Consider the following 141456-nt stretch of genomic DNA (forward strand, 5'->3'; position numbering starts at 1 on the left):
GGGCAGATTTTGAACCAGAGGCAATGGAGGGACAAGAAGGAGCCATGAATAAATTTTGCTCATCTTCTCCAAGACTAACTCATGCAACTAGCTAGCTACACTATTCCAAAACTTTCAGTAATGCTCTGGCACACCCTGGCTCTCCTCCCTGACTCACTTTTCCCCTCAGCCTGATTTCTCTGAGGCTGCACTCATCCACAAAGTGTTAGCATGTAGACTTTTGCCACAGGCTCTGTTTTCTGGGAAGCCCAGGCTAAGACAACACAGACCTTGAGAAATAGAAAAAAGAATGAGAAAATAAACTGGAAGCAAATTAAGGGAGAATTCATTAAGATGAGATGATATTTTAGGAATAATAGGGGGAAAAATTCAAAATTGCTTTCTTCAAGGAAAGTAATCCCAGTATATCACTCAGGGTTCTGTGTGGTCAGCGATACAAGCCGATTCTGATGATGATGCAGCAAGCAAGTTTGTTAGAGATATTGAGTAGCTCAGACTATTGCTATGAGGGCTGAAAAGCCAGACTCAGGATGAAGTAATGCCCCAACCCTACCCATGCTGTCTGCTGATAAACTGCCATTCCTGTCACCGCCCCTCCCCCATGCCAGGACCTTGACCTTGGAACCACTGCAGGTAATGCCAACTGCAAAGCTCATTGCCTGTGCCACCTGGACCTACAGAAACAGCAACTCCATGCAGAACTGGATTCCCCATGCAGCCAGCGCACTTCCCATTCATTCCACGAGGATCTAGTGCCCACATCCTAACAATGAAGGAGCTCTGGGAACTTGAGTTCTGATCCAAGCCTGGAGAGACAGGACTCATGACTGTGAATTTCTCCAAATCCGAGAACACTGTCCCGAATATGATGGGAAGTGAGGAACATGAGACAGATGTCTAGTAGAAGCAATAAGACAGCTACACTCCTGGTGAGGCAGATCAGAAATAAGAAATAGTCCTGGCAAGCTGATTATTGGCTGATTATTAGCTGATTATTGTCAAGCTGTCAGATATGATGGTAGTTGGGGCTCCTGGATGGCTCAGTTGGTTAAGCATCTGCCTTCAGCTCAAGTCGTAGATTCAGGGCCCTAGGATCGAGTCCCACAGTGGGGTCTTTGCTCTGTGAGGAGTCTGCTTCTCCCTTTGTCCCTTTCTGTCCATTGCACATATGCTCTTTCTCTTTCTCTCTCAAATAAATGAATAAAATCTTAAAAAAAAAAGAAAAAATATAATGGAAGCTGTGATATCATTAAAATTGTTCTAGCAGCCACATTGAGAAGAATAGAAAAGAATTATGTGAAGTTAATTTTAATATCTAATCCGACATATCCAAAATAGTATGATTTAGGGGCACCCTAGCGGCTCAGTTGCTTAAACATCTGCCTTTAGGTCAGGTCATGATCTCGGATCTCCTGAGATGGAGCCCCACATCAGGGCCCCCGCTCAGCAGGGATCCTGCTTCTCCCTCTCCCTCTTGTCACTCCCCCTGCTTGTGCTCACTCTCATACTCAAATAAATAAAATCTTTTAAAAAATAGTATGATTTCAACATATATAAATATAATCAATCACTATAAAAGTAGTGAGACACTTTACATTCCTTTTTTTTTTTTTGTCCTAGGTCTTGGAAATCGGTGTGTGTGTGTGTGTGTGTGTGTGTATATATATATATATATATATATATATATTTTTTTTTTTTTAAGGATTGTATTTATTTCTTTCAAGAGATAGAGAGAATGAGTGGGGGAGAGAAGCAGAGGGAGAGGGAGAGAGAGAATCCCAAGAAAACTCCACACTAAGCACAGAGCTTGACTTGATAACAGGGTTTGATCCCACAAACCCAAGGTCATGACCTCAGCTGAAATCAAGAGTCGAATGTTTATCTGGCTGAGCCACCCAGGTGTGCCAGAAATAGGTGTATGTCTTAAACATATAGTTCATTTCAGTTGGCCCAGTCACATTTCCCACGCCCAAAAGCCACATGTACCTCGGGACTACTATATTAAATAGCGCAGAGATAGTAGAAATAAAACCAGAACCCTATTTCACATGTCATTTCAACAAAAACAAATTCCAAGTGAATTAAAGATTTGAATCTAAAAAATAGGGGATCCCTGGGTGGCTCAGCAGTTTGGTGCCTGCCTTTGGCCCAGGGGGTGATCCTGGAGTCCCGGGATCGAGTCCCGCATCAGGCTCCAGGCATGGAGCCTGCTTCTCCCTCCTCCTGTGTCTCTGCCTCTCTCTCTCTCTCTGTGTGTATATCATAAATAATATATAAATAAATATTTTTTTAAAAAATGAATCTAGGGATCCCTGGGTGGCGCAGCGGTTTGGCGCCTGCCTTTGGCCCAGGGCGCGATCCTGGAGACCTGGGATCGAATCCCACATCGGGCTCCCGGTGCATGGAGCCTGCTTCTCCCTCTGCCTGTGTCTCTGCCTGTCTCTCTCTCTCTGTATGTCTATCATAAATAAATAAAAATTTAAAAAATTGTTTAAAAATGAATCTAAAAAATATAATGATTAAAATCTTAGAAGAAAACATGCAATGCTATACCTACCTGGCACTTGTAAGATCTTTCTATCAATCTGCAATGCAGATGGTAGGTAAAGGGTTAATGCCCATATACACAGAGTTTTGGCAAATTGGTATCAGAATAAAAATAGTTAGAAGCTCTCATAGGACAAACCCAAATGGTGAATAGGCCTAAAAAGATATCCAGCTTCTGTGGGAGTCAGGGAAATACACATTTAACAACAAGCCAGGGGCGCCTGGGTGGCTCAGTGGTTGGCTCAGTGGTCTGCCTTTGGCTCACGTTTTGATCCTAGGGTCCTAAGATCGAGTCCTGCATAAGGTTACCCGCAGGAATTCTGCTTCTCCCTCTGCCTATATCTCTGTCTCTCTCTCTGTGTGTCTCTCATGAATAAATAAAATCTTAAGAAAAAATAATAAGCCATCACTTTCCTCACATCAGACCAGCAAAACGGAAGCTTGAGAACACCTACTACAGACTGGGAAGGGACTCTCTTCACCATATCACAATGGCTGGATGTTGCCAGATTGCAATTCCACATATTCTTTGACCAGCAATCCCATGCCCGGGAATCCACGCCATAGAAATAAAAGCACCAGAATATATGTAGATGCAGATGTTCACTCAGTAATCATGAGTATAGATAGAGGAATGGCTGAATAAACTGTGACACATTTATATCATGGCACATCACACAGCCACTAAGAAAGAATTTAAATTTTTTTAAAGATTTTATTTATTTATTTGAGAATGAAAGAGAGAGAGAGAGCATGAGTATGGGGAAGGGCAGATGGAGAGAGAGAAGCAGACCCCTCTGAGCAGGGAGCCTGACTCGAGGCTCAATCCCAGGACCCCAGGGTCATGACCTGAACCAAAGGCAGACACTTAACTGAACTGAGGCCTCCAGGTACCCCTAACAAAGAATTTCTTGACTTGAGGGCACTTCTGTCCTCCATCCCTGCAAGATGCAGAGAAATGGGGGATCCCTGGGTGGCGCAGCGGTTTGGCGCCTGCCTTTGGCCCAGGGCGCGGTCCTGGAGACCCGGGATCGAATCCCACGTCGGGCTCCCGGTGCATGGAGCCTGCTTCTCCCTCTGCCTGTATCTCTGCCTCTCCCTCTCTCTCTGTGACTATCATAAATTAAAAAATAAAAATAAAAAAAAAGATGCAGAGAAATGTATAAACTATGGTTTCATTTCTGTAAGAGATAGGGAGAGAAATCTATATGGCTGTGTGTATTTACATCGGATTTTATGAGCACGAAGAGAGAGCCAGGAAGAGATCATCGCTCTGCCAGCAAAGTTCTCTGGGAGGAGGGGAAGCAAGCAGGTGGTACAGATAGAAACACGAGAAGGCAGCAAAGAAAAATATGAGAATAGAGAAAAGAGGAGGGTTAAGAGAAAAAACTATTATTTCAAAGACGGACAATTTCTGTAAAGTTATCATGTGTGTTTGAAAAGGGCAAACATTTATCTCCACATAAATCTATTTGATAAAGCTTGTGAACCATGGTATTTCAAATCTTCCATGTGCTTTACTTGATGTTTTGACTACTTGTTCTGCGGATTTCTAACAGGCGTATTGAAGTTTCCCACTGAGCTGTGGATTGGTTATTTCTCCTTATAATTCTGTCACTTTTAGTGTTATACATTTCAATCCTATGTTACTAGGCACATACCAACACAAAGGCTAAACTTATTGGTAGATTGAATAGCAATATATAGTTTGGACTTTTCAAATAACACGGATTTTTTTTATTTGAGAGCGAGAGAGTGGGAGTGGGGAGGAGGGGCAGAGGGAGAAGCAGACTCCTGCTAGCAGGGAGCCTGAGGCGGATTGAACCCAGAGATCACGACAGGAGCTGAAGGCAGGTGCCACCCAGGAGCCCAACAGTGATCATTTTTGCGTGAAGTCCATTTTGCCTAATGCTATGATCCTTTGCACCACTTGATTTTCTCTCTCTGGCTTTCCCCATACAACTTTTCCCACTCAGTATTTCCAGTCTTTCTGTGTTGCTCTACTTTTGCTGTCTCTAATAAAACAGCATACAGTTTGGCGCTTTTTTTTTTTTTTAAGATTCATTTATTTATTTACTCACTAGAGACACAGAGAGAGAGGCAGAGACACAGGCAGAGGGAGAGGCAGGCTCCATGCAGGGGGACTGATGCGGGACTGGATCCTGGGATCACAACTGGAGCCAAGGAACTCGCTCAACCACCCAACCACCCAGGTGCCCCTGACCTTTTTTTTTTTTTTTTTTAATTCAAGAGTCTCTGTCTTTTCACAGTGAATTTAATATATTCACACTTATTGTGGTTATTGATACATTTGTACATTTCTACCAATTTACCTTGTGTTTTTGATTGTATATGGTGTGTTCATGTTTCTTTTTCACCTCTACTTTTCAGTTAGTGGGTAGCATTTTATTTGCTCCCAATTAATTTTTCTTCTAATGACTTGGAAAGTTTTGTTTTTTGTTTTTTGTTTTTTGTTTTTAAGATTTTAGTTATTTAGGGGAATCCCTGGGTGGCTCAGAGGTTTAGTGCCTGCCTTGCTTCTCCCTCTACCTGTGTCTCTGCCTCTCTCTGTCTCTGTGTCTCTCATGAATAAATAAATAAAATCTTTAAAAAAAAGATTTTAGTTATTTATTAGAGAGAGAGAGAGAGAGAGAGAGAGAGAAGCAGGCCCCATGCAGGGAGCCCGACATGGGACTCGATCCTGAGTCTCCAGGATCAGGCCCTGGGCTGAAGCCCGGGCTGCCCGAAAGAATTTTTTTTTTTAAGATTTTATTTATTTATTCATGAAAGACACACACACAGAGAGAGAGAGGCAGAGACACAGGCAGAGGGAGAAGCAGGCTCCATGCAGGGAGCCCGATGTAGGACTCAATCCTAGGACTCCAGATCATGCCCTGGGCTGAAGGCGGGGCTAAACTGCTGAACCACCCGGGCTGCCCATTTGGAAAGTTTATATTCTGTTCCTATTATCTTTATTTGTTGAAACACATAGTTAAGCATATTAACTAATATCTATGTCTTCCTCATGTAGTTTTGGAATATAGGTGAGGTTGGTGGGTTGAGGTCCAGAACTGACGACCAAGAAGGAATTCTTGACATGTCTTTGATGCAAAATGGTGATTTTATTAAAGTATGGGGACAGAACCTGTGGGCAGGAAGAGCTGCTGCCCTGGGCTTGTGAGGGGTGGCTGATTATACACTAGGGAGTTGGGGGAGGTAAGCAAAAGGGTTTACATAAGGATTTTCATATGCTACAGAGGACTCACAAGATACTGGACGCCTTGCCATTGTCAAGTTAAGGTTGTTTTTCCCTCTAACAAGCCATTAACATTAAGACAGTTGGAAACTTCCAGGAGGAATGTCACACATACCCCACCTAGGAGTAGGGAGTGTGGTTTGTAGAGTGTGAGCTTGTGCTTTGTCCTCAGCTAGCCTTCTGTTCCCTCATCATTCCTACCAAACAAAATAAGGATCTTAGCATGATTTTACTTTTCTCTCTACCTCCTTTCCAGTCTTCATACCTCTCCATCCCGTGTTGTCATCTCTGGTTTTAGTTAATCGTTATAAGTAAAGATTTTTATTTAGACCTACACTTTGCTATATTCTTGTTTACCTGGGTGTCTTATATCCCGTGTTTTCTTCTTGGATCCATCTTCCCATCACTGGAATATAACTCCTATGCTAAGTGGGTTCTCAACCAGGGGCTATACCACACCCCTTCCCAGTGTGGAGTGTTTCGTATTGTCTCAGTGACTAAGGAAGAATTCCACTGGCATTTGATAGATGGTGGTCAAGGACACTAAGCGATCTGCAGTGTGGGGATCAGTCTTACATGATAAAGAATCATTCTACCCAAAGTGCCAACAGTACCCTGTGGAGGAATGCTATGCTTCACAAACTGTGAGTTGTAAACTTTTTTAGTCCATTGCTATCTTAAAATTCTTCATGATGCCCCGACATTTGCTTGACAGATTGGTTGAGTAAAGACTCCTTTTTTCTTTTTTTTTTAAGATTGTATTTATTTGAGAGAAAGAGAGAACACAAGTGGGGAGGAGAAGCACAGGAAGAGGGAGAAACAGACCCCCGGCTGAGCAGGGAACCCAAAGAGGGGCTCGATCCCAGGACCCCAAGATCAGGACCTGAGCTAAAGGCAGATGCTTAACTGACTGAGCCACCCAGGCGCTCCAAGGTAAAGACTCCTAAACTGGCAAGTATCCCACCAGAGAACATTGAAGATAGCATTCTGATGAGGGAACAGAGGACTAGCTGAGGACAAAGCACATTGACAAGTCCTTGAAACAGGGAGAGTGACATTCCTCTACAGACTCAACTGCCTTGATGTTCATACTTTGCTAAAGGCAGAAGGCAATCTTAATCTGACCCCCAGGAGCCGGTAAGGCTACATTAACATACAAAAATTCCTTTAGAAATTTCCTTTATCTCTAAACTCCCCAAAATACATGTTGGCGATCATCGCACATGGCTCACTGATATACATCAAAAAGCTGTTGTGTGCTTTTTGAGTCATCTCATGACTCAGGTTTTATTAGATGGTAATAAGTGACCTTTTCCCAACAATAGCTAGCCCCCTCAAGGTCCTGGAAACCTTGTTTCCAAAATTCCTTAGAGTGTACACCATCCCCACCGCCCTCCCAACTCCCAGGTATATAGTCAGCCACCCCTCACAGGCCCCATGGGCAGCACCTCTTCCTGCCCATGGGTCCTGTCCCCATGCTTTAATAAAACTACCATTTTGCACCAAAGATGTCTCAAGAATTCTTTCTTGGTCATCAGCTCCGGACCTCATCTATATTCCAAAGCTTCATCAATTCTGCCATTTTCTTGCTTACAAAGTTGCAAATGAGAAGACTGGTATCAATCTTGTCCTCATTCCTGAGGTCCTGAATAATTTTTTTTTTTTCACTCTGGAAACATTCAAGATTTCCTTTTCATTCTTAGGGTCCTGAGATTTCAGGATGACGTGCTTAGACATTAGTCTTTCCATATTTCCCCCATAAATATTCACCATGTCCTCTCAATATAACAGCTTGTATATTTCTTAAGTTCTAAGACAATGTCTTGAATTATTCCCTTGCTTCAGCAACTTTCCTTCTCTGGATTTCTTCTCTTATTCTGTAACTCAAATGAAGCAGACAATGGAATTTTTGCAACTGCCTTTCATGTCTCTATGCACTGATCCTACTTTCCATTTGTTTATTCTTTGACACTGTCTTTTGAGAGGATTCCCTAGCTCAATCTTCTGGTTCAGTACTTCACTCTTTAATCCATTTTGCTACTCAACATATCTATTGAGATGTTTATCTTAAAAGAATTACTATTTTTATTTTAAAAAGAATCAAACTTTTTTGATTTATATAGCTGTTGTGTGCTTTTTGAATGCTTTTTTTTTTTAAGTAAACTCAACCTGCAATGCAACATGGGGCTTGAACTCATGACCCCACATCAAGAGTCACATGCTTTACCAACTGACCCAGCCAGGTTGTGCACTGGTTGTGCACTTTTTAAAAAAATTGATGCAGGGGCAATTGGCTGGCTGGCTCAGTCAATAGAGCATGTGATTCTTGATCTTATAGTTGTAAGTTCGAGCCCCACGTTGGGTGTAGAGATTACTTAAAATCTTTTTAAAATAATAAAAATAAAAAATTGATACAGTAGGCCCTTTCATTTGTCCAAGATATTAATGATACTTATTCTACACAGTCTGGTTCTATTTGCTCTCTTAACTCAGTTTCATCATCTGTGAAGCAAGAATGATAATTTCTACTGCTGAGTTTCATGGTGATTATTAGAATTAACATAAAAAGATGCCTGGTGGTATTGCATTGAATACCTAGTTGATGAATAGACAAAGCAAAATAATAAATGTAAAATACCTGGCACGTACATAGTAGGTACTAATTAAATGGAAGTATCTTATCATTATCTTCATTGCTAGTATTTGCTGAGACAATGATTTTAAAAATTTTACTCTCTTGGTTTTGACTCTGTCATAACATCACCACCCCTCCCACCCCCGATCCATGGCATGAACTGCTTCATAACTTTACTAAGGCATGAATTTGAACTATAAGCTGCAAGACTGATAAGTGGGAGCCCCAAAAGGCTCAATGTTTTTATTTAATATATCAAGCCTGAAGAAAGTACAAGCCAGGGTCTACAGGGCAGTAGCTCAGGAATCTGTGCTAGGTAGTCAGTGTTCTTTCTGACTCAAGAAATGGACTCAGTTTATTCTGTAAAATGGGTCTTACAGTACCCCTCCCCCCCTTTTTTGGTCAATTCTGCTGGAATGCTACTTATCACTTGGCTTTCCATGGCAGTACCAATTCAGTGTGGTCACTTCCGAGGATTAGAGCCATTCAGGGTGAACTCCACCACATTCCACCACTCCCTTCATTCACCTAAGGCATCACATTCTGCTGGGAGTAAGCTGGCTGCATATGCATCTGCCCCACATCAGACAGGGAGCAATTTGAAAGAAGTACAGAAGGCAACAATGAGGTGATTTCCCCAAATCTTAGAAATAGGGCTGACCTCTGAGAACTAAATAAGATAAACTAGAGGAGGGCAGCCCTGGTGGCTCAGCGGTTTAGCGCTGCCTGCAGCCCAGGGTGTCATCCTGGAGACCCGGGATGGAGTCCCACATCAGGCTCCCTGAATGGAGCCTGCTTCTCCCTCTGCCTGTGTCTCTGCTTCTCTCTCTCCTCTCTGTGTATTCTCATGAATAAATAAATAAAATATTTTAAAAAAAAGATAAACTAGAGGACAAATTGTTGAGATGAGTTGCCATTGACCTAGTGGTCAAGTTGAAGACAAGCTCCTAGGACCATAGGAAAATCACTCTTTTCCCAGGAGTATGCAGGCTTTTTAATATTTACATCCCCTTTGCATCTTCAAGCTTCCATCTTTGTATCCTATTCCCAACACAATCTGACCACAACAACCAATAGGATCTTTCTTCAAAATTCAGATTAGCTCCCCCCTTTCCTCTGTCTGGTGTGTGCCATTGACTGTCCCTTACCATGTTTTTTCACAAGACTTTAGGATTAAGTGATTCCTGGCCAAGAAACAAAAGCAGAATTGTCTCATTCCCCAGGAGATTTGGATGAAAACTGGTAATAAAATTAGTTAAAACCCCAAGAGGAGGCATTGAAGAAGAACCAAGCTGGGTCTAGTAGGGATCACACATGAGATGACACCCATATTTATGCTGCATGAGGTTACCTGCTCCTATCCTATTACTCTGTAAACTTCACTACTATCTAAATAATAGACATGTTTTATCAGGGAGATGATTTTTCTCTGTTACTATGCTTCTGTGCCAGTGGGTTGGTTGAGCAATAAATATGCAAGATCTTCCATTTGAAAAAAACAATTCAAATCAGACAGTGTTATTCCCCTGCTTACGGGCCTCTAATAGATTCACATTGCACACAGAACAAAACCTAAACTCGTCACAGGAGAGATGACAGGACTGCATTAGCTGGCTTCTCCCTACCCTTCTTCCCTTTGCTTTGATGATGCAACCGCCCAGTTCAAGTCAGGATCTTTCCTACTTCCAGATCTTCCCACATTATACTGTTCCTTCTGCCTGGAACATTCAGCCTTTGACCCTTCACCTGTCAAGTCTCAATGCAATCATCATTTCATTTGTCAAGCATCACCTCTTCAGAGGAGACCTCCATAACCATGTAATCCTCCTGCTTTGGTTGCTGGAATACAGAGAAGTGACCCTAAGCATTCTCCTATAACATTTATCTCAATGTATAATAACATATTTTATTTATTTGTTTGTTTGTTATTTGCTATCTCCCCATGGGGCTGTAAATGCTCTGAGGACAGGGACCATGCTTTTGCTCACCACTACATAACCAATGGTTGCATGCATGGAGCACTCAACGAATGCTTGTTGGAAACTCAGAAAGGAGTCTACTGGAGCAAAGGAAACATCGACCAGTAAAGCAACCCTTATCCCTCCAGGGGATCTGGTCTCTAGGAGCAGGCTTATCATCAGAGGGATGGTGGCAAGGGATGGTGTGACAGAGGACTCTGGTCAACAAGGCTAACTCACTCACACACACACACACACACACACACACACACACACACACGTGGAGGCCGAGAAAAATTAAGGCCATCCCACCTAAAGTTTAGCATTAGCACAAGTACAGCCATCTTAGGCCCCTGTGAATAAGAGCTGAACTTTATGGGAAAACTGCAGAATGTCCTCAATGTCCTCGGCAGGTAATCCCATATCAGAAAGACAACAGAGCCCACCCCCGTGGTAGAAAGTCCCATATTAGAATGAGAACAGAGCTCAATGCCCTTGAAAGCCCCACATCAGAATGTAAACAGAATTTGAGAAATTCCTCCACCCCTTCTGAAAATCCCCTAGACCAGCCTATAAAAAAAACAGCTGTAACCCACTTCGGGGTCCAAGTCCCTGCTCTGCTGTGTCGGGTATACTTGGACCCAAGCTCGAGCTTGCTAATAAACCCTCGTGCGTTTGCATCAGTGTCGGCTCCTTGGTGGTTTCTCGGATTCGCAATCTTGGGCACAACAAGACACACACGGAGTAGTTAGTTGGCCATTAGTAACAACCTCCATTGACTGAATGCCGTGAACTAGAAGCTGGACCTTTACTTATTTCACCCGTATCAGTCCCATAAGTCAATTTCTACTATTGTCCATATTTTACACTTGAATATAAGGAATTTCAGAGAGGTCAGGCCAATTGCCCCAGAACCCACAATAAGGATGGCAGTGTGCAGCTCACATAGCCATACTGGTTGTTAAAGTATATTAACTCCCCCATATTCATAAGTAAAATAGCTGCCTCAAATCCTTTAGTGCTTTCCCCACTTGGCCAGCAGCCCTGCCTTCTCCCTCCACTCCTAACCTCTTCACCTCCCCACATTCCAGTATCGGTTCAGTCCTGGTCACAGTGATGTGGGAAACCTCCTTACTGCCTACAGCCCATTGGCAAGTCCTCAAAACAGGTAGAGTGACCTTCCTCTGGGAGCTCAGCTGCCTTGATGTTGACACTTTGCTAAAGGTAAAAGGCAATCTTAGTTTAACATTATCCGATCCCCCAGGATCCTGTAAGTCTACTTTAACATACAAAAATTCCTTTAGAAACTTCCTTTATCCCTAAACCGCATGTTAGCAGTCATCCCCCAAGCATATGGCCCACTGATATATATCCTAAGGGTCTCATGGCTCAGGTTTTATTAGACAGTAATAAATGACATTTCCCTAAAGATAGCTAAGCCTCCTCGAGGTCCTGGAAACCTGGCTTCCAAGATTCCTTAAAGACTTACCTTATCCCTAACTCCCTCCCAACTTGAAAGATTATAATGGGCTACTCCTCATGACCCTGAGGTTGGATATAGTTTTGGAATGTCGGTGAGGTTTGGTGGGTTGAGGTCTGGAGCTGATGACCAAGAAAGAATTCTTGAGACATCCTAGGTGCAAAATGGTGGTTTTTTTAAAGCACAGGGATAGGACTTGTGGGCAGGAAGAGTTGCTGCCCCAGGGTTGGGAGGGGTGGCTGATTATATACCTGGGAGTTGGGGAGCGGTAAGGAAAAGAGAGGTTTCAAAAGGACTTTTTTTTTCTAATTTTTACTTATTTATGATAGAGAGAGAGAGGCAGAGACATAGGCAGAAGGAGAAGCAGGCTCCATGCAGGGAGCCCGACGTGGGATTCGATCCCCGGTCTGGGATTCGATCCCCGGTCTGGGATTCGATCCCCGGTCTGGGATTCGATCCCCGGGCTGGGATTCGATCCCCGGGCTGGGATTCGATCCCCGGGCTGGGATTCGATCCCCGGGCTGGGATTCGATCCCCGGGCTGGGATTCGATCCCCGGTCTGGGATTCGATCCCCGGTCTCCAGGATCACGCCCTGGGCCAAAGGCAGGCGCTAAACCACTGCGCCACCCAGGGATCCCTCAAAAGGATTTTCATATGTTAAAGAAGACCCACAGGATCCTGGAGGCCTTGCCATTGTCAAGTTAAGGTTGTTTTTCCTTCTAGCAAGGCATTAACATTAAGATAGGTGGGAGCTTCATGGAGGAACATGACACTCTGCCCACTTCCAGCATCTGTCAGTGGGCTGCAGGTTATCAGGACCTTCAATTGTATCTACATTTCCTTCTGGAAGCTAGGTTATGATAAAAATGCTTTGTTCTTTCAAATTACTAAGACATTTGTAAACTGAGGGAGACTCATGTCTTGCAGGATTGTGATCTCTATAGGTCAACTATTTGTTTTTCCTTCCATTAGCTTTAGGGCAGCCAGGAGTGCCTGAGGAATGTCACATAGATCCCACAGTTGGCGGGGGTGGGTGGTGGGTGGGGAGGATATATCACTTGCAAGGTATCAGCTTCTGCTTTGTCCTCAGCTAGCCTTCTGTTCCCTCATCAACCCCAGTGTAGCTCTTTCTGCCAATGGGTTTGGTCTCCATGCTTTAATAAAACCCTTGTTTGCACCAAAAACGTCTCAAAAGAATTCTTTCTTGGCTGTCAGCTCTGAACCCCAGTATTTCCTACATCAATAGGAGGTGGGGGCAGAGAAATCCTCTAGGGATCTTCTCCAGAAGCTGTCTGTTCTCATCCTTCAGTCCTGCCCTCATTCCACAAGAGTTGCTAAATATTTTACATTTATTGTTTTGGATTCTCTGCTTCTGTTGTAACCAACATGCTGAAGAAGCAGATCCAAGGACCCCCATTTGTCACTGGCTGGGGGCTTATCTTCCAACCAGATAGATGCAGTGGTGGCAAGACCAGTTGCCCAGAGGAATCTACAACCTCCCCCAACTGCCCACACTGGAATACAGAAGCAGCAGTCTCACCGCTAAATCCTGAAAACATGTTTACCATTTTCTCAAAAATGATGAAGCCATTGCTATGTGTCTGTTCTGAGTGAGGTTTTTTTGTGTTGTTGTTTTTTTCAACAGGAGAAAATAGGGCAACCTCCATGGCCCAGTGGTTTAGCACCGCCTTCGGCCCAGGGCGTGGTCCTGGAGTCCCAGGATGGAGTCCCACATCAGTCTCCCTGCATGGAGCCTGCTTCTCCCTCTGCCTGTGTCTCTGCCTCTCTCTCTGTGCCTCTCATGAATTAATAAATAAAATATTAAAAAAAATAAAACAGGAGAAAATAAAAAAGTTTTTAATGTTTTATTTATTTATTTGAGAGAGAGAGAGAGAGAGGCAGAGACACAGGCAGAGGGAGAAGCAGGCTCCATGCAGGGAGCCCGACGTGGGACTCGATCCCGGGACTCCAGGATCACACCCCAGGCTGCAGGTGGTACTAAACCGCTGTGCCACCAGGGCTGCCAGAGAAAATAAAATTTAAGAGTAATTTAAGAGTGTGTAAATGGGGAATGCACACAGATTTGGGAATTCTAATGACAGGCAACAAGATGCTTACAAGAGCTAAGGAGAGGGCTAGGGGTCTGAGGATACCAAGGGGGAGAAAGGCCACTAGCAGGAAGGTGAATAGAGATGTTTGAAAAACAAAAATTGTCCTGTCATGCAAAGAGATTTCTTAGGCAAAGAGGAATCCCTGTTAATAGCTCTCTTCCTGGTAAAGCAGGCAGTTGAGGAGGAGGTAAAGAACTTTTTCTGAAGCTGCTTGGTTGGGATTGCTTTTATTTTATTTTATTGTATTTTATTTTTTGGGGGGAGGATTGCTTTTAACTCAAAATAACGTTCCTGCCAAAGTGGCCCCTCTTGGGGCAGCCTGCCCTTGGCTCCTATGGTTCCCTCCTGTAAAATTTCCCTGAAGTTTTATGCATTTAAAATTGAGCTGGTAAAAAATAAATAAAAAATAAAATTGAGCTGGTAAATTGTCTCATCAAACCAGTCTTAGTCCTGGCGATAGGTCAGTTCAGCCACATTCATTTCAGGAGGTGGGGAAGCAGATGTGTTTTCAAAGTTGGGCTCCTGGTTCGAGAAATCAGGCACTAGGGGTGCCTGGATGGCTTGGTTGGTTAAGTGTCTGACTCCTGATTTTAGCTCAGGTCATGACTTCAGGGTTGTAGGACTGAGCCCCATGCTGGGTGTGAAGCCTGCTTAAGATTCTCTCTCTCTTTCTCTCTCTCTCTGTCTCTCTCTGCCTCTTCTCTTCCCCATCACCTTTCTCTCTCTCAAAAAAGAGAGAAAGAAACAACAATAACAAAGCCCCAAACGTATCAGATGATGCAGGAAAAACGTTAGGGTTTGAAGCTGATGGCCAAGAAAGAATTCTTGAGCCATCTTCGGTGCAAACAAGTGGTTTTATTAGAGCACAGGGACTGGACCTGTGGGCTGAGAGAGCTGCACCGGGTCATGGGGAGTGGCCCATTATATACTTTCTTTCAAGTTGGGAGGAGGTAAGGAGTAGAGTTAAGTCTCTAAGGAATTTTGGAAGCCAGATTTCCAGGACCTTGAGGGGGCTTAGCTATCGTTAGGGACATGTCATTTATTGCTATCAATAAAACCTGAGTCCTGAGACTCTTCAGATACATATCAGTGGGTCATATGCTTGGGTAATGATTGCCAACATGCATCTTGGGGGAATTTAGAGATAAAGGCAGTTTCCAAATGAATTTTTAGATATTAAAGAGGACTTGCAGGATCCTGGGATTCGGGCTAAGGTAGCCTTTGACCTTAGCAAAGTATTAGTATCCAGGCAGCTGAGTCCCTAGAGAAAGGTTACTCTGTTTCAAGGATGTGTCCATGGATTGTAAGAAGTAAAGATATTTAATAATTATTTTCTGCCTTTGTTTCCCACATCATCAGGTGTTTCCCACATCAAAAGGTGTTTTTATGGAAATGAAAGAACAATGGTTAGTGATTAGGCCAAAATATAAACCAGTCTTTGGGTTCTGAGGATAGTCAGTGAAGACTTCTACATGTCAAGCTCAAACTGTGGAGGCCGAGAAAATTAAGGCCATTCCACCTCAAGTTTAGCATTAGCACAAGTACAGCCATCTTAGGCCCCTGTGAATAAGAGCTGAACTTTACAGGAAAAGCTGCAGAATGTCCTGGACAGGGAATCCCATATCAGAAAGACAACAGAGCTCAGAATGCCCTAGGCAGAGAAACCCATATCAGATCTTAAGAAACTCCCCCACCCTTTCCCCCATATTGGAATGAAAACAAAATTCCTCCACCCTTCTGAAAATCCCCTAGACCGGCCCATAAAAAACCCAGCTGTAACCCACTTCGGGTTCTGCTGTGTGGAGTATACTTGGACCCAAGCTCGAGCTTGTAAATAAACCCTAGTGTACTTGCATCGGTGTCGGCTCCTTGGTGGTTTCTCCTTGGTGGTTTCTCTGATTCACAATCTTGGGCACAACAAAACCATCTTTAGAGAGAGTGAGAGGAGGCAGTGGACTTCTGACAGGTTTTCCTGGCTTGTGACCCAGATGTCTCTGCTAATCTTTGCATGGCCTACACAGCAACAGGCATGAGGATTGTCTCTACGTGAGCTGTTGTGGTGACTTCCCTGGAGTTTACATGAGGACCTTGATATTTAGTTGTAAGGTTTTAGGGCAAAAGGCAGTTTTAATTTTCAAATGAACCCATCTCTTCTGCCAGCTGTTTGTCACATTTCCTAAGGATCTCCCAGCTGCAGTGGTGTCCAGGGTGAGTGGTGTCCAGTGAGTTAAAGTATCCTGCCAACCACACCAACTTCCTCTGCCTTTCAGGATCCCTCTAGCTGGATTTAGAATCAAATTGACATGAGACAGATTAACAGGAGAAAATCAAATTTAATAGCTTAAGGACAGGAAATCCAGACATGGAAATTCCTGAGTGAGGCACTTTACTGGGGGACTTGCCAGGGGGCGCTCCAGTCATAAAAAAAAAAAAAAAAAAAAAAAAAAAAGGGCCAGTTAGTAGTTTCCAGAACACAGGCATACTGGTTCAAGTCGTAGCCTTGCCACTTAAGAGCTGTATTAGAAATGACCTGGGGCACCTGGGTGGCTCAGTGGTTGAGCATCTGCCTTGGGCTCAGGTCGTGATCCCGGGGTCCTGGAATTGAGTCCCCCAACAGGCTCCCCACAGGAAGCCTGCTTCTCCCTCTGCCTCTTTCCATGTCTCTCATGAACAAATAAAACCTTTTTTTAAAAAAGAAAAGAAATAACTTCTCTCTGCTTCAAGTTCCTCTTGGGAAAAGTGGGAGTAAAAATAATAATTTCTACTTCAGAGGGCTGGGGTGACGGTAAAATTAGATGTAGTATGTAAAGTCCCAGGAGGAAAAAAAAAATAATGTCAAATCTATAAAACAGTGCCTGCACGCTACCCAGTTATATTGGTAAGTGGTAGCTATTAATTTTACATACTGGGTGTTCTAGACATTTCTCAAATCTCGTTGAATATGCCTCTCAAAGCCCTCCTGCCCCAACACACAGACACACACACACACAGACACACAGACACACACACAGACACACAGACACACAGACACACAGACACACAGCTTCAGATGCTGGAGTTGAAGATGATTTCCTAGGCCAGTAGGGAGCGCTAGTCTCACACGAGAAGCTCAAGCAGCTCCCCCGCTGGGGCTGAGAGCTGACTGGTCACCCCGGACTCCAGGACACCCTCCCCTCTCTTCACTTCGACTCACAAAAATACACGATAAGCCTCAGTTCCTGGAAGAATGATCTTTGCAAATTCGGTTATATCGTGAGTTATGTGAACCCCCCAACCCGCAAGAGGCGACGCTAGACTGGCTGTCTGCCTCCTGCCCTTTGCTTCCCACTTAAAAAACCAAGTCACCATGAATTTTCGTAATGATACTTTATTCATCTGTTTTAGTCATTTTTCTTCTCTTTCTATCCCAGGCAGAGAGTTGTCTTAAGGGAGATAGCACGGCCTTGTAGAAAAAAACTCAGGCCTTGAAATGAAGCAGAATGGATTTGAATACTGGCTTCACCACTCCACTGAGCAAGCCTGGGCAAATGTCCACCACCTCCCTGTGCCTCGGCATCCTCAACTGGAGAACAGAGGGAGGAGCAGATGCGCCTCACAAGGATGTGAGGAGCAAACGAGAGAAATAATATCCAGGCCTTAACTCAAAGTCTCATAGGTATCCAGGCTTAATAATAATTATTTAAGGGATCCCTGGGTGGCACAGCGGTTTAGCACCTGCCTTTGGCCCAGGGCGCGATCCTGGAGACCTGGGATCGAATCCCACATCGGGCTCCCGGTGCATGGAGCCTGCTCCTCCATCTGCCTGTGTCTCTGCCTCTCTCTGTCTCTCTGTGACTATCGTAAATAAATAAATAAATAAATTATTTAAGAGGGACACCTGGGTGGTTCAGTCGGTTAAGCATCTGGCTTAGGCTCAGGTCTTGATCCTGCATTGGGCTCCTTGCTCAGCCGAGAGCCTGCTTCTCCAGCTCCCTCTGCCTGCTGCTCCCCTGCTTGTGCACATGCTTTTTCTCTCACTCTCTCTGTCAAATGAATAAATAAAATATTTTTTAAAACCATTTATTTATTTATTTAAGATTTTATTTATTCGTTCATGAGAGACACAGAAAGAGAGAGAGAGAGGCAGAGACACAGGCAGAAGGAGAAGCAGGCTCCACGCAGGGAGCCTGATGTGGGACTCGATCCCAGGACTCCAGGATCACGCCTTGGGCCGAAGGCAGGCACCAAACGGCTGAGCCACCCAGGGAATACCCCAAAAAACAATTATTTAAAAATAAATAAATATAGGGCAGCCCAGGTGGCTCAGCGGTTTAGCGCAGCCTTCAGGCCAGGGCGTGATTCTGGAGGGGGGGGGGGAGTCCCACATGGGGCTCTCTGCATGGAGCCTGCTTCTACCTCTGCCTGTCTCTCTGCCCCTCTCTCTCTCTCTCTCTCTCTCTGTCTGTCATGAATAAATAAATAAAATCTTTTTTTAAAAAATAAATATAAGTTAAAAAATTTTTAAATTTAAAACCCCACAATTATTTGAGAAATGAAATAAATTGGAAAATGAAATGCCCAGGTTCCGTATTGTTTTCAGGGGGTAGCATAAAGAGAAGGACATGTGGTTTGAAATCAGACTGACTTGGGTATCTTAGAAGCTGTGCAGCCTTAGCAAATTTCTTTGCACTGCTAAACCTCAGTCTTCTTCATCTGTAAAATGGGCCCTCTAATACTCCATAGAAAGTTGATTTGAATGATCACATATAAAACTATCTCCGACATAAATCTTGGCACACAGACCCACAATAAATACTGGCTCTATTTCTTTAGCAGATACATGTAGGTTTTGACATTTATGAGGCACTATATCAGAAATTCTTCCAGTGTGGTTGCAGGGATTGTATTTCAACAATAATGAATGTGAAGGGCTATGCTTAGTACACGAGCGTTTAGGAACATTCAAATATAACATGAGTCAACTTTGTTGAGATCCTCCATTTACCGTGGTTTGTTTTCCTTTGTTTATTCAGTGCTGCAACCAATAACATATTGACCACGTGTCATGTGCAAGATACGCTCTGGGCCCTGGGGATACAGCTAGGGACAAGACAGTCCACATCCATGCTGTCATGGAACTTATGACTCTTGTGGAAGTCAGACAACAAAAAAGGAATGATTTGAGCATGTTGAAGCAAATTAGAGCAGGTTAAGGGAACAGAGCAGCATTGGTGGGAGCTAGATTTAGGATGATAGAGAGCTCAAGGGAGACTTGCCTGAGGAAGTTTTAGAGCCAACTTGAATAAAGTGAAGTAAGCATGTGACCATCAGGGGGAAGAGCATGCCAGGAGAGGAAACAGCAAATGCAAAAGCACAGAGGTAGGAAATTAGGACGTAAGACTGCAGCTGGGTGAGTAGGGGGAGACTGGACATTGATGAAATCAAGCAGACAAGTGCCAGATCATCTGGGGTCTTGTAGACAGACCATGGTGAAGCCCCTGCCATTCTAAAGAGGGTCCATGTCACAGCTTTGTTGGACATGGGTAGGCACGACAGAGAACCAAGGTGCAGGGGAGACGGGATACCTACAGGAGCAAAATCTGTGAGTAGGTGAGAAGAGATGCCATCTAGGGAGCACTTGCAGGGTTGCCCTTACAGGGGTCAGAGAAGGTGCCTTTACAGAATAGGAGAGAAGGCAAAGCTCTTTGGCACCAAGGAAGACAGGCTGGGGGCAATGAGAAGATGAGAGAATTTTCTCCCTGTATCCTTATGTTTCTTTTTCTTTCTTTTGTTCCTTCTTTCTTTTTTGTTAGTTTTTCTGTTTTGTTAGATAAAGTCATCAACTGTGAGTGAAGAGCTTAAAGTAGAAGAGAGAAGATGCACGAGAGCCTCTGGGAGAGGGGCACCAGATATACCGGGAAAATGCGGTGCTGTGGGGCTGCCCCACAGTGCAGAGGACCCACATGGACCACAAAGGATCTGGATTTCTCTGTGACCACGTTCATTGCAGGGCACAGGTGAGAAACAGGTGATGAGCTGAGTTTGAGCAGAGTTGGGACTTTCCAGGTGAGTCAGTGGAGAGAGAAGAGAGCACAGGAGATGAGCCATGAACATAAGGAAGTTGTTGTAGGGGAGATCAGGGTTTGAAGCCAGGTAAGGAGGGCAGTGAGGGCTACAAAGGGGATGCCAGCCTATCCAAATGTGGAAGGTCTATGTGTTAGAGAACCAGGAGGGGTATTTCGATACCTTCCAGTTTCTGATGAAGTTTTAGAGGAACTCAAAAATATTACAGATAATTCACTTGCACAATCAATACTTATAGAAGGCCTACTGGAGTTTTCAAAACTATCTACAATTTATTGAGCAGGTATTATGTCAGACACCGTGCCCTGCGTGGTTCATTTATTGCATCTCATTTAATGCCTAGGACAATCCATTAAGGGCAGTACTATTATTATCCCCACTGTACAGATGAGGAGACTGAGGCTCACAGAGGACTAGTAACTTACACAAGAATGCCGAGCTGGTAAGTAACAGAGAGCTCTGTATGATACAAGGCGTAGGGCTCTTAACTATTACGCTCTACCGTGTGCCAGATACTGTGTTGGGTTTACATAGTCATGGCATTCAGTGTTAAGGGGTCATACTTGATCCCCTCCTGGAAACAGAGCACCTGGCCTCAACTGCCTAGGGGTAGCAGCTGAGAGTGAAGATGGAGGAATCTGGAATTCTTCCCTTGTGTACAGCCTGGGTGGGGCTGTCAATCACCATGTCTGCCTTCCTTAGCTAAGGGGACGGGTTACCTGAGCCCAGCCTAGCCAACTCTTGCCCCAGGGACTTTGATTCTGATCAAAGAAAGATCTGTTCCAGGATGAGGAGAAAAGGATGGAACTAATTCGTTTTGACTACCTCGACACCCACGGCATCTCCAATCTCTGTCCCTCCATAACCCAGTTTGCCAGCTTCCTGTAACCTCTGTGAGTTAGCCAGCCACCAGCCTGCCAGCAAACTCCCGTTCATTTTTTTAAATTTTTTTTAAAGATTTTTATTTATTTATTCATGGAAAACACACACACAGAGAGAGAGAGAGAGAGAGAGAGAGAGAGGCAGAGACACAGGCAGAGGGAGAAGCAGGCTCCATGCAGGGAGCCTGATGTAGGACTCGATCCTGGGTCTCCAGGAACGCGTCCTGGGCTGAATGTGGCGCTAAACCGCTGAGCCACCCAGGCTGCCCCCAAACTCCTGTTCAGCTGAAGATAGCCAGAATTGGTTCCTGAGACTTGTGATGAAAGCACCTGCACTGGCATATCAGGAAAAGAAGACAAAGTAGTATAAAGCTAAAGTGAGGGACTCGTTCCTTGGATAAATGTGTACTGAGCGGGGCCAGAATGATGATGAGGCAAGTGAGACACCAGGGCACACCATTAAGGAGGTATTACCGACAGGCTGTGTGAGTGCAGGCAGGGCTCTCTCTAACAGATGCCCTTCCCCTCCTCCTCACCCAAAAGTTAATGGCCTAAAGAACAAAGATTAATTCTCTTTTATGTGAGAGTATGAAGTGACCTGGAATACTTCCAGCAGGTAGCTTTGTGCTCCACGGGATCATTCGGGGACCCTAGCACCTGTGTTGTGGTGCTATCATCCCCCTCCCTCCCACGTTATCCTCATGACAAGGTCAAGGCTGGGTCTAGCCATCGATAAGGAGAAAGAGCTGAGAGGAGGCAGGCCCACTGACTAAAGGCCTCGCTTAAAGTTTCACACCGTTGCTTCCACTGGCAAGAGCTTCGTTACCTGGCCATCCTTAACGGCAAGTAGGGCTGGGCAGTGAAGCTTAGCTGGGCAGCCGTGGATTACGGAAGGCAGGGAGACGGGGTTTGGCAGACAGCTGGTGGGTCACGACAGTCACTGACCACATGGAGACCGTTTCTCAGTAATTATCAAGGCCACTGGGTATAAACACCATGGACACTCAGGGAAGGAGGGGTGTTGATGGGCTAGAATAAATGGGGAAGGCAGGGTGGAGTAGAATGTTCCCCAGGAGGGTAACTATAGGAATTATCTTTCCCTGGAGCCTGGGAAAGGTAAGGTGAACATGGCTTGCTACCTTATAATGGGGCAGAAAGGAGTGTGGTAGACAGACAATGGGATGCACAGTGAGCAAAACTGGGTCTGATTTCTAGTTCTTGCATTGACCCCAGATAAATCCTTAACCATGCCACACCTTTGACTCCTCCTTTGTAAAAGGATAAAGATGACAGACAGCGGGGATCCCTGGGTGACTCCGCGGTTTAGCGCCTGCCTTTGGCCCAGGGCAAGATCCTGGAGTCCCGGGATCAAGTCCCGCGTCGGGCTCCCGGCATGGAGCCTGCTTCTCCCTCTGCCTGTGTCTCTGCCTCTCTCTCTCTCTCTCTCTCTCTCTCTCTCTATGTCTATGAATAAATAATAAATAAAATCTTAAAAAAAAGATGACAGACAGCATCATCATCAACAATAATAAAAGACAATAACAGTACGAATAATAACAAAATTGCCTCATGGATCCCACAAAGCAATGGTCTATAAGAGTCCCTGAGAGGGCCACCTGGGTGGTTCAGTGGCTGAGTGTCTGCCTTTGGCTCAGGTCACGATCCTGGGGTCCTGGGATTGAGTCCCACATAGGGCTCCCCGCAGGGAGCCTGCTTCTCCCTCTGCCTGTGTCTCTGGCCCTCTTTCTGTGTCTGTCATGAATAAATAAATAAAATCTTTTTTAAAAAAAAAGACCTTGATATCCAGCAAAGCATGTTGACCAGGGGTGGGCAAAGTGTGGCAACAGGCCACCACCTAGAACACAGCCACACTCATTTATTTATCTATTGCCTGTAGTTGCTTTCCCACTCCAATAGCCAAGTTGAGTAGTTGTCAGAGAGACCATATGGCCGAGTATTTACTATGTGGACCTTTTTTTTAAAAAAAAAAAGAAAAAAGATTTTATTTATTTATTCATGACAGACACAGGAGAGAGAGGCAGAGACACAGGCAGAGGGAGAAGCAGGCTCCGTGCAGTGAGCTTGATGCAGGACTCAATCCCAGGTTTCCAGGATCACGCTCCAGGCTGAAGGTGGCGCTAAACCCCTGGGCCACCAGGGCTGCCCTGTGTGGACCTTTGTGGAAAGTTTGCTGAGGACCTCTTGGGAGGGGGGTGGGGGGGGACTGTATTGATGTTAGCTATTTCTAAGCTTCAACTTCCCTGAGCACCAGTTTATTTACCAGTAAAATAAGACTAATAAAAGCTACCTTCGATATTTTGGGGATCAAATGAAACAACATATGTAAAACTGCTTGGCAGATGGCAAGGTGCCATAGAAATGGTGGTTGTTACTTTATCCTTTCTGGGTCCTATCGATTTCATTTAGTCTCCACTGAGCATCTGTAAAATGGACAACAAAATACGTACTTCTCGGGGATTGCCATTAGGATCTGTGAGACAAAGTGGTGGAACCATAAACTTTATTTTATTTATTTATTTTAAAGATTTTATTTATTTATTCATGAGAGACACACACAGAGAGAGAGAGAGGCAGAGACACAGGCAGAGGGAGAAGCAGGCTCCATGCAGGGAGCCTGACATGGGACTCCATCCTGGGACTCCAGGATCACACCGTGGGCTGAAGGTGGCACTAAACCGCTAGGCCACCAGGGCTGCCCGGAACCATAAACTTTAGAATCAAGCCAGCACAGTCTGGCTTCTTGCTGGGCCTTGCCATGGAGTGTATGATCTCTGGCCTGTGCTCCCGGACTCAGGTGTATGATCTCTGGCCCGTGCTAGAAGCCTCAGTTTCCCTATCCGTAGTAATAGGATGAACATAATACCTGCATCAGGACTGCCTTGAGTATAAAGGGAGGTAGCACAAGTGAGGCCTTGGCTAGGAGCCCGGCCTCATCTGATCCGTAGGTGTGGTGACAAATGCCACCTCCCACGGGGCTCCATTGACAGTACAGCAGAGCGGTAGCCCTCTGCCTCTGCTCGGCGCCCACGGTCAGCCCCGGGTGCCGGTATAATTAGCTCCATCTCTGCTCACAGCCTCTGACACGACTGTCACCTCCCACTCACTTATCCCTACTGTGGAGTGTGCATTACATGCCCGCTGGGCATGGGGCTGAGTGCCACCAGAGGACAGCTCAGCCCTCAAAATCTCCCAGTTGTCACAAGGGATCAAAGCCTTTTCCGTCACTCCCGGGCCGTGCCAGAGACAAGTTCGAGGGAGAAAAGGCTGATCCTCTTGCATCTGCTGCGAAAGCCCGCGCCTTCTGACCCCACAGCCCGCGGGGTGGGTGGTGAGGGCGGGAGCGCAGGAAGCCTGTGTCTTTAAGAGGCCTCCGCCAGTGGGGCGGAGACAGCCGGCGCTTCCCCGGGCCTTGGGCCCGCCCTCCCTTGAGTGACACGTAAGCAACCCAATGGGAGAAAGAGAATTCAGCGAGACGGCGAAGCGGAGCAATAGGAGCGCGGGTCGGCCTGCGGGGGCGGGGTCCCGGGGAGGCGGGGCGGGCGGAGGCTGGAGCGGCCGCGGAGGCGAGACCCGGGCGCGGGAGCTGGGCCTAGGTCGGCGCCCTGGTGAGTGGGGGGCGCGCCGGGCGCCGCGGCGTGGCGGGCCGCGGGGAGGGGCCTGGCCCGGGGGACGCGGAGAGGAGAGGCCGGGCGGGGAAGGGGGCCGGAGGCTGCGGCCTGCATTGGCCAAAGGGGGTGGAGGGCGGGCGCGGGCTGCACGGCGCCGGTTCTGCAGGGGGGTCGCGGCCCTGCTGGGTCCGCCGGGCCGGAGGGGTGCGGGTCCCCGGCCGGGAGGGGCCTCGGGCGGGGAAGAGGGCGGGCAGGGCCTGGAGGAGCGGAGGGAGGAGGGGGTGGGGGATGGAGCCTGCGGGCGCGACAGCAGATGGGGGAGGGACGGGCTGGGCAGCGCGCAGTGGGAGCCGGGGGTGTCTGCGGCTGGGTGGCCCCGGCCGCGGCCCGGGAGTCTCTCTTGACCTCGCCGCCCCGAGGCACACCCTGCCGGTCGAGCAGGCCGGCTCCGTGGCCCCCAGCCCATGTAGTTCTCACCTCCGCCGCTCCCCTTCCGTTCGGGCGTCTGCCGCCTCCCACCTGGACGGCTGCATTGTCCTCCCGGATGTGCCCGCACGCGCTGGGGCTGGCTGCCGGGGCCTCGCCCCGCGGCCAGGGGGATGCTTCAAAATGCACATCAGATCCCGACACTCCGCTGCTTCAAACTGGCCAGCTGCCCACCTCTTGCAGGGTCAGCCCCAGATCCTCGCCCAAGCCCTGGAGACCTGGAACCTCCAGCCTCTCCCTTCTGCTCCGTCCTCTTCACACTGTCCTTTTCCTGCTGCTTCTGCATCCCAAACCCTGGCCCTCCTCAGGGCCTTTACACTTACTTAGCCTTCTTTCTGCTCTACCCGGTCCGTTTTAGTCCAGTGAACTCGTCTTGGTCCTTCCAATCTAATCTGCACTCCTGTATCGCTTCCTAGGGGGCATCTCTGGGTCCTGACTCCTCCTCCTGGTGAATTCCCCACTTTTGTCACCCTCTGTACATCGTGACACTTGAACAGCTGCAGTTTTATTTGTGAAAGTATTAAAATGTCTAAAATGTCTGTCTATGCCACCAAATAATAGGGTCCAGAAGATAGTGTCTGGTTTTGCTCCTTGTATCTCCAGCATCTTGCACAGGACCAGGCACTGTAAATACTTATTAAATAAAGGAATAGGGAGGCCTGGATGTCTCAGTGGTTGAGTGTCGGCCTTTGGCTCAGGGCGTGGTCCCAGGGTCCCAGATCAAGTCCCACATCAGGCTTCCCTTGAGGAGGGAGACTCTGCCTGTGTCTCTGCCTCTCTTTCTGTGTCTCTCATGAATAAATAAATAAAATATTTAAAAAATTTTTTTTTTATTTATGATAGTCACAGAGAGAGAGAGAGAGGCAGAGACACAGGCAGAGGGAGAAGCAGGCTCCATGCACCGGGAACCCGACGTGGGATTCGATCCCCGGTCTCCAGGATCGCACCCCGGGCCAAAGGCAGGCGCCAAACCGCTGCGCCACCCAGGGATCCCAATAAATAAAATCTTTAAAAAAATAAGGGAATGGAGGACTTAGCTTTGACAGGAGGAAGGGGGGTGTGAATTGTGGCCCCTAATAGCCTGCCAGTGAGGGAAGGAAACCAATATTGGAATATATTGTGTCCTAAGCTCTAGGCTAGAGCCATACCCAGTGTCCAATGGAAATAGAATGCAATATGTGTAGTTTAAATTTTTTAGTAGCCACAACTAAAAAACTAAAACAGGTGAAATTAAGTTTTGGAACACATTTTACTTAACCTATTATATTCCAAAATAATATTATTTTGACATGTGATCAATCAATATAAAAACACTATTAATGAGATAGTTCACATTGTTGCAGGTTCACTAAGTCTCTGAAATCTGGTATGCATTTTCTACCTACAGCTAGTCCATTTCAGTTCGTGGTAACGACATGCCCAAAAGCTACTACAGAGTACTTAGGTTAGGGGCTGCCGTATTGGGCTGTGCAGTTCTAAAACCTTTGTATACCTGTGGCATTGAATCCCCTTTAGAGTCTTTTGAGGTAGTTATTGCTACTTGCATTTTACTAATAAAAATAAGGAGTCTCCTAAAAGTTACATTGTCTGCTGGTGATCATCCTAGAGTTTGGTGGAGGAGGGAGATGAGTACCAGGACCTAATGTGTTGATCGATTGGGAGTCTGGTCTCTTTATACCCTATGCAGCCTGTAGGCGGTGCCAAGGAAGTTTGGGGGCGGACCGAAAGTAGGGACTCAACCTGAAAACAGTGGCACCTGTGGCTGTATTGCATATTCTGTCTGGTTTCGTGCAGAGTAAAAGTGTCTGGACGCATCAGTACCACCTGTCTAGGTGGCTCAGTAACAAGCATATCTGATGCAGTTGGAGGATAAACCTGCAAGGCAAGTCCTTCTTTGACCCAGTCATTTGTACCCCAGCACGTCTACACCAACTCAGCCTGGTCCCAGGATCTGGGGAGAAGAATATACACACCCTGCAGCATCGCAGTGGTGCCAGGAGTACCACGCCCGAGTTAACACTCTGGCTGTTCAGTTCCACAATTTCTCACCGAGTGAGGTTCCCCTTACCGAGAGGCCAGCACTGTTTGAGGCCATTTAGGGTGACTGGGGAGTATAAGTCACAGTCTTCATCTTCAGGATGCTTACCGTGGAAAGGAAAGACCAGATCACGGGGTGATTAGATGATCTGCAACACAACCGTGTGGTGTGAAGAAGAACCAGAATCAGTGGTCTGCAGAGCCTGCAAAGTTGCTGTCTCGGCCAAGCTGTGAAATGTGTTTAAAAGTGTTGAATTTGAGTTCCTTTTGGAGGGGTGGGTACTTTGCAGTTTTCACCATGCCTGAAATAGATGCTACTTAGCTCATTTACATATCTGCCCTGATGCTTAAGGCATTTGAATTTGCCATCCCACTGGAGGCATGCTGGTTTAATATGAGTCACCAGGAAAGATTTGTTGAGCACCTGTTATGTGGCAAGCCTTGTATTGGCCATTGCTCTAGAACTGACCAAAAACTCTCCAAGGCGCTTCTTCTAGAAGACAGTAACAATAACAACAGCAATAATAGCGCACCACCACCAGCAGTGCCTTTGCCTTTTGTGCTGATTTGCCTCCTTGCCTTCACATCTGTTCTCATTTTGTCATCAATATCCTGCAGCCTGGTGGGTTGGGCTTTTTTATGCTGGGAAATATGGTTATAGTGTTTTTGCAACTTCTTTAAGTTCACACAGTTGGAATTCTGCTGTGTGTCAGAATTTGTGGTTATATGATTAACAGAGTTTATCTCACTTAATATTCGTAACCGCTTTAGAGAGGAGAGTTGATTCTCATCTTCATTTTACTGTTATGGAAATTGTTAGAGCTGGGATCCAAATCTGGGTCTGTCTCACTCCAGAACACAAGCTCCAACCATTAAGTGGCACTGGCTCACTAGAAGGTCAAGGTGGGAAGGGATATCAAGGATATCTAGTCTAACCTCCTCATGCAGATCAGGACAGGAGGGCTGGAGAGGCTTGTGGTCATGAATTTGGGCAGTCAGGTCTCCTGTGCTTGCAGAAGGGGAGCTAACCCAGACATGCGGGGGGGGCAAGGCCTTTTGTCCCCCACTGGTGGCGTGGCCTTGCCAGCTTTTCTGGACCTCAGTTCTCTCATTTATAAAATGAGAGGGCTTGGCCTGATTTTACAAAGGGAACAATGCTGTGTTGTTACAGTCAGTATTGAAGGAGTCGGGCCCACAGCCTGGGATTTCAGCCATAACCCAGGACTCTTCTCAGCTCACCATACCCCCTTCCCACACGAGCTCTGCCACCATGTCACAACCACAGTGGTCTATTGAAGGGGAACAGTTTCTTAAAATTCATTGGTATTTTCCATTTTGGTGTCTGTTTCACTTCCAAAAACTGAGGGAAATAGTCTGTAAACACTGAGCCCTTCTAAATCCGTCAATTGTTATAGTTAGGGATTTGTAAAGTTCTAGGCAGTGGATAGTCCTCTGTAGTGTTTTTATTCTCTTTGAAAGTCAGGTACCAGGACATCCTGGAGGGTATTTTTATTAATTTAATTTAATTTTTTAAGAGAGGGAGCTGAGGGTGGGGCAGAGGGAGAGAGAAAATCTTAAGCAGGCTCCATGCCCAGTGTGGAGCCCAGCATGGGGCTCAATCTCACATATCTGGGACCATGACCAGAACTGACATCAAGAATTGGACGCTTAACTGAGTAAGCCACCCAGGTGTCCCCTGGAGGGTATTTTTAGTGTGGAATTCTGCAGGCACAGCACTGTGCTGGGCATTGTACTACAGACTTTGGGGAAGAATGGGCAGGGGAGGAGACACAGGCTGGATGAGTCCCTGCTCTCAGATGGCTAACAGTCCTGTTGGCTGTAGTTCTCAGCCCTGACCACCATTAGGATCACTTGGGTGGGGAGGGTCTTCAGTGACATGGGGTGGGCATTGCTGATGTACAACTCTGGTTGTAACCAGAGTTAAGAACTACTGGTCTTGGGCAACCTGGGTGGCTCAGCGGTTTAGCGCCGCCTTCAGTCCAGGGCATGATCCTGGAGACCCGGAATCAAGTTCCATGTCCGGCTCCCTGCATGGGGTCTGCTTCTCCCTCTGCCTTTGTCTCTGCCTCTCTCTCTCTCTCTCTCTCTCTCTCTCTCTCTCTCTCTCTGTGTGTGTGTGTGTGTCTCATGAGTAAATAAAATCTTAAAAAAAAAAAAAAACCACCGGTCTAGAAGTCTGCTTCTCAGACTTAAACATGCATGTGAACCCCCTAAGGGTCCTGTTGGAAGGCAGATTCTGATTGACTGGGTGATCCTTCATGACTATAGACTCCTAGAAGCTGCTGATGCTGCTGGAGTGCAGTTCACACTTTAGTAGAAAGAGAAGAGACCACGCAGAGGATTACAAGTCAATGGGACTGTGAAGGTTTGTATTAATAATGACTGGGAGCTCAGAGGAGGGTGCATTTAATTCCACCTGAGGCAAGAAGACTAGGAAGGCCACATGGATGAGTGGTTGTGTGAGCTGGGCCTTGGAGGATGATGACTAGAAGTTTGCCAGTTGGCTAAGGTGGAAGGTGTAATGGCTCAAGCAAAAGCACAGACTCAGAAGAGCATGATGTTTGAGGGAACAAGATGGTCTGGTGCAGCATACTAGCATCTACACAGGAAAGTCTGAAAGGCAGTTCCACCTTGCAGAGCCATGAGGAACTGGGGTCAGCTGAATGCCCTGCTAGGGAGTTTAAATTCTCTTCTATACATATACAAACCCTGCAGAGGGTTTCTATGCAGGCTAAGAGGAGACCTAGGTGATCCTTAGGGGAAGAAGCCCAAACAGTTTCCCAGTTCCCATAGCCTTCCTCATTGTCCTTTGGCTCCAGCTTAGTGGCTTTTGGGTAAATCTGGTGTCCAGCATATTTTTACAAAAAGAAACAGCAGCCACTGTTGGCGTGAAGGTCCTTCTCAGCGTTTCTAGCAGTACGCAGCAGAACCTGAATCTCTGCCAACCCAGTTCCTCTCCTCTGAACCTGAGAGCTCATCCTCATTCAGCAGTCTGAACTAAGGGAAGTTGAGTCACTCTTCAGATGAGAAGATTTCAGAGGGAGAGCCTCGAGTGAGATTGTGGTTTCGATTAGAAAGAAGGTGTGACCTCTAGTTCCCTTCCTGGTATGGTGGACTCTTGCAGGAAACAAACCAGACTCACCCACACTGCCCGCCCCCCCACCCCAACTGAATCAAAAGCAAAAGAAGAGAAGAAAAAAAGCACATGTCAATCCTTATCCTTAAAAGAGCAGAGAAGAGAGGAGAAGAGGAGCTGGAAACCAGGCATCTTCATTCTGAATACCTTACTAGAGGGAAGGGATCCTCTTTCACTTCCTTTCTTCAGATGGGCTGTGCCACCCTGCCGTCAGTTCTGCTCCAAACTCCAAAGCAGTCACTGCATGGGTGATGATTGATAAAGCTCCACGGGGCCTTTTGTAACGGTGTTGATTTTAGAAACACACTTTCGGAGGCCACTTAGAGAATGTTCCATTGGAGACACCAATGTTACTATTTCTCTCGTTTCCCCAGCTTTGCTTTTGAAAATGTGTGCTTTCATTCTCCTGCCTTACAGAATTACCTTCCTCAGATCAAATGCGTACTTCTCTCCTGTTGATGGCATTTTGAGTTTTCCCAGACAGCTTGATGTCTGCAATGCTTTAAAGGGGGTGGGAGGTAAGAGATGGTGAGCTGTTTCATCTAGAAGAGGGGTATCACTTCTCCACCCCCTGGGCCTGGATGTGAACCACAGTTCCCTTATTCTGGACTGGCTATTTGCTGTTGAACTCAAGAGCACCGCTGAGCGGCCAGAGCAAGAGGCTATTTATAACCCTCAGAGTTTTGCAATGTTATTGAATTGCTTCGACCTAATTTCCACTTCCTTTCTAAAATGAAAATGAAGAGTAAGCAAGCAAGTACTGAAGGAGTTCCCACAAGGAGACCCTTCCTCCAGGAATGTGCTCGGGAGACCCTGACTGCTCCTACTCTCCCATCTCCTGACACGTCTACAGAGAGAAAAGCAGAAAGATACTTGTCCTTTTCTTTTCAGTAGAGTCAGGAGTACTAACCCTGGTTTTCTGGTGAGACACCTAACGTTAGAGATGACAACTAACTCAACAGTGGAACTACCATGAAGTTGGAAGGTGGTGGGACGTGGAGGGAACCCCAAGCAACCAGAACAATTCACGCTAGTCCCTTTCCATTCAGAGGCAGCCCTGTTCATGGGAGTTGAGGAAGTTAGAGGTGATGGATTTGCATAGACACTGGTGCTTACCAAACCCTAACTGTATGCTAGGTGCTGTGCTAGGTTAGTGGGCTACAGGGCATACCTGCCGTGGAGGAGGAACTAGTGAAGAAGAGAGATGTATAAATACATAACTATCATAACAGTAAGTATGATAGTACTAATACCTGCAATGGAGTCGCACAGTAGCCCTTCTAGAGGTTGGAACAGAATGCTATGAGAACACAGCAGCCCCATCCTATTTTATCTTGCTTGGGAAAGGTGGGGAAGGAAATGACATCTGAGCTGGGCTTTGATGTTTGAATAGGAGCTCTTTTTTTTTTTTTTTTTTTTTTTAGGATTTTATTTATTTATTCATGAGAAACAGAGGAGAGAGAGAGAGGCAGAGACACAGGCAGAAGGAGAAGCAGGCTCCATTGCAGGGAGCCAGACACAGGACTCAATCCCTGGTCTCCAGGATCACACTGTGGGCTGAAGGTGGCGCTAAACCGTTGAGCCACCCAGGCTGCCCGAATAGGAGCTCTTTTGACAGTCCAGGGGAGGAAGGGGACATGCAGAGGGCCAGAAGAAATGGAAGAACACGGCCTGCCTCATAGAAACAGCAAGCAGTCTGGGAAGATCTGGCTAGGTGGAAAGGAACTGAATAGCATGTGGGGAGGTGTGGATCTCCTCTAGACAGTGAGGAACCACTCCCTATTGGAACAGTGAGCTCTTGTTCTGCAGTTCTCTTAGCTGCAGTGTGCTTTAGCTTCTGGTTCAGCAAATCAGAATTCTCCGAGCACCTGCTGGGGGCCACAGGCAGCACTACCTGCTTTTCACCTGGCTTTCCAACAGCATCAGACTACCCAGGATCTAATTATTATTATTAGCTGTGTGACACTGAGCATTGGACTTAATTTCTCTGTGCTTCATTGTCTAATCTGTTAAATGGGGGGTAAAAATATATCACATAGGGTTGCTGTGTGGATTAAATGAATCAATATATGTAAAACCCTTAGAATAGGACATTAGCACCATGTAATAGTTAGCTAACGTCATCAGCATTGAAGAAGTATTAAGTAGAGGGAAAAGAACTAACTTTGAAGTCCAAATGACTCAGCCTTGAGATCCAGTTCTGATCTGATTTCTTTTTTATGGAGGGAGAGGAGGCGTGGGAAGGAGCCCTGTGGACGACAAGCTTCTCAACCCATCTGAACTTGAGTTGTCTCATCTGTAAAGTAGGGATGATTTTCAAGGTTCCTTGAGCATCAGCTGTAATAATGCTATAGAAGTGGATGATCCGGGGAGCCCAAGTGGCTCAGTTGGTTAAGCAACTGACTCTGGTTTCTGCCTAGGTTGTGATCTCAGGGTTATGGAATTGAGCCCTGTGCTCAGTGGGGAGTTTGCTTGTGCCTCTCCCTCTGCTCCTCCCCCGCCCCACCCCTGTATAAATAAATACTTAAATAAATAAAATCTTAAAAGAAATGAGTGATCAACTATAAAGAGGTTGTCTACCCATACTATTATATACAACATGATTACTATAAAGTCAGTTATATAACTGATCTATTTTAAACACACCAAACTTATCTAAGAGGGTCTCACTCTTCATTAATTGAGCTGGTGTTCATTAAGGACCTGCTCACTGTCATTATCATATACCTGTTATGCAGCTGTTTGTGCAGGCCCCCATATCAGAGTTCCTCCAAAGCTTGGGGTCAAACTTAGTCGTAGGCCTTTTCATTGCAGTGAACAGAAAAGCAGGCTAGTTCCATTTAAAGGAGGTTTTTTTGGCAGGATCCAGGGGAATTTCAGGCGCCCCAAGTGTAGGAGTTGGAGCCATGGAATCTGGGAAGTCATCAGGCTTTTCCATCTCTTTTTGGGACTTTGTGGTTTCTGGTTTCTGGCCTCCACTTATCTACACATTTCTGGATTCTTCCTGCAGTATGGCTTCCTCTGAAAGGCTCTTGGTTTTTGCTTCTTGGTATTTTTGGCTTGCTGGTGGCTTTGCCTTGCCTTGGTACCTGCTCCGAATTGAACTATGAGCTTTCTGCTCCAGGGCCCCTAGTCATCCAATTTCCTCAGCCTGTGTCTTTAAATTTAACAGAAAGAATTGGATTCGTCCTGCTTAGATTGAGTGTTCACTTGGGTCTCACCAGCTGGGGCATGGTTCGAGAAAGTGTCATTCAACATAAATGGACAGCCTGCCCTGTGTGAGAAAGGGCAGAGTCGCTGAGAATAGGGGCTCATAGTATCTCTTAGATAGTCCTGGCGGTTGCAAATCTCCATGCTTGAAAATGGATATGAATTTTTGAAACCGCCAAGAATCACTCAGGGCAAAGTTTAATAAAGAAAAGAGACAGTCAACCCAGGAAATGCCAAGTGGGGTCAGAGTAAAATGGAACTGCCAAATAATGAGCTTTTGCTTCATTGTCTCCAAAGACAGTATCCAGAGTTCTAACAAATACGATTGTTTCTTAGTAGCACCATCAAAATAAAGGTGTAGTTTCTTTGGGTGTGGATTTTAAAGTGGGTATACTCTTCATTTGGATTTGTAAATTCTGCTTTAGAATCATGGCCTTTTAAACTTAGGAGGCACTCTACACGTGCTTTAGTTCAATATTCATATCCCACAGTAGAAATTTGGGTGAAAGGGACACATCCACTTCGCCCAGACCCCTGGGATTAGGACTGTGACTGGGTCCTGAGTCCATCAGGTTAAAATCCAGCTGCTTCTTCAGCAGGCCAGTCTTCCCAGCCCAGGGCTCTTTCTCTTGCACCTGTAGCACCTACTTGTCTTAAAGAAGAACTAAATAACAAATGGTCCTAGAAGCCATCCTATGCAGTTCCATGTATATAAAGTGCAAAAACAGAACACTTATGTATGGTGAGAGAAGTCAGGCAGAAGTTGCCTCTTAGAGGGCTGCAAGGTGGGGGGATTGACTGGAAGGAGGTAGGAGGAGATTTTCTAGGGTGATAGAAATGTTCAAAGTCTTGTTTTGGGTGGTGGTTGCAGAGAGATGTATTTCTATTTTATATATATATTTTTTTAATTTTTTTTTTATGATAGTCACACAGAGAGAGAGAGAGAGAGGCAGAGACATAGGCAGAGGGAGAAGCAGGCTCCATGCACCGGGAGCCCAACGTGGGATTCGATCCCGGGTCTCCAGGATCGCGCCCTGGGCCAAAGGCAGGCGCCAAACCGCTGCGCCACCCAGGGATCCCTATTTTATATATTTATACACACACATATATATATAAGTTCTGTGTGTTTTGTATGTAAATTCTATCTCAGTTTTAAAAAATGATCTCACGGGATCCCTGGGTGGCGCAGCGGTTTGGTGCCTGCCTTTGGCCCAGGGCGCGATCCTGGAGACCCGGGATCGAGTCCCACGTCGGGCTCCCGGTGCGTGGAGCCTGCTTCTCCCTCTGCCTGTGTCTCTGCCTCTCTCTCTCACTGTGTGCCTATCATAAATAAATAAAAAACAAAAAAAAAAAAAATTAAAAAAAAAAAAAATAAAAAATGATCTCACAACTGTACAGTCATACCTACTAATTATGGCACATTTACCAGTAAGGTTAAGGATGCCTGCTTTAGGAGAGTCAGGGTCCCACCCCTGCTTTGCTGTGTCGCCTTTCAACCAGGAGATAATCTAAATGGGAACAGTTTTTTCCATAGGTTCATTGTGTGTCTAGGCACATGAACATCACATGTGGGACATTCTGCTTGGAGCCGCAGAGGTTGTGGAAGCATTAGGGGCCATCAGGCCAGCTGCCCCCCACCCCACTACTTCCTTAGGCTTGATTTAGTTCCATTGAACAGAAATTCAGGCTGGCTCAGAGGAGAAGGGAAGAGCATGGGCCAAAGTCAGCCCCAAGTTCTGTCCCCTTACCTACCCATGAGCTGGTTGAACTGGGGCACTTTAACCGACGTCTGAGCTCTAGGTATGTCATTTCAGAGGTAATAATCTGATTCCGCCTACTTCAGGAGGCTGCTGGGAGGGCTCAGCAGAATCAGTGAAAGCACTTAGAAAACCATTTGTGCATTGTCATGTGCTAGAAATGCTGGTATTGTTGACACCTGACTTCCGGAGCACCCACCCTGATCCGGAAATGGTTATGAAAGCTCCCCTCTTACTGAGACTCGTGGGTGTGTAGGGAAAGGAACTTTTACCCCTTTCACCAGAGGGGTTTATGCTCACAAGGCTGTGAGAACTGACATCTGTGTTTGGGCCTAAAAGTTGATAGCATACACGAATAACAGCTTAGCAACAGCTATGCTGCATGTTCCGGGAGAGCCAGGCGGTCTCCATTAGCGAAGCATGAATTGCGGGTGAGTGGCCAAGCCTGGCAGATGTAGGAGAAAGGTCTTTTTCATTAAGAGAGAGGCCTCTCCTGAACCTGTAGGCAAGGAATGTAAATATACATGGAAATAATCCATCAGTGGAGTGACTTGCCTTCATCAGACCTTGGAGAGAGGATGCTTTAGCTGCTGCTTGGAATATCACTAAGCTAGCGGAGTTGCCTAGGATACTGGTCACATGGGCCCATCTTCCAGACCTGTTCAAAATGATTTATTTTCCTTTATTTGGGAGACAAATGGGGAGAGGGTCAGAGGTACTTCCGAAGCTTCGTCCTCCTATAGAGGGGCCTTTGTGTGAGGCTGTCCTCACCTCCCTACGCTTGAGCTCCAGCAGCCCTTGCCCTTGGCAATAGGGACTAAAATAGCATTTCCTGTCCCAGTTCTCTTCCCCATTTTCTGAACTCTGCGTCATCCCACACAGAGGAGGCTCCACATTGTGTCCTTTGAGGGGGAAGGAGTGGCAGCAGTAACTAGGGAGGAGGCGAGAGAGCATGTGGCCGGGCCCTGCTGACACTAGGATCTTCCTAGGATGGCTGCAGAACACAAGTGGGCTGGCTCCGTCAGCTAACCACCCAACCAAGAAAAGGCTCTGGCTATTCTTATCTGTCTCAGAGCATATGCTTCTCCCTCCCAAGGTCCCAAGACAGGAATTTGCAGTAAATTCATTCTTCTGCGGCCTAGTCCTCCTGACCCTTAGACTGAAGTGTCATGCCGGCAGATCTTGCTACTGGCAGATCTGCAGTTGATGGATAGGTCTGTCCCATTTCTACTTGTCGATTTAATCTCCAGAGACAAAAAGCCCAAGGAGAGGGTATGGTGTGATGTAGAAAAATTCCAACCAAGTAGTTCCATATGTTACTTTGGACACTGTCTTCTGATTCTCAAAAATATCTAACGAGTGAAAAATGAAGGCAAACTCTCTGACTCTTTCCTTCTTTCTGATTCTTTTGCTCTAGGCGGCTGTGTCTGTTTGTGTTTCTTGGAGAAGTAGGGCCCACTGGGAACAATGCCACCACCATCAGACATTGTCAAAGTAGCCATTGAGTGGCCAGGTGCTAATGCTCAGCTCCTTGAAATCGACCAGGTAAGCTCCTGCAATGAGAAGCAGAAGCAGGATCTGGGAAGTATGTGGCAGGGTTGTCTTTAGCATGAGGAGGAAGAGCTAGCAACAGGATTATCAAGGCCTGTCCCTCCCCGTGGCAGAAGGTCAGTCCCCTGACTTGGGAGAGGCTTCCTCTTCAACAGAAGCTTCTGGGAGGCAGTCCATGTACAGGCCCTGGACTGATCCTGCTTGGCAACGCCTCCTCAAAACCTGGGTGTGAGTTGCATGTGGTTGTAGATGAAGGATCTCTCTCTCTCTGTCTTTCAGAAACGGCCTCTGGCATCCATCATCAAAGAAGTTTGTGATGGGTGAGTAGAAGCAGCCCTCGTTCTGCACAATGGTAGGCTAACAACTAAAGGGACGTTGTCAGACCTTGAAAGAAATCTCCAGGTAGCTGGATCCTGGGAGATCATTGTCTTACAAAGGAAGTATAGCTGAGGAGGACATCCCTAAGACCTTGTAGAAATCTCCACCCCCCACCTCCACCCCCCAGTAAGCCGAGGAATGCCCTGCCTGAGGCCCTGATGGGGTGTTAGGCCCATGCTGAATTGTGTGGACCACCTTTTGCAGCACCAGTCTGTACACAAAGCTGAGCCGGTGGTTTTGTCAGCATCTCAGGCTGAAGCTTTGGGTTTCCCCATCCTCCAAAAAGGCCGCCCAATCCCTTAGGCAACTCTGCTGGAAATTATTAATACATCTGCGGCTTCTAGCCAGGCCCGGCGGAAGAGTCAGATGTCTGCATGGTGTGTTTCTTACATAGGTGGTCGTTGCCGAACCCAGAGTATTATACCCTCCGTTACGCAGATGGCCCCCAGCTCTACATCACCGAGCAGGTCAGTGCGGGAGGGGCAGAGTCAGATCCGAGGGAGGAGGTGGTGCTGCCTGCCTTGCTGACATGCAGGCAGCTTCTGTTTACTGAGGAAGAGCTGCCTCCCAGGCAGATGGGGGCGCAAAAGCCCTGCCTCTAGTGGCTGGAAAGCCGTGTCTTCTACGTTCTGAGGGCTCCAGGTGCCTGAGGGCTTGGGGGTGCGTGGAAGTGTTCTGAGAAGTTCTTGGGCAAGAAGCACACAGGAGTCCTGACTGAAGAGGCTCAGTTTTAATTACTGAAAAAGACAGCAAGCTCTTGTTGATTCAGCTGGCTTGCACAATTTTAATACCTTATCTTACTCTTTTTCTTCTTTGTTATCTAGACGCGCAGTGATATTAAGAATGGGACCATCTTACAGCTGGCTATCTCCCCGGTAGGTATTTGGCTCTCCTTTGGAGTACATTTGTTTAACACAAAAATGAGCACCCACCATGGGCCAGACTCTTCTAGAAACCAAGACTACAGAGCTTAAAAAGTCAATCTTTGAGGGGCACTCAGTCGGTGGATCATCTGACTCTTTTTTTTTTTTTTTTTTTTTTGCATCTGACTCTTGATCTCAAAGTTGTGAGTTCAAGCCCACATTGGGTGTAGAGATTACTTTAAAAACAAAAATCATTCTTTGCTCTCACAACATTGTTAGAAGTAAACACACAAAGGCCTCTCTCAAGCATCCTGACAGTTGCTTAGGGAGCTGTAGGGACTCAGAAAAGGGACTGCCTGGCTCAGCCTGAGGATTCCCAGAAAACCTTCCCAGAGAAGGGGACACTTAGCACAGATGTTGAGGGATAAGTGAGAATTTGCTGGGGAAAGAAGAAAAGAAAGTATCCCCAGCAGAGACATGTGCTTTGTTTCTGGGAGGCAGGAGTACTAGATGGCAGAGGGCTTATAGCAACCAGGGGAAGGGTCCCAGACGGCCTGCTCGTGGGTTTGGACGTTATTCAGAAGGGAATATGGGGACATTGAAAGATTTTAAGCAGGAAGGTACATTATGTTTAGATGTATATTTTAGGAAGATTCCTGTAGTGACAGTGTGGTAGATGGGCTAAAAAAAGAAGGTTGGTGGTAGGAGGAATCTTTAAGAAGCTAATGAGGATGTTAACAGCCCATGAAGGCAAGTGCAGTGGAGACGAGCGGACGGGCGTGAGAGCTATTCAGAGGTAAATCTGGGGATATGGTGATAGCCTGGATATGGAAGGAAAGGAGAGAATCTGAGGTGACTCCCTGATTCCTTCCTCAGTGGTCCTTAAAGGTAACAAAGGAAGCAACCAGAAGGGCAGAGAGAAAACCAAGAGGGGGGTGTGGCATAGGCCCAGAGGGCTGGGAGTGTGAGGATGGAGGAAGTGTTGTCTGCTGTGAGCTGAGACCTAGTAAACTGAGAACAGAAAAGCTGTTTGTCGATCCGGAAAGTCCATAGTCCCTGGCAACTTCTGTGAGGACAGTTTTGATGGGGTGATAAGTGGCAGCCAGACTATAGTGGTGGCAGCGTGAGGTCCCCGACTTTACCGCACTATCAGGAAGCTTGGTTTTCAAAGGAAGTAGACAGCAGAAGACAGGAACTCAGGGATGTGAAGCCAAAAAGATAATACTTTTTAGAAAGAGGTAAAACGTTCAAGGGTTTCAAAAATCAAAAAATTTGACAAAGATGTAGTAAAAGGTCTCCCTCCCACTCCCGTCCCTCATCTACCCAGTTCCCCACCTCCTCTGACCCTTCATAGTTGCTAACTTCTGGTGCAATTTTTTGTGTCTTTGAAAATAAGTTAAGATGGAAGAGAGGAAGGTTGATGGTGCAGGAAGGGGGATAATTAATGAAACAGGACCTCCCTGAGTCAGGACAGGAGGAACCCAAAGCCCAGGTGGAGGGATTTTTGACCATTTGGTCCCCGAGGAGGATGATCGATATGGGGGTCCCTTAGGGGTGGAGGGGCTGCCAGAAATTTTTTTTTTAAGATTTATTTATTTATTCATGAGAGACACACAGAGAGAGGCAGAGACACAGGCAGAGAGAGAAGCAGGCTCCATGCAGGGAGCCCGATGCAGGACTTGATCCCTGAACTCCGGGATCACACCCCAAGCCAAAGGCAGACGCTCAACTGCTGAGCCACCCAGGCGTCCCAGGCTGCCAGAAAATTAAGGGCATGATGACACTCGTTTTCCTGGCAAGGCGAGAAACTGGTTCATCTGAGTGGAAGGGCAGTGTGGAGTAGTAACAGCTAACGGTTCCAGAAGGCCAAGCGCTTCGCGTATATTGTATCATTTCATCTTGACAGACACCCGAAGAGATGGGTGCTCGATAGCCTCATTTAGCAGATGGGCAAACTGAGGCTTGGGTTAAATGACTTGCCACTGGTCACACAGACAAAAACATGGCAGAGCTGCCTTTCAAACCCGGGGCTGCCTGACTCCTGGCCAGTATTCTCACCAGCGAGTTCTGCTTTCCCCGTTCTCCGGAACTCTTCTCATCCTAAAGGCTTACGTCCCGCCACCTCCACCCCCCGCCCGCATCAGCTCTGCTAACTTAATATGACAGTCTGGGAGTTGCTTTCATAGCCGTAGCCGTAGCTGTACTGAAGCATTTTACAGACCTCCTGCGCAGAGTAGTTGACTTTCTCAGGAGTACATCTCTCTGGAGCAGGAGGCAGCGGCCCAGAAACACAGTCTCGGGAGGAAAATTAACATTTGGAGTTGGAAGTTTCTAAGTGTGATGCAGACCAGTGCTCTTCAAATTGTTCTATCCTGTGACCTTTTCTCGCAGTGTGCATTTTCTCCACTGTGGGGAGTCTGGAGGATTTCTGTGTTGAGAGCCATGTGCTGCTATAGGGCCATCTTTGTAATAAAAAAAAAAAAAAGAGGAGAGGCAGAGGGGAGCAGAGAGAGGTGAACAGGACTGACTCCTTGGCCAGCAGCAGGAGCTGGGCTTCCATCACTCGCTTAGCATTGTAAGAAAAAATAAAGACCACAGGAGCACTTTGCTCTCAAGGCTCTTCTATTCCAGCTGAGAATATTAATTAACACGCAAAAAAATAGAGAATGATGCAGGCAAGTGGATTGCAGGGCACTGGCTATAGAGCTAGGAAGTTCCGCAAGAGGAAGGGCTGGTAGACTCTAGGGGAGGGCTTGTGGCTGGAGCTTGTAGAAAGGAAGCAAGCATTCTGCTGGAAAAAGTTCATGTGCTAGGAGAAGGTTGGGTCACCAGTCATCACTTTGAAAAAGCTATTTCAAAAGCTTCCGGCTCCTCGATGTTCTTAAAGTTTCCCTAGGACTGTCAGTTTGAGGAACCATGATATGGGCGTTCAGAGAAAGTTAAAAAAAAAAACAAAAAAAACTTGTCAGGCTTATATTTTCAGATTGAAAGGGACTTTACTTTTTTTTTTTTTTAAGATTTTATTTATTCATGAGAGACAGAGAGAGGCAGAGATATAGGCAGAGGGAGAAGCAGGCTCCACATGGGGAGCCTGATGCAGGACTTGATCCCAGGATCCTGTGATCTCAGGATCACAACCTGAGCCAAAGGCAGACAGACGCTCAACCACTGAGCCACCCAGGTGTCCCTGAAAAGGACTTTAAAGGTGATCATTGGGGAACACCTGGGTGGCTGAGTGGTTGAGCATCTGCCTTTGGCCCAGGTCATGATCCCGGGGTCCTGGGATCGAGTCCCACATCAGGCTCCCACAGGGAGCCTGCTTCTCCCTCTGCCTGGGTCTCTGCCTCTCTCTCTGTGTCTCTCATGAATAAATAAATAAAATATTAAAAAAAAAAATAAAGGTGATCATCAGATTAAATTCTCCATCCAGTGCAAGAATCCCTCATGAAGCATCTCTGACAGCCAGTTGTCCTGAGTCTCCTTGATTGTTTTTAGTGACTGAGAGGTCCTTATGTCGAGACAACCCGGTCCACTGTCTGATGGCTTAAATTAATAGAAAACTCCCCTCTGTGGAGCCAGTATTGTTTTCTCTATGACTTGCTGGAGGTGGTGGTCTATTGTCTCCCGGTCTTTTGTAGTCCTTCACTGGGAAGTTTCTGTAATCCATAGACCAGAGCACTACAGAAAGGATATACATAACTACAGATTGGTCTTGGCACAATGGTAATTCCATGATTGATCCAACAAGCATTTTTTAAGCAACTCCTAGACAGCATGAACAAGTAGTTCTGCCTCGGGCTTGGATGTCCACAGAAAAGCCTTTATGAGCTACTCACAGAGCAGTAACCTGCCACAAGGAGCAGATGGCATACATCTTGTCCCTGGTGTCATAGTCCCGGGCTGCACGCCAGCTGATGGAGAGGACCCAGTCATCCAACATGGAGACCCGGCTGGATGCCATGAAAGAGCTGGCCAAGCTCTCTGCTGATGTGACCTTCGCCACTGAGTTCATCAACATGGATGGCATCGTCGTGCTGACACGGCTTGTGGAAAGTGGAACCAAGCTCTTGTCCCAGTGAGTATTACTGAGCTCTTACTGGGGGAGTTTCAGAAGTCTTCCTTCATTCTGCAGGGCATCCTTTTCTCATATTCACTGAGACACCTGAATTTATTGAACACCTTCTATGTACAGAGCAGTGTGCCCAGTACTGGGGTCTGTAAGAGGAATTCTCTCTTGTGGTCCTGAATCTTGTAGTCTAGTTGGTCTTCACAGATGCCAAGCCACAGTGAAATGAGGGGGTATAGGAAGAGAGAGGGCATGTCGTGACAGATCTGTACATTTATGGAAAATGGTTGGCCTGGTGGAAGCTAGTGAGTGGACTGTCCATGTTATTGACCAGAAGAGATCTGTCTATTCTTAATCGTCCCCCTGCTTCCTCCCTGTCCAGTCACCTCCCACTTCTGCACACACACATGCACGCACACACACACAGGCCTTCCTCCGTGCTCACCATGGGTTCGCCATCTCCCTTCCACCCATATTCACAGGGAGGAGGGGCTCCAGAACTTTGCGATACTCCGCGGACACCTCTGTGGTGCTCCAGTGCTAAGATGAGTGCAGCGGGACACTGTGCTGTGAATGACGAACAGATGTTTAGTTAGCTGTCTAGGCCAGTGGTGGTTTCCTGTCTCTCTCAGCTGGCACAGGGGGAGTCTGAAATCTTCAGTCAATAGACCACCTTTTGAAATTTTCAGCCAAACAAAGGAACTAATCACAGGTGTTTAAGTCTTGGATTTTGCGGCTGCACTGACCTCCTGAAGCCTTCAGTGGCCATCAGCCTTCTGCCATCTCTGAGGGGTGCAGGATTAGACTGGCCCTGGTTTCCTCCTCTTTAACCTGGAGATGCTGCTTATATTGGAGTATCGCCATGAGGAGTGTTTTTAACAGGTCCAAATCTGCCTTGCCAGTGGGAATAAGGTTTGTTAAATCTAGAGCACCGTACAGATGTGTAAAGGGTTGTATGTAGAGAGAGGAGGGACACAGGAGAGACGGCGTGGTAATCCCCATCCTCCATCAGCACTGCAGCAGGGCTTTGCATACACTGTCATCTTGCCGCCGCCACAACCCTGTGATGTTAATGCTGTGAGATAAACTCAGTTTGACAGAGGAGGAATTTGAAGTTTGAAAAGATAAAATTTGCATAGTTAGTAAATGGTTGAACAGGAATGGAGCCCAGGTCTGGGGTTTGTACTCTTTGTCCTACACTCTGCTGCCTCTCGGCCTTGAACATGGGCTGTTATTTCCCTTGGATACGCCTGCCAAGTATTGGGGTTGACAAAAGTCTGATACCTTTTTGGTTTTGGGAAATGGATGAGTGATTGTGTTTAGATGAGGTGATATAGGGAAGGAGAGCCAGTGCCCAGGTAGCTCTTTTTTTCCCAGAGATGTATACCTGGACAGAATCTGCTGCACACCTGGCGAGGGATGCAAGCAGGTGCTTACTCATGGCTGTGCCTACCCACCCCTTGTGGAGCATTTAAGCTCAAAGCCATCCCCATTATGGCTGCCATCACACCTGTGTTCCCGGTTTTGAATCTTTGTATTATTTTGTGTGTGTTCTGCTTATGTCTCAGCTACAGTGAGATGCTGGCATTCACCTTGACTGCCTTCCTAGAGCTCATGGACCATGGCATTGTCTCCTGGGACATGGTTTCAATCACCTTCATTAAGCAGGTGAGGCCTCCAGCATTCCATCTTCCTCTCCTCCCTCTGTGGCCGGTTGTCCTCTCAGTTTATGGAGAGATGCAGGCAAGACAGTCATCCTACTGAGAGTTAACTTTCTATCCCCCAAGGCCTGACTTTTCATCCTCATGCTTGGTCTTCCTGGGATCCTGAAAGAGTTCCTTCACTGTTCTCTCAGGGCCTGCTCTGAGAAGATGGAAACAGGTTTTCAGAATTGACTATGGCCAAAGCGGGATGGGATGATCAGTGAGACTTGAGATGATCCCAGCCAGTCAATCAGTACCAGCCCTGAGTCTTCTGACCTACTTCCCAAGAGCTCCCTTCTCTTTGGCTATACATGTTCATTTTGTTCACCTTTTACCTTAGGTTTACAAGTCTGCCTTCTGTTGACAAAGCAGCCTGCAAAGTAGCCTGTTTGGATGGTCAGATCAAACTTGGTGGGTGGGAGGGGACGCTTTTACTTTTGCCCTCCTTTCTTCGACAGGAAGAGGCGGCATCAATGCCAAAAACTGGACTGAACTCAATGAGTAATATATCCACAGATACAGTATCAGAGCTGTCATTGGCTTGGGACACTGGGTACCTCCTGATGCTGGAAATATTCAGACAAAAGTGAAATGACCATGTGTCGGGGACATTATAATGGGGGTTGAGAATAATGGGGAATTACTAGATCACAAGACTTTGAGGTTTTCCTGTCCTCCCTCCTCAAGTCTCTGCTGTCCTGTGTGCATGTAGGGACAGAACATGTGACAGGAGAAGGGTACGTCGAGATAAAAGGAGACCCCAGGAAAAAAAAAAGGAGACCCCAGTTTCAGTAAGATCCTCTGCTTTCTACACTCAGCTTTTTCATGCCTGAACCTTTATTTTGAAAACAAAGGATTAAACATTTAGATTTTGAGGAAACACAGTTGACTGGATGCTGTCATTTGAAATTGAGTTGTCCATGCCTTGGGAAACCCTGGCACACTGGCCAGGGTGGCCCTACACCAGGTACCACTGACTTCATGGGGATAGCTGCCCCCACGTGGGCAGCACACCTGGAGGAACCCTTCGTGAGCTGATATCAGAAACCCACGTCGCCCAGTGCTCTCAGGCCCTGGGCTTCCTGACTGATCTGGCCTTCGCTGGCTGTAGATTGCAGGGTACGTGAGCCAGCCCATGGTGGACGTGTCAATCCTTCAGAGGTCCCTGGCTATCCTGGAGAGCATGGTCTTGAACAGCCAGAGCCTGTACCAGAAGATCGCCGAGGAAATCACCGTGGGACAGCTCATCTCTCACCTCCAGGTGTGAGTAAGACACCCTGCCCCAGCCTCCCTTCTCACCTCTTATTTCACCCTCCCTTCTCACCTCTTATTTAAGCCTCCCTTCTCGCCTCTTATTTCCAGTACGTCTCCTTTGCTTGTGTTCCATGCCACCGGTCTGCTTGCTCACTCATTCATCACTACTTCCACACTAGTGCCAGGACGCTCCCATGACCTGGACCCAATCGTGTCATGCTCTCGCTAAAATCCTCATGGCACTCCTTGTCCCTCAGGATGAAGCAGAGTTCTCCCAGCCTTCCTGCACTACCATGCACCACACACAATTAGATGCTCTCTCCTCTACGGGCCAAATAGTCTCTGTTTGTACCTGTAATAATTATATAAAATTCTCTATTTTTATTACTCGTCTCCCATTTAAAATTTTGAACTCACTGGGAGGAGCGACCAATCATTTTTGGGTCCCCTGCCTTGATTTAACTAGAAATCAATTAGTATTTGTTGTACGAACGTTTAGCAGACAAACGGTATGCTGTTGGGGGTAGCAAGAAATATTGTATAGGGTATGAATTCAGGCTATCAATTCAGATCACAGCTCTCTTGCATGCTAACCACGTCTCTGCCTTTAGCAAGTTACCTGGTCTCTCTGGTCTTGGTTTCCTCATCTCTAGACTGGGGTTAATCCTCTCCACCACCCAGACTTGTGAGGATCAAAGGAGATAACAGATCTTGCATCATGGCCAGTACAGGATATGTATACAATTTAAGAGTTCTTTGCTTTTGTTTGTTTTCTAAGAAGCTGAACACAAGGGCACCTGGGTAGCTCAGTCCATTAAGCATCTGACTCTTGATCTCTGCTAAGGTCTTGATCTTAGGGTCGTGAGCTCAAGTCTGGCACTGAGCTCTATGTAGGACCTATTTGTAAAAAAAAAAAAAAAAAAAAAAAAAAAAAAAAAAAAAACAACTAAGAAGCTTATCACATCTTAAAACGTTTTATCAGACAGGAAAACCAGAAAACAGATGAACCCTTTGGAGCACTGTTCCCCTCCTCTCCATTTTCTTCACTTCACTTTAACCCTTCTATACAATTTAAGGGGGCTGGACCCCCAAGACAACATGGTAATACTGTTGATTCCTTTCTGACTCTTGCTCCCTTTTAGCATTTCGGACATGGACAGGTGCCAACAGAATGCCCTGTCAGTTCCCAGGGAAGCCACAGCTCCCAGCTTTGCTTGTTTATAGCAGCCTTGTCTTCACTCAACTCTGCTCCCAACCCATACCTCCCCCTCGCACAACTAATCCAAGTAAAAAGAAAGCACAATTTGCAGCTCTGATTTCTCCTTGTCACTTCTAAGGAATTCTTCAGTCTCTGTTTTCATACCCCAAAGCTAAAAAGATTGTTTGAAGTGAAGGGAACCAAAACCAGCACTGAATCATTCTGAATCAGGAATGACCCAGTTGCGTCCCCAAGGATGATAGAGGAGCATGGCTTTTCTCAGGGGTTGGTCTGTGAATATTTTCAACCTGTAGCTGTTACTAGAAATTCTGGCCTCTCCTATTTGGGCTGGGACACTTAGTGCCTTCCATGAGACCCCCCCCCCCAGGACACCTCCCACCTGACCAGGACGTCACCTGGCCCATCTAAAAAGAAAGCCACCGTGTGCACCCCCAGTGTGGCAGGTAGAAGCATCTTGCCAAGTGCCAGGGTTATAAGATTCCAGAGAATGGTTGTAGTTAATTTGTTTTAAAATGAAGTAAGTTTATAGTTGAAGACTTTGAAAGTATAGAAAAGCAAAGAGTAAACCCTTTGCCCATTTCCCTACCTCCAGACACAACCACTGTTCACATTAAATTGACTGCCCTGCTAGTTGTTTTTTCTCTGTATGTTTTTATTTATTTTTTATTTTTTTTCTCTGCGTGTTTTTTTTTTAATTCTTTTTTTTTTTATTTATGATAGGCACACAGTGAGAGAGAGAGGCAGAGACATAGGCAGAGGGAGAAGCAGGCTCCATGCACTGGGAGCCCAACATGGGATTCGATCCCCGGTCCCCAGGATTGTGCCCTGGGCCAAAGGCAGGCGCCAAACCGCTGAGCCACCCAGGGATCCCTCTCTGCATGTTTTTAACAGAACTGAGAGTTTACTATACATACTCTGTGTACCTTGTTTTGTTTTGTTTTGTTTAATGGAATATTAAACCATGTATAATGGCTTGAACCTTTCCCATGTATAAGATTTTTCTCGGGGTACCTGGGTGGCTCACTTGTTCAAGCATGTGCTCAGGTCATGATCCCAGGGTCTTGGGATCAAGCCTTACATTGGGCTCTCTGCTCAGTGGGGAGCCTGTTTGTCCCTCTCTCTCTCCCTCTGCCCCTCCCTCTACTTGTGCTTTCTCTCTCTCTCTCTTTCAAATGAATAAATAAAATATTTTTCAAAAAAATAAAGATTCTTCTAAAAGGGTAGTTCTAAATCTTTTACATCCCATATGCCTTTGAAAATCCAGTAACAGTTCTAGACTCTCACCTCCTTGGAGAAAATAACACATAGTCAACCAACTGCATAGAATAATTTCTGCACCATTTCTAGGGTTTACAGACACTCTACACCATCTCTGAATCCAGGAAGAAGAACCTCTACTCTGTATGTGGTTTTTTTTTTAATTTTTATTTATTTATGATAGTTACACAGAGAGAGAGAGAAGCAGAGACATAGGCAGAGGGAGAAGCAGGCTCCAGGCACCGGGAGCCCGACGTGGGATTCGATCCCGGGTCTCCAGGATCGCGCCCTGGGCCAAAGGCAGGCGCCAAACCGCTGCGCCACCCAGGGATCCCTGTATGTGATTTTTAATGATGATTTAGGACTTTAATGTATATAAACAGAGTTGTGACTATGGACATTTGGATTGTTTACCTTTTTCTTCTTTCTTTCTTCTTTCTTTTTCTTTCTTTCTTTCTTTCTTTCTTTTTTTAACAGTACTTGAATGAAATGCTTTGCCAATACATCTTACCCAGCTCTCTGATTACTGTCTTTGGATAAATTGTTATTAGTGGAGTTGCCCACTTTTCAGGCTTTGGAGACTTCACCCTGGATCATTAGTTGATTACCATCTTCGAGCAACTGTTGTAAACCCCCCTAAGTGTCCTCTTGCTGGTCAGTCCTCTAATCTCCCTCTGCCTTCTTTCTCCACTGGCACAGCTCCAACCAGGAGATTCAGACCTACGCCATTGCACTGATTAACGCGCTTTTCCTGAAGGCTCCCGAGGACAAGCGACAGGTCTGTGGCTGCCTTTTCAAGCTTTTCATCTGGGCTCTTCCAGGAGAAGAATTGTCTCCCACCCACCCTCCCCTCTGCTGTGCAGACAGCAGACATACAGCCATTGCCTCAAGAGTCCTTCCTCTCGTCCCTCTGTGTCAAGGGCCCTCAGAGTGGCCTTACTAAGGAAGACTTGGGGAAGATCTAGAAGGGGGAATCAGTGGGTCTTAGGCCCAAGCGGGAGCCTGCAAAAACTTTTTCCTCCAAAGGGCTTGAGAGTAAATATTTTTTGCTCTGTGGGCTTATGGTCTGTGTGGCAGTTGTTTAAGTTTGTCATTACGGCCAAAATAGCCTCAGACAATAGGTAAACAAGCAGGGGTGGCTGCCTTCCAAAAAGACCTTGTATATGCAACTAGATGATGAGCCCAGTTGGGTCTTAGCAGCCGACCCAGGCTAGAGGATCAAGAAGGGAGAAGGAGGCCCTCTAGGCATCACTGTTGAGTCCAAGGAAACCAGCACAAATGAGATCTTGACTTAAGGAAGCAAGTGTGTGGGGACTTGGCATGAAGTTTCATGGATAAAGACCCTCTGGCCCAGATTCTAAGCTGCTTTCTTCCCCTGTCCATTAGCTGTGTGACACGATACAAACAGCTCTGCTTCTCCGAAGCCCGATTCCCTCACCTGTACCATGGGATCAGCAACATATGCCCAGTGTGCTTCACAGGGATGTCACAAGGGAAAATAAGAACTCGTTTTACAAATGAGGAAATCAGGAATCAGCCGGGCGGAAGAATGACCACTGACCTGAGCCCAGGGCCCACAGGCTAAGTGCTTTTCCTTGCTGGGCAGGTGCTTGAACCTCTCGGGTCTCTGTTTCTCTTTCTATAAATGAAAGGGCCAGAGGAAATGATCTCTAAGGTCCCGTCCACCTATGACAATCTGGATATCTCTGTTAAAAGCCCAAGTGGTGTATAGAAGAAAGACTTTTAAGTTCTCTGTCAATGCCATGGGCTCTGTAAGTTGGAATTCATGTGGGATCATGAACCAAGCTCTTGGGTTCCAGGGGGAGGACCAGCAGCATCTATGGTTCTGTCTGTCCTTGTCTTTCTTGGATGGCTTTGTTCTGTTAATCTCTCCCTTCCCAGTCCTGTTTTGAACATCAGCTGAAAGCTCATTCTTCCATCTGCTTCTCTCTGTGCTTTTTGCTTTCTGCCGGCAGGACAAGCACCTTAATCCTCTAGACCTGCCTGTCACTGTAAGTAGCACCGCCGTGTGGAAAGGGCCCCAGCTCTCTTCCAGGTGGGGAGGTCAGAGCTGGGCGAGAATCTCATGCTCTGATCTAAGTGTTCATGGAACTCCAAGACCCAGGGAAAGGTTGTGTGCTGTAAACATCAGAGTGCTCAGGGAAGTGCTGGAGACCAGCATCTCCAGCTAGGACTTCTAGGATTAAGGGGATGCCTGCCCCAGGGAATCTGCCCAGTCTTTCCTTTGTAACTTGCCTTTAGGTAAGTTTGTGGTTCAGCCAGGGGAGATCAGATTCAGAAGTAGCCTGAGACTTTCATCTCGGTAATAGGACGGATGCATCTTCTCCCAGCTTGGTACGGCAAAGAGTAAAAATAAATCCATGTTGCTTCGGATACGTACTACACCATAGGAATTTGAAAAAGTTTAGATGGTTGTCAGAAGGGAATTTGCATGCTTGTTTCTTGGTTAGAAGGAGCTTTAGAGGTTGGCTTTATGAGGCTACGAAGAGGGTGAATGCTTTCCCCCAGCACCCAGAGAAGCTTTTGGTCTAAGGCCATTATATTCTAGTAGTAGACGAATGTCAATTACCCACTTTGTGAGTTGTCCACAGCAAGATTTAATCTCAAGCCCACTTCCTATAGCTACCAAAGGAGTTTCTAGGCCACCTTCCTCCTCTGCCAGCCTGTGTGTGCTCAGGGGATGCAAAGTAAAACTTAATGTTCCCAGTAGCGTCAGCCACTTGGAATATGGCTAGAAATGCAGAAGTGAGAGGAAAGGGCCTTTTAGCTCTGAGAAAAATGAGAGTGCTCACAGATACTGCTCCACAGGAGAGGTGTGACAGCTCCCTCAGGCCCATTGATTTAGAATTATCCATAAAATTAAATTAAGGCAGCAGTTTAGAAAGTGAAGTCATACTAATTAACGTGGTAAGAAGCAATGGCTGAGATTGGAAGGAAGAGACAGAAGAATTATGAAAAGCTGTCAGAAAGATTAAAAGCACAGTAACCTTGGGACCATTCTGTTTAGGGAAAAATAACCTCACATTTCAGAGCTCCTCGGGGCTGCAGAATGTCATAGCACACCGCTCTTCTGCTGAAGCCGAGTCCTTGGCAGTGATGAAGTTATAATCATTGTAGTCCCTTCAAAAATAAATGTCTATAGTATATTTTTAGAGAATATGCGTAAGGCCAGTCAAAATAAGGTCCTGAAAGGACCCTTGAAGCTTCGCTCCCTGGAAGACTCATTTATGTAGGATACTTTATTTCCTGAGTGTGCTAAATAAATAGTGTTACTGTCAGAATCTGAACAAAATATAATAAAAAAGATGGCCCTATTATGAGAAATTACCCAAAAGCACCAACATTCTATTCTCCAAACCAGAATCAGAAGTGAATCAAGGACTACTTACTGTTTCAGAGCATCTGCGCCCCTGACTCTGCCAGCTGTTGTGGCGCCGGGGGTGGGAGAAGGGGGCCAAAGCCCTCGCCTTGGGTTGGAGGAGTGCCTTCCACCCTTGGTGGTGGGTGTCTACCTGGAACAGTACATGGGAACCGTCATGCTGCTCTGTGCTCCGTATACATTGTCCATTGCCCAGCATCCTTGTGACACAAGTGTCTTGTCCTGAAGCAGTCTTTGTTGCTCTTTGGAAATGATGTGGTGATTGTGCCATTGGGGAGGGTCACCCTGTTTGAGTCGATTTGCACTCCCAGAAAAAAGCATGAGGGAATTTTTCTGAGTATACAATAGGTTTGGTGGTCTTTGGATTTTTTTTTTCCCATTTGCCCACTTTCCATTTGAAAGGAGAAAACATTTAAAAGAAAAAGCCCCAGAGCCCTGATATCACCTTTCGCTTGACAGCTGTCACAGCTGGATGCCTACCACCTTGCCTTACATTTGCTTGTTTTTCTCAACAGGATATGGCCAATGCATTTGCACAGAAGCACCTTCGGTCCATAATCCTGAATGTAAGTCCCCAGAACAAAGCTGTATTTTGTCACTAGTGAGAGCAATTATTACTGTTACTGTAGTCGTATTATTATTATTATTGAAATTACTGTTGAGTGGGGAGGGCACTCAAAGGGAACCTACCCATAGGTGCTAATAAACCCTTGGTAAGCTGGAAAGCTTTTTCTTGTAGTCCTCTGTAAGCAGAGCTGTCTCCAGGAGGCTGGCCCACCAGGAATTGCAGAGTTTATGAGGAGGTACTAAGGCCAGCCAGCTGTACTGTTTGTTGCCCTGCAACTCCCAACATTTTTTATCCAGAAGGAATGTGTTAAAACAGGCACAGAAGAGGAAAGTAATTCATTCAGCTAACACCAGTCAGACCTGAGTGGGACACTAGTGGAGGGCTGACTAAGACAGTGCGTTTGCTCTTGAAGATCTAGTCCAGTGGGATGGGGCCAGATCTCTGTGTGGTCAGTGGTTCCATAGAGCTTCATGGTCTGGGGGATTTCTGGAGGAGGAGCATGACCTGCCTTGAAGGAGGTGTCAAGAAGCCTCTAGAGGAATGAGGGCAAGTGAGGCTGAGGCTCCCTCTGCAGACCTAGAAGGAGTATGCAGTGGGGTGCAGGGTGAGGCAGGGAGCCAGTGCGTGCCTGGCTGGAGGCTGGAGAGCAGCAAAGAGCAGATCAAGTAAGGCCTTAGTCTTTTTCCCAAGTGCAGTGAGGGGGGGGGGGGTTAATCAGGATGGTGACATAACCAGATTGGCATTTAGAAACCTCACACTAGCAGGTGTGCGTGTTTCCTGGGTGTGTATGAGGGAGGAAAGTAGACGGGAGGTGGCGAGGAGGGAGGCATCTGGAAAGGGCTGACTCCCTGTCCCCACACAGGGATGTGGGTGGGAAAGAGCCGGCTTTGGGTGGGAAAAGCTGAAGAAGAGAGCCGAGGATCCGGGGGAAAAAGGGGGCCGTTTTATCAGTTGTCAAAACCAAGGGAAAAACCAGGAGACCACAGTCAAAGGAATAAAATGAGAAATGAGAAGTCAGGGCAGCCCTGGTGGCTCAGCGGTTTAGCGCCACCTTCAGTCCAGGGTGTGATCCTGGAGACCTGGAACGAGTCCCAGGTCCGGCTCCCTGCATGGAACCTGCTTCTCCCTCTGCCTGTGTCTCTGCTGCTCTCTCTCTCTCTCTCTCTCTCTCTGTCTCTCTCTGTCTCTCATGAATAAATTAAAAAAAAAAAAAGATGTCTTAAAAAAAAAAGAAATGAGAAGTCAGGTGTGAAAAGCTTGATAATTCTGAGCATGAACTTCAGAGTCAAAAAAAAAAAAAAAAAGAACTTCAGAGTCACCAGCCTCCACTCTGCCATTAACCAATCTTTGATCTTGAGCAATTCACTTAACTTTGATTTGCTTTGATTTGCTCATCTGGATGGGAGGCCTGAAGGAGCTCATATATATATATACGGTGCTTAGCAGGGTGCCTGGCCCTGGGTAAGCACCCCGCTCACATCAGCAGTTACTTTACTGTGAACAGGATACAAAAGTGATAAAATTCAAGAAGGGCGCTCTGAGCACTTGCAGAGTCAAGCGATGGGCTACTCTGAACACACAGAGCCCCCACTTCACCTTGTAGAGCCAGCTCCTGCCTGCTGGCCGTATCCCTAGTCAGAGCCCCACTGCCAGTCAGGCAGGAGGGACCTGAGCAGACTCTCCAGCCTGCTGCCTCTGAGGGATACAGAGCACACAGGCCCCATGCATGCTAGTCCACATACCTGAGCAGCTGTCTTAGGTGCCACCCTCTGCATGTATGGGAGGGAAGGTACCCTTCTGAGGGAAATTGAATGCATTTTTGAGGCTTATTATTTACCTCAATGGGATTAGTTCAGCTCATTTCTGGACAAACCTTGGAACAAGTGAAGATTCTACTAGAAAAAACAATTCAAGGTCAGGACTCAGGACTGAAATGGTTAATGCATGCTCACTGAAGTCCCAGGAGTTCACGGAGTCAAGCCCAAGAGTGTAGGCCTTGAATTGCTTGGCAGTCAAACAGGACTTGAGGTAAAAGCTCTAAAACCATGACTCCTCAGACTGGAGCTGTACTCCTGGAAGCCATTACTGGCAGAGTGATTACCTTCCTACTATCATGTCTCTAAGTTTGAGAAAAGTGCATTAAAGTGAACGAAAACCATATCACATTAACTTTAACCTCTTCTCAAAGTGGTTTTCAAAATTATGGAGAGAAGAAAGGAGGAAGGAAGACAAGAGAGCTGGGTTGGGTAGGGTAGGGTGGGGTAGGGAAAAATCGGGAGCAGCAGAGGGAGGGGACACAGAAAAAGGAAGGGGCTTAGAGGGAGGCCAAATGAGGTAAGGAGGGGGCCTAGGAGACCCTGCACTGAGGCTGGGGGTGGGGTGGCTTGCTCAAGTTGGGGGAGGAGGAACAGAGGACTCCCCTTGGGATGCGAATGAGCACCTACACTGAGCCAAGAGCAGGGAGCTAGAAAGAGCTGCAAACATTCTGCAGACATTCTACCACTTGGAGGAGGTGAGGGCCTGAGCGCACACACTCTAGTGAGGGGTTAGGAGCAGCACAATCTGTAGAACCTTCTGTAGCATGAAGGTGCTGTCCAGAATGGTGGTCACTACCCATATATGGCTACTAAGCACGTGAAATGTGTGTAGTGTGACAGGGAGCTATATTTGTCATTTTTTAAAATTTCAGTTAAAATACCCACATGTGGCTTGTGGCTGCCTGCCTTATTGAGCTGTGCAGATCTAGAGAAACGAGGACACTCTGGAGTCACAGGTCAGGGAGCAGAAGTCTAGTCTAGAGCAGCGCCATCAAGTGGAAATACATTACAAGCCACTTACTTAATTTTAAATGACAATAGTACCAACATTAAAAAGGGAATATAGGAAATCAGATTCGATAATATAATTTAACCCACTATATCCCAAATACTATGATTTCAATGTGTGATCAACATAAAAAATTGTTAATGATGTATTTTACATTCTCTTTTCACATTAAGGCTCTGAGATCTGGTGTACATTTGACATTTGCAGCACATCTCAGTTGGGACTACCCACATTTAAAGTGTGGCTACCAAATCAGACTACACAGGTCCAAAGACATCAATCTCAAGCCAGGGCAAACTCTGTAGAGTTATGGAGCTCTAGAGCAGTGCTGTCCAGTAGAACTTTCTATGACAATGGAAATATCTTCTATCTACTGTATCATTGGGTGGTACCCACTGACCACATACACCTATTGAACTTAAAATGTGACTAGTGTGACCACAGACCTGCATTTTTGACTTAAATTAATTCTAACTAACGGAAATACATTCAGCCATATATAGCGAGTGGTTGCCGTATTGGGCAGCACAGCTCCAGAGATATAGCACTAGACTGAGAGGACATGAAGGACACGAAGGTGGTGTGTGTGTGTAAAACTGGGCAAGAGTCTCATTTGGGTGAGAAGAAAGCAAGAACAACAGGATTCAAGATGGTGGGTAGGACAGGAAAAAGCAAGAAATACAAGGGAGCAAGCCAGGAAGAGCTGCCATTGTGGAAGTGAGAACAGGACAATAGGAAGCGAGAACGTCGCCAGGTGCATTGATCAACCCGAGGGACAGAGGGAGAAAGGTAGCATGCAAGAAAAAAGATGGGGGTGGGGCATGAGGGCAGAGGATAGAGCCTGAAATGGGGTGGGCATCAGAGGTACTGAGTTGAGAGGGTATGGTGGGGTCATGGAAAGAGGGGACAGGATAGAATACAGGACCCAGGGAGGGGAGCATGCATGGAGTGATAGGGGAGAAGGTGACAGAGGAGCCTCGGGAGCTGGACCAGGAGCATTAGCTGCCTTCCTTTGTGTAGTTATCTCCATGCCATTTCAAAAAAGTAGCCTGTCCTGAAGCCTCCACTTGGTGAGGCCATCCACAACATTGTATATTTCTAAGGGAAGGCAAAGCAGAGTCCTCCACACACACTGTGTTTCTTGGAGTGAGTATCCACCTGGAGGACGGTCCAGCTGCCAAGTCCTACATCATCATCTTAGCAGGGTAGCTGCCATCTTCCGTGTGGCCAGATACAGCCTCTGCCCCCTGGTTCCACTTCCTCTGCTCGGGGGAGTGCTGAAAAGGGTCCTGTGCCCTTGGGGCCTGCAGTGAGCCATCTCAGCCTGAATCAAGTCCTTTCATGCTCCATCCCTTCTAGAACTCGATGTCTTGAAGTTCCGTGTGTGGGAGGGAAACCCTGTTCCTTGCCCAGCATACTTTCTTTTTCACCAGCACGGCTGTGAGTCTTCAGGAGAAGAAAATCAGTTCCGCCCTCTGTCCCCTGCCTTTGCTTTTTCCAGCATGTGATCCGAGGGAACCGCCCAATCAAAACTGAGATGGCCCATCAACTGTATGTCCTGCAAGTCCTGACCTTTAACCTTCTGGAAGAAAGGATGATGACCAAGATGGACCCCAATGACCAGGTAGGTGTTCAGCAGGACAGAGCATTCCTGGCTTAAATTATATGCCATTTGATGTGATGCATTCCACCGCTAGGCTATGCATTGAACGCCTGCTATGTTCAGAGATTGTGCTTGATTATGTCAGCAGATATGGTATGTGTTGCCCTGGGGAACCTGGCTCGGCCTCCCTGCCCTCTGTTCCTGCTGAGTGACTCTTTGGACCAAGCCCACCTCTGTCCTGCTAAGGCAGATGTGATGCCTTCTCAGAGATTGATCAGGGCCAGAGTCCTGCCTCCAAAAGCCCAACCTGCTCTTTCTTTTTCTTGCCTCCCTGGGTTAGCTTATTTACCTGCTGACTATCTGTTTCACTTCTCAGGCTCAAAGAGACATCATATTTGAACTGAGAAGGATCGCATTTGATGCAGAGTCTGACCCAAGCAACGTCCCTGGGAGCGGTACTGAGAAGCGAAAAGCCATGTATACCAAGGACTACAAAATGCTGGGATTTACTGTAAGTTTTCCAAAGTATGAATCTTGGTGGGCTTTCCCCCCTGACAGAAGTTCGGAGGGCCCCCACATAGAGCCCTGAGAACCCTCCCTACCACATAATGGTGGCCCTGGAATAGATGACACTAAGAAGCTGGGGGAGGGGTGCCCTGGCACTCGGTTTGCCTTGGCACTGGCAGGTCACACATTTCTGCTCAGTATTGGGCCCTCTGGGATGACTCTATTGGAGGAACCAGGAGGTCAGTCACATAGGGAAAGAGAGGAGCTCTCACAAGAGCAGCAAGGTTCTGAGAAAAGTAGAAGTGAATATCTTGTGATAAGATACAGCTTAAGGATGGACCTCCCTACTTGGTGCACAGTATGCTAGGCTCTGGGACACAAGAGCTAGTGGCATGGAGAGGAGGGCAGTAGGGCTTCCCCTCAGGTTGGTGCTGTACACTGGAGGCTACCAAGTCTCAAATCCGATTTCTTTATTTCCCCAGAACCATATCAACCCAGCAATGGACTTTACCCAGACCCCTCCTGGAATGCTGGCCTTGGACAACATGCTGTACTTGGCCAAAGTCCATCAGGACACCTACATCCGGGTAAAGACTGGGGGCCAGCTGGCTCAGCCCTGCTGCCATATCTGCCTCCCTAATCCCCCGGCCTTCCTCCCCAACAGATCGTCCTGGAGAACAGCAGCCGAGAGGACAAACATGAGTGCCCCTTTGGCCGCAGCGCCATCGAGCTCACCAAAATGCTCTGTGAAATCCTGCAGGTTGGGGAACTGCGTAAGTCCGAGCCACCCCCCTCTTCTTGTACCCGTTCCATAATAGGAGCCTAGGGATACTCGAGGTTATGAAGTCAAGGGTCAGTGGGACTGGACAGCTATTGTGCTTTGTTTTGCTAATCACTGGGTGAGCTGTGATCCCATCTTATCCTTGTTTATAGGAATCACAGCTGCTGCTTTGAACGGGTCATTTAACATGTTCAGGAGCTACGCCCCCGACCATGTGCTCCCATGGGCCAGGCGAGCTGAGCTGAGAGAGGGCAGAGCCAGACCAAGAGAAGAAAGCTCAGGAAATAGAGAAAGGCCCATCCCACACTCTTCATTCACCCTGGCCTTGCCCTGGAACTTGAGGGCACAGGACCCAGGTCTGCAGGCGAGTGCCCAGTTTCACCCTCCCACTTCTCTTCTTTCATAGCAAATGAGGGCCGAAATGACTACCACCCGATGTTCTTTACCCATGACCGGGCATTTGAGGAGCTCTTTGGGATCTGCATCCAGCTGCTGAACAAGACCTGGAAGGAGATGCGGGCGACAGCAGAGGACTTCAACAAGGTCAGTGGCTCGGGGCTCCGACGCCCATGGGCTCAGGCCATCATGTGACAGTCTGTGACTGCTGGCTGGCACCAGGGGACCACCTGAGCTTGGTCAGCAGCCCTGGGTCACAGGATGGGGTACTAAAGAACCGTGGCTCTTTCTGCAGCCTTGGAGCTGGGGTCTACTTGCCGCCCCTGGTGCCCTGGGCCCCTCACTTCCCCAGTGGAGCCAGTACCTGCCCTGCCTGTCTTCTGTAGAGGACAGGAGGCTAAGCCTCACAGTAACAGCTGTGGCCTACGGAGTACCACTGTGTGCAAGCACAGATGAGGTTTTGTGGACTGGCATGAGACACAGGTCCTGGCCCTCCATGCGGTAGTCATCTGTGATACATACCAAGTACCCACAGTTAAGAGACGGGGTCAGGATCTGAGCCCATGCTGCCTGGAACCTGCCTGGCCCTCAGCAGTGGGGCTGAGGCAGCCACTCTCTTCCCTTTCAGGTCATGCAAGTGGTCCGAGAGCAGATCACTCGAGCTTTGCCCTCCAAACCCAGCTCTTTGGATCAGTTCAAGAGCAAACTTAGGAGCCTGAGCTACTCAGAGATCCTGCGGCTGCGCCAGTCCGAGCGGATGAGTCAGGATGACTTCCAGTCCCCGCCAATTGTGTAAGTGCTGCCAGGTGGGCTTGCGGGGAGGCACCGCCACCTCTGCCGTCCCCTGACCTCCTTTTGCTCCTGTGCGTCCACCCAGGGAGCTAAGGGAGAAGATCCAGCCTGAGATCCTGGAACTGATCAAGCAGCAGCGCCTGAACCGGCTCTGTGAGGGCAGCAGCTTCCGGAAGATTGGGAACCGCCGAAGGCAAGGTGAGGGGGCCTAGGCTGTCAGGCTGGTCCTGACTGCTCAAAGTCAGCACACTGGGGAGGGAGCAGGCAGGGAACAAGTCATCCTTTTGCCCTTCCTGTGCCTAGGCCTCTCTCAGAACTGTCCTTGGTCACCTGCTTGTCTACCCTTGTGTTCCAGAACGTTTCTGGTACTGCCGCTTGGCACTGAACCACAAGGTCCTGCACTATGGTGACTTGGATGACAACCCTCAAGGGGAGGTGACATTTGAATCCCTGCAGGAGAAAAGTAGGTTCATTTCTCTGTTGATGCGTCATAGTAGCTGGATTCGAGGTCACCAGAACAGAGTTGTAGTCCTGGCTGTTTCAAACTGATTATCTGGTCTTGGGCCACATGTCTCTCTGGACCTGTCTCCTCATCTGGCCTACTTCACAGGGCCACTTGGAGAGTTCAGTGGAATCACTGATGGGAATGGGGTTTGCAGATTTTCAAGGGTGCTACAAGATGATATCAAAAGGCAGTGGTATAAGCAGGAGCTCTGAAGCCAGACTGACTGTATTCAAATCCTAGCTTTGCCATTCACTCTAATTAATGGCAACCTGTGCCTTGGTGTCTTGTGCAAAATGGGAATAATAGGCACATTTCCTTTGTAAGAGGATTAAATGAGTCACTTAGGACAGGGACTGGCAGGTAGTAAGCACAGCTGTTTGCTCTGGCAGCGTTGTCGTTTTCATCACTGTGCATGGAAGTGATGTGAGCATCTGAGGGCCCCATCCTTGGAGAATCAATCCCACAGCCCTGAACCGACCCCCAGTTAGATTTACCCAGCCCAGCAGGCCATGGCCTCTGGAAAGGGACCATGGAGGAGGAAAGAGCACAAGGCCACTCTCCCTGAGCTGATACAGCCTTCTGGTCTGGGCACTGGGGCTTCCCTCAGGCGCTGGGGCTTCTCTCCAGCACTGGTGCAAAGACCCACGTACAGCATGGATCTTCCAGAAACTAATTGCTTTAATTTACCAGTTCCTGTTGCAGACATTAAGGCCATCGTCACTGGGAAGGACTGCCCCCACATGAAAGAGAAGAGCGCTCTGAAACAGAATAAGGTGAGTAGAGCAGCAGGCTTGCCGGAGTCACTGTCACTGTGACGCCTGGAGAGTTGAGTCGGTGGTGGCTGCAGTTTAAGTGCATGTTCTCCTGCCCCCACTCTCTCTTTCTCAATTATTCCTGCAAGTCTTACTAAGAACCATTTTTAACATACACAGAAACAGACAGAACCCCCACATATGCATCACCCAGCCCCAACAACCGACACCCACCGGATCCTGCCCATCTACTTATTATTACTGCAAAGAAAACCTCAAGTATGATATCATTTCCTCTTAACTATTTAGAATGTATTTGTAAATCATAAGGACTCTTCACATAATCACAATACCATTATTAAGCCTAAAAAAGAAAGTTAAAAAGTTATTTCATATCAAATGTTGCACAGATGTTTGTATTGTCTTATAAGTAACATATAGTTTCTCTTCATAAAAATATGTAAATGTGGGCAGCCCGGGTGGCTCAGCGGTTTAGCGCCGCCTGCAGCCCAGGGTGTGATCCTGGAGATCCAGGATCGAGTCCCAAGTCGGGCTCCCTGCATGGAGCCTGCTTCTCCCTCTGCCTGTGTCTCTGCCTCTGTCTCTCTCTCCTCTCTGTGTATTCTCATGAATAAATAAATAAAATATTTAAAAAAAAATATGTAAATGTTTAATGTGTACACACACACAGGTGCATACTCATACCTATTTTGTTTGCAGCCAAATAGGGCATGCACACTGTGATTAGTCTTTAGTTCCCCTCTCTCTTTTCCATCTTTGTTTTCCTCTTTGCAGTTTATTAGTTGAAGAAATCAGGTTGCTTATTTGGTAGTTTCTCCAGGTCTGAAATGTGCTGATTGTCTCTCCATGGTATAGATCACCTTGTTCCTCTGTCCCAGATCTGTATGTTGTTGAAGAAATCTAGGGGGAGGCTCCAGTTCAGGTTTGACCCCCTTTTTGGGGTTTGGGGGGAGCAGGATGACTTCCTAAGTGGCATTATGTTCTATCAAGAGGCACATGATTGGGGTGTGATTGCCTCTCTTTTTGCAAAGTTAGCAGACTGTTGATGCTAAGTGCCTTGTCCACTAGTAAATTAAGATTTGCAAACTAGTGGTGTTCTAATGCGGTCATTTCTTTTCATTTATGTGCTGAACTACTTCTCTAAAGAGAAACTTAACTATCACCTACTCTTGGCTTCCCAGTGGTCCAGTTTATTTAAGAAAGGAGAATATGTGCTTGATTCTTTCCTTTTATAAAAGTACCTACTTCTTTTTTTTTTTTTTTTTTTTTTTTAAGATTTTATTTGAGAGAGACTGTGCAGAGAGAGCACTAGCCAGGGTGGGGAGGGAGAGAGAGATGCAGACTCCCTGCTGAGCAGGAAGCCCAGTGTAGGGCTCAATCCCAGAACCCTGGGATCATGACCCGATCTGAAGTCAGATACTTAACCGATTGAGCCACACAGGCGCCTCTAAAAGTACCTAGTTTTAAAACAGTGAGTTGGTTCTCTGGTATCATCCAACAGTGATTAATTTTGTGTATGTGTTTTGTTTTGTTTAGCATTTCTATGAACTCATGGATTGAAGCAAATGACATTTGTTCCAAGCCATTACAGTTATGTTGTTGATGCTTAAATTCTCTCATTTTTGGCCACATTTTATTATTGTTGTGGTGGCTTCTAAACTGTTAAGATTTTGAGTCTAATCACCAACATATGTACCGAAGGTAATCTACAGTCATGGACTCTGACATTCAGAGGTTTTGAGTGTTGAGAAAGGACTTTTCTCCAATGTTTAAAGCATCCATATCTTAGGTGTGACCTAGGCAGGTGGGTGAGTTACCACTCGTTCCCACTGTGCCTTGTCTCCAGCCACCCTCGTGCATGTGCCATGAGCATGAGGCCTGATGATACCACATCTCAATCAGCACATTCAGCAATGGTGCCAGGTGACAAGGAATTTGGCCAAAGTCGCAGAGCCCAGGCCGTCCCACTACTCCACATAACTGAAACTCTTTCTCCTTCAGGAGGTGTTGGAGTTGGCATTCTCCATCCTCTACGACCCTGATGAGACCTTAAACTTCATCGCACCTAACAAGTATGAGGTGAGCATTGTGGGGCCGCTTTGGACAGCCGAGCCCTCTCTGTGACTCTTCAGCTGGAGGGACAGCCCCCGAAAGAGAGGAGGCCACAGCATGTCACGAAGGCTTTTGGCACTGAGCATCTACCAGGCTGGGGTCCATCCCCCTGAGCTGGGCTCCCCAGGTTACTCTTCAGCAGCAGCTATAAGTTGCCATTAGAAAAACAGGCTCATCAGGGATAATCCAACTTGTCCAGACTAGGGAAATTCCCCCCCTTTTCAGTCTCCGCATGGCCACCTTCCAAGTGACCCTAACAGATTCTCCCTCCTTGGCTCCTGGGCGCATGTGGTAGTAGGACTGGTCCTCCTGACCCGGAGCCTGCCGTTGTACCTGCAGCACTGGGAGATACTGTAAGTTACATGAGTAACTGTGCTGGAGCCCCACGTGTTGAGCTCTGGAAGTGACAGAGGGGACTAGAGGTGGGCTTCTGGAAGGTGAGATGCTTTGGCCAGCCCCAAGATGCCAGTGAGTGCTGTTGGGAAGAAATGAGGAACTAAAAAAAAAAAAAAAAGAAAGAAATGAGGAACTAGCAGGTGGGGAGATGGTGAGCAAAGGCAGGAGGAGTGAGAGGGACAGGTGGAGAATTCTGTTACTCCTCCTTATCACGAGACCCTCAAGTTCAATTTCTCTAGCACTTATTTTTAACATTTGTTGACAGGGCTTTTTGTTTGTTTACTTTTTTGGAAACAAAATTGAGATCCTACAGTGATTCCTTTTGTGCCCTGATTTTTTCTCCTAATATGTATTCCCTCCACTATTGCTTGTGTCATGGGCAGTTTTGGGTTAGTTGATGCTCTAGTCCTTAGGTCTTATTTTGCTGTATTCATTAGTTGCATTTTTAAAAGTCCTATTTCAAAAAAATATCATATTTCAGATTATTTTAGGAACCTTAAATGCAAATCCCTCATAAAAGCCAAAAGATTGTGTTTTTTGGTGGTGGGGGGAAGCGAATGAATTACCTCCCATTTTATCTTTGCCGTTATTCCAAATCAGCTCTGCCTATACTAAGTAGTGCCAAAAGAGACTATTATGAATCCTCCCCACAAAGGGACCTTGGTGGGACCTCCTGTGGACCTGGGGCCACCATGTGATGTTTTGCGGCTTGCTCCCACAGTACTGCATCTGGATTGATGGCCTCAGTGCCCTTCTGGGGAAGGACATGTCCAGCGAGCTGACCAAGAGTGACCTGGATACGCTGCTGAGCATGGAGATGAAGCTGCGGCTCCTGGATCTGGAGAATATCCAGATTCCTGAAGCCCCGCCGCCAGTGCCCAAGGAGCCCAGCAGCTATGACTTTGTCTATCACTATGGCTGAGGCTGGAGCCAGACTCCACGGTACCCAGGAAGGGATTTGGGGCCCAGGAGAAACACCCACAGACTGGTGCCTTGTCTTTTGCTTGTACAGAATCTGTAGTGACCATGGTGGCCAGTAAATGCCAGCCATTCCTCAAACTCACCTCAGACCACCCAGAGCTTCCTCTTGGTCCCTGCCCACGATCAGCCATGCAGGCAGGGTGCTCTGCCCTCCCGGTCACCGTGGAGCCTGGGACCAGAGCGTGAGGAATGGCCAGCAGACCCCCTTGCCTCCCGGGCCAAGGGCTGCTTGGGCTGGAGTTAACAACAGTCACTCACCTTTTCTTCCTGAGCCTGCTCTCCGGTCAGCTGGATCCCTGTGTGGGCAAGAGCTAGCCCAGCAAAGGCTGCCCTCAGAGGACAGACATTCTGGGCATGTTAAGAGCCTCAGAGAGACTGCCTTTGGGTGACCCGTGCCTGTGTCTCAGAGCCAAGCGGAGGCCTCGGCCTTTGCTTGGTAGATGCCTTGCCCTTGCTTTTGTCGCCTTCGTGAGGGCTTACTCCGGCCTCATTCAGTGCCAATAAGCTGCTGCTACTGAGGCTCGGCTCTAACATCTCTGGTCTCCGGAGCCACCAGATCTCTCTTGCCCACACAGTTGTCTGGGCAGATGGAAAGCTCTCCCTGCAAAGCTCTCAGGCTCTCATCCTGGCAAGTCAGACACGTGCAAGCTAAGTTCTACCTTCTAGTCTCAAAGAATTCTACAGGGAGAGAGCCCAGACGAGGCCTGGGCCAAGACTTGGGAGGTCACTGGAGTCCACTCCCTTCCCCCCACATTTTTATCTTTTCCATCCTCAGAAATCTTCCACCTAACCTGAATGGCAGCCACCTCTTCTTTGCTTTCCTTTGGCCTCCCCGACCTCAGGAAGTTTGGCCTTCCCTCCCTGCCCCCATCCCAGTGCTGTGGTTTCTGCCATTGGCCATGATTTCAGGGAGCTAGCTGAGGCCACGGCTGTGCCAAAGGGGCTTCCCTGGTGCTGTGGCACTTGTAAACCACGCCCCAGCCTCTCTCCTTGGACATGTGAACGCAGTGGCATTCAGTATTGGTAGCCTGGCATGGTAGGTACTGCCCGATGAAGAATGGACTATATATTTTCTTTACTATAGGCCATACTTATACAGACGTGTATATATATTTATATAAGATCTACCTATCCTAGGGTGGAATGTTTGAGGGAAAATAAAATTGAAGGCTCCCCCTAAAAAACAAACAAACAAAAAAAAACCACTTCCAGTTGTGAGCCAAGAGAGTAAGCTGAGAGCAGCCAGGAGCAGCTTCCTGTCAGTAACCATGTTTTCAATAAATACTCTTTCATGTACAAACTGTGGTACCTATTAACAGCTGTTTCTCTGTACTTGCTCTTTCACCTGGACAAGCCTTCATTTCAGTGTGTCTGGGAGATTTCCTCCTCTTCAGCCACTCTGCCTTCACTGTGCATGTGCATGTGCTTGAGCAGCACATGCACACACACACACACACACCCCTCAACAATTAAGGACGCTCACAGATTGTTGCACCAGGACAAAGTGTTTTCTGCTTAGGCTTGCCGGGCGCAGCAGGGAATGGCATACTGTACACCCCCGTGAACATATCCTCCCTCTTCTCCCTGCCAGGGACACAGCCAGGGAACAGCTCACATTCTTGTGACTTACAAAGAAGACACGTTTCTTCACCCTGTGTGTTGCTGGTGCTTCATGCCCAGCCTTCCAGCTGGTGTTTTAGGCTGTTGCTCCAAAACTCAGCCCTGGTAGCTGGGAGGCTTGAATGAGGGTGGTGATGAAAATAGACACTTTCTTTTACCTCTGAGAGAGAAGTCTTTCAAAAGGCAGAGAAAGTGCATGCAGTACAGGCCTTGAGAACTGAATTCAGCCAAGACCTTGGGCAGTGGTGGGTGCCATTGTAGGTGCTCAGTAAGTGCCAAACGAATGAACTAATGCCTGCATGTTGCCAGCCTGCGGGGGCGGGGGCAGCAGTGGTTTGCATAATGCACTGCTTACACTCTGGTTCAGAGGGGCCAGGGAGGTCAGCTGAGTCACTCACAAGGATCCAGGTTTGCAGCCAGTGTTAGAAGAGGGCACAGGAGGCACTGGGAAGAGAGCAAAAAATCACTAACTGGACTGGGCCTCCTGCAACCCTCACCTGCTCTGACCTCCTAGTGGCTCATGCGCCAGGCTCCGCTTCTTTTAATCTATCCTGCAAGATCAGTGAGATCTGAATTTCCTAGCTGGCATTTTTGAGACTACTGCAACCCGCCCCGCAGCTACTTTTCCAACCACAGCTTTTGTTAACTCCCCTTATAAACAACTGGGCTTCGAGCCAGGCTGCAGCCTTCTCCTCTCCCCATTTCTTCTGCCCCAGACACTCTCCTCGCCACCCCCACTTATTGAAATTAAGATAATTCTTAGAAAGTTTCAGGCACACAAAATGTCTCACGAAATGTGTATTACCTCCCATGGATCGCCTAAGTCGTAAAATGTAATGCCCCTGACTTATCACTCCCCAGCGGACTTAAGCTCTGGGAAGAAAAAGCCCATGAGAGATTTCTCTCTTGTGGCTCGTTGGTTGCTCCCATAGAAGTAAGCAGATGGCTATTTTCTGTCTGCCCCCGGGTGCGCACGCCTCGGCAGCACGCATGGGGCACCCGAGACAGGCCGTAGAGCGCGAGAGACACAAGGAAGGAAAGTCCAGGGGGTGCTCAGTGCGTGATGAGGGGTCCGCGGCCCCGCCCCCCCAGGGCCCCGCCCCCAGGGCCCCGCCCCCAGGGCCCCGCCCCCGGCGGCTTCAGGCGGAAGTGCCCCCACCCCGCGGCGACGCTCCGCCTCGCACTTCCGGCGGGAGGATCCGGTCCGGAGCGCCCGCGGCCGAGGTGAGTGGGGGCGCGCGGCGGGCCCTGCGCGCGCTCCCGCGGGCGGGGGAGGGCGGGGGAGGGCAGGCCCGGGCCCGGGAGCGGGGTCCCGGCTGGGCTCTGCGCGCCGTGGCACGCCCGGGCTCCCGTCCCCCCCGGGCCCCGGCGTCCGCGCCGTGGACGCGCCGGGGCCTCCACGCACCCTCCCCGGCCGCCTGCCGCGCGCGCTTCCCGGCGCCTCCTGCCCGACCCCGGCGGGTCCCGACCCCGCCCCGAGGCCGCGGCCCGGTGGGGTGGGAGTGCGGGGCGCGCGGTAAACACGTGGGCACACAGGGCCACGTCAGGCGGTGGGAGGTGCCAGGAGGACGGGCAGCCGGCCGTCGGGGAGGCTGCCGCCGAGCCAGGGTCCGCGGAAGAGGGGCGGCCCGTGCAAAGGGCACGGGCTCGGCGGGCCTGGCGGGGGGCCGGGGGCCAGCGTGGCGGGCGCGGGGGCAGGCGTGGGAACGAGATCGCGCCAGAGCGGAGGCCGGGTGCCGGAAGGCCCTTCTCGCAGGCCTGCGGGGCGGGAGGGTTGGGGTTCGCCCTCCCCTGGGGTGTGAGGGCGTGGCCCGCTTTCGGTGCGCGAGCCTTCGCTCCCGCTGCCGGGCGCAGTCCGGGCTCTCCAGGCTCTCGGGGAAGGAGGAAGCAGGGACGCCCGTTAGGAGGCCGCTAGTCCTAGGTGAGGGATGAGCGCGGCCCAGACTGCTGATGGCCGAGCACACGGGGCGACGGGTGGCAGGTCTCCACAAGCAACAAGTTCTGGTTGTCACAGCTTGGGGTGAGGAGGAGGGGCTGCTCCAGGCACCTAGCAGGTAGAGACCAGGATCGCTCCCAGATCTCTTACAATGCACACAGAATCACCTGGCCCCAAATACCAGTAATGCCAAGATTGAGAAACCCAGGTATAGGGAAAGAGTATGGGCCTTAAGGTGCATTAGGCGTCCGCAGGGATCCGGGAGGAGGACCTGACAGGATGGGAGGGAGGGAGGAAGGAAGGAAAGAGCGGTCAGGGATGAGGTCGTCATTCATTTGAGGACGTGGGCTTAAGTAACCTGGTGTCTCATGCTGGCATTTACTAATGACTTTGGACTAAGTTGGGGGCACCTTCAGTGTGAGGTATCATGAGTGGAGCTGCCAAGTAGACTGGAGCGGACAGGAAAGGCTAGGGCTAATGGAAAGAATCTAGAAAGTCCCTGGAATGTCCGATAGATGAGATGAGATCACTCAAGGGAGAATGGAAGGAAGAGAAGGCAGGATCCAGCACTCAGGCAGTCAACTTTGACAGGTTGGTTGAGCAGTGAAGAAGGCCAGGAGCCCAGAAAAGCAGAAGAAAAAGCAAGAGAGCGTGGTGTGGCATCCAAGAGGCTTTCCCAGGAGGAGGAAGTGGTCAGTTGTATAAGGTGCTGATAAAAACAGGGACTTGGTCCTCAGAGGGGCAACAAGGAAGAAGGTGTGGTGACTCCGTGGAGCAGTGGGGAAGTGAGTTTGGGCTGCAGGGAAGTAGGGATGGTAGTTCTGGGGGCCTTGGTGGAGTTTTGCTGTAAGGCAGCAAAAGCCAGGAGGGTATGAGCCCTTGCCACAAGCCAGCATCAAGTGCTGTACCCAACTCCCCTCCCAAGAGGTAGGTGATTCTGTCCTCCTTTACTGTTGAGGAAGCTGAGGCCCAGAGTTCAGGTAGTTCAGGGGTCACAAAGTTGCCAGAGGAGCCAGGACTAGATCCCAGGTCTTTCTTACTCCATGCCCACACTTGAAGCACTAGACGGCTCTGCCCATATTGTAGTCACAGAGAATGAGAGGAGCCAGGTACTACATGGACGGTGCACCAGCTCTACCCTGATGTGGCTGCTGCTCCCAGCCAGGCTGCCCCCTGGGGAACATAATGCAGAATATGGAATTCCTTTCTTGGCAAGCCAGATTTGAAAAAGACCATTAGCCCCTTTAAGCCTGCTTTCCCTAGTCATAAAAGAAGGGTGGGGACCTTATCAGTTATGTATCTCTATTTCCAATGCTGAGTATACAGTAGTGCTTAATAAATGGCCATTGAGTAAAATGGCTAGATGATTTCCAAGAGCCCTTCTAGCTGAGGTCTGATTTTGTGTTTGAGAGTAGGTGGCTGATAATAAGAGAATGAGTGTTAACTTGGAGATAGTGCTCCCTGGGGCCGGGGTTGTCCTAGGGACTTTTTTGGAGGTGAGGTACCTGCATGGGCTGAAGGAAGGGTGGGATTTGAACAAGAGGGCAGGGGGTGGGGGTTGGCACAGATCGCAGTGTTGGAACCGGAACTGCACCAAAAGCAGAAGATGCAAGAGGTTGACTTACGGAAAGGTACAGACTGCCCCATCATGGGCCGGAATCGTAGGGAGCAAGTGCTAGAATGCCCTGTGGTTGCCTGTGTGCTGGAAGCTGTCATTCTCAGCAGGGAGCCCTTTGGCCTCCTATGACATTTGACTGTATCTGGAGACATTTTGGTTGTCACAACTTGGGATGAGGAGGAGGGGCTGCTATAGGCATCTAGTAGGTAGAGACCAGGATTGCTCCTAGATCTCTTACAATGTACATAGAATCACCTGGCCCCAAATATCTGTAATGTCAAGATTGAGAAACCCTGGTATAGGGAAAGAGTATGGGCCTTAAGGTCCATTAGGCGTAGGTTTGGTGCCTGTGCAGCCCCCTCTCTAGCTGTGCAAGCAAGAGCCTGAGGGCGGGAGGTGCAGGGAGAAGTGCAAGAGACTAACCTGATGTGTCGTGCTGGGGAGAGAGGATGGCGGCCTGGAGAGCAGTGGTGGAAGTCAGGAGATGTGACCATATTGGGGATGTTTAAGACTGAAATGAAAATACATGCTGATTGAATGTGGGCTGAGGGAGCAAGGAATCAGGATGGGAACCAGATTTCTGGGCTGAGGAACCAGGCAAATGGAGGTGCCACTGGCAGAAGAGGGGCAGGTTCGGATGGCTCCTGGGAAACAGGAGTCATGCTGGGCAGGCCAGGAGTAAATGCCTGGTACTAGACATCCAGGCATGGAAGGAAGAGTAGGCCACTGGTTGTTCTTCTGGAGTTGACGGGGAGATGTCAACGTAACTGATAATAAAAGGTAATTGAGAATAGAATGTGTTTCTCTCTGTAAGTTCCGGGAACAAGGATGCTGGAGGCCACAGTGAAGTAGTGCATGCTTCCACCACCCAGAAGGAACATGTAGCCACCATGCACAGTGCCACAGCCACATTGTGTGGGCAGCTGCACAACCATGTGTGCCACTGCTGTAGATGGCGTGGTTTCTCCAAACTCTATCAAAGAAAGACACTTCTTTCTCTCCTCCACGTACATGGCAAATGTACTCTTGGAAATTGCAGTGCATAGTAGAACCATGGAAAAACTGCTCTGCATTACATGGAAAACAGTTTGAGCCCCACACTGAGGATAGAATTTACTTAAAAGAAACACACACACACAGTTGGGTTCTACGTTCAGGTCATTATACCTACATGGATTGTCACAGTTACGAAGGCCGCAGAGCAATTCTTAGTTCTGTGGGCTATCGCCCTGCCCTCATAGACCCTCCCCATCACTAACAGCTAGGAGAGATCCCCCAAAACACCCCCACAGGTTTCCAAAGTTCCCCTCAAGAGAACCTCATCCCTACAGTATCCTCCCAGCAAAGCCTTCTGCTAGCTCCCCTTTTGCCTCAGGGGAGGCATTGGAATGGAATTCCAGCGTACAGAATGGAATGAAATTACTCCCTTCCGGAAGGACTGGGGGTGGAGGAAGTAGGTATGTCTGATCAGATGGGTCTAGGAAGGCTTTGGGAAGGAGGTGGCATTTTAGCAGATTGGGAACGTCTCAGACTGGGGGGACACACACGAAGCAGCTGCAGGAGTGATGACTATAGACCTGGGGTCCGCCAGGTCTCAGAGCCCCAGGCCCTGGATGCTCATTAGGGTTGGCTAGATTGATAGGCTGGCCTGGGTTTAGTTTGCCAAGACCTTAAGGCAGACCCCACCTCTAGGGGAGTGGTCTTTAGAGGCTAAGGGCCGGGTCGATATTGGTTTCCCAGTCCATTTTTAATGCCTTAAAGATCAGATCAGTCCCCTGAAAACCGAGTGTCTGCTCTCTCGCACTGAATCATCGAACCATATGGACAGCTCACAGTGTGCCCCAGTGGGCACAAGACTACCCTGAGCGCTGTGGTCCCTGTCTTCCTGGAGCTCACAACCTCCCAGGGGACAGACCCCACACAGATCAGCATGCCCTGCACAGGTACACCAGAAGAAAAGTAGGGGAGCCGTGAGAGCAGCCCCATCAAGGAGTGGTAGTTCCTGAGGAAGTGACAGGTGAACTGAAGCTGAGTAGCATCAGCGGAGAGAGTAATGGAGCCGGGGCGGCGTGTCGGTTCCTTCAGGCAGTAGGGGAGAGCCTGTGTGTGGGGTGAACTGAGGCAGCCCAGGGGAGGGGACGGAAAGCCTGGAACTGAAGCTGGAGAGCCCAGCAGGGACAGATCAGGATGGCTTAGCCGACAGGAAGGCTTTTGGTCTTTATCATAAGAGCACTGGGAGCCACTGAAGGGCTGACATCTGATCTGACATGATCAGATTTACGTTTTTAAAAGGTCACTTTGGCAGCAACTCATGGATAACAGCTTGAGGCGACAGAGTAGACGTGACTGGCGCTCTGTGAGCCCATGCTGGGCTGCACCCCTTCCTGCTACCCCCCCCCCCCCGGCTGTGGTCCGCTTCCTGCGGGCAGGGGTGGGGTGGACCAGTCCTGGGGCAGCCTTTGCTCTGCTGAGCCACCCATGCTTCCTTTCCATTTCTCTAGCCTCCGACCTGGGGACCCGTGAGCCCTGCATCCACTTGATCATGGAGAGAGTTGGCTCGGGCCACCAGCCCCTTAGGTGAGGACTCTGCCTGGGGCTCCGTGGATGATTCCGAATCATGGAGGCGAAGAGGACTCCCCCAGCCAGGAGACCTTGTTGAAAGTCGAGGCCCAGCGTGGGTGGCTCTTCCCACAGCTGTTCAGGGGGAGCTGCCTTCCCCCACTGACCCAGAGCCAGGGAGTTGCAGCTTCCCCGGATGGGGAAGTGGGCCCTTGACGTGGCCTTTGTGTGGAAGGCAGTATTGACTCTGGGGCTGGTCCTCCTCTACTACTGCTTCTCCATCGGCATCACCTTCTACAACAAATGGCTGACGAAGGTAATGGGAGGCCTTGCAGTGCAGGGTCCTGGGTGGGAAGGGGCTGTGGCCATGGCTACAGTGTCCCCTAATATTTATCAACAGGTTGGCCCAGGCTTCAGCTAATCAGACTGGAAGCCAGGCACACTAGTGGTAGGACAGGGCCCAAGAGCCCTGCCACAGCTGGGTTCCCCGCAAATGGGTAGAACAAGGGGAAATCAGGGAAAGGGGAGACACCAAGGGTGAGCTAAAGTAACTTGGGATTAAGGCAGCAGCTGTTTGCCCTGTAGAGAAGTAGTTGAGTACTTTAATAACTGGTCAAGCCACACTGGCCAGCAGTGGCTGTTACCCGGGGAGGGGCTGGAGCAGGAAGCTAACAGGCCTGTGGAAGTGGTGGGGACAGTAAGTACCCTGGTCCCATTGACCCCTGGTCTGCCACCTGCTCTCTGTGTGATCTCCAGAGCTGGAACTAGGAGTCTGTCCTCCCAAGTGATTGCAGCTGGGGGGAAAGCCCCTTGGCTGCTGCAGAGCCCTGCTGAACCACCCGGTTAGCACCACTGCCACCAGACTAAGGTGAGGAGGGAAGGGAAGTGCCAGGCAGGGGCCGCTATAAACCGCGCCCGTCTCTGTGCTTTGGGCTCCGCAGAGCTTCCACTTTCCGCTTTTCATGACGATGCTGCACCTGGCCGTGATCTTCCTGTTCTCTGCCCTGTCCAGGGCACTGGTTCAGTGCTCCAGTCACAGGGCCCGCGTGGTGCTGAGCTGGACGGACTACCTCAGGAGAGTAGCTCCCACAGGTACGGGGCTGGGCAGCGGCCCTGGGCAGGCAGGGGCTGGAGGAGGGTCGCTTGGAAAGCCACAGGAGCCTTGTTGGCACAGAGCAGAGACCCTCTCCTCCTCCCCACTTCATTCCTCTCTGCCTACCTCCCCCAGCCCTACTTCTGCCTTTTGTGTCCTCCCCAGACCCACCACCACACACACACACACACACACACACACACACACACAAAACACATGCTCACACGCGCAGAAAAGGCCTTCGATGCAGCATTGGTCTTGACCATTTACCCCGAGCCCATTCCTGTCCCAGAGGCAGCCGTGAGCAGTCCCTGCCCTCACCTTGTTACAGTGGGATGAGAAGGGGCACCCTGGGACACACGGGGGAAGCAGCTCAGGCCTGGCAGGGAGGGCTTCCCAGAGATCGAGAGTTTAGCGCCTGTGCAGGTCTGCAAGGGAACCGAAAGTGTCGGGGTGCTGGGAACTCGGCACTGGTGAGAAGTAGAAGGAAAGAGCAGGTGGCAGCGACAGACCCTGCGGCAGCAGGGCCCCCACAAGGAGTGTGTCTTATATCCTGAGGGAGGAGAAGCCACTCGGAAGAGTTCCTCATGAAGGATAACAGGATTGGATTAATACCCTCCGGGGACATTCACAATACCCAGCAAGTGGGAAGCACAGAGCCCCGCCGGCCAGGACTGCAGTCCCAGTGCTGGAACAGAACCCCCTCCCTTTTTTGGCCAGGAGTTAACCCTTCAGTTGCTGTGAAAGGAAGGCCCAAGGGCCCGAGAGAAAGCCGGGGTGTTCAGGGCAAAGCAGGGGGCACCGGGGGCCTCGTGGAAGTGTTTGAACAACTGGCACACCCATGCCGGCCTGCCCTGGCTGCGTGGTCCGGTGGGTACCCCTGTCTCCACAGCGCTGGCGACCGCACTTGACGTGGGCTTGTCCAACTGGAGCTTCCTCTACATCACCGTCTCGCTGTGAGTAGCGCCATGCCCAACCCCTCCCTCCAGTTCAGGCGCTCCTCTAACCTCCTCTGAGCACCGGGCCTGGGCCTGCTGCTGCGCCACTCTGTGGGCCTGCCCTTGCTCTCAGCCCTGACTTCCTAACACCCAGCAGCTCCCCAGGAAGCTGACAGCTTTTGCAGTGGACCCAGCTCGGAGGGGTGCTGTGCTTGCCTGCCTGGTGGCCTGGGAGGCCAGAGGCTCAGACAGCCCAGGACAGTCATGCAGGGGAGGAAGGGCCCTGGCCAGCGCCTGGTACACGCAGCTGCACAGAGGGGCAGGTGTGACAGTTGTGTCTCATCTGTGACCCTGTGTTACGGGCGTCCCTGCCTTCTCTCCCTCCTCCCTCTGTCCTTCTTAACCCAGTCTCCATGGAGGGGCAGGCGAATAAGAGGACTCGGTGACCTTGGTGTCCACCCCACAGCCTTTTCTCTCTGGCGATAGAGGCTCCTGCGTCAGAGATTTCTTCCCATTAAAGGTCACGCATCAGCCCAGATGCCTCAGGTCGCCTTCCTTTGGTCTTTCGTACTCAGGTTGCCCAGCTGCCCCCAGGGAAGTCAGAGGTCCCACAGCCTCCTGCCTTCTGCAGCATAGGCCATGAGCACGTCTTCTGGTGGCGGGCCTGAGTCCTGGCCCCCAGCGGTGCATCATGGGTAATCTGTCCTGCAGGTACACGATGACCAAGTCTTCCGCTGTCCTCTTCATCTTGATCTTCTCTCTGATCTTCAAGCTGGAGGAGCTGGTGAGGCCCCAGCACCCCTTGTCCCTCCTACCCCCAGGGATGCTAAGGATAAAAAGGGGTGTCCAAGCAGTGGCTCATCACTATATGTGACAGAGGAGACCAGCCCAGCCTGGCAATAAGTCCTGTTGCTGAGGAAGGACCTAGGACAGGCCACTGCTAAGAATACTTAGCAATCGACGTGGCATCACGACCACAAGAATGAGGGAAAGAGAAAGGGTCAAGGATAGGGGCCAGGAGGAAGGGGGGCTTGGGGGCAGTCACCCTTTGTCTGCTAGGTCCAGGGCACCAGGGGCTCCTCCCAGGGACCTACAGCAGCTATAGGAAAGCACTTCAGAAGTTTAGGTCAAGTAGGAATGCTGGGTACATGTCCACTGAACGTCAGCCCTGCCTGTATGATGGGGAGGAGCTGACCTGGACCCATGAGGTGGCAGGGAGAAGGGTTCCTTGTTCCAGGGTCAGCCAACATAGCTGCCGAGCCCGAGCTCCAGGTGTGAGGAACTCAGGACCCTGTAATCAGTTACCACTGCTCCCCATCCTAATAGCGTGCAGCCCTGGTCCTGGTGGTCCTCCTCATCGCCGGGGGCCTTTTCATGTTCACGTACAAGTCCACACAGTTCAACGTGGAGGGCTTTGCCTTGGTGCTGGGGGCCTCATTCATCGGTGGCATTCGCTGGACCCTCACCCAGATGCTCCTGCAGAAGGCGGAACTTGGTGAGAGAGAGGGGCCCAAGAACCAGGCAGGGTGGGGTCAGGCTGGGCCAGGCCTCATGACTGACCCCTGTCCCCATTCCGCAGGGCTCCAGAACCCCATTGACACCATGTTCCACCTGCAGCCACTTATGTTTCTGGGGCTCTTCCCTCTCTTCGCGGTATTTGAAGGTACGCTGGGTTGTCCATCTTGGGGGTACCCCCCACCCCTGCTCTGAGCCCAGCACCGTGGTAGCTGCAGGGGTTACAGAGATCAAATATGGGTCCATCCATTGGCTGTACCTGGTTTAAGGGCTGGACAGACATTAAACCAAATGACTGGAATCCAGCATGAAAAATGCTTACAAAGAAAGTGTCTATAAAAGACAACAGACCAGGGCAGCCCAGGTGGCTCAGTGGTTTAGCGCAGCCTTCAGCCCAGAGCGTGATCCTGGGGACCCAGGATTGAGTCCCACGTCGGGGTCCCTGCATGGAGCCTGCTTCTCCCTCTGCCTGTGTCTCTGCCTCTCTGTGTGTGTGTGTGTGTGTGTGTGTGTGTGTGTCTCTCATGAATAAATAAAATCTTTTAAAAAAAGACAACAGATGATAAAGAGAGTGGATGTGTACAGCCCAACAGGTATGCCATGGCTCTTCTGATCATTTTCAGCATACCAACTCTCATACTCCCACAAACCCCATATGGCAGTACTGTCATTATGCCCATCGTGCAGGTCAAAGAAACTAGTAGAAGTAAAGATTACCTTGCCCAACAAGCCAGAATTTGGTTCCAGCAACTGGTTCCTGAGTCCTTCCTCTTAACCATGTTGATGTATTCTTTCTCAGAAGGAGCAGAGGGCCAGGAATTATTCCAGGACGCTAGGGTGGAAAGCCAAGTCAAAAAGACTTCCCAGGCCATGTATTTTGTAGGCTAGATGAGCCTTTGCCAGGCTAGCAGGGGCAGGGCATCAGAGGAAGTGGGATGGTGTGTGCGGCCCTGGCCATGGCATAGGAGGCTGGGTAGGAGAGCCACCTGCCCACCATTACCTCCCAGAGAAGAGGAGAGGCGGGGAGAACTGTCTAGGCTGTGAGTGCACGCCACCTTCCTTCCTTCCTCCCTCCCAGGTTTTGAGATTAGTTTTGTCCCTGTTTATCCTTCTTCCCCAAGTCCCTTCCTTCTGTCCTCAGGGTTATTAAAGAGAATGCTGTCCCACATGCATTTAAGTTTCAGGCAGTGAAGCGTCTCCAACCTCCCTGAGAATTATTGTGCAGCCCCGTTGTCCAGGAAGCTTCTGCTCTGCAGCCTCGTTTTCCTCCTTGTTAACATCTCCCCCCTACCCTTACCTTCTGCCCCCTGCACCACACAGCACACTCCCTCCCATCCTGGCCATGGATACCCTTCCCCATCTCTGCACACCCTCAGCCGAAAGCCCCGGTAGTTGTCACTTAGCAAAGCTGCATGGATTTAGCTTCTTTAATCTTTTCTGGTAAATTAATCCCCCAAGCGCCTTCATTACTTATGTTGCTCTTTCCCGAATTCCCTTCAATTTGCCAACGCCTTTGCAGTACTGCTGAGCCCAGCACCAGACAAGGTGTCCTACATTGAGAGGCTGTTTGCCTGGGAGGGACTGTCACTCTGCATTTCTTTGGTGCTTCCCTCCAAAAACCTCCCGAGTGCTCGGCCAGCCTCCAGCCCCCACGGGTGTCTCCGCTGTGCCTAGCTCGGGCCCTTTCCTGCACAGACAGACCCACGGAGTCATTCTCTCCAAGGGATAGTGTTGGAGGGCCAGGAATCCTCTGAAAGTCGAGCCTGACTTGGTGTGTGGGTGCCCACGTGGGTGTCTCTAGAACAAAGCTTTGCCCTATATTTGTATGTGTGCATTTACTTTTTGAGAACCGTTCATCAAGTTATGCTGTCTGTCTGAGAAATGCTGGGCTAGGTGAAACACTCTCATTTATCACCAAGAGGAACAGGCTCCTAAAGGGGGCACATCTCAGCCTAGTCCCACAGCTGTGTGAGGCAAGACCCGGATTAAAGTGGAGAAGGTTTGGGAAGATAAAATGTGGCCCTGTCGATAGATGGCCCACCTGAAATTCAGAGTGAGGGTTTGCCGCAGTGGCCCAGCACACTGACAGCCATCACTCGATGGGCCACCCCGCCTCTCTTTGGCCCACTACTTAACCGCAGCTGCCAAGGCCATGTGAAGTCACCCTCCTTCCCCAAGATGGACAGGTGCTCCTGCCTGATTCTCCATCAGCGCCATGCCCTCTACCCTAGCCCAGAAGCTCTCTGGAGGCCATCACTGCTTCCCCAGCTCCCCAAGTGTCAGGGTTCTCTGCCCCGTCCCATCCCCGTCCTCCGGGCCACAGTGAATGTGCAGGTGTGTTGGGGGTGGGTCACTGCCACATGCTGGGTCTCCTGCTCCCTGGGGAGGGTGAGGCCCCCAACTCTCTACTTTTGCTTTCAGGTCTCCATTTGTCCACGTCTGAGAAGATCTTCCGTTTCCAGGACACAGGGCTGCTCCTGCGGGTACTAGGGAGCCTCTTCCTTGGAGGGATTCTCGCCTTCGGTCTGGGCTTCTCAGAGTTCCTCCTGGTCTCTAGAACCTCCAGCCTCACTCTCTCCATTGCTGGCATTTTTAAGGTGCAGACTTGGGGGCGGCCCCAGTCCTGTCTTACAGTGCATCCCAGCTCCTAAGCCCCAGACCCCAGTAGAGAAGAGACAGAAGTGCCTGATTAGGGTGCTGTGTGCCTTGGTCTTGTCTGAAGCTCCCTCCTATGGTGGCTGCAGCCCTGTGGGGGAGGAGGGGAGTGGTAGTCATCCCTGGTTCACAGATGGGCGGCTCCTACCCAAGGATACAACCAGCAGGTGGCTGAGCTGGGATTCTGACTCCACTGGGCCTGATTGCATTCTCGTTTTTTACCATGAATGCCCGCTCTTGGTCATTTGGCAGTGGCCTGGAGCCATGGGTTGACAAGCCCCATCCAGACTCATTGGGAGAGTTCTGTGATTGATGGGTGATGTCTGCTGTGATCACAGCAAGGGACAATACTAGCATGCGTGCCGCGCCGTGTGTTTGCCTGTTTTGCCTTTACTGTTGCTAGACAGCACACGTGCCTGTGCTCTTAGGCTTCCCCCTCCCCTGCCACCTCTCACCCCATCCTACTCCATGCTCAGGCCCATGGGGGCAGGGAACAGTTTCTCCTTGACTAGACAGGCACTGATGTTGAGCAGTGTTGCCTAAACCCAGAACCGTAAGTCTCCCCAAGGGGCTTAGGAAGAGGCGTGAGCTGTGGTTCTCAGAATGAGTCATCCCACCAGTGCCGTTTGCAGCCACTGTGTATGCAGAACCCTGTGGCCATTGTGTGTCTTGTGGAGCCTGGTGTGATGCTGTATTCTCCTGTGGCAGTGTCGGGCTCTCCATTGTGGGTGCCTTCTAGAAGCACAGCTGTCCGTTACTCCTGTGGACATGGCTGGGGGCTGAACCCCGTGCTCCCTGTCCTGGGTTTGCTTTGCCTTTATAACCCTGACAGAGCAGTGTGCAGAGCACCTCCCTTGCTGCATCTTAGTGCACACAGAGAAAAAAGCAGGCCTGGCCCCCTGAGCTGAGGGAAACCCCCCTGGGCTGCTGGTCCGCCCGCACACCCAAGCCTCAGGGGTTTGGGCAGCTCAGGCTCTCCCTATGGTCATGCCCCTGCTGTCCACCCTCCTTGCAAAGGAGCCAACTCCTCCTCCTGATGACTTCCCCCTTCCTGCCCCTCTGCCCTCAGGAAGTCTGCACTCTACTGCTGGCAGCTCATCTGCTGGGGGATCAGATCAGCCTCCTGAACTGGCTGGGCTTCGCCCTCTGCCTCTCGGGCATATCCCTGCATGTTGCTCTCAAAGCCTTGCACTCTAGAGGTAACCAGAGCCCCCTCCAGAAGCCTCTTTCCTGATGACGCTCTCATTGTGACTCAGCCACTCTGATCTCCCCTCCACCTGGCCCTGGGTCTGCAACCACTCAGCCAAGAAAGGCAGGTGGCCCTCAACTTGCCCAGAGCAGTTCCAGCCAGGTGGCTCTCTGCAGCTGCCTCTGTACTGGCTGCCCCTCCACCAGGAAGTGAGCCTGGTGGTTCTATCTCCAGGGAGAGGGGGGGAGTAGCTAGGGCCCGGGTGACTCAACATACGCATCAAAAGACACCCAGAAAACCACGATTGGGTTGACAACTGGTTTCTCTCTGTCCCTAGGTGATGGTGGCCCTAAACCCTTGAAGGGGCTGGGCTCCCACCCCGACCTACAGCTGCTGCTCCGGAGTAGCCGGCCAGAGGAAGATGACAATGAGGAGGAAGAGGAGGAGGAGGAGTACTTTGTGGCCCAAGGGCAGCAGTGACCAGCCGGAGACCAGCTGGGAACCAGGCTGCTCCCAAGCCTCACACCTCACACCAGCTTAGGGACCCAGGTGGCTCTTCACAACAGCTGGGGAGCAGTGGGCCAGGATTCTCCTGGGCTGGGCCTTGGGGAGCACGTGAACACACAGCCAGGCTCGGTCAGGGAGCTGATGGAACAGAGGGGCTGGGCACCAGACCAGAGCAGGGCCCAGGCCATGCTGGAATCACAGCGAGACAAGGGAACGACTGGTCTCAGCTGCTTGCCAGGCTCTGCCAGCCAAGGTGATTTCCTAGGGCAGAGCAGGAGAGCAGGTTTCTAAGGGGTCTGGGTTTAGACTGCAGCGCAGTTGGGAAGGGGAGATGGAGAGGCTGGAGCCTCATCACCTGGAGAGCGTCTTTTCTCAGAGAGCAGATATATTTATAGTTTGGAAATAAAGGATTTACGGTCCACTGGCCACTTCGTGTTGCCTGGAGGTTTGGGGGGCGCAGGAGGGGGCGGTGTGGGCCATGCTCTCCCCTTCTTTCCCTGCCTAGGGCCTTCTTCAGATGACTGGTCAGACTCAGCTTCCTGCACCTCTTGGGTTCCTGTTTGAGCCCCAGTGCCCTCTCGCTCACCCGCAGGCAGGAAGAAAATGGGTATGGAGCACCGTTCTGGGGCTTTTAGTGCTTTCACAGCCTGGATTTGAGTTCTGTCACTTACTAGTTGTGTGACCTTAAGCAAATTACTTAACTTCTCTCTACCACAGTATTTGTATCTGTGAAATGGGAATAATCTCAGTTGTTCGGAACATGGAGTCAATATGGGTAACAGGTTCAATTATATATAAGTGTTTGCAAATCATTTCAACAAGCGTGGAACCAGACCCTAAATGAGTGACGGAACTAGGATTCACATTCACATTCACATCTGTGTGCCAACCTAGGCCCGTGGAGCACAGGTGGAATGGCTTACAGGCCTCTGGGCCCTGAGCTTTCTGTTCACCTACCTTGGACCGGCCACGAGCCCCTCTACCTGCAGTCTTTATAAAATGGGAAGGCTGGGCTGAGATCCTGGCTCTGAGGTGCCAGGATTCTTGAAGCCTGGCCTGCTCCTGCTCCTGCTCCTGCAAGCTGGCTCCCCGCTGACTCCCCCGTGGGAGGCCAAGTACTCCCAGGCAGAAGTGCTTTTAGGCACTCACAGCAGGTGGCGCCATTGCACCACGTGGTGCCCCGGGCACCCCCTCGGCCAGCCAGCCCTCACGCTACAAATCCAGGCTGGGGTCCTTGGAAGAGGACTGTGGAGTCTTAAGGTGGGGACCAGGGTGGGGCTTGTTATGAACTGTTCTAATCACATCGGAGCCACAAAAGCTCACTCTGTTAAGCCTAGGAAAATAGTTCTACTTTAGAAACAGGTCAACAAACTTCTGTAAAGGGCCGGATGGTCCCTGTCGGCCCTCCCCTCATAGCAGGAAGGCACACAGGCACAAAAGGGCATGGCTCTCTTCCATGGAAACCTTACTTACAAAAACAGGATTCTGCTTGCAGGCTCTAGTGCCAACCCCTGCTGTGGAAGAACCTTAAGAATGATTGAGACCCACTCGCAGTCTTCCAGCGGGAGAAACCGAGGCCTAGGAGGGGGACTGACTAGCCTGAGGACCCCAGATCTCCAGGCTCAGGAGGAATTAGAGCGAGATCTGTGTCACAATGCAGACAGACTTCCCTTTGAGAATGGAGGTTAGACACCAAGGGCTCCCCTGAGGTGGGGCCTTATCTTTGCCTGCACCTCTGCCCCCCCCTTGGATTTTTCCAGCTCAGAGGCCAGGATTAGAGGAAGCTCATGTGCTCCACACGCTCCACACCGGAGGACGGAGGACGTGGGGAGAGCCAGCAAAGAGGAGGGGCCGGGGCCTCCTGCCTCTGCCAGAGAGGCTGCTCCTGGGCGGGAGAGCCTGCCACAGCCCCGCAGGCTCAGGTGGATGAGAGCTTCCTGTCTGCTCCCCCCACCGTCCCCCCCTCTCCCCGCACACGGAGTAAGCACTGCTGTCTGGTGCAGTAATTACAGGGTGCAGAGCCAGGCCCGCACCGCCCGCATATTGGGTTCAATGACAGCCCCTCACTTAGCAGCAATTACCAGCTGAGCCTGGAGGAGGCCCCCTCCTCCTCCCCCACCCAGCCCACCCAATCCCCTGGCCTCCCAGGCCAGACAGTGGCCACTCTGGGCTGCGAGCCCCAGAAGCACCCATGCTATCTGCAGCCATTGCATCTCACGGCTGCAGCGTCACCATGGCAACTTGGTGCTTGCACAGGTTGAGGGAAGCTGAGGATGTGACTTGTCTCTCTAAGGCTGTGGCGTCTGTCCCCACGCAGCCTCCCAACTCTGGGGCTTCTGCAGAGGAGGGAGGAAGGAGGGCTGACCTGCAGGTTCAAGTTTTAAGTGCTTACATGCCCACCGTCTCTCCCAGGGCCTGCAGTAGAAAGAAGGTTAATGCCCCTGATATATGAGGATGTCTGCAGTTGGGGTCAAGGTGTGGAGGAGAAACCGCTGGGTCTGCCTGTGGGGGAGACCCGAGACAGGAGCAGGACCGAAATGCCTTCCTCTTCATTCTGGTAGCCTTCTCTGCTTGGGCTTGTGGGGGCTACCCCCATCTGGTTCTGCTCCTTGCTACTAAGAAAAACCTGAAAATCCCAGTGGCTGGAGAGTGGAGTCTCTTGGCACCAAGAGAATTGTCTTTGTGGTACTTGCTTTCTGTGTTGAGGAAATGTTAATGTTGGGCTCAGAGGAGTCCCAATCCCCAATCTATAATCCAGAGGACAGGGCAGCCCAGGTGGCTCAGTGGTTTAGCGCCGCCTTCAGCCCAGGGCATGATCTTGGAGACCTGGGATCGAGTCCCATGTCATGCTCCCTGCATGGAGCCTGCTTCTCTCTCTGCCTGTGTCTCTGACTCACTGTGTGTGTGTATTCTTATGAATAAATAAATAAAATATTTTTTAAAAATCCAGAGGACAGGGTGGGGACTCCCAGGCCATCCATTTGGGTGGACAAAATGGACCACTCAGCGACCACTGGCCACGTGCTGGACGCTGTGCTGGACGTGGGTTAGGGATGGGTGTCCTTGGAGAGAGAGTAAACCGGGCCCTCTCTCCCCTCAGCCCCAGGGAAGTGTGGAGGCAGGGGCCAAGGGATCTGGGGAAGAGATCAGAATGCACATTCCCTGGCCTCCCCAACTCCAGGTTATCTGTCCCCAACAACCCAGCGCAGTAGGGATGGATTGTACCTGTTTCAGAGCTGTGGGAACTAAGCTCGTGGAGGTTAAGCACCTCAATGACACAGAGCAGCTTCTGGACCCCACCAGACTTGGATTTTCCTCTCCTCTAGGCCCTGTGATGAGATATGTGTCTTGGGTGTGTTGCTGATCCCCTCTGGGCCTGTCTCCTTGTCTGTTAAGAAGGAATAGTAATAATCCAGATCTCTGAACGAAGCTATTGTGTAGATGAAATAGACTCACATACGTAAAACAGCATAGCACTGGGGACATAGTGACCATGCAGCAGATGTCAGTGTCCAGGGTTTAACATCACTTGCCAGGTGATGAAGCAAGGGAGAGGCGCCAGCACTGGAGCCCAGGCCCTTCAAACCATCCTGCCTACGATGCCCAGCACAGTGGAGACACTTAGATATTTGATCTGTGAAGGAATTTCCAAGAGTGGAAATTAAAGTGCGGATTTTCCAGGTTTTGGGGACCTCAGTCTACTAAATGATTCCCCCTGCAAAAAAAGGCTGCCCGCTCCCCATCCCCAGCCAGCACCACCCATTCCTGCTGTCCCCCAGCCTCCCAGCCATCCCCTTGAGCCTTCACCCTAACCACGCAGCCCTGACATCAACCAGGGCCCTTTGCCCCTGCTTTGTAGCAACCAATTAGCTTGACTTCTGTTCCCATGGTTATTTACAGCTTCGTTGGCAACTAGTACATTTCCCAGAAACAGGCCCACAGTGCTGGTCCCCCTGGCATCATCCCTCTGGCAGGACTGCCCCTTTCTCCTGGGTGTCTGATGAGGACTCTCCTGCTGGGACAACAGAGGGACAGACCAGAGAACCAAGAGGAAATGCACTAAGATGTATCAAGTAACTGTTCCTAGGGCGTCCACCATGCCCTCTGCCCAGTGAGAACTGCTAGAAGTACAGAAGTCATTAAGACACGGTTGCTGTCCTCAGTGAACTTCTGCAGGGCTTTTTAATCCACTGGGTTCCCTGGGAAATAGAGCTGGAGATCAGTGTGGAGGACCTTGTTTAGAAAGTGCTCTGGGTGGGGGGGGAACACCTGCAGAGGGGAGGAGAAGGAGATGGGTTTGGGCAGGGGGAGGAGTCCAGCTACGAGAAGGTCCTGACAGAGAGCTCTGGAGAGGGGATAGCGCTTCAGACTCATCCCACGTTGGGGTGAGAGATTTGGACCTTTGCACTTCCACATTGATCGGTCACTGGCAGTGGGCCTACCCTGAAAGAAGGCATGGCTTTGGGTGAGGCAGTTGCCTTCCAATTTAGACAATCTCCAAAGAGGGCTGACTCTTGAGAGCTATCTTCCAGCCAAGATCCCAGTGGCTGGGGCAATCAGTCTTTCAATCCCAGAGATCTGAGCAGCCCTTCATAGCATCCATCACTGCGAGGGCCATAGCCTGACTTCAGCTGACTTCAGAGATGACCAGAAATCTTTGAAGAGGGAAGCAACATCACATGTATGTGCATATATGCATTTTTCTGGGGGAGTCTCTTTGACCTCCAAAAGAATAAGAACTACTAGTCTTGGGAAAGTCAAGCATATGCAAAACTTTAAAACAACATAATCGGAGATGCAAACTATAGGTTCTCAATAAATAGGAATGGGTGGATTGATGGATGGATGGATGATGGTTGGATGGATGGATGGACGGATGGTGAATGGATGGATAGGTAGATGGATGGATGGGTAGGTGGATGGATGGATGCCATAATAGAGAATGTATGGGAGGGACAGAAAGGGGAGCGACCAATTCTGCATGGGGCAGGAGGAGAGCAAAGATTCTCAGGAGGAGCTGACCCTTTTGAACAGAGTCTTGAAGTCTAGGAGTTGCCAAGCTGACAAAAGGAGAAAGGCTATCAGGCAAGGGAAAGAGCAGATGCAAAGACACAGAGGTATGAATGATTTCCTTCCCTCTTGCGTCCACCACTAGGGGGTCCAGGTTATTAGCCACCCATTTTCCAGATGAGAAACAAGCTCTGAGAGGCCAGGTGACTTGCCCAAGGTCACTCACCTAGCTCCTCATCACAGCAAGGAGCCACGCCCACTGGGACTCACACCTCCCAGGGCCGGCTGTCCACAGGGTGGCCCCCTGGTTAGAATGCCAACAGTCTCACTACCCTCTTGGGACTAGACCCCTCTGGTTAGGGGTGTCAAAAATGGCCCTGGACTGGCAGAGGGGCTGGCATGGGGCAGCCTCCCGCTGGCAATATTTTGCTCTGGGAGGAATCCCCCACTGAGCCAAAGCCTCCCGTCCTGTTCCAGGGCTGCCCCATGAATTAAACATGCCCCCGTGGTTAACTCGGTAATGCTTTTATTAATAGTTAATTACTCAACGCGCACTGGGGAAATGAGAGTCGCTCAGGCCTCGTAAATTAAGGCAGTGATCTTGTGAAGGAAGCCAATAGGAGTTCATTACCCAGCCCCTCCCGTCGCTGCCCCTCCGGGCTTGCCACTTAGCCGAGCTAAATGAGCTGTGCGCTGAGGGAGGACAGGGCCTCTGGGTGGAGGTGGGAGGCAGAGGGGGCTCTCTCCCTCCCCTGGTGTCTGCGGAGGGACCGGCCCACGGGCTGAGGTGTCCCCCAGGGCAGTGGCACCTGGTCGTGGGCCTGTGTTCCCTGTCACTGCTAGGGGACCCCCAGGGGGGTCAGGCCACCTAGGCCAGGTGTGGGGCTCCCTCAGCCCAGGCAGAGAAGAGCAGAGCCCAGGCAGCTTCGCAGCCACCCTCCCCCACCGCGGCCTCTTTCACAAATGCCCAGACTTCTAGGTTTTTGTTGTGGCTGAAGCCAATTTCCCGTCCTGATTTTGCAGCTGAGCTGGATAAGGGGCCTGTTCTAACCTGGTTTGGCTCTTCTAAATTTAACTTGGCCCATGTATTGTCTCCCAGGAGATGAAGCCCCTCTGTTTCTCTTCCTGGGAGACTGGAGCCAGCACCTGCTCTGAACCTACTATGTGCAGGTTCAGATAAACCGTTGTGATTTATCCACATGAGCTCTCATGTTTATCCCCGACTTTGAGCCAGAGACACCCCCCCACCCTGGGTCTCCGTTTCTTTATCTGAACACAGAACGATATTACCTGGGTCAGGAGTATTCAGTGAGGGAACACGAGAGTGCCCAGCACTGGCCTCATGGGGGGAAGGCTCTCTGAGCGGCAGCCACGATCCTCCCCAACCATGTGCCATCTTACAGCTGAGCATGTGAGGGTTTACATACGTACTTTGTCTTACCTGAGGATCCAGAACTTCACAATGCCAAAGTTCACCACTTTCCTTCAGTGGAGGCAATGTGGGGAGCCAGTCACCCCTCCAGAAGACCACATCGGCCAAGTCCCAGGAAAAAGATCTGGGAAAGATCTGCCCTTCTGTCCCCAGGTCACAGAGTCTCACCAAGGCAGTATGGGGTGGGACCCAGGAACATGGGCTCTGCAGTGTAGCCGGCCCCAGTCCAAATCCTGCCATACCAGCTAGCTGTCACATCAGCCCCTCGAGCCTCAGTTTCCATTTCTGGCAAAATGGGTTCATGGTAACATCTACCTTCTTGTGGAGCCCTAAGGATTTCTGTTTGAAAGCGTGTGGCACCCAGCAGCATTCTCTCAGAGCTCCCTGCACCTGGGTTTCTTTATATGTAACCTGAGAAGAGCAAAATCCCTCCCTCACTGGCTTGTTGGAGGCCCCACAGAGATAATGGGCATCAGTGGGCCTTGCCAGCAGGAAAATGTAAAATAAGAGGAGCTGCTGGTGATAATGGTCAAGGTCCCACAAAGGCAGGGTTTTTAGGAGAGCCTCTGGCGGTCAGACACTGCCCCGGGGTGGATGCAATGACCTCTGGCCTGATGAGGACTGTCCTGGGTCAGGTGATGCAGAGGGTTGGGGACAGATTGCCTCTGATACACACGCTGCCACCAGCTGCTTTGCACACAGAGACCAGCCTCTGCAGTGACCCCCAAACTGCCAGAGCCACAGGCAGGCAGAGTCTGAGGCTGGAGATTGAAGCCTCCCCCGGTTAGGGCGCACGAGTCACTGAGGAGTGCGGCTCCAGGTTCATATATAATATGTAGCGTCAGATTTAAATGTCACTGCTGCAGGCGGCTGACCCGGGTTCCCACACAATGGGCCGCCAGGGGCGCCTACGCCGCCTCTTCATCTTCCTGGCGGTAGCTGACCAAAGGGAGGGGGATTTGGTTTCTTAAAAAACTAAACAGTTGTTGAGCACTCTGGCGTTGCCTGGGCAACAGCTGAGGGGGAGAGAGAAGCATCTTATTGTTTAAAGTTATTCTTGCTCGATTTCAAAGGGCTGCTATGGAAAAGACCGCATTCTCCTAGCAGCCTCGCTGGTCCCCTCTTCCCCCTGCCCCGCTCCTGCCCTCCCTCAGCCCCAGCCCCGCTTCCCAGCCAGAGGTCATGGCCATGCTGGACATCAGGGCCCCAGAGACAAGTCCCCTCCTGGACTCTGTGCTTTCATACCCAGGCCCAGTGGAGCATGTGCAGAATAAACACACCAACGACACACTGGCAGGGAGGGCCGGCCCTTTCCCCAGCCACGGGGCTGCTTTCACAGCCCTCCCTGGCCTGGGCGTACAGACATCAGTGGGCTCAGTGACTTAGGAGTAGTAAGCTTGCAGTAGTGCCTGAACTTGGGGGGAGAGGGTCTTGGCCATGCAGCTGATTCCAGAGGTGGGCATCTTGGTTTTCAAGCCCAGACAGGGGCGAGATAAAGGTGGCTGTGCTGGGTCGTTGCTTGGAGGCCACGGCTGAGTGTAGCCGCCAGGATTATTCAAGACCAGACCAAGTGGCATCCCAGGGCCCTCTGCCCCCCATGCGACACGCTATTGGCATTGTTTACTCTTCTTCCTTCTCCGTGAGACTGTCAACTCCCTGACAGCAGGGCAGCATCTATTCATCTCTGTGTATTCTTGTGAGTGTCTCAAATCCTTTCAGGACCAAAGCAAATGCTGGAAAGCCAGATGAGATGTACATATATTTTTAATTTAAAAATGTTTAGCTAGTAAAAAAAATGTTTAGCTAGTGAACACATACACATGAGGCAGAGTTCAAAGGGTTCGAAAGGAATAAATACCCATGTTTCCTGATGCCTAATCTCCCTCCGTGAGGACAGCCATGGTTTCCAGCTTCTGATGTAGCCTTCCAGAGATACTCTGCTCACCTAGAAGTAAATGGGCATCAAATAAAATATACTATTCACATCTCTAACTCCTGTGTCTAGCACAGGGCTCAGTACACAGAAGATGCTTGATAGAAGTTTGTCACATACGTGGATGCATAGACGGATGGATGGATGGATACATGGATGCACAAACAAAAGGATGGATGGATGGATGGATGGATGGATGGATGGATGGACGGATGGGAAGATACGTGGATGGATGGGCAAATAGAAAGATGACAGGTGGGTAAGCAGGTGCAGTTCCTGTACTGTTCATTCTCTTTTCCCCAGATAATCTGAATTGCCCCGTAAGAATTTCCTTGACAGAAAGACAGAGGCCCAGCATCAGACATGTTGAGCCTGAGGGGCTTGTGTTATTCAGATGGATACATTCAATAGGCAGTCCTGTTGTGGTTGTATCAGGTGGGAATTTTATTCTGCTAATAACAGAGATCCAACTGCAGTGGCTTAAATCCACAAAGGTTTTCTTTTCCTCATGATGAGAAGTTTTGATAGAGGTTCCGTCTTCAGGGATATCAGAGTTGAGGTTACTGTCATGTCTTTGACCTTACATTCATGGTCTCTAAAAAGCTGTTGGGGGAAGGGGCTCCAGCCATCACATCCCTAGATAACTAGCTGGCTCTGCCACATGGTGGAGAATCAGAGAGTTCTGGGCCAGAGGATTGACACCACAGGAAGGCACAGCCCAGGGGGAGCCAGCATAAGCTAAAGTGCACAGACATGAGAGCTCACGGCTCGCTCCGTCTAAGGCCTGATGGCTCTCACCTCAAAATATTTCCAGGATGGAATCACCTTTCCCACTCCCACCCTGGTCCAAGACGTCACCATCTTCCTCCTGAAAGACAGCAGAGGCCTTGCTCCTGGTCTCCTGCTCCCCTCTGACCCACTGCTCAGTGCTCATCCAGAGTAACCCCCTAGTCAACAAATTGGAATGTATCGTCCCCTACAGTAGCTTCCTGACACCACTCAGAATGAAACCCCAAGGCTCACCAAGGCCTGTGAGCCCTTGCTTGGTGCGGCCCCCACCCTCCCCATACTCCACCCTGGTGGTCACTTTGTTCCAGCCACACTGGCCTCCTGGCCCCTTCCCACTCAGAGCCCTTAGACTTGCTACTCCCCTGGTCCCCTGCCCCTGCCCAGAATGAACTTCACTCAGAACTTTTGTGTGGCAGCTCCTCTGCTTCCTTTGAGTCCCTGCTCAAATATTTCCCCCGAGAGACCTCCTGACCCTTCTACCTACACTCTGCCCCTCTGCATCATTCTGTACTCAGAGACTTAACCCATTTGGGAACATGAGTACTTTGGCATCTAGTGAAGCCTATGGACCCCTTTACAGAATAACATATTTTGTGGTGTGTTTTTTTTTTTAAAGATTCTATTTATTTATTCATAAGAGACAGAGAGAGAGAGAGGCAGAGACACAGGCAGAGGGAGAAGCAGGCTCTCCGCGGAGAGCCCGATGTGGGACTTGATCCCAGAACCCCAGGATCATGCCCTGAGCCAAAGGCAGATGCTCAACCACGGAGCCCCCCAGGCGTCCCCAGAATGATGTGTTTAAATGTGTAACAGAAAATACATAGACTCACAAAGGAAGTCAATGATATTGAAATAGAGTTTTCAAAATATTTACAAAACAAACGTGTGATAGAGTACTATGTGTGCTTCTTTATTAACGCATTACATAACAAGAGCTAGCGGCGGTTCTATTAACTGTCACAATTTTGAAGCAGTGATGAGTATCAATGATATTTTGAAATGTCGACAACAACTGTAATGTGATAGGAAATATCTGATTTCTGCTGGTGACAAAGTCACAGGCATCGCTAATACTCCTGCAGTGTGTTGCCAACATTTATAATTGAAGAGAAATGCTGTATTTCAGTGAGAGGTTAGTGAAATAAAAATGTAATTTTCCCCCTTTAACTTCACTGACCCCCTGAATTCTGTCTATGAATTCCTTGGAGGAGTCTGGTTTTGTTTTGTTTTGTTTTTCTTAAAAAGCCCCTCTCTCTGTCTGACATTACACATTTGTTTGTTAACTTGCTTTACTGTCAGTTCCTCCCAGGAGGGCAGAGATTTTATCTGTTGTGTTCTCTGCTGTATCTTCAGTACCTAGAACACTGCCAGGCACCGAAGTGATCAAGAAATATTTTTTAAAATAAATGAGCAAGCAAGGGATGAGGCTGGAGAGACAGGGAGGCTGGGGCTAGAGGCGAGGGGCCTTGAATGCTGCACTCAGGAGTGTGGCTGTGACCGGTGGCCAGGGCGTCAGTCACCCTGGCAGGGGAGATGGGCCAGGGAGAGGACGAGGCTGGCTGAGCCCACCTTCCAGAGGCAGCCTTCTGAGGGAGGCTCAGGTGTAAACTGCTCTGCATCAATCCTGAATGTCAGCAGTCACTTCACTCCCTGTCCCCTCCTTCCGGCCTCCCTGTCTATTAGATGGAGACCTTGGAGAAGCTGGGCCAAAGCTCTGCCATCATTCTTCAGTGTTTCCAGCAATGATGGTGCGCTGAGGGACAAGGACAGGGCCCCGGGGGAGGCGGGCACAGGGGTGGGTGGGGAAGGAGAGGCCCAGAGGCTCCTCACCGGCCTGAGGGGATGCCTCATTGGCAGCTACCTCAGAGGAGCCCGTTGTGTCAGACCCTGGAGGCAGGGAGAAGACGGGTCACCCCTCTGAGACCGAGGCTGGCTGTTCCAGGTCGCAGTTTTATAGCGGCCCGAGAATAGGGGGAAATAGCAAAGTTCTGGAATCAGACCGACTTTGGCCATCTGTTCCTTAATTGCGGGCACTTGAACAGGCCACCTAAACATTCCACACCTCCATTTCCACGTCCCGAAACTGGAGAGAACATTCAGTGGAGAGACTAATGGATCTAAACCAGAGACTCCGTGCAAGGAGCGTGGGAGACACTCAACAAACCGTGGCCCTCGTCACTGGTAACATAGCAAATGACTGGACATTGGGCCCCAGAGTCCCTCTACCACTAGCATTCCTTAATAATCTGCTCCATCTCCCTGCCCACAAAGGGTGGTAAGATAGAAGCCAATAAGGCGAGAGTGGAAAGAAAAACCAGGCCTGGAGACAGACAGATGTGGGTTCAAATCCAGCTGTGTGACCTTGGGTGAGCCCCAGCGCCTCTCTGATCCTCAGTTTTCTCGTTCATAAAACAAGTATAAGACCGTCTTCGCACAGCGTTGTGAGGATTACTGGACAAGAAGGATGTGGGACAGGGCCTGACCCCAGGAGGGCCCTCAGTCCACAGAACTGGTTGACTGGTTGCAGTCCCAGCCCCGGGGCCCGGGAGACAGACCATAGCGACGGTGCCCGCTTTTGCCCTGCAGTTCACACTTCGGGAATCATGCCCACGCACCCGGCATTCCCAGCGCCGCAGAGTAAACAGGACCGAGTGGTGGAGCCACATCCGACAAACAGGGAGCTCAGGTGGCCACAGAGTCCCAGAAGCAATCTGCTCAAAGGTCGCACAGCCGGCAGGGTTTAGGGCGGGCAAGAAGCCAGGTGTCTCAGCGCCCAGTTGTCAGATCAGCCACTTGGACATTCATTTACTCAACACGTAGCCCCTGAGCGAGGCCTCAGATGCGACTTCTGCCCTCAAGGACCTTGGAGCCTGTGGCCTCAGGGCTCAGAGTCAGGACTCGTTCACACCCAGCAGTGAGAAGGAAAACCCACATCTGCTCCTGGGGGACAGGTCAGGATGTGCCCTGAGTCCAGTCAGGGCTCCGTGTGCCCACCATGGGCAGTGGGACGGAAGCATAGCATCGAACAGAAGAGTTCTCTGCTCTTGGGGATGAAAGGCACTGGTTCATACGCCCAAGGGTAGAAACTAGGATCCTCACATGAACAGGAGCCCTAAAATGAAGAATCCTGTAGCCAAAAGCATTCAGGAATCTCCTGCCACGCTGAGAGCCATGCTGCTTTGGAACATACTACAGCCTCTCTGGAAAGTTCTGCAGGAAAGAAACCCGAGGCTTCCCAAATGCGCTTGACCGTGGGAACCTTTCTTCCAAGCCACCTCTACGACTTCGGGATATGCTAGAACGGTGGAAAGAACAGTGTCTAGAGTCAGTGCCTAGGGATGGAAGCCCAGCCTTAGATGGGATTAGAGCTTCCTAAACTGTCAAAACATTATAACCCAGAGGAGGGAGAGTGACTTGCCCGAGGTCACTTACCATCCGACCTAGAATCCTGATCATCCACATGATTGATAATCTGTAAGAAGCTCTTGAGGCATAGACTGCTTTGCTTTCCCTCTGACGGGTAGGCCTGACAACCTGCTGAATGGGTGTCACTTCAGGTCTACTGGTCCCTATAGTGAGTCCCTTTGTGCAGCTCACAAAAAGGTATCTGCTTCTCCTGAGTCAACAAAATTCCATGTCAGGGCACAGGCATTGATAAAGCATTGTATCGGCTACATTTCAGTCCCCACTTGCCCGCTGGGCCAACTATCCTTGTGCAAGATACAACCTGTACAACTGTACATGGCAACCCTTGTTAGCCCCCTTTCCGTCATTCTATCTCATTCCTTCCACCCTTGTTCCCTTCATGTGAGTGGTGCCCTCCCCTGGGATGCCAAGTTGAAGCTGGCATGGGAACAGTCGTTGGGCTGCACTTCCCAAACCCCAAAGCGGCAACGGGCAAAGGTGCTGACTCAGCAAACTTTAATTTATCTCACAGGCCAGGGGTGCGCATGAAGCAATTAGTGAAATAATGGTTATGTCGCACTAAAAATTATTTATAGAGTCACCGTGCACACAGCTGTGATTAAATTAGACAAGCAGGGGGACAGCATCCAAGGTCCAGACTCCAGCCGGCTGGGGCTGAGATGGGGTGGCTCCCCCTGTCCATCCACTCACCCCCTGCCAGCCGGGTGAGCCAACCATGACCCGGGGAGGGATGAGGAAGGTCTCCACGGGCTGGGGCATGGCAAGATGGTCTAAGCCACCAGGATCCCAGAACATGAGTAAATCTGGGGCTTTCACACATTTGAGGCTTAGCAGTCACCAAGCAGCTTGGCCCCTGAGAGCCCAGGGCCAAGCTGGAAGCCATAGATCCATCCAGCTGACTCCTTCTACAGGTGGCAAAACCGACGGCCAGAGATTTCTTCCTTCTTGTTCCCCCATAGGTGTCAGGAGGCCCAGCCCTGGGTCCTGGGTGAGCCCTTTGCTTCAACCTGGACCTCAGTGTGTCCCCTGTGAGTTAGCGTCAGACAGGGCGCTCCTACAGGCAGGACAGATATTTACTGAGCACCTACTGCGTACTGGGCACTGTTCTACAAATATGTATTTATTGTTTTATTTATGTTTATGTGTATATTCTTATTTAGCTCCTCGCATCATTCCTATAAGGTAAGTATCCTTGTTCCCACTACAGATGGAGAATCTGAGGTTCAGAAAGCTGAAGATGTTTGCCCACAGCCGCACAGCCGGTGAGAACAGGCTGTTTTCTGAAGGCCCATCAGACTCCAATGACAGAGCGTCGCAGGGCTTTGAGTGTATCGAGGTGCCTTCTGGGTGCCCAGCACTGTGCTGGATGTGATGCTGGAAAAGGATAACAGGCCTTCTTTGACACTGGACACTGAGCCAGACACGGGCCATGCATCATCTCGTCTCTTCGGCAGCCCCTCTTGCACATGGGGAAACTGAGCCACAGAGGGTTCCCTGAGTGCCGCCCAGCCCGCAGCCTGTCCGGGTTTGTGGTGGTCAGCAGGTCTCCATCCCTCACCGCGATGCAGGCAGCCCCCTTATGTTGGGCGCACTTGCCCAAAGCCCAGAGCTCCCGGCACAGGGGGCCTGAGGGGTGGCAGCCAGGGTAGGGAGTGTGGGTTGCGGTTGGTCAGGAGGCCCGCTTGGCTCCCAGTCCAGCCCCTCAGCCAACCCCAGACTCCCATCCCTGGCACTTCAACCCTCCCCCTCTGAGCTAACGAGGTTTCGGACCATTTCACAAGAGTCCTAGCCTTGGTCATCCTGTAGCAGCTGGGGCCCTTCTGGGCCTCCCTCCAGACAAGCTCGTGGAGGCTGGGAGGAGTGGGTGACTGAGCAGGGCCCACAGAGTTCCGGCCTCCCCAGCCGCCTTCCCCTCCTCTTCTCCAGCACTTCCCGGGCCTCCCGCATCAGCTCCTCTCCCCCGGAGCAGGTACCCTCTGTGCAGTCACAGGACCAGTCGAGCTCCAGAGGTCCCGTGCCCGGTGGCACTCCCAGGTCTCCACAAACCTTACCCCTGGGATCCCAAAGGAGGAGAGCAGAGAATTGACAGAGGAGCTGGGGGACTCTGATGCCCCCATCTCCCAGGAGGTACCCCCACCCGCGCCCACCCAGGGAGGAAGCTTCGAGACCCCACAGAGTGCACAGTTCCCCTCGCTGCCCCCTGCCACTGCCCAGGATGGCTCCTCACCCCAGTCAGGGCTGGCCTCTGGGTTCTCCCGGCTGCGCACGGGTCCAGTCCCCTCTCCCGGGTCTGTCCTGAGTCGTACTGCTGCCTCCGGCCACTTAGCATGCAGCCCTGGTTGTTGGGGCTGCAGCAACCAAATGAGATTAGCTTGTCCGCTAAAGCAAGTCCCCACTCGCCGCCACCCACGGCCGCGCACCGCCAGCTGTTGTGGCAAGACTCCCACGGCCAGGCGCGCCCAGCCAGGCCCTGCCACCTCTCCCGCAGCAAACCTCAAGGAGGGGGGGGAGAAGAGGTTGGAAGGATCCCATCTAGCTGGGGACATCCCCTTCCCCCAACGGACCCACCCAGAGTCAGCAGGGGGGTGGGGCGGGGCGGGGGCGGCACAGAGGGAGACAGACAGGATTAAGGCTGCTTCCGGGGTTCCTAACCCTTGCCGATTCTCCTGCACCAGATCTGGGAGGAGCACCCCGGCCCCTTGCCTTCCCATGAATCCCCGGAGACCAGCCCAGCTGGGATTCCCTCCATCCCTGCTGCCCTGAGCATGGGCATCAGGCAAGAAGGTCTGCGCCAGCCCTGGGCTTCCCTGTCATCCTCCTGGCCAGGGAAGGGGAGCAGCTTGGCCCCTCAGCCCCAGTTCAGCCCTCCGGGAGCTCCCAAGGGCCTATGAAGGAACTTGGTGAGATTTTCAGCAAGTCTAAGTTCCCAGCCAGGCCCCCTGAGAGGGGAGAGAGGCTCCTGAGGACAGGACTGGGTGGAAGGGTCTCGGAAAGGGGTGCACCAGGGACCCCACCTGGGCTCTTACAGACCGTTGCAGTTGCTTCCCTGGCTGCACCCCGGGCCAGCCTCTCCCTAAGGGCTCTCTACCCCACAGGCTACCTGCCAGGCCAGCAGTGACAAGCTCCGGGGCCACTCCGGTGGTCCCGAGCCTCCCTGGGGCTTCCCTGGAGCCTGGCGGGGTCCTGCCTGTAAGCTCTGAGCTCTGGCACCTGCTGGCCGGGGGTGGCGCATCCCTGCCACTATTCCATCCACCTGCCAGTTGGGTTGAGGGGGGTGGTGTCCAGCGGAGTTGGAGGGTGGCCTGGTGTGAAGGAGGGGTTCTTCCTCTCCTTGCCCAGAGGGGAAGGCCCCCAGGACCCCCTCACCGACCCCGCACACTGTCTCCTTCCCCAACACCCCTCGCCCTGCCCATCTGCCAGCTGCGTAAGGGAGGCCAAGCACCTGCCCTCCCGGAGCCTCCTCCTCCTCGACCACGGATGGGACTGGTCCCTGCCCGCGCCAAGAGGGGCCGCGTGCCTCAAATGAAATCGCCACCGGGCCTGCCCCGTGAATCCCAGGGCCATCTGACAGACTTCTGTGATGGGGACTGAACCTCGTGGGTCCCCCCTGCGCTCACTGGCCTTGCCCACCAGAGGCTCCGCAGGCCACTGCCCCAGTGGTGCTGAGGCTCCTCAGCCCGGTTCATTCGGACCAGAACCGGTCCCTTCTGGCCTCCAGCCCGGGGCAGAGGGAGGGAGCCTCACCAGGCGCAGTCAGGGGGTGTGGATTAGGAACTGACCCTTCCTTATCAGGACACCACCTGAATTGCCCCCCCCACCCCTGCCGGCTGGCCTCTGCTCCACCACCCCCTTCCTTCTGCTCCGGGTTCCCTCCCAGCCCCACCCCTTCTCCGAAAGCCCCACTGGGAGAAAGCAGGACGCAGGGATGCGGGATAGAAGCACCACGGAGAGAGGAAAGTGGGGTGGGCAGGACCCCAAGCTCCTGGGGGACCGGCAGGCAGAGGTGGGAGACAAGTCCGGTGCTGCCGGCTCCTGCAGAGAAGTGGACCCCACCGTGTTCGTTCCCCCACCTGCTCCTGGGCCCAGCTGGCTGGGTTGGTGCCTTCTCCTCCTGGCTGGCTCCACTCCAGCCTCCACCTTGGCGCCTCTGCACGGCCCGGAGCAGGGCCCTGATGGCCAGAGCAGAACGCTGGGCTGCAGCCCACAGGTGCTTGGAAGCAGCCCCAGTGAGTTCCTGGCAGAGCCGGGCTGCAGGTGGTGGGGAACAGGCCTCGGGTGTCCGGGGGGCAGCCAGCTGTGCAATCAGGCGGGCTCTCACCAAGTCCAGGTCCAGCTCGAGCCAGCAGGGAGGTGGGCAGGGCTGAGGCCTAGGAAAGCAGAGGGAGGCTGCGGCCTCACCTGCCTCCAGCTCCCGGGGCAGGCCAACTGGGAATGACCCATGGCGGCTCAGCACATGCCAGGAAACTCCGAGGGGGTGCAGTGAAGAAACCTCCCCCCTTGTAAGTAGGGCCAGCCCTAATCCAGAGGCAGCCCATCCAGGCGTCTTCCTGAAATTTTAGCAACTAAAAGCATTCTGTTTACAATAAGAAAACCGTTTCCCCCCCACACCCTGATTGGAATGTCCCTGAAAAGGTTCATGTTGACCCTCTGTGAAATCAACCTGGATGCCATGCGACTCCCGCGGTTCTTTTGTCTTTAGCCAGTTTCTTTCCTTTTGCCTTTAAAAGATCCCTGTAATTGCTAATCGGGGCTCTTTTCCTCCTCGGAGGCGGAGAGCCCGTTTGCGCAAACGTTCAATAAACCCTCTTGCTAATTGCATCTGCCTGTCTGGGGTCTGAGTCTCTGGGGCGTCCACCGGGCCACGTTGGCACCCGTGAGCCAGGGTCCAACAGCAGGATTCTCAGCTGGGGGCTGGGACCCAGCCATAACCCTCTTTGGCCCCCATGGCACAGCCCAGCCGAGCCCTCAGGACTGATGGAGAATCAGAAGCTAAATGCTGCTGCCTCCCCCCCGAGCTGGTCCTGGCTTCCCTTTCCCTGGCTTCAGTCTACAGCCTGGAAGTCCAAGACTCTCGCACGAACTGGCCTCCGACCCCTAACCAAGCAGAAGCCCCTTCCCTCAGTCCCTGCCTCCCCCACACCTCCTCCACGTTGGCACCCATCGCTAGGGCAGACTTGGGGTGGGTGGTCATGGGAGCCAGGGAGCCCAGCAGGAGGAGGACCCTGGCCCAGGATCATGTGGCCCCAGACCTTTCAAAGTCACTTGGCCCACCCTACCCAAACACACACACACACACACACACACACACACACACACACTCACTCACTCACACTTTCTTTTGGATCATTCAGAATGCGTTGGTGAATCTCAAGTTCACATATTATTAGCTCCAAAGACATCTTAATCGAACCCCCATCTTACAGGTGGGGAAATCAAGGCCCACAGAGGGAATGGACTTGTCCAAAGTCACATGACAAAGTAATCCCTCTAAGCCCCACCAGTCCTTCCCTCCCAGAAGGAACCTTCCTCGAGAGCCCCCACTGTCCCGAAGACTCTCTTCCCAGACTTCCCAGGTCCTCCCGGCCTCCTGGCTCACCTGGGCCTCCCAGACCTGGCCAATGGCAGGGCCCCAAAGTTAATAAATCAAGGTGACTTTGGGGACAAGTATCGGCCTCTTTCTCTCTCGTCCCTTCCATTTGCATAATCCTGGCTGGCAATATGATAATGATGTTTGTTAAAGACAGAGCACAATAAATTAATACCGTTAAGTTGTTGCTGCAAAATGCAAAGCAGGTAATTTACTGCCAGCAAGGAACGGAGCCTTTAAACTGTAATGGATTAACTTTCCCAGCAGCAAATGTGTCCCCCGAGGGAGGGAGTGGGGGAGGCAGGGGCGGGGCTGGGTTGATGGTAGGGGGACCTGCCTGCTTCCCAGCCTGTGGGTCTAAGGTGTCCAGGCCCCAATCCTAGGTCTGCATCGGATGTCAACCCCTTCCCCATTGTACAGAAGGGGAAAATGAGTCCTGAGTGGAGTAGGGAGCTGTAGAAAAACACAGCAAGACTGTGGCAGTGACCCAGGACTCCCTGGGACAGCCCATATCCCTCTGGAGGAGAGGCCTCCAGATGCCTCATCTGTGCACCCACTCTGGGACCCTCCGAAGGAGCCCCTGTTGCAGACCCTTCTCTCTTGATAGTGACTAGAGAGGTCCCGCCAGGCCTCATCCCGGCCACACAGGTGACTGAGCCCACAGACCAGAGGGGGCCCAGCCCCAGAGTCAGTCCCAGCCCAGGACCCTGTTCCTCCCTCCTCCCAGGGTGATGGGGTGACAGCAAGTGGGGAAGGATCCTTGTTCAGTTAGGACCCCGGGGAGGAGAATGAGGGAGGGGGACAGTAGGAACTGAGTGCCCGCCCAGACATGATGTCGCCCCCACCCCAGTTTCCCCAAAACAGGGCCCCCAGGTCCAGGGAGGAGAGGGGGCTGAGGGGGAAGGAGGGAGGGGAGATGAGGAGGGGAGAGGTTAGTTCTGTCTGGGGAAGGAGCGGGGAGGGGGGAAGCTGGGTGGTCAGTGGGAAGATAAGTCGTGGGAGAGTGGGCCCCTCGGCCCTCACCGCACCTCTCAGGGGCAGTCCCCCCATCTCTGCTCAGACAGCCCTGGTCCCTGGGTTGCTGCAGCCTCAGCTCGGGTGGCCCGCCAGGCGGGTGGGCGGGTCTCGGGGACCCCAGCAGAATTCTAATTTCCCATTTATCTCTGCAGCCTCTCCAGCTATATTAAAGGGGTGATGCTCTGCAGTCAGCTCCCAAGCTAATTGGATTTGGGCCTCCACTCACTCCCAGGCAAGGCAGGGGGTTGGGGGACCTAGGTGGCCCTGACTGCTGCAGGGAGGGGGTGCAGGAGACAAGGAGGGGGGCTGGGCTCAGTGTGGGGGGCTGGGGTCACAGTCCCCACTGTGTGCCCCTCTCTGGACCCTCACATCCCCTCATCATTTCCTAGGCGTCAGGCACTGTTCCAAGTACGCTACGACACACACCAGACAGCACCCCTCCCTGCTCCACGGCCCAGCCAGCAAGTATTATGTTCCACCATACAGTCGAGTAAACTGAGGCATGGGGGTTTTCTGGAACCTTAGGTTCTAGAGAGGAGCGACAATGAATCTTTCAAAGAGCCTGAAGTCCCATTTTTAAAAGCCTAGTTACACTCAAACAGACCCAGAGTAGGGGTGGAGCTCCCCATGCCCATTTCAAAGATAGGGAAACTGAGACCTGTTTCACAGCTACTTTTAGCTTTAGAATTTTTTTTTAATTTTTTTTTAATTTTTATTTATTTATGACAGTCACAGAGAGATAGAGAGAGGCAGAGACACAGGCAGAGGGAGAAGCAGGCTCCATGCACCGGGAGCCCGACATGGGATTCGATCCCGGGTCTCCAGGATCGCGCCCTGGGCCAAAGGCAAGCGCCAAACCACTGCGCCACCCAGGGATCCCATTAGCTTTAGAATTTTGTTTTAGAGAGGGGAGGGACCCAGGAGAGGGAGAGAGAATCTTAGGAAGGCTCCATGCTCAGCTTGGAGCCTAACATGGGGCTCGATCTCATGACCTGAGCTGAAATCAAGAGTTGGACACTTAATTGACTGAGCCACCCAGGTGCCCTAGCTTTAGGGTGCTGTTACTCTCAGGAAGGCTCCCTTCCACTCCCTCCCACCCCAGGGTCCACACACAGGCTGAGCTGGAGAGAGGGCCTCACTTCCTGAGCACAAATTCATTCCCAAGAGAACCCCAAATGCAAGTCATACACATTTACAGGTCCAGGGTGGAGGGACAGAGAGAGGAGCCTGTTCCTTGGTGACCCTGGAGCCGGGCAGGCCCTTTAAACACGTGCCACCCCCATTCATTGTCACAACAGCCTCATGAGCCAGCGTGGCTCCTGCAACCATTTTACAGACTAAGAACCCGGGGCTCCTGTGAAGTGCTTTGTGCAAGCTTTCACGGGGAGAACCTGGTCAAGCTGGGCTTCGAACCCAGAATCTGAGCTCTTCACAGCACGCTCTCCCGTGCCAGCGGAGAGCCGGGACTCTGAAGTTCCAGTGACCAAAGTCCTGGGACCAGGGCCGGACACGGTGACAGCAGTGAAAGGAGCTCTGGGCTGGGGACTGGGGCCCTGGGTTTAAATCTCTGCTTGGCCCCAGACTCACTGTGTGAAACTTGATTTCTCTGAATTGAGCAGCAAAATGAAGATAGTGCCAGTGCCAGGCCTGCGGGGTGATGCGTTACAGCAACTGTAAATGAAGTACGGTCGCGGTCGCCATGCCTGGCACGCAGTAGGTGTTCAAGCAAGGCTGGCTGTCATTTCTGTGGACGAATTCACACCAGCATCCGACCGCTGGAGTAGCAGTGGAGGGGGGGAGGGGAAGCGTGGCCTGCTCCACAGTCTCCAACGTTGTCAGAGCTAGAAGCTCTTCCACATGGGGAAACTGAGGCCCAGGCTTGGGACAAGGCCGGGGGCAGAGCCATGACTCAGCCCCAAGTTTGCTGGCAGCCTCCCTGCTCCGGCCAGGGTGATGGTTCTCCTTTCAGTCTCCTTTGCCAGGCATGTCCGCTCTGTCTGTCCGGCGTCCCTCCCTAGGAGGCCAGCTGGATGGCTGACCCCGGCAGCCCTTCGTCGTCTAGCGGCTGGCAGGAACCAGCCTGCATAAATGCAAAGAGACCCCCCTCTGGAGGCTGCTCTTCCAATGTCCCCTGTTCAAATGTTAATTTTGCCAGGGCCTGGATAAATCTTCCGGTGCCCTCCCACCCGCCCAGCCCAAGACGAGGAGAAGACGTACATTTCCTCTTATTGAGAGGTGACACTTCCACCCTGAGGTAGTGGCTGTTGATTTCAGGCAGCGCCCAGAGTGGAACTCGGTGAACAACCAGGACTTGTCAACCCCCATTTTGCCACTCAGTCCTCTTTGAGTCACGGGGCCAGACATCACCACCTGCCCTTCCAGAAGAGGTGTCGGGACAGCCCCATCCCCTCACTTTCAGCATCTCAGGCCACACCTCCCAGACCCCCAACTGCCAGCACCTGTGCCTCTTTACCTGAGTCTTGCTCAGGCCTCCAGAGTCCCTGGAAGAGCCGTGGAATAATAAGGAATAATAACGTCTGGGGAGGAGCTGTTAATTACTGACTCTTCACAGTGGGGCTGCCAGCACCCCAGCTCCCTCACTCTTTGGGGGAATAAATACTCCAAGGTGTGAGTTCTACACTGGCTCCTAGAATTCCCTGGTGGAGTTAAGCTCCAGATGTCCTCCGTGATAATGGGATTGATCACGCCCCCCTCATTGGCTGCCTCCCTTTACCCCCCTGCTGCTGCTGCTGCTGCTGCTGCTGCTGCTTCCTAGGATGACATCCCAAATAAACTACTTGCCCTTGAATCCTTTTGCAGGAACCCAAACTAAGGCACTCACCAACATTTTTTAGCAGCTCAAGATGTAATGCACTCTAATCAGCAATGGAGATACAATAGAGATCCGACATTCATCAAATGCCTACTACGTGGCAGGACTGTGTATTTCTTGCTCCTAGATCAATTTCTCATTCGAGCTGCAAGACATCTCTGGGAAGTCTTATCCCAGTTTCACAGAGGAGGAAACAGATGCCCAGAGAGGTGAAGTGACTTGTCCAAGATCACACAGTCAGTAACAGAGTCAATACCTAAACTCAGGCAGCACACTCCCTCAGCCTCCTCCAGGTAGAGGCAGGAAATGGAGCCAAGGATTCACCTCCAGGTGTGATCAACAGTTTGGATGGGAGAATGTCTTTTGAGGGCTTCCTGTGGGGCAGCTTTCTGCAAGGTGCTGAGGACATTGCAATAAGAAGTTGTAATTCTTGCTCTAAAGGGGGCTAGAGCTCTAATGGCAGAGTCAGGTGCAGGAAGACTGTATAGCTGGGCCTGTCCCACTGCACTGCAGCATCTTCCCTACAACACCCTCTTCTTAGAATCTTGGGACATTTGTGCTGGGAGGCAGGCAAGAGATTGTTTCAACACCCTCATTTTATGGATAAAGCAACTGAGCCCCAAGAGAGATGGGGACTCACCTGAAGTTGTCTTACAGGGCCAGGGCTCTTGTCTCTGAATTCTGCTGAACGTCACCCTTGCCCCCTCCCTGGGCCTTAGTCTTGCCCTGCAATTCCTCAAGAAAGCCAGAGCATTCATCAGGCTTACAAGCAATTCTCAAAACTTAAAGATATATATATATTTTACTGCATAAAATGTTTATATTTCTGTGCAACCTAAGGAAAAAAATAAATGTACAGACGTAGGGGGAAAAGATTTGCATATAGCAAATAGGTAAAGGGTTAATAGCCTTAATATGCAAAGAGCTTTTACCAATCAATAAGGCAAAAATAACCATGGGGGAAAGTAGACAAAAGATAGGAGCAGGGGACATCAGTCTAAGGAGTTGATGCCAGAGCTTGGGACTTCTGAGGAGCCTGAGGGTGGTAAAACTGTTATTACTTGTTGAATAAATGCTTATTCATTATTAAAAGAGTCATTATTATTCATTTGTAGTGTGGGTTACACATTACTGCTTGTTAAACCATTAAAATCCTGGGAGTCCTCCCAGATGCCTTATTTACAGTTACAATCGTAGAAGAAGGTGGCCAAGTGCCAGAGCCATGACCTGGTGGTGGGACCCAATCCCTGCTGGTCCCCAGCCTTGTGCCTGTGGTTTCTTAGCCCCAAGCAAAATGGCCTTAGAGCCGAGTCACCCCTACAGCCTGGATAGGGCAGACCAAGGAGAAACATGGCTGGAAAGCCGGGATGCCTGGGCTCAGACCCTGGCCCTCCCTTGATTGTGTGCTTACCACCTCCATTTTTGGACCTCAGTTTTCCTATCCATAAAATGGGTGGATTGGCACCAGTGATATCAGAGGTGACTCTAGCACTTTTGAGCTAGCATGTGAGGGGAGGAGGGTGAGTGGCAGGGGGAGATTTGGCACCTACCATCTTCCCTGTCCCCACCTCCATGCAACAGGGCAGCTGCTGACGTCATCAACTAGGACTCAATTAAAGAGTCCTTTCAAGTGACTTAAGACAAAGATGCCACTTTACAGGTGAAGAGACAGAGGCCAAGAGAAGAGCAGGGACTTCCAGAGAGTCACCCGGCCCAGTAAGAACAGAAGCCGGGACTCTGCATGCCTCCTCTGTCTCTCCCTGAAAGGCAAGCAGAGCCCAGAGGCAGCCGCAGAGCCCGTGTTCTGCAGTCACCTGCTCCCTGCCTTCTTGTCCCCATCTCTCAGTCTCCCCCTCCTCCTCCTCCTCGATTCCATGGTGCTCCATCCAGCTCAGTGCCATAAGCATCTTGTACTCTGAGAGTCTTCCCAGCCGGGAGACTCCCTCCTCTCTGCTCTGAAGGCAAGCCCGGCCCTGAGTGAGCGCCCCAGGGGACTCTATGCTGCCTGCAGGTTGCTATTAGCCATCCAGTTCTTCAGATGGAGCATTGCCCTCTTCGAGAAGTCCCCAGGAGGGGCACCTGAATCCTACAGAACACCTGCTGTATTTCATCCCAAGCTTTGTATCCTTTATCTTCATGACTCTTCTTCTGTGTGCCCGGTACTGGCGGTGAGGAGATCAGTGTTGGGGACCAGCTTCTGCCACTTACTGAGTGACCCCAGGCAAGCCTGTAACCTCTCTGAGTTTTTCAGTGAACAGCACTTTGGTGAGGGAACAAGTAGATCATAAACGAAACGTGTGATAAGCACAGTACCCAGGACATAGGGGGAGGTCAGTAGAGAGCAGCTGCTATCATTACCTAAACAATGAGATTCATGTCTACCTGAGGTTCCCTGGGAGGAGGACTGACACACGGCATCTAAAGCATATGACAAAAGAGCAGGGGCTCATTTAGGACCGTCCTGGCCTGAGACCAAAAATGGCATCAGTGGCTCAGACAGAGGCATTCAGCCCCTGTGTGGTCCAGGGGCCCACCCTGGCGGCTCCCAGTGCGCACTGGGGAGATGGCCACCTTGTCTGTTCCCACCTGGGGCCGGCCTTGGGATCTGATCCAAACTGGGGATGCCAGCATCAAGGGTGGGTGGGAGCCCAGAGCCCAGAAAGATGCACATGATCAATACTAAGCCAATCTCTTACAAGATTACCCTGGCCTCTGCTATCCAGTCGTAAAGAAAATCACTCAGCACGCTAGGGAGATGTGAAAAATGCCACGGATTACAGTTTGGGATGTTCCGAGTGAGAGTAAGTGAGTCCGGGATTGTTTCCTGCAGTAAATAATTCATCCACTTTAAGTTTCGTTTTTTCTTGCCCGCGCCTTCCCTCCCGCCCCCTCGGTCTCACGGCCTCTCCCGCCAGCTCATCTCAAGCCTGATGTCTTCAAGCCTCCCACCCCCACCTCTGTCCAGGACACCCCCGCAGCCAGCAAGGAGCTCGTAATACAAATGTTTTGAGTCTGTTAATGACACTAATCGCCTTTCACTGCTAATTAGTAACGCTGCCAAGAAAAACTTCTTTGTTACCAAGGCTGAGGACCACCCAGGCAGGAAAGCCTACTTGGGGCAGCCACGGGGAAAAGCTGTAGCTACACTGGGGAAGCAGACAGAGCTGGGAATGGGGTACAGGACCAGGAAGGCTCCCTGTCCTGGACTGAGGGTAGTCTGGCCGGGGACAGCTCCTACCACAGAGGACCCCGTCCTCTTGCCTCATCTGCTACATCATTCAGAAATGACAGCTTGAGAGGGGGTGGGGGCTGGGGCCAAGCCAGGAGGCAGGGAAAGAGATGGGGCTAAGGATGGCCCTTTGACCACCAATATAGTCACTTCAGGATCCCAGATCAGAAGCATGGATCCACTCCAACCTTAGAGTCAATTCTGAGACCCAGGACACCAGAAATGGCCGAAGGCGGGCACCTATGTGGAATCTCTTTGCATCCCAACAGCTGGGTCGGCTGCAGAGGGCCACTCAACAAGCAGACCCTGGCATGGGGGCTGCTAGGCGCCCAAAGGCACATCAAACTCCCCCTTGATCTCCTGGTACTCATAGCTGGGTGTGTGATGAATGACAGCCAACATTTGTTGAGCATTTACTATGTGCCAGGCACTATGCCATGATGCTAACAACTTATGGACAGTCACTGACTCCTCCCAAGAATCCTGTGAGGTAGATACTTTTTCAGTCTAAGGTTCATTTTTTTTAAAATTTTTATTTACTTATGATAGGCACACAGTGAGAGAGAGAGAGGCAGAGACACAGGCAGAGGGAGAAGCAGGCTCCATGCAGGGAGCCCGACATGGGCCTCCATCCCAGGTCTCCAGGATCATGCCCCAGGCTGAAGGGGGCACTAAACCGCTGAGCCAACCGGGCTGCCCAGTAGAAGGGAATTCTGAAAGGATCAGGTATGGTGAGCAAAGCACAGAGGCGAGGAAGGGCAGAAATCCAGTGGTCTAGTGATGTTGGAGGGTAAGCAGCAGGTGGGGGGCCGTGAGAGACTCAGCTGGGGAGACAGGAGGGGCTGGATGTCACGCTGGGGCCATGGGGAGCAGCACAGAGGGCCTGCCCTGGGAGGCTCCCTCCAGCGACCGACCGCAGACTTGGGAGACTGGGGACAGGCCAGGGATGGGGATCGGGCCATGTGTGCTGAGATTGGATGGAGGAGGCAAATTGGGGTAAATCGGGCAGAACCAGAAGTGGAGGGAGGATAAGAGAGAGGGAGGAGCCCAAGAGGTAGTGCCCCCCCCAGGCTCTCCAGCAGGCTGGAGGCCAGCTTCTCCCAGGCCCTGCTGACTCAGCCTCAGCCAGAGGCTGATAAGGCCAGGAGGGCCCAAGCCTGCAAGGCCCCATGGCCAAAGCCACCTCAGATCTCCTCATCCCAGCCTCACTCCCCTGGGTAAAGCAGTGCCCACTCCTCTAATGGGGAGATCCTATTAGGCCACCAACTCCTCTTACGCAGCGTTGAAGATTCAAGCTACTATCATCTTTCTTGGGGGCAGCTTTCTGGGATTCCCGCAGGCAGACTATATTGTTCCCTCCTCTGCGGTCTCCGAGTGCTTTGTATGTTTGCACAGCTCTGATGATGCTAGAGTGAGGTGTTTTGTTTGTTTGTTTGAGGCTTTTGTTTTGTTTTGTTTTTCAGTCGGCTTGCTGCATTAGCCTGGGAGCTCCTGGGGGGCAAGGTGACAAGAGATCCCTTGGCGTGCATGTGCTTTTGCAAATGAGAACAGGTTTTCATAAATGCATTTTTTAAAGTGTGCCTCTCATTCTAGACTCTGAGTGGTCTGGAACAGTCTCCTGCCTTTATTTTATTTTATTGATCACATAGTAACATTGACCTTTTTTTTTTTAAGATTTTATTTATTCATGAGAGACACAGAGAGGCAGAGACGTAGGTAGAGGGAGATGTGGATTCCCTGTGAGAAGCCTAATGTGGGACTCGATCCTAGGACTCCAGGATCACGCCCTGAGTTGAAGACAGACGCTCAACCGCTGAGCCACCCAGGCATCCCAACATTGACCTTTTTGCATGTGTTCAGCTCTATAAATTAAAGCATGTAGATATAGAATCATGTAATCAGGGATCCCTGGGTGGCGCAGCGGTTTGGCGCCTGCCTTTGGCCCAGGGCGCGATCCTCGAGACCCGGGATCAAATCCCACATCAGGCTCCCGGTGCATGGAGCCTGCTTCTCCCTCTGCCTATGTCTCTGCCTCTCTCTCTCTCTCTGTATGACTATCATAAGTAAATAAAATTAAAAAAAAAAGATTCACGTAATCACCATCTGAATGCACCCTGAGTTCATAGAAATGCTATTACACTATAGATCCCTATCACTTTCTTACTCTTGTCGTTTCATGTTTTAAAGATCCATCCACGTCTGGTGCTGTGTACCTGTCTCTTGTACTAACAGCTGTCCAGCCCTCTACAGCGTGTCCCCACGTCTTCCTGCCCACTCTGCCAGGGAGGGCACAGGGGTTGCCTCCAACCTCCCTGACCACAGACTTGAACAGGATGAGCATCCCCCAGACTTGAACCTCCTGGACATGCCAAGAATTTCCCTGGGATTTATACTCAGAAGCAGGATCCCTGGGTCCTAGGGTCAGTGTATAAGTAATGCTCTCTGAATCCCACATCATTCAGGTCACTCACAAGGATGTCCTAGCCCATCTTGGGAGATGACAGGCCACACGGAGCCAGCACACACCAACAGGGCTGTTCCAGGCATTAAAATGTTGACACCCTTCCACTCTGGTGGATAACGAGCTGCTTCCCTGTCTTCTGAGTCTCCTACAGGTTCAGCCCACCTCCTTAACCCCCAGCTCCTCTGGGCTTTTCCTAGGATCCAGTAAGTCATGAGTTATACCCGCTCCAGGTCCTGATGTCCATTCCCAACTGTTACATATTTTGAATATCATTCTTTTTATTATTATTATTAAAGTTTTATTTATTTATTCATGAGAGAGGCAGAGACATCGGCAGAGGGAGAAACAGGCTCCCTGTGAGTAGCCCCATGTGGGACTTGATCCCAGGACCTTGGCATCACGACCTGAGCCAAAGGCAGATGCTCAACCACTGAGCCACCCACATGCCCTTCATTCTTTTTTTAAAAAAGATTTTGTTTTGTTTTTTTTTTTTAAAAAAAAAAAAAAGATTTTGTTTTTAGGTAATCTCTACATCCAATATGGAGCTCAAACTTACAACCTCAAGAGTCACATGCTCAGGATCCCTGGGTGGCGCAGCGGTTTGGCGCCTGCCTTTGGCCCAGGGCGCAGTCCTGGAGACCCGGAATCGAATCCCACTTAAAAAAAAAAAAAAAAAAGAGTCACATCCTCTACCAACTGAGCCAGCCAAGCATCCCTGAATATCTTATCCAGAACCCCGTGTAAGGAAAGAGCTAGAGAAAGGTCCAGAGGTTGAAGTTCAAGTCCTGTCCAGCCAGTCTCTGGCAAGCCCCCTCCCCTTACTGGGTTCCCACAACATTGGGAAAATTACCATGCTGCCCTGAAAATATGCTTAGAGAAACCTCCAGCCACCCTGAAAGCTAGGAGTGGTTCTGCCCCTTGACAGATGAAGAAGCTGAGGCTCAGAGAGTGGGAGTGACTTGCCCAAGGTCATGGTGAGGATAGAGCTGGGACCCAAGAGCACAGGGAGATGGAGATAGGCTCCAGCACACTCCTGCTCTGAGGGGCCTCTATTCCACACCACACTACGTGCAGCCAAAGGCACCAAATTGCCCCTCACCCACCTTTGATGCCCACGTATGGGAGAGGTGAGCTGAGTCGCCATTGACTAGTTGGCACAGCTAGGTTTTGTAGACATTTAATTAAACACTCATTAATTTCAATTTTGCGGTTTTCTTTTTGTATTTTGGAGCCAATCCTTTTTTCTTTTTCTTTTTCTTTTTTTTTTTTTTCACACCTCAAACTTGTCTGTAGGCCTTTGACCAGTAGATCAAGGGCCCTTCTGAATGCCTGCATGTCACACACATTAGGTGCTGGGTCCTGCCAGTGGCTGGGCCCAGGTCTGTCTCTCTGTCTCAATGGTGAGCCCTTAGTAGGGCCCCTGGGTTCCGTCGATTTGGGGGGTGAGGAGGGGACAGAGGTCTGGACACCTGGGATTTTGCCCTCAAGGAGCCTCAGTGCTGCCTCTGAAACTCAACATTCCCAGAAGCAAACTTTTTTCAGGCCCAGGAGGGTCTATGCTCAGGCAGCTGCAGGAGGCTCTGCACACAGTGATTCTCCAACGCCAGCACTTGGGGTGGGTGGGGGAGGCGGGGGGCTCCTGGTGGATGCCAGATGTTATCCATAGTTTGTTTTTAAAAGATAGAGAGGAGCAAGGGAGGAAGAGTGGCATTCCAGGCTATTCCAGGCTTAGAGCCCTGGTTCAGATTAATGACAGTATCAAGCTACATTTATTGGGCACCTGCTGGATGCCAGGCACTGTGCTCCTATCATCTCATTTCATCTTCATGACGTCTATAGGATGCAGGCAGGGCAGACAGGCAAAATATTTAATACCCAGGACAGCATGTGTGTCTCTTTCACGACATTCACTGTTGACTCAGAGGCAGGGCCTCAAGGCCCCCAGAGGACTCGACCTTTAGTTTTTGGATCTTGGGGAGGAGAGGTGTCCCTAGGTGGGACTGCGGTAGTAGCAGGGAAGAGCTCTGGGTCCCTCAGCTGTTTGCTGAGCAGGATGGGAGGACCACGATATTTTAAAAAATATTTTATTTATTTATTCATGAGAGACACAGAGAGGCAGAGACACAGGCAGAGGGAGAAGCAGGTTCCATGCAGGGAGCTCGATGTGGGACTCGATCCCGGGTCTCCAGGATCACACCCTGGGCCGAAAGCAGGCGCCAAACCGCTGAGCCACCCGGGGGTCCCCAGGACAGCAATATTTGAACAAGGCCAGCTGAATATCATGCCAGGCTCCAGGCTATTATGATCCCCACTTCACGGTCAAGGAAACTGAGGCGTGGAGGGGAGCAATGACCTACTGTCTCTAGTCGGGAGGTGCTTCCTGAATTCAGACCCGGGTCCATGCTCATACCTTAGACTCCTGATGTTTAGCTACCTTGTGCCAGACCAGGAACTTCCCTGCTGGCTGTTTTGTCTCCCCCCTCAAAGGCCTGCACATCGACCTCCCCACGGCAGTCCCAGCTCCACGGCCACGGAAGGGAAGGGTTAACTGGCACAGCCCAGGGCAGGCATGGCACTGCTCTCGGGCCTGGAAGCCTCTGGCACCCGCCCGCTCTTTCATCTCCACGGGCTCCAGGTGAGAGAAGCCAGAGCCAGGCCCACCGGGGACCCAGCAGCATGGCTTCTCTTTGATTCCTGCGGAGGCTGGCTGCTCGGAGCCCAGAATCAAAAGCAGGCGGCAGGGCCAGTGCCCCAGGGTCCCCAGGATGGCAGCCGCAGGCTGGCCCCTTCCACCCGCTGGGCCAGGGCCTCTGCCGGGGCTCTCCTCCAGGCGGAGCAGAAGAGCTGCAGGAAGCTCTGAGCCACAGGGAAGAAGGGATAACAGTGCAGGGCCCGGGCACCAGGGGCTCAGACCCAGGACAGGCCCCAGGGTGGGGAGACACTGGGTGACCCCAAAAGCATAGGGCTTGAACCCAGCCTTCCGCTGCGGTGGGTACAACCTCATGGGCTTCAGGTCTCAAGGTGGGAGCTGCAGGAGGCCTGTGAGAAACGCAAGGAATTTAAAAAGAATTAGTCGGGAGGAGGTGACAGGCCCATTCTGAAGCAAGATGAATGGGTTTCAGTTGGCGAAAATGATTCTAATTTATAATCTGCTTCTTGCTGCCGCTCGCCAATTAATTCTCTATAGATACATAAATAGGCCGCGTGTTTGCTTTGCTTCAAACGTAATAAACATTACACTCTGTCCTCTTCTTTTGTGCCGGTTCCTGTCACGGCATTCGTCCCCACAGCTAATTCCTCACACCTGTCTCTGCCACTCAGGGGAGCGGGCTGACGGGGGAGGAAGGGCCGGGGCTCCAGGAAACTCCAGGCACCAGGAGACAAATGACTGATCCAGAAGCTGCAGGGCGCCTGGCTGGGCTCCCCACTTGCTGGGGAGAGGCCCAGCCAGGGAGCGAGGGAGGGAGAGGAGTCCCCCAGCCACCTCTTGGGACTCCCATGTCACCAACTTTGAGACTATCTCTACCATGAGGGAGGGAGGAGAAAGGGGGGCAGGCAGAGAAGCAGCCATCACTACCTTCTGTCCTCCCTCACTGGTCCCCAGCTCAGTGCTCTCCAGACACTGGGTTCCCTGCTCCTGCCAGGTCTTCTCCTGCTCCTGGCTCTTGAACTTGCCATTCCCTCTACCCAGAAGGCTCTTTCCCTGAACACCACCTCCTTTGTGTCTTTATTCATAAACTTCAATCTAGCAGTGAGATCTTTTCCTGACTACCCCCCTTCCCAAAAGGGGAACCCCCCCTTCAACACTCCCTGTGACCCTCTCCTGCTCAAGACTCTCCTTAGCACCATCACCATCGGACGTACTATTTATTTTACTAATTTGACTTGTTTATTGTCTTCCCAACCTGAATGGAAGTCCACGAGGATGAGGGTATCCCCCGGATTACTGCTATATCCTCTGCGTGGCACATGGGCACAAATGTAGGCATAAATGCTCAACAAATATTTGTTGAATAAATGAGGTGGGAGTGGGATGGGAGGGGGCAGATGGGGCCCAAAGAGTGACATGATACCTCACTGTAGCTTATCAGCTTGCTGTTGCGCCACACCCCTGAGAGGCAGGCAAAACCAAGGTGGGAAAGGGGGTGGGAAGGTGACTTGCCCAAGGTGACACCATGGGTTAGTGGTAGAGTGGAGACTAGGCTCTTCTCTAAAGCAGCTCAGGCCAGGAATATACATCTCACAATAATTCTGCCCGGGGTGTGTGTGTGTGTGGGGGGTGGTATTGGAGAAACTGAAACTCAGGGAAGCATCATGTCTTGTCCAAGGTCACACAATCACTTATTCGATGGAATGACTGAGTACCTACTATGTGCCAGGTGCTGCTCTAGGAGGTGAGGTGTCCAGTGACCAGGTCAGAGAAGCCCCTGCCCTCACCAACTTTACAGGCTAGAGGGAGAGTGAGCGATGGACAAGGTAACCAATAAATGTCAGGGGCACCTGGGTGGCTCAGTGGGATGAGTGTCTGCCTTTGGCTCAGGTCATGATCTCGGGTTCTAGGATCAAGCCCCGCTTTGGTCTCCCTGTTCAGTGGGGAGTCTGCTTCTCCTTCTCCCTCTGCTCCTCTCCCTGTTCGTGCTCTCTCTCACTTTCTTTTTTTTTTTTCTCTCTCACTTTCAAATAAATAAAATCTTTGAAAAAAAAAAGTCAGTGTCAGGAAGGGACAAGAGCTAAGAAGATAAACCAAAATGCAAAGCTAGAGAGTAATGGGAAAGTGGGGTGAGGGGATGCTACTTTACTTGAGTGATCAGGGAAGTCCTCTATAAGGAGAAGCCTGAGCAGAAACCCCTTCCATAAACCCTGTGTGCACAGGGCAGGGCCAGGGTTTCCACTCACATCTGCGCCAAAGTGTGTGTACTTCCCCAAACTGTGTTGCCACTAAGAATGAGCATTCACAGGGGTGCCTGGCTGGCTCAGTTGGAAGAGCATGAGACTCTTGATCATGAGTTCTAGCCCCATGTTGGATGTAGAGATTACTTTAAAAAAATTTTTTTAAAAATGAAAAAGAGGGCAGCCCGGGTGGCTCAGCGGTTTAGTGCCTCCTTCAGCCCAGGGTGTGATACTGGAGAACTGGGATCGAGTCCCACGTCGGGCTCCCTGCATGGAGCCTGCTTCTCCCTCTGTCTGTGTCTCTGCCTCTCTCTGTGTCTCTCATGAATAAATAAATAAAATCTTAAAAAAAGGGAGGAGGGAGGAAAAGAGCATTCAGGGAGGAGTGAGGTGACAGGGAGAAGTCTGTAAAATAAAGCAAGAAACCCTCACTCTGAGTGGGACATCAAAGTTGGAACCTGGCACCTGGGTGGGAAATAACCAATAACCAGGGATGGAGCAGGGATTTCTCAAATAGGGGAAACCAGAGGAGTAAAAGCCTGGAGGTGGGAGGGTGGGTTTCAGACAGAGGTTAACTGGCTCTGGGAAAAGACTTCAGGGAAGCTCTAATTTGCCGTGTTTGCCAATTTTCATGGTATAAATACTCTGGACATGGCCAAATTCAAGGGCTCGCAAAACTGGCTTGCAAAATTCCTGAAAAACCTAACAATTGGCTTTAATGAGCCAGTATGAACCAGCTCCAGCCCAGCACTGTTTCAGGTATCAATAAGGAAGCTGGCCAGGCCGCATCCATGTGGGGGAAAAGCAAGAAATGGCTTGAAAAAGTGTGTGTGCAGCAGAGAATTCTGGACTCTGATAACTGGAAGGGCCCTTAGCCATTGTGAAATTAGCCCCTGCCAGTCCTCTTTTACTTTACAGAACAGAAAACCAAGGCCAAGAGAGAGCCAAGGGCTTGCCCAAAAACAGAGAGAGTTGGGGCCAGAGCCAGGACTGGGAAGAAATCTCAGACTTTTCAGGGTAACCAGCTCCCTTTCCACTGCTTCTTACAGGGACATGATTGGTGACAGCCCAATTGGGGCCTGATAGCCAAGGATTCCACCATCCCCGTGGGGCGGGAAGAAGACAGCAACTCCAGGTGCAAAGGGAGTGCCCAGGTGGGAGAGCCTATGCCAGCTGGTGGGGTGATGGTTCAGCTGGGTTTTGAAGGATAAATAGGAGTTTTACAGCCAGCCGAAGGAAGAAAAGAGATATCCTAGGGGCAGGAACGGCGTTATCAAAGCTCTGAGTGTGTGATAAGAAAAGTAAAAGCCGCTGGCATTACCAGGATGTGAAGTACAAAAAGGAAGGAGTAAGAGGTGAAGCTTGAGAGGCAATGCCCTACCTCTCATGCCCAAGCAGTAATGGGGGGCTTTCAGGCCACTGCAGAGAAGCTATTTTTAGACGGGTCCCCTTTGTTTCTTCAGAACCAGGGGAATGAGCCGCTATGCGGAGGTCCGCTGCTGCCTGGGGGATGAGGGCCCGCAGGTGAGGGAGGGCTCAGGTTCTCTGGCTTCTGGGCCTTTCCCTACTGGTGCTCAGGCAGTCACCCCACAGCTCCCTGCTGATTCCCCTTCCCCTCCTGCTGGCTGCTCTTCTCCTGGCCAGGAATAGAACCTCACATCTGACAATCCTCAGCGGTGTTTAAATTTAATGGGCCTTCCTGCTTTTTTTCCTCCTCAGCACCTGGGCTGGGCGCTCTGCAGCAGCCCTGGGGAGAGGCAGGTGAATAATTCAGGGAGAGTCAGTGTTTGAAGTGTGGGGGTGGGGGTGGGGGTTGTGTGTGGTGGGGCTGTCTCACTTTCCCACCCCAGGGAAGGGGCTTCAGGAGGGATGGTTCAGGTGCTCAGGCCCTGTTCTCCCTGAAATGCAGCTTTAGGGCTTTCAGGAAAGCCCAGGGGCGTCCTAGCTCCCTGTCCTCACAGCCACCCGCAGCGCTAGGCCGCAGGGCCAGGAGGCTTCCAGGGGCCGGCAGGATGGAGAAGGAGGAGGCCTGCCTTTCCCGGTGGGCTGCCCTGGCTTTGGATCTGGGTCCAGACAGAGAGGAGGGGGATACAGTGTGGAGTGGAAGGCAGAAGGGGGGTGGGGCTCGTCCCAGGCTGAGGTTCCATGAGCAGGGGCAGGGTGTTGGGGAGCTGTCAGGGCTGGAGGTGCAGCCGGATAACTCCTGGTGTGACATTGGGCTGGGGTGGGGGGCGGGCTGGGGCTGTGTCTGCACATGCGGCAGCTCAGGTCCTAGATGCACAGCTCTCCTGGCCCAGGAGTTCCCTAAGCTCTAGGCTCCTTTTTCCGCCTCAGCCCACTGCGCCCCTGCAAACAGCAGCCTTTCAGTGTTCTGGCTTTGGCACCTTTCCAGTCATTTCCCTCCCTCCTCTCTCCCTTCCTCCCTCCTTCATTCACGAACAAGTATTTATTGAACATCTACTATGTGCTGAACCCACGGGATACAACACCAAACAAAACCTACTCAGCCCTTTACCCCCAGAGCTGTGCTGCCTCCCGGTGCCCACCCCCTTGCACAGGGGAGAGGGGAGAGGGACCCCAGGCTTGGTCCTTGCTCAGGGCACTTGTTCTGAGTCCTCTGGCAAGTCACTTCGCCCTCTGAACCTGGGTTTCCCCGGCTAGAGCACCTGGCTGATAATCCCACTTTGCCGACTTGCTGTTATTAATTACAGCAAACACTTATTCTAAGTGTCTTACATGGATCCGCTCCTGCAGTCTTCACCCAGCCCTTTGACTGGGTGGCTGGCGGCTACGAGGACGCTGGGACCTGGAGGGGTGAAGTCACCTGCCCAGAACGTCGGCGCTGCTGAGTGGGTGACGGGATTTGAACCCAGACAACCTGGCTGCGTGGTGCGCGGGAGGAGGTGTCTAAGCGCGGCGGGGGGAGGGGGGGAAGAGGGCTGGGTGCGTGTGGCTGCCCCGCAGTTGTGCACCCTCCTCCCCGCCCCTCGGTGAGTCGCCTCCCCACCCCGCCCCGCCCTGCGCCCTGCGGGGTGGGGGAGGGGGGAGCCGGCTCCGCAGACACGGAATGCGGGGAGCCCCTGGAGGGGGGCGGGAGCCCTCCAACCCCGTCCCGGTCCTCGGCCCTTCCCGGGAGGAGCTGGGGTGCACCCTGACCCCCCCAGCCGTCCCCCCAGCGGGCAGGCGGCCCCAGTCGCCGCGCTGACATTTCTTTGGTTGTTCATGTCACGGCCCTTCAGTCTGCGCAGTTTTACAAATGTGCTGGCGAGATGAAAGGCGCCGGGAACAGCGACTGGAGAGCAAGTTCGGAAAAGCTTTTAACTTCCAGCTCCCACAGACAAAGGGGAGGAGGAGGAGGGAAGGAGAGAGGGAGAGGAGGGGAGAATAGAGGGAGCAGAGTAGAAGGATGGAGCGAGGAAAGGGGAAGGAAAGAGGGAGGGAGGGAGGGAAGAGAGGAGGAAAGAGGGAGGAAAGGAGGGAAAGGAGGAAGGGAAGAGGGAAGGGAGGAAGGAAGACAGGAGGGAAGGGAAGAAGGAAGAGAGGAAGGAGGGGAGGAAGGCAAGGAGGAGGAAGAAAGGAGGAAGAAAGGGAGGAGAAAAGGAAGATGGGAAGGGAGGAGGAAGGAGGGAGGAAGGAAGGGAAAGGGGGGGAAGGGAGGGGAGAAGGGATGAGGGAGGGAAGGAAGGAAGAGTGGGGAGAAGAAGGTAGAATGGGGAAGGGAGGGTGGGAGAGAGCAGTAGGGGAGGGGAGGAGAGGGAGAATGGGGACAGAGTCCCAGTAGGCCAGGCAAAGGGGAGCCAGAGGCTGAGTGCCAGAGGTGACCAGACAAAGGAAAGGGATAGAGAAAGACACACACACACACACACACACACACACACACACACACACAGCACAGCCTGGGCTAGGGGGAGAGGGGGGAGAGGGGGAGAGGAAGGGGGTGAGAGGGAAAGGAGAAAGCCAGCCTGAGAGAAGAAGACAGGGACAGGCAGAAAGAGACAAATAAAGAGACTGAGAGAAAGAGGCAGAAAGACCCAGAAAGGAAGGCTTACGGAGAGGAGGAAACCGCGACAGCAGTGGAGGGTGTTGAGAAGAGGAGACAGTGGCCTGTGTGTAAGAGACTACAGACAGATGTAAGGAGATGAACAGGGGGACAGAGACACAGGCTGAGGTGAGGACAGGGAATGGAGCAGGTGTAGACAAGGAGGGAAGAGGGAGGGAGAAGGCAGAGCCAGGAGCCTACAGCAGCCTGCCCCCCCCCCCCATCCAGGCCCTTCCCTGACACCTGGTCCAACTCCCCAGGTGCCCTGGGGCAGGCCCTGCTCTTAGGGCTTCAGACTTGAGCAGTTGTTCTCAACTGAGAGTGATTTTGCCCCCTGGGGACGTTTGACAATGCCAGGACACATTTCTGGTTGTCACAAGGGGGGGCACACTACTGGCATCTAGTGGGTAGAGGCCAGAGATGCCACTGAACTTCCTCCTGGGTATACCACAGCCCCCACAACCAAGACTCCTTCTGACCCCAGATGCTAATGGTGCCGGTTCAGTGCAGACCCTGGCCCCAGCCTGCCTCCATTTGAACCCCAGCTCTGCCACAAACTACTTGTGTGAGCTTGGGCAACTTTTATAGTTTCTCCATGCCTTGGTTTCCCCAACTATCCATGTATAAGTTGGTTGCTATGAGAATCAAATGAAGTAATCAGTGTGAAACACTTGGCACAGGTCTGACACATGGCATGTGCTCTCTAGATGTTAACTACTGCTATTATGGGCTCATTTTCCCTGCACAGCAATGCCGAGGAGGTGACTTGTCCCACATCACACAGCCTGCGTGATGCCTGAGCCCAGTGCTCCTACACAGGCTCTTGCCGCCCCTGTCACACTACAGGAGACGTCCGGGGTCACCGTCTCCCAGCCCAGAGTGTACAACCTGATTTCACTGCTTGCCGGCTGTGTGACCTTAATGTTTCAACACCCTGTGCCTCAGTTTCCTCATTTGTAAAAGGGGGCTCGTCCTAGAATCTGTTGAGAGAACTTGAAAGCAAAATCACAGCCCACAGCAAGTGTTCAATAGTGGCTGACGTAGACCTCAACGTGTGCCCAGAGACTAGCATAGTGCCTGGCACAGGTGGGCACTCAGAGACTTGTGCAGGAAGGAGGAATTAGAGAGAATGGTGGGAGTCTGAGAAGAGGAGCCTCTGAGAGAGGAAAAGCAGTGGGAGATCTAAAGAGTCACAGGGAGAAGAGAGGAGAGAGATCCAAGGAAAAGATGTGTGAGTGGTTCATCCTACAAACATTTATTGAGCATCTACTGTATGTATGCAGATGTGAAAGCAACGGGAGTCTCAGGTCAGAAACACCGGCCACCTGCGGACTGCCCATTAAGTAGGTGTGACTCCGGTGTGAACAGCACACACCAGGCAGGGTCCCGGGGAGGAGGAGACAGGGAGGGAGGGCAGCTGGAGCAGATGGCCAGAGCGAGGCCAAAGTGGGTCCGAGGGGAGAGAGAGAATGGAAAGTGAGGAGAAGCTTCTGGAAGGGCCAGCCTCCAGTCTCAGAAAGCCTGAAAGAATGGAGGCTAAGAATAGAGAGGAGAGAGGAGGAGAGAGTAGAGGCGATGGAGGGCCTGACAAAGCAAGGCTGGGAGAGATCAAGGAAGGGGAATAAACCAAGAGACACGGAATGACGCGAGGAAACGAGCTGGCACGATGGAGAAGAAATCTCAAAATAAATAAAAGTGTGATGGAGCTTAGAGGGAGGGGCAGCCAGGGGACGAGGAGATTCCAGTCACCAGTCACCGGGGAGGAGAGGGAGGTGGGGAGAGGGACGGGGCTGGGGCTGGAGAGGAAAATTAGAGGGAGCAGGATGGAGCAGGATGGGAGTGAGGTAGAGCCTGGTGGGGGAGGACCCACAGGGGCCCCAGCAGGTCCTGCTCCCTTTTTGCCCAGAACTTCAGCAGCTGATCAGACCTCGTTGTGTGTCTGCTTGGTGACAGCACGGCAGGACAGAGATAGATGGTGGTCATGTCCCCTGTTACCCTGCGCCCACCTACCCCACAGCCCTTGGAATCCCCCCAACTCAAGACAGAGGGTGCATCTATGGAAGTTGCTGGTCCTAGCGGACTTCATGCCGAAACAACCTCACACAGAGGACTGGGTGTGTGCGTGTGGAGGAGGGGGTCTCCTCGATTAGGCTGCGCCCTAGAGAGATGGGACTGAAGAGGCAGCCAGAGAAGCCGGGAGAAAGAAGCTGGGTGGGGCAGGAAAGACCTCCGGCAGCGACAGCTCGAATTTCAGGAGAATGGGCAATCAGGCCTGATCCGCGTTCCGGGGCGGTGGGGAAGGTGGGGGTGGTTACTGGGAGGCTCAGGGGGCCAAGGGGGCACTAAACTTAGGGCTGTCTTGCCTGCTTACTTCGTTGGTTGCAGGTAGGTCCAGCATGGCCCCCCTCCCCCCGCCGCAGGAAAAGTCTCAGGGGTCCTCCTGGGAGACCCGACCTAGCACCTCCCTGGGGCCTGGCCCCCGGCCTCTGTCCGCGTCAAAGCACAGTGGTTGCATCTGAAACTGGCGGCTCTGTGCGGGGGCCTTTCCGGGCGGCCACTGGAGGAGCCTGCCCCCACCCTCGCCTGCGCCCCCTCTCTCTGAAGCCGGGCTCCTGTAGCAGTGGGAGGGACATGGGGAACCCTAGACGCAGGAAAGTCAGGTGAGGGGGAAGGGTCGGGTCTCCCACCGGGACCTCCCGGAGCTGCCTGGCGGGGAGGGAGACGGTCCCCCCTCCTGGGGGCGCTCCCTCCGCGCGGATCCGGCGCCGAACGAAGGAGGGGCGCCGGCCCCCCAGGGGTTTCCTGCGTCTGGGCCGCCCCGGCGCGGGCGAGGCCGGCCCCTCTCGGCGGGGGAGGGGCGCGATCGGGGCGGGGGGGGGCGCGGGCGGCGCGCGGGCGGGGGCCGGGGCTCCCGGGCTGCGGGGTCCGGGCCCGGTGGCCGCCTGCGGCGCGGCGCGGCGCTCCTGCCCGGCGGGCGCTGCATTCTCCGAGTCTCCACCAGAGGCTGCGGGAGGAAGGAAGGGATCCGTCCCTTGCACACTTCCCCCCTAGTCAGACACGCACACTCCCTCGCTCCCGCTCGCTCACTCCCTCGCTCCCTCGCTCTCTCGCTCACACACACGCGCGCACACGCCGCCGCGGCTCCCCCTCTCGCGCCCGCTCTCCCTCCGGCTCCTCCGGGCGGCCGCCGGGCTCCGGACTCGCCCGCCCGCCCGCCCGCCGCACGCAGCGTCCCGAGGCGGCAGGACCGGGGGCAGCCCCGGGCCGCTCCCCGAGGTAAGGGCGCAGGGGTGCCGCGGGAGGGGCGGCCGGATGGCCGCCGAGGGTTGGCTGGCGGGCCGGGAGGGAGCCCCCTGGCCGGCGGGAGCGGCCCGGCAGGCGGCGCAGGGGGCGAGCCTCCCCGCCGCAGGGGGAGCCCGGGTGCCCGCGCCCGGCCCCCGCGCGCCCCCTCCTCTCGGCGGGGCGGGCGGGAGGGAGTTTCCCACGTCCAAACTTTCCCCGGCGCGGAGCCGAGCCGCCTGTCGGCCCGCAGCCCGCGGCCCTCCGCTCCCACCCCCGCCCCGCCCCGCCCGCCGCGCGCCCGGAGCCGCCGGGACCCCCGCGGGCAGCAGGCGGCAGGGGGCGGCGCGGGGGGCCGAGCGCGCGCGTCCAGAGGGGCTGGGGCGGGGGCGCGCGGTCCCCCCCGGGCGCCGGGCCCCAGGCGCTGCCCGCGCCCCCACCCCCTGCGGCCGGGGCTCGGCTGCCGGGCCCCTCCCAGAGGCGGGGTCCGGGGCCGGGAAATACCGCACGGCGCGAGCGCGAGCGCGCGGTGTGTGTGTGCGAGGTCGTGCCGCGTCCGGGGCACCCGGAGGCCGACCCAAGGCGCGGCGACACGCACGGCTGCGGCCACCCCGTGGGGCGGGGCGAGCCGGCCCCCCCGCGCGACCCCGCTGCCCTCGGGCCGTCGGACCGGCCGGCGGACCCGCGCCGTCCTCTTCCCTCCCTGGGACCCGGCTCGGGACACGGATCCGGCCCGACGGCCTCACGTCCAAACGGAGCGCCACTGGGGACTGGCCCCCGGGGGCCGGGGCGCTGAAGGGCGAGTTGGGGATTTTGTGGGCGCGCTCGATGCCCGGCCACCGGCGATCGGCGCGGCCCGGACCCGTGAGACTTGACCTCCCCTCGTCCTCCTCTCTGGCACCGTCAGGCCCCTGCCCCAGCCGGGGGCTGGCTGGAGACTTCCAGGCCGGCCGGGCTGCGACCCGAGGAGCTAACCCGGAGTCCCCCGAGGTCTCCCCAGCTGCAGGGCACCCCCTGGTGGCGGGCAAGGACGCCGCCGTTGAAGCCGCCCAAAGGCTTCCTACCCTCTTGCTGCTGGGAGGGTTCCTGCTTCCCAGTCGGCCCTCTCAGCCCTTTAGGCCTGGCCGGAGGTTGCGCGTGGCAACTCCGTTCTCTTTGGGTCTGATTCCAGCTCTGTCTGGGTCCCTGGGGCTGGCCAAGGTGCACAGGACAGGCCGAGGCCCATTTGAAGGCTCAGCCTGCTGCCAGCCCTCCCGTCGGCCCCTCCAGCCGGGTTCTGGATCTTAGCCTCTTCCCCCTCTAGTCAGTGCCCCTGCCCATATCAGCATGACCATGGCCTTGGAACCCATAGGCTCCCCACTAACCATCGTGCCCCTCCGTTCCTCATTAGTGCTTGTCTGTGAGTGCCCCCAATCCTACTTACTCCTATTCTACAGCCCTATTTAGAATTTGGCCTCTAACACCTATACTGACATCCTTTGGTCCTTGCTCATCTATGACCATATCTCTTCCACTCATCTTCCATCCTGCGTGCCCCAGTTTCTCTCTGTAGCAGTCACCTGTTCCCTAACCCCCTGCCTGCGCCAGCTACTCTCCACCCCACCCCTACTCCTCTTCCTTTCCGGGTGTCTGGGACGCTCCTCTTCCACTCCTCCTGGCAGGGAAGGCCACTGTCAACATTTGAGCACTGCTTCCTGAGGGTGTCTGTGTGCCCTTCTGGGACCATCTCTGCCAGCGCCTCCGGGGAATGTACTTTGCAAAGCCAACCAGGTCTCTCTCAGCCAAGGGGCAGCTGAAGGGCCCTCTTAGCTGACTCCTGGAGAAGAGAAACCCCTTCTGCCATCACAGTGTGATCTTGCCATCACACTGGAGTTAGGCTGGGAACTTCTTGCTTCCTCATTCTTTGTGACTGTGAGCACCCCCCCACCCTGGGCTCTCCTCTTTCCCATTTTAAGGTCTGGCAAACAGAGGCCTGGGTCACACAGTAAGCTCCAATTGGAGCCAGAGTGGGTACCCAGGAGCCTTGACTTCCAGGCCTCACCAGCTCTCCTTATATGTTGGGTAGGTCTGCAGGACTGGGGTGGGCTGGAGTGGGGGGGAAGTGGGGCAGTTTCTTGCCTTCGAATTGCAAGCAGAACAAGAAGATATCTTGCTTAAAAGCAAGAGGTAAAAAAAAAAAAAAGCAAGAGGTATTTAAGTTAGACCCGCAGTGCTCCTGGGCCAGTACCCAGGGAAAGCTGTCAGAGTGCCTTTGGTGGAGAAGCCTAAGGAACAGACATGGAGGACACAGCCCAGCCCCTAAAGATGTGTGTGGCCCTGTGCCAGTCACAGCCTTTCTATAAAGTGTGTGACCTCAAGCGTTTCTGGTGGTCTGGAATAATTGTGCCTAGAGGCAGGACTTCCAATCCCCTGGCCACTTCTTTGCTTTTCCAGAAGCCTCTGCAGGAGCACTGGAATCGCAAAGCTGTCAGAGGGGGGTGGGCAGGGACCCCAGGAGGGCCTATCTCCTCCCAGTAAGCAAAGTTTGGAGCAGCCACTTTATTTAGGAGTCAGCCAATTAAATTTCCTGTCCTCTCTCTGTTCTTCCCCCCCCCCTTTTTTTTTCTTCCATCAGGAAGCTCCATTCGGAAATGCAGCCTCAGGTATTCTGAGAGAGAGAATGATTCCTGTTTATATAACTCGGGCAGCAGCCGGCTCTCTCAGCTCGGCCTGGGAGGGGGTGGGGGCTGAGGATGGAGTCAGGCGCTTCTCGGGGGAGGAGGAGACCCTAAGGAGGTTGCTTGAGCTGGGGGCTTCCCCATCCTGCCTGGGAATTGGCCCAAAGAGGGCGCTAGGGGTCAGGGACGAGCCTGGAAATCCACTCCCATCAGGTTGAAAGAAGACCCAGGCCTCAGGCCAGACAGGAGAGAGAAGCTTTGTGCTCCCAGAGAGGGTGGGCATACCCTCCACCTCCCTGGAGGCCTCGGAGCGCCCTTAAGATGGAGCTCTTGAGTAGAGGCCTCTGCTTCCTGGAACCTTGTGTTTTGATAAAAGCCTCTCTAAAGAAGGCCTTGTGTGGTTTGTTGTTGTTGTTTTTCACTGTCCGGACAGTCTCCTGCCTCAACTTTTTCATCAGGGCAGTGGGTATAATCAGACTTTGTCTTTTCTCCTATGGAGGAGGCAAGAACTAACAAGAAGCTTGTCTGTAGAATAATTCGTCCAAGCTCTACATATCTGCCAGAAGGAAGGTTTTCTCATTGAGGATGGTGCAGAGTGGCTGCTGGGAAATGGATACAGGACAGAGGGTTGGAGGTACAGCTGTCATGTACAGTTGGGCAGGTTGCTGAGTGTCCGAAGGCACTCAAAGCAGGAGGAGAAAAGAGGCTGAAATCCATCGTAAGCTCTACTCAACAAATCAGGGGCTGTAAAGGCAGGCTGTGTCCTCCTGGAGAAAGGAACACTTTCCCTAATTTGCAAGGCAGTCTTCATGTACTAACCAGCCTTGGGGCTGTAAGGCTACAGGCCTCTCAAGGAAGTTGCCTTTCTTTAATTCCCACTAAGGTGGCCCAGCTGGAGGTTAAGCGCGGCTCACTCCTCTCACACTCAGTGCTCACGGTTCTCCCACTGGTGGGGACACACCTTTCTCAATGTGTGAGTCTGGGTCGGAACATTTGCAGGGCAGGGACCTGGGCAAATTCCTTTACCCGCTCTGTTCCTTTCATGCCTGGCCAGCAGGCCCCTTCCTGCCATCACACTGGGGTTAGGCTGGGAACTTCTTGCTTCCTCATCAGACTCACAAGCCTTCGTCATCCATTGGCTACCAGCTCCCTCTGCGTGTATATAAATAACTGACTGAGAACATGGCCTTGGGAATCAGGCCAGCCTGGATTGGTGACTTTCTGGCTGTGTGACTTCGGGTAAATTACTTTGCCTCTCTGAGCCTGTTCCTTCTCTGTGAAATAGAAGGGGGAAAAAAAGCAATGCCTGTCTCATTGGGTTGTGTGAAGAGTAAATGTGCAGGAGTATGTCTGGTGCCTAGCGTAGTGCCTGGCACACAGGATTCTCCAGATGAAGCAGTATTGTCACTATCATCCCTCCGTTTGTATCCCTTGGTTCCCATGGGGCCTACCGGTGATGTTCCTCTGGTTTTGTGCATGACTTTGGCCGCCTGCACCCCTGCGGGAGGGTGCAGTTCTGTCAAAATCACCAGGATCTGTCTCTGACCTCAGGATCCTTCAAGGGACTGCCTGGTCCTTTCTTTCAGCCGAGGTATCTGGATGGGGGCTAGATTCCCATAGATCCGTTGCACCCCGGTCTCTCCCTTCTCTCCCCTTCGGTCCATCCCATGATCCTTGCTCTGACTCAGACCTCACTGACTTTGCCTAAACCACGGTGGCAGCCTCCTCCCTGGCCTCCCCGCCTCTGATCTGCAATCCCTGCTGCAGCCAGAGCGATCTTTCTCTAAGGCAGGTGGGATCGTGTCACTTGTTTGATTAAAACCCTTCCATGGCTCCCCATCGCCTACTGAATTAAGTCCAGCCTCTGCACCATGACATTCAAGGTCCTTGTAATCCGTCTGCATCCTCCTTTATCTCCCACTGTGCCTCCAATCCGACACCACTCCCGCTTTCAGCCACACCTGCCCTTCTACCTGGACGCCCTTCCCTTGAAGATCTTTCAAAGCATTAAAAACCCAACTCAAACAGGACCTATTCTTTGCATCTACTTACCCGGCTGCCTGTCTGCCGGCCATCCATTCATTATCCAGTTAAAAATATATATTTGCACATACATGCTAGGTGTTTACTGTGTGCTAAGTATTGTACTAAAGCCTAGAGCTACAACGGTGAGCAAGGAGACAGGATCCCAGCTAACAGGAGCCCAGTGATCCCAGAAGGGAGACTGATAAACAATTCCCAGAAGCCACCATAAGAGCCAGTTGTGGCTCCCGGGGGTTGGGGGGTGAACAGCTGATGCTTCCAGGAGGAAGCGGTGTTTAAGCAAGGACCTGCCTGTGTGTTAGCAGCTATCTAGGCAATGAAGGCCTGGAGAGAGGATGGAGGCAGGGAAAGTGGGCTGTGGGGCCAAGAAATGAGAGGTACCAAGGCCCAGAGGTGAGGGGGATATTGGAGGAATGGCAAGTTCAGTTGCCTAAAGAGGAACAGAGTTTTGGGTGCAGGTGTGGGAGTTACAGGACATGAGACCATCAAGGTGGACAGCAGCCTGGTCCTCTGGGTATTGGAAACCACAGGGGAGACTGGACTTCATCTGGGAGCAGTGGGTACACCGGAGGGTTTTCAGCAGGGGAGTGGCCCTGCGGTTGGGCTGGGCCTGGGGAGCACAGCAGATCCTGCAAGGGCTGGTGGAGTAGAATGGGCAGGGCTTGGAGACTTCCTGGATGTTGGGGAGCTGGGGAGCCCTTGTTTTGGATTTGGGAAGCTGTGTGGGTCCTGGGAGGAGGGGCTTTCAAGAAGAGGCAGCTGGGATGCTCAGTGGGAATCCCGATGGACACTGGTGCGGAAAAGACAGCGCCCATCCTGGGAGCTCTAGGCCGGGTGTAGATCTTTAAACCCACAGGATGGATGAGATCACACAGGATAGGTCCATAGAATGACAAGAACCTCGAGGGACCCTCACATTTCAAGGACAGGTGCATCCCGGGAAGCCTTTCTGACCCATCCGGGCACGCGTGACTGCCATCTATACTGAGCCCCGTAGCAATTCCTTTAGATTTTCTTTTGCTCCCTCCTTTGTATTACCCACTAGATCTGTGGTTCTTGACCAGGGGCAATTTTGCCTCCTACGGGACATTTGGTAATGTCTAGAGACATTTCTGTTTGTCACAGCTGGATAGGGAGCTATGACTGGCATCTAGTGGGTGGAGACCAGGGATGCTGCTAAACGTCCTGCAGCACACAGGACAGCCCCACAGCAAAGAATTGTGCAGCCAAAAATGTTGAGGTTGAGAAACCCAGCCTTAGATGAAAAGATCCCAAAGGTGGGCACTGGGCTTTTCCATTTGGGTCTACCAAGCGTCTAGCACTGCTTATGGCACAAGGCAAGCACTCCCTACCCTCACTGATTTAAATGGGGGCTTGGGGAGGGGGGCCTCTGGCCACACAGCATGGCAGTCTGCAATACTTAAAACCCAATCCTACCCCCGGCTGCTCGCTCATTCCCTCCCCAGCAGGCTGCACCAGCCCAAGATTCAGGCACTTGTAGAAGAGGGAAGGATAGGCCAATGGAGAAAGCCTGCCAAAAAGCTGCAGAAGACCCCAGAGGTTGAGGACCCGCTGCTGTGAAGGGTTTTCTTTCCTTGTCTTGTTAACTTCTGTCATTTCTTTACCATCCAAATAAATATATGTTCTTTAAAAAAAAAAAACAGGCAAGTTCACAGATAAACAAAATGAGAAAACATGACAACCTACTGATAGGAGCATGGACTCTGGAATCAGAGAAAGCCAAGTTTAAATCCTGACTTGGCCACTTACTAGCTGAGTGAGCCTCTGTTGCTTCATCTGTAAAATGGCTTTAATAAACTTACCTCACAGGACTGCAGGGAAGAGTAGAAGAGGTGATACAGACAAAGACTCAGTGCAATGCGGGGCTGCTAGTTGTCAGTACAGAGTGACTACATATGCATGTGTCAACTCTGTGTGTGTGTGTGTCTTTTTATATAAGAAAGCATTTTTAATTAGCCATAATCCCACCACCACTTGGCTAACATTTCAGTGCATATCCTCCCTGACATATATAGATTTTTAAAAAATAAAAATGGCATCTTGCTTTACACATATGCCTTTGTAACCTGCTTTTTTCACTCTATAATATATTGTGAATGTCTTGCCATTTCGATAAATATACATCTACATCATCATTTTTTAAGAGCTGCATGGTTCTCCATTGTGTGGCTGGCCCATAATTCATTTAACCAGCCCCCACTGTTGGACACTTGGGTTGTTTCCAACACTTTGCCATTACAAACAATTCTGCGATGAACATCCTTGTACACACATCTTCACGTTCTTGTCCAGTGATTTCCTTGGGGACCACTTGGACATTTTTGGCAGAAGGCATGTGGCCCTGACCAGATTCCACAAGTAGAAGTCCTTGGGCCTGGTGAGGAGAGAGTTGGGGATCCTCGGGGAAGGGAGAGGATGCTGGATGGCAGTGAGAGACTGGACTTCTCCGTGAGCAAAGAAGGAGGCGCTCCACCCTACCTCTCTGTTGTTGCTGTGGTGCTTGCAGAGTAGGGGATGGGGGGTGGAGAGGTGGACTCTGTGTGTGTGTGTGTGTGTGTGTGTGTGTGTGTGTGTGTGATGGGCAGAGTGACAGACACCAGGCAGGCAGAGAACATGAGGTGGATGGGCCCAGGCAGGCTGATGGATGGGGAGCCGAGGCAGATGGATCCAGGTCAGTGGGCAGACAGGATGATGGGCAGTGATGAGCTGGACAGATTCAGGTGACCACGTGGAGGACTGTAGCCTCCCAGTGGGGCCCACGGGAACCCAGGGCTGCAGTGGCGTATTCAGGGAAAACAGGGGAGTTCAGGGACATGTAGCCAGGCCCTGAGGCCAAGAGGCTCTCAGGGCTTCTATCTTCTGTCAGCCAAGCAGCTGTATTTAGGATTATACATTTGAGAGGTGAAAGGGCCTTTAGGAGCGGATGGGCCCAACCCCATTAGGTAGATTGGAAATGAGGCCCAGAGGAAATGGGGACTTGCCCAGGGTCCTACAGTGTCGCAGTGGCAGACTGAGTCCTTGCCCCCTCATTTCATCTACCATCATTTTCCTTTTTATTCACATGAGCTCCTCACCTGGGCTTGCAGGGCTGGGGACTAGGGCAGTAGGGGAGAAGATGACAGTGGGGAGAGGGACTGGGAAGTCAGAGTGCCCCCATCATGAATGTCTGTCCAACCCCCTGCCAGAGTTCCCTGTGTATCACACTGCTGTGCCCTGGTGGGAGCACCTACCCAGGAGTGGGACCACCCCATCCCATCCCTCCTCTGCCACGTACTAGTGGCCTGACCTTAGAAAAATTGCCCAACCATGGGCCTCAGTTTCCTCATCTGCACCTACCTCTTAGGTTCATTAAGAGCACCGAATGAATTACTGGAAGTAAAGCCCTTAGAATAGTGCCTAGCGCATAGTGAGCGCTCTATACCCATTAACGACTAATATGATGCTATTTTAACTTTTTTTCTCCCTTTGAATTCTGTATGGGTTTGTGTGCACCTGCATGCTCAGAAACAGGCTGTATCTCCTTGAGGGCAAAGATTGTATCTTTCTCATCCTGCATCCTCCCCCTCCCTCATTAGGGGCCCTTAAACCAGTTGAGCACATAGTAGATGCTCCACAAATGTGTCTTGATGAAGTGGCTTGTTTCATTGTATCTGGTTGAAGGGATTGGGGAAGGTTTCATTGGGGAGGCAGCACTTGAGCTGTGTGTTGAAGTCTAAGATGGCATCACCACAGGTGGAGGTGGCAGGGAGGGCACTCCAAGTGGTAGGGACGGCATGAGCAAAGGAGGGGAAGCTTGGTGAATGTTCGGGTCACAGCCAGGCTACATAATACAGAGGACATAAGGGAGAGGGATGAGAGGGGGCCTGAAAGGGGAGGTTCAGCTGAATTCAGAAGTGTGGCACTCCAGGCAGTGGGAGTCATTGAAGGTTGTTGACTGGAGTTGAGCTGTAGAAGATCATGCCGATGGTATTGTCTCAGGGTCAGCTTGAAGGAACGAGAAAGGAAGTGCAGGGCACAGGCTGCTGAAGTTGTCCAGGAGATAAGTTGGGGGCTTAAATGAGGTCACAGAGAACTAGGGCCAACAGGAAAAGGCACCAAGGAAATAGGACCCAACCAGATCTGCTTGGTTGTGGGAGATGACAGAGAAGTGAAATACGACTAGGTCTCAGGCCTGGGTGTCTGAGAGAACTGGGATGCCATTAATCAAGTTAAGGAGTCTATACTTGGGAGATATGGGGAAAAGTTGAGATGCCAGCTGAGATTATTCATCCATCCAACATCCTGTCTAAGCCATCCTTTCTTCCATTTATCCATCCCATTCTTCCTTCCACCCACCCATCTGTCCATCCATCCATCCATCCATCCACCCACCTGTTTATCCATCCATCCATCCTTCCACTCACCTGTCCATCCATCCATCCATCCATCCATCCATCCATCCATCCATCCATCCATCATCCTTTTGCCCACCCACCTCCATTTAAACATCCATCTGTCCATAGGTCATCCACCTCCACCCTGCATCTATCTACCTGTCATCCACTGCCACTACTAACACTTGTCTTTTCATCTCTTTGTTATTCATCCATCAATCCACCAAGTCATTCATCCATCCAAGATATGTTTCTTGTGAGCCTCCAGTATGCCAGGCTGGTAAAACCCTGCCACAAGCACTTGGAGATTCCTGGTAATAAATATAGTAATCAGAAAGGCCAATGGAGGGACTGGGATCCGTTTACCTAAAGGAGAGAAATTTGAGAGGAGACTTTACATCTCTGAAGCTATGACAGATGCCCTGATAAAAGGTGGCCTGCAGATCAGCTGTATTCTATTCCTAGAACAGAACAGAGGAAATTGGCGGCACTTGCAGCTGGAGGGATTAAAGTTAGCTTGGAAGGAGAACTACCTTACTGATCATTGCTGGTGTCTGAAGTGCCTACTGATAATGTGCAGGGGCTGCAGCACGGTACGAAATCCATATGAGTGAGTTAGAGGGAATAGGTGCCAGCTGGGCATTTAGGGCATAGTGAAGAAGGACTCAGGGCTCAGCCTGGTGGGTGTGTGAAGAAGCAGAGGACCAAGGTGAGGGGGCTTTTGGGGAAGGGGCCCGTGTGGGCCAAGGAGACAACTGGAGCTAGGATGAGCCCGGATAGAATAGGGTACTTAGCTATTGGGTTGGGAGGAAAGAGTTGCACTTAATTCCCCAAACACCACTCAGAAGGGCGGGGGGTGGTGGGGGGACGGACTCATCATCCTCTCCTGGCCCCCAGCCCTTCCTACGCTAACATTTCTCTTGGCGGCCAGATTCTCTTACGCAGTCCCGATACCTCCCAGTGCCTCTGCTCCATTGATTTAGCCCTAGGTCCTCTCACTGAACCCATGTCATCTCTTCTGAGTGTCGTCCCGGTCCCGGAAGACCCTGTCACTCTCCTCACAAATCCCAGGGCCCCCTGCTGAGCCCCTGGCCAGAATTCCCTCCTCCAGAGTCCCCACCTTTTCTCTGAGCCGCATCTCCTTGTGGAGACTCTCTCCTCCCAAATTGCCAGCAGAGCTCATGCTCCCCTTTAAAACCCCACTCCCCACCTGGAGCCCCCAATCCTCTCCCTGAGCACCGTTCCCTCCTGCAGACCCAAGTCCCTCTCTGAGCACCCCGCCACTTGACTTAGCTGCTGGCCCCTGTTCCTAACAAGATTCTGGCTCTTTTTTGAACCCTCATCTTCTTCCTGAGCCCTGTTTCCTCAGGGGGCCCTCTGCCCCCTTTGCAGAGCCCTGGTGCCACCCCCATCCCAGGACCCAGACCTCCTTTCAGGCACTGCCAGTGGCACGTAGTGACTCCTGCTCTGAAGCCACCCCTGGGGCTCTACACCAACCCCGTCAGCCTTCAAGACCCTCCCACAGCCTCCTCAGTACCCTGGGGGCTTAGGGGAGGGAGGGGCTTGTAGGACCCCCAGTGGGCTGGACTGGGGTGGGGGCGGAGACCAGCAGCTTTGGCAGCCAGGCTCTGCTTGTGGGCCCGGAGAATCTGGAGAGGAGAATCTGGAGACTCGCAGCCACTCACTCTCGCAGCTTCTGGGTTAGGAAAACAATCACAAATTAGAGAAAATGCTCTGGGAAATTGCTCTGCTGCGTGAGAGGGAGGCCGCCTCGGGAGGGAGGCAAAGAAGCTCCTAAGCCAGCAATGGCTCCCTGTGGCCTCACCCATCCATTCCAAACCATCTGCTTGGCATTTGAGGCCCCATCCCATCATCCGACATGGTCACCCGCGGAGCCCTGACACACACCTGCTCCAGCTAAGCCACAGCTCCAAGGTCCCAATCCCACCTGCTGGCCTTTGTTCACCTGGGCTGAGCTCTGCCTTCTCTCCAGTCTGAATGCCCCCTTCCAGCCCTTCACAAGCCCTTGTCCCTTGTCTCTCTGATAGTCCCTCGAGGACAGGAACTATCACTTGCACTAGAGGCAGACAGAGCTGGGCACCTGATACACATTAGCTGGGTGCCTTTGAGCAAGTCTCTTTTGATGTTCTGAGCCTCGGTTTCTTCATCTGTAAAATGGGGAGAGTGAGACCTCCCTTGCCGGACTGTGATGGGAGTCCGTGAGGTCACGGGTACTGCTCACGGTGGGTACCAAGGTAATGAAGGTGCCCTGAATCCAGCGCCTGACAGTCAGGTCAGATCTTTGGACCAGCATTTAGCTATGAATGTCCACGTATCAACATCCCTAATCGCCTGCTCGGACTCAGCTGCCTTCCATTCCCCTACTGAGAAGATACAAAAAGAGGGCTCATGAGCTTCAGGACTGCCAAGTGGGGCAGTGGGGGGGGGGGGGGGTTCCTGATAGAACACAAAGCAGTAAAAAAAAAAAAAAAAAAAAAAGACGAAGCAGTAAATGTTGAACAGTTACCAGACTTCTGGCCATTGGGCAAGACTCAAGGTCAGGCCATCTTCAATCAGGAGGAATTAGGATGGTAGCTGAGAGCATGGATTCTCAAACCAGACTGTCTGGGTTTGGGTCCCTCCACTGCCTGCCCTAGCGGCCAGACCTTGCACGAGTGACTTAACCTCCTCAGGTTCCCCATCCGGAAAATGGGGACAGTAATCACAGTACCTGCTTCACAGGATTCTGGTGAAGAGTAAATGAACTAGTATTTGTACAACACTTACAACAGTGCCGGGCATCTCAGTAAGGCCTATAAAGCGATTCGTTTAATAAAAATGATGCAGGGGATGCAGGGACATAGGAGTGGGCAGCAGGGGAGCTTAAGCCAGATAAGAAATGGGCTTTCAGACTTGAGTTTTTGCAGAGCTAGAGCCCAGCCAGCTGCCTGTCAGATTGGGCTCTCTTTCTGAGTAAGGAGAGCATGGGCTGTTCTCGAAGGAGCAAGGCTTTTTCTGGAGACCACTCAAGTGCCTCATTTGGAGCAGTATGGGCCCAGGGACACTGCACACAGAGGCGGGCTCCGCAGAGGGCAGCAGGGAATGGGGCTGAGGCCCTTGGCTGTACCTCTGAGGAGCCCCCCTAGAATTCACCTGCCCTTTCTTCTGGCCCGATGCTGGTTCCTGACCGGACTACCCTTCTTGTCAGTGAAACGTGAGGCCCATTGCTGTCTCTCCTTGATGAAGGGAGACCAAGACACTCTGCCAGCAGCTCTCAGAGAAGCTCCCCCTGCTGCCTCCGCTGTCTGGCTGAGCCAGGACTGGAGGGGTGTCCTAGAGCCCCCTCCTCCACTATAGCCCGGTCCAGAGCATCTGCTCTGGACCAGGCCTGTGCTGGGCTCTGAGGGGGCGGGGGGCCACCATGGGCCACCATGGGCCAAACCCAGTCCTCATCCTTGAGGAATTTGGGAGAAGCAGCCAACTCCTGGGCTTCCTCTTCTTGGCCTCAGTTTCCTTATTGAACTTTTTCCTTTTTGCAGAGTGGTCTTCTTTCCTGCTCCTCTCTTTCCATCCTTCTTCCAAGGCTCCTCCCCAAGCAGAGGAGGGAAGGGCCCCGTGGAGGAGAGAGAGTTTGTACAACTGGGGGCATGGCTGGAACTTCTGATTGGCTGGCCAGGCCCATTCTTTTTCCCTAGTTGCCATGGCAGCCATTTCCTGGGGTTGTCAGTGATGAAACTCATAATATTGTTTTCAAATAATCCGTGTAATTGAAATAACAATTGAGCTGTTAACTCGTCTCTCACACCCGGGCTAGGACACAGCCGCCTCTCCCATACCCTCCTCCCCAGCCCGGGAAGCTCCTGTCCCTCCCCACCTCTTCTCTGAGGCTTCAGCCCCTTCCCAGGGAAGGAGGAAAGAGGAGGTCGCTTCCCACTGTAATCCTAGAAACTCAGGCCCCCGGCGCTGAACTGGAACCCAGACATCAGAGATACACTCCTTTTGTCCCCACCCCCACCCAGGAACAGATGAGGTAGGGACTGTGACCAGGGTGACACAGGAAGGAAGCAGCCAAATCAGGACACGAAGTTCTGTTTTTCAGCGGAAGTTGGCCTTGATTGATGTGTGGCTTTGAGGGACTGGCATAAAACCACAGAGCTGTCCCTTCTAAGGACTTGATCTGGTATGAACATCCTTACCCCATTTTCCAGGTGAACAAACTGAGCCCTGCGAAGTTAAGCTTAATACAGGTGTTCTAGTAACTTTTCAGAAAATACCTGTTGAATGGATGGATCCCAAAGGGCACCTGCCACGTCTCTCCCTCTGTCAGCCCCTGCTCCCCCCCCAAACCAGGAACAGACACATGCTTTCTTCAGTCAGAGAACTTCCTGGAAGAGGGGGTTGAGGCAATCTGGGGACATGTGTCTTAGAGGAAGAGGAGGAGAGATTCCTGGAGGAGGGAAGGGAGGGAGGGAATTACTGCCCCCGCCCCCCCATCCTCCCTCCCCACCCCCACCCCCCACCTCCACCCCCAGCTTAGGTCTGAGGCTGTGTCTTCAGAGCATAAATGTGAAGAATGCAGGTCCCTGCCTCGTCCTCAGCCTGGAATGGACCAAAAAGTAGAAGCAAAGCTTTTTCTAGGATCACTGTGCACACACGGGATACAGGTCTGCACAGCCAGCTCCCTGTCGCGGCAGCTCCACTGAGGATAAAAGCATTTTTTAAATAGCGTCTGGTCGCTGTCCAAGGCCCTCGCTGGGTCCGCAGACTGTGGGGGTGGCGGGGGCGGCAGGCACTTGCTGGGAGTGGGGGTGGGGACAGTCTTCTGAACGTGAGACTGGGTGACAGCAAGAGGTTGGCTTCCTTCCCTGGATTCTAGTGTTGGAACCGCGAAGGGTCTTGGCAACCATCTACTCCTGCCATTCATTCATTCTTATTTATTCAACATTTAGTGAGCACCTACTCTGTGCCAGGCACTGTGTGGGCCATGAGGATATAAGGATTAGGGACACCCAGTCTCTATTTTCAAGGACTCTTTCATTCTAGAAGGGAATACACACACACATTCACACACACTCACATGCTTGCACCCCTAACAGCTGCCAGTGCCGCAGAGGGTTAGCAGGGGGTAAGTACTAAGGAGATTAGCACTCTGCTTGCAAAAATAAGAAAGATCTCTTGGAGCAAATGACTTGGGTTCAGTCTTTTTTTTTTTTTTTAAGTCTTTATTTGTTTATTTGAGAGAACATGCAGGAGCGGGAGGGAGGGGCAGAGGGAGAAGCAGGCTCCCCATGGAGCAGGGAGCCCAACTTGGGGGCTCAATCCCAGGACTCCAGGATCATGACCTGACCCCAAGGCAGACCCTTCACTGACTGAGCCACCCAGGGACCCCTCAGTCTTGAAGGATGAGTAGGGGTTCTCCAGGTGGATAGTGGGGTGAACAGTATTTCAGCGGAGACAGCATAAGCAAAGGCAAGGAAGTATTCACAGTTGGGAGAAGTTCTGTTGGCTCAACTCTTGGCTGCCTTTGAGGAAACTGGATTCTGAAGAGGGGCAGTGACTTGCCCCAAGGGCCACCGTGCTTTGGGGCACAGCAAAGACTAAAACACAGCATACTTTACTTTGTCAGAAAACCCAAACATCAGAGCTAGGTGGGGCTTTGAAAGACTCTAGTTCAAACTTTGCATTTTTCAGATGGGGAAACAGGCGTCAGGGATGTCCCAGAGTAAGGATGTGACCAAGCTGGGACGCGAAAGCTGGTCTATCTGATATCAAAGGCGGAGCGATCTTTCCCAAACCAAAGCTGGGAGCAGTGGCAAGTGCCATCTCAGTTCAGCTAGACGGCAGAGGGCTCGGACAAGGACAGGCTGCCCCCGTGGGACGTGTGCAAGAGGCAGGACAGGCAGCCTGCGCCGGCTTCCGTCCCACTGTTGGCACCAACACTTGCACAGGAGGAGCGGGAGTCCAGCAGGAGAGCTTGGCTGCAAGACCTTTCTCTTGGCTGAGTGGACCTGAGCCTGCTTGCAGTCCTGCCCCTGATTCTCTGAGTGACCTTGCATAAGACATCACCCCTCTCCAGGTCTTCAGTTTCCATGCTCATCTGTGTCAGAGGAGGATCCTCCTTGCCTACTCCCTGGGGCAGTTGTCCTTAATAGTAGTGGTGGGGGTTGGGTGGGGTTGGAGGGGAACCCCGGGGGACATTTGGCAGTGTCTGGACACAGTTCGGCTTGTCACAGCTGAGGGACAAGGATGCTACTGGCATCTAGTGGGTAGAGGCCAGGGATGCCGCTGAGCATCCTAGAAAGTGCAGGACAGACCTCACCACAGAGAATTATCCAGTCCAAAATGTCAGTACTGCCGAGGTGGAGAAGCCCTGCAGCTTGAGCCTTGTTCGTGAATATCAGATGAGGCCACGAGAGAGGGCACTGAGGACTGTGCAGGGCTGCACCCCAAGCTGTAACGCAGAGAAGCAGAAGTGGCCTTGATGTCAGGCAGACCTGGCTGTGTTGAGAGGTACTTAACCTCTCCAGGGCTTCACCAAGGGCTTCATCTCTGGAACAGGGGCAGTGATAATGGTACCTATCCCAGGAGGCAGTTGAGAGGGTGCAATGAGGTCACATATGCAGATGGCAGAGGAAGACAGCAACACAGCAAGTCAGGGGGCCCCCCACCCCGAGCCCCTCCACTGCAACACAAGCCCTGAGCCTCTGAGCACAAATTCCAGAGCCAGTCCTGCCACTCAGAGCTGTGGGATCTTAGGCACCGTCACCTCTCTGTGCTTCAACTTCTCATCTGTGCAATGGGGATTACAGCAGTAGCTACCATACAGGCTCGGAGGGCAGATGAAAAACGAATTAACAGACAGAAGGCTCTTCGAGTGGCACAGAGGAAGCGCTATGCAGTGTCAGCCACCATTGCACCTATTTCTGTTGTTGCTGTTACACAGGTTCTGTCTGGAACAAGGAAGGCACTGGTATGAGCTGCAGGACCCGGCTGAGGTCCTGTGCCACCCTGCCTGGCTGCAGACCCCCCTCCCAACAGCTCCCACCTTGCTTGTGCATGATTTCCAGGATCCTGTCTCCACCCTCAGAGCCGGGCAGGGCTGAGAGAAGCTGCATCCACGGCGAGGGGCACATGTGGGCACCTGTACCTCCCTCTGAACTCGGGCCCATCACACCAGCCGTCAGCCTGAACACTCACACCTGAACCTTGGCTCTCGCCCTGCCCCGCCCCCCAACCGCCGCCCACTACCCCCCATTCAGAGCCTGGCCAGCCCTTCAGAGAACAGACAAACTCTCTCAACAGGCTTCCTCTGCTTCAGCACTATTGACATGTGGGGCTGGATTGTCCTTTGTTGCAGGGACATCTCTGTGCATTGCAGGATATTTAACAGCATCCCTGGTCTCCACTAGTCGAATACCAATAGCTCCCTTCCTCCTCCAGTCGCAAAAATGAGTGCAGGCTTTGCCAAGTGTCCCCTGGGTGGCCAGATCACCCCTGGTGGAAAACCACTGTTCTAGAACTTTGCTATAAAATAAGAGTTTCTGTCTTATAGTGTCCTGGCAGAGAAAACTTCTAAAACCTAATGAATGTCCTCAATTTGGGTCCCTGATGCCACCTTCAGCTTTATCCCATTTTCTGACCAAACTTCCAATCCTTGACCCATTCCCCAAACCAGCTGGTGACAAGCAGCAGCCTTAACTCCCATATTCTCAGCCCTACCCAGAATCCTTGAATCTTAACCTCAAATCTAAAACTTCAACTTCATCCCAACCTCAAACCTTAACTCAGATCCTAATCCTAAACCTTTGACCTGTTTCAAAACTTGAGATTCCTTAACCTCAAACAGAATTCTCAATCCAAAAGTTAACCTCAATAGGAAACCCGCACTTCCAGATCCTTCTAGAACCAGCTCCTAATCCGGTCTCTGTCCCTCTGGCGCCTAGAGGGTCTCTGGCTCAAGCTTCCAGCCTCCTCTCTCCAAAGTAGCCCTAGGTCCTGGGGGAGAGGCAGGATGGGCTAGAGGAATAAGAGGCTCCAGGACGCAACTCTGCCTGTCTCACAATGCCTCCCTTAAAGCACCCCAGGCAACCCATCTGGAAGTCCTATTATTTATCCATTGGTTTATTCAGACATTCAATGGGCACCCACTCTGGGCAGGCTCTGCCTTGGACACCAGAAAAAACATGGCAAATTGGACCCTTTTTTGCTGCCTACTGTTTACTGGGGGAGACAGAGAAGTAGACAAGCAAGTAGACAGATAGTTAAAAGCAATGATTCCAAAAAAAATAAAAATAAAAATAAAAGCAATGATTCCAGCATCATTGGAGAAATAGCCACTGAGCACCTATGCTTTGCCAAGCACTGTCCTAAGCACTGGTGATACAGCACTGAGCACAAAAGGCCAAGCCTCTACACATAGAGCTCCTTGAAGTGCAAGGAGGCAGAGCAGATATAAGGAAAGCGCAAAATACCAAATAGCATTAAGTTCTCGGTGGGGGAAAGCAGGGTGAGGGGATGGGAAAGACAAGGGATGGAAGAGCTGTTCTATCTCAGGGTGTCAGGGAAAGCCTCACAGGGCTCAGCCAACTGAGCCGACCTTTGAAGGAAGGCAGAGAGAGAGCCAGGCAGATATCAGGAGCAAGGGTGTTCCAGGTAAGAGGACCAGCAGGTGCAAAGGCCCTGAGGTGGAAACATGCCTGCTATATTCAGAGAACAGCCAGCTCCGGTGTGGCCGGAGTAGGGGGCAGGGATGGTAAGAGGGAGTTAGAGAAGCCACAAGAGGCCCAATCATGTCAGATCTTATGGACCATTTTACTCTGAGTAAGACAAGAAGTCGAATTTAAGAGGAGGAGTGTTATGATCTGATTTATGTGATGACACCATGACCAAGAACAGTCTGTAAGGGGCCAAGGCAGAAGCAGACGGACCAGGGAAGTGGCAGTCGCAGCAGCTCAGGTGAGAGATAGGTGATGGTGGCTTGGACCAGCCTGTTAACAGTGAAGGTGATGAGAATGGCCAGATTCTGGATCTATTTTGAGGGAGAGCTGGCGGGATTTGCTGATGGATTGGATGCTGGGTGTGAGATGGCGTGAAGTCAGGAAGGACTCCCAGGCTTTTGGCAGAGGCAGCCAGAATAATGGAGTTGCCAGATACCGAAAAGGGGGAAGCTGGACAAGGAGCCGTTTGGAATTTATTTTATCTCATTACTATTTGTGTGTATGTCGGGGGTAGAAATTTTGGACTCAATGAGTTTGAAGTGCATCCGGCAGGTGGAGGTAGGAGTGGGGTTGCGGGGAGCGACCGCGGTTGGACCCACTCTCTTGGAAGCCAACAGCAGATTGATGGCCTTTCAAGGCGTGGGGTTGCCTGCGGTCCCCTCGGGAGCGGGTGTGGACAGAAAAGAGGAGTGACCCAACGACTCAGCTCTGCAACCCTCCAACATATAGAGAGAGACCAGGTGAAGGTGGCCAAGGGGAAGGAGCCCCGAGGTCAGTGCAGCGCAGGGAGCTGGGAGCGCTGTGTGAGGTACCTTACCTTGGCTGTCTTTGTCACACTTTTTTTTTTTTTAAAGATTTTATTTATTTATTCATGAGAGACAGAGAGAGAGAGAGGCAGAGACCCAGGCAGAGGGAGAAGCAGGCTCCATGCAGAGAGCCCGACGTGGGACTCGATCCCGGGTCTCCAGGATCAGACCTTGGGCCGAAGGCGGTGCTAAACCGCTGAGCCACCCAGGCTGCCCTGTCACACTTCTTCATGAAGTTGTGGGCTCGTACAGAGAACTTGATACAGAGAAGGGAGAGGCCGAATCTGGGAAGGCTTCGTGTATTGGCAGTGAGGTCAGGACCCAGCTGTGAGTGATTAATTAAAAATCCCCCATTGGGAGACATCTGGGTGGCTCAGTTGGTTGAGTGTCTGCCTCCAGGTCAGGTCGGGACCCCGTGACCCCAGGGTCCTGGGATGGAGCCCGGTGGCTGGTGGTGGGCTCCCTGCTCGGTGGGGAGCCTGCTTCTCCCTCTCCCTCTGCCCCTTACCCTGTTTGTGCTCACTCTTTCTCTAATGAATTAAAAAAAAAAAATCCCGCATCAGACAAGACTGGGAAAGCGCATTCCAGGGAGAAGGAACAGCATGTGCAAAAGCAGAGGCCTACAGCCACCAGGACGTGCAAACTGAGCTCATGGTCCCTGACCCTCCAAACTTGCTCTCTTTGTGCCCCCACATCAACAATGGGCCGCCTTGGAGGCCTCCCTGACAGGTGCCTTCCCACAGTGTCCTGGGGATTCAGCCTCATGTATATCTCCAGGGGCAGCTTCCCCTCTCTCACCCTCACTGCCCCCACCCTGGTCCGGGCTACCATGATCATTCACTTGGACAGTGGCTTCTTCTCCTGTCTCCCTGTTTCCTTCTTGGCCACCCCAGAGGAGCTCTCACTGGGTGAGGTGGGGGGCAGCCCGAACAGCGTCCTGGTTGAGTTTGAAAACAGAAAAAGGTTCATGCCAGTCTTCTGCTTCAGGAGCTTTTCTTATTTATTTATTTATTTATTTATTTATTTATTTATTTATTTATTTATTTATGATAGCCACAGAGAGAGAGAGAGAGAGAGAGAGAGAGAGAGAGAGGCAGAGACACAGGCAGAGGGAGAAGCAGGCTCCATGCACCGGGAGCCCGACGTGGGACTCGATCCCGGGTCTCCAGGATCGCGCCCTGGGCCAAAGGCAGGTGCCAAACGGCTGCGCCACCCAGGGATCCCTTCAGGAGCTTTTCATCACTTATCATTGCTCTCAGGACAAAACATAAAGTGTACCCCGGCCCAAGAGGTCCTATGTGCTGTGACCACCCCCCCACCAACCTACTTCTCCTGACCCACCACCTCCTGCTGCCTGTCGACTTTCTCACCTGGGCATCCAAGCAGCCTCAGGCCATGGGCCCATTCCGACCCCTCCACCTGACCTGACCCTTGCTGTTCCCTCCACCTCCCCTCCCCACGCCCACTCCACTGCTTCAATTAGCACCCACTCATCCCTCCAGTCTGAGAGAGTTGGGCTTCTGCACAGAACTTGTTTGATGCCCCCTTTGCTCCCTGTACCTTTCTTTTGTACCCATCACTGTGCAGTTTACTGAAGTCGTGAATTAATGGTAATAATAGCTAATGGTTATTGAGTACTTCACGCTCAGCGATAAGTGATAGTAAGTATATTACGTGTTTTCATATAGTTTTAGCTCTCTAATTCCTCACACAACCCTCCAAGGTAGCTCCTATTATTATTCCCACCCTACAGAGGAGGAAACCGAGGTTCGGAAGGGGTTCTGTGTGCAAAGTCACAGATAGGGGAAAGTCGAACTGGGATTGTGGACCTAGATGGCCTGGCTGCAGAGTCCACGAATGTCTGTCTTTTCTGCTTGATGTTCAGCCCCACAAGATGAGGAGCCGTGTCTGTCTTGTTCATAGCTTCGTCCCCTGCATCCTTCAGAGGGCTCAGTGAATGTTGAATGAATGAATGAATGAATGAATGAGTAGGAGTTTGAGCAGGACTGGGTTGGTGGTGTGGGAATGCAAGCGAAGAGGCTGGAGCAGGAGATAGGATGAGACGAGAGCAACCCGGAATGGCAGCCAGATGAGTCCAGAGTTGGCCTGGGGCCACGGGACCCATGGGGCTTTCTGGAGCAGAGGAGGGCGGAGCTCAGTTAAGTGTGTTAGAAAGACCCCGCTGCTGGCTGTTGTGCAGGAGGGCCAGAGGTGGGGTCCTTCTCTGCCCAGCAGCCAGGCAAGATTGGCACCTGCCCCCTCCCACTTGGCCCTATTAGCATTCTGAGTGTGGCTTGGGCTCCACAATTAACACAAAGGTACAGTCATTCATTCTGACTGGCGGACTCGGGGGATCAGCCGATCGGGGGCTGGCTGCGCGGGGCTTCTGCTGGGAAGGCATGTCACAGCACAGCGGCCACCGAAATGAAAAGCTATTAATAATGATCCTGGAACTTCACTCCCATCAGCTGTTTGTTTAAAGGTGTTCGGTACTTGGAGCTGCCTGATTTATGTGGGCAATAACGCGCCCCGGTCGGTCCGCACTTTTTAAAGCAGCGCTAATGGGGTGAGACCGAGACCTCGGGGGGATGCTGGGGAATAAGGCTTGAAGGCCAGGCCTGGTCAGGCTCAGACCTCGACAGGGCCCAGCACTACCTCAAAAGGCCCTGCAGATGGCAAAAGGGAGAGAACCAAATGAGTGCGGGGGTGGTGGGGGGGCAAGATTCGGGTTCAGATCCAGCAGCCCCTCAGTTTCCCCATCTGCACTTTGAGTGAAAGAACACCTGCCTTCCAGGGGTGATAGGAGGATCCAGGAGAAGCACGCAGTAAGTGCTAAAGAATACCTTCAGTTTCTGCCCTCTGTCTTCTAATAGAAAACTGTCCCCACCACCTGCCCGGGCCTCTCCAGAAAGGAGAAGCATTCAGTCCACTTACATGTTTATCAAGGGTCCACAGGTGTATTTGACATTGAGATTTCACACAGCCTCACCACAACGGAGGAAGAGACACAGTGTTGTGCCCATGTTAGCAATGAGAAAACTGAGGGAATGAGACAAATCTAAGGTGACCCAGCTCAGAGTCCACTATACTGTGAGTTCCATGTGGGCAGAGATTTTATGTTTTGTCCAGCACCTTGCAAATGCCTGGCACATAGTAGGAGCACAAAATACGCTTGTAGTATTGAAAACAGAAAGTGTCAGAAGCCTGAATCTTTGACTTGGAGGCTTCCTGGCCTTTCTACCGTTTAATCTCATGTGTAGACATAGTCAGAGGAGCTGGGTCCTATCTTCCCCTCTTGGGTAAATTACTTAATGGGGCCACTGGATCAAATGACTCTGGGGAGGAGTTTCCCAGTCTTGGCACTGTTGACATCCTGGGTTGGATGATCCTCTGTGGTGGGGCCCTCCTGTGCACTGTAGGATGGTTAGCAGCATCTCTGGCCTCCACCCACTGGATGCTAGTAGCATCACCCTAGTTGGATAAGCAAACATGTGTCTAGACCTTGCAAATGTCCTGTGAGGGGCAAGATCACCCCTGCTTGACAACCACTGCTCTAGGAGTTCTCTCGAAACGAGGCACAAATTCTGGACAGCAGAGGCTTACCTTATGGTTAGAAGTACAAAGAGGAGACAAGACTTGAATGCACGACCTAGCCCATGACTGGAGGAGAAATGTCATATTGACATTTTCACAAAGTCGTATCTTCCCACTTGGCCTGTGAAAGAGCAGTCTTCTTGCCAGAGCCAATCACCAGGCTGTTTCTGTCGATGGCGCTGACCTGGTCCACACACAGGTTACTGGGTATGTAAGGTTAAGCTTCCCAGAATGCACTGCAGCTAGAAGTGGGGCCACTGGGTCCCTCCTAGGCTCAAAGGTGAGGGAGAAAGCCGAGGCTCTTGGAAATGAAGGCCAGGAGCCATCAGGCTGGAGTCCAGGGAGAGAGACAAGGGGAAGCTGGCAGCAGGTCAGGGGACAGCCACAGCCTAACAGAGACGAGGAGGCCGACAGGAGTGGCAGAGGAGAGTGAGGGGAAAAATTAGCCGGTGCCCATTCTAGGACAGACACCAGGCCAGCCTTCCTTCTTCAGTAGGCCCCCTCCCACCGTCCCACCTGGGAAAGCCACCCCTGTTCTGCAGGGGACA

General features: G+C 51.4%; 2 protein-coding genes across 3 annotated transcripts; both read left to right on the forward strand.

The window, feature by feature from the left end:
* Nucleotides 1–24488: 24488 nt before the first annotated feature.
* ELMO2 (engulfment and cell motility 2) lies at nt 24489–64468 on the forward strand. The gene is made up of 21 exons (XM_055302806.1): nt 24489–24558; nt 36626–36753; nt 37039–37079; nt 37532–37604; nt 37962–38012; nt 41894–42075; nt 43635–43734; nt 44881–45032; nt 48199–48277; nt 51415–51465; nt 55795–55917; nt 56273–56407; nt 56886–56990; nt 57068–57176; nt 57591–57727; nt 58209–58372; nt 58458–58570; nt 58728–58835; nt 59568–59650; nt 61652–61729; nt 62880–64468. Exons 2-21 carry the CDS (start codon nt 36676–36678, stop codon nt 63078–63080), a joined length of 2163 nt encoding a protein of 720 aa, XP_055158781.1. The 5' UTR covers nt 24489–24558; nt 36626–36675; the 3' UTR covers nt 63081–64468.
* A 1457-nt stretch (nt 64469–65925) lies between these two features.
* Nucleotides 65926–79193, forward strand: SLC35C2 (solute carrier family 35 member C2). Of its 2 annotated transcripts, XM_055305703.1 has the most exons (10): nt 65926–65983; nt 70815–71188; nt 71814–71964; nt 72858–72921; nt 73615–73687; nt 74230–74398; nt 74483–74566; nt 76840–77015; nt 78143–78272; nt 78600–79193. In XM_055305703.1, the coding sequence occupies exons 2-10, from the start codon at nt 71069–71071 to the stop codon at nt 78740–78742; spliced, it is 1110 nt and encodes a 369-aa protein (XP_055161678.1). In that variant the 5' UTR covers nt 65926–65983; nt 70815–71068; the 3' UTR covers nt 78743–79193. The 2 variants fall into 2 exon arrangements, with proteins under 2 accessions (XP_055161678.1, XP_055161688.1); XM_055305713.1 differs by lacking the exons at nt 65926–65983; nt 70815–71188 and having other exon boundaries at nt 71842–71964; nt 72686–72921.
* Nucleotides 79194–141456: the final 62263 nt, after the last annotated feature.

Source organism: Nyctereutes procyonoides, unplaced genomic scaffold, assembly GCF_905146905.1.
Source record: "Nyctereutes procyonoides isolate TBG_1078 unplaced genomic scaffold, NYPRO_anot_genome, whole genome shotgun sequence".
In the NCBI taxonomy this organism is placed as follows: domain Eukaryota; kingdom Metazoa; phylum Chordata; class Mammalia; order Carnivora; family Canidae; genus Nyctereutes; species Nyctereutes procyonoides.

Coding starts and splice junctions, on each gene's coding strand:
- ELMO2 (XM_055302806.1), top strand. CDS start 36,676: ATGCCACCACCATCAGACATTGTCAAAGTAGCCATTGAGTGGCCAGGT. Junction 57,177..57,590: donor CCTGCAGGTTGGGGAACTGC/GTAAGTCCGAGC, acceptor CTTCTTTCATAG/CAAATGAGGGCCGAAATGAC. Junction 61,730..62,879: donor TCGCACCTAACAAGTATGAG/GTGAGCATTGTG, acceptor TTGCTCCCACAG/TACTGCATCTGGATTGATGG.
- SLC35C2 (XM_055305703.1), top strand. CDS start 71,069: ATGGGGAAGTGGGCCCTTGACGTGGCCTTTGTGTGGAAGGCAGTATTG. Junction 71,189..71,813: donor ACAACAAATGGCTGACGAAG/GTAATGGGAGGC, acceptor TGGGCTCCGCAG/AGCTTCCACTTTCCGCTTTT. Junction 71,965..72,857: donor CAGGAGAGTAGCTCCCACAG/GTACGGGGCTGG, acceptor CTGTCTCCACAG/CGCTGGCGACCGCACTTGAC.